This window comes from Drosophila teissieri, chromosome 3L, assembly GCF_016746235.2.
Source record: "Drosophila teissieri strain GT53w chromosome 3L, Prin_Dtei_1.1, whole genome shotgun sequence".
NCBI lineage: Eukaryota > Metazoa > Arthropoda > Insecta > Diptera > Drosophilidae > Drosophila > Drosophila teissieri.
The window spans coordinates 21869070-22011147 of NC_053031.1; the positions used below are offsets into that span (position 1 = coordinate 21869070).

Consider the following 142078-nt stretch of genomic DNA (forward strand, 5'->3'; position numbering starts at 1 on the left):
AATATCATAAAGCCGAATATACATATAAACAATAGTGGGCAACACTTTTTATTATTTACATCAGATTAACATAAATTAATTTAATTAAAAACAGCAATGCGGTTAAGGGCATTTGGTTAACTAGGAACTAATACATCTTGCAATAATTTTGGTGTTGGTGAAAGTGGTACTATAGTTTTAGCCAAATGTTTGTAATCTTGTAGGGGAGGATTATTCATGTGATTTTCGCTGCGATTCACTGATTCATTTTCGAACGGGCAACCATCACTGCCGAGCACTGGCATATGTAGCATCGGACTCCTGGCTCTTGCTGCGGGCTGGGTGACAAGTGCTTTGTGTCAGCACCCCGGTTAGCATGTGGAGCTCTAGCGCCTCGCTCCCCGGCCGATGACAATTTTCTCGGGGCAGGAGATTGGGGATCGGGGCGATCGGCTTACACATTAATTATCACTTTTGTTGCTGGTAACTGCGAGTTCTTTTGCCTCCTATTTCTGCGAAGGATCAGTAGAAAATCCCAGCGCCGACATAAGATGGCAACAGCACTTAGTTCGTTCCCTGAGTCTTTTGTTTCTGTTTCATTTCCCATTTTTTTTATGCAGCTGTACCCTCTGCTGTTTACCCAAGTGATAAATGAGCTGATGAAAGCCCAGCAGGGAGTGGGGAGCACTGATTTATGGTTGCCGGGACTGCTGAATAATCAATAATAATCGATAGCAACACCCACTTGGAGTGGGAGATAAACGAACTGGGCCCCGACACTCGTCGAGAGCTGCCACGTATGAAAATTAAATTATAAAATGCCATGCAAGTTGGGCGGTGGCCAGGAGTATCCTTCTACTCTCAACCCTCCAGTGCCCACACTGCTAAAAAATTGCAAAGTTCCAGACGCAAGTACAGCCAACAAACGAGGGTGGACGTGCGATTTTCCCGGCATTGAATGCAATACAACGGAAGACGCCAAAGAGGGCGGCGACCCTGCTCCCCAACCGCTTCCTGCGGCATCCTCCTCTGCTGCTGCCACGCCCCACCTGTGTTGCACTGGCGTCCAGGATGAACACCCCGCCCCGCCGTCACCTCCCGGATTGCCCCTTCTCCACATGCTTGACCAAAGCAAATAGCCAGCGGGCAAATTTTGTCTTTGCGCGCAAGTGCAGCACGTATCAATTATAGAGGGCTACATGCTAACAACAATAACTACACCAATCTCAGCAGCCACTACAACATATTCGCCATGGACAACGACACTAAAGATTTAGAGGCGGGTAAAGTTTGAGGGAACCCTTGGGGGTTAGGGGGCTAGGGGTGTCCTAGAAATCTCTTTTAATAAAATATAAAACAAGAAAGAACGCTATAGTCGGGTTCCTCGACTATCAGATACCCGTTACTCATGGAAAATTTTAATCGCTTTTTGGCACATCAATAGAAAACAAATAGTAAAATTAAAACAAATCAAATAAATTTACTTTTTTAACGTGTGGGCGTTGCAGTTTTTAGTGGCTTGACAGTATCAAGAAACTGCGTCTATGTCTCTAAAATCTGCATGTCTAATCTTAACATACTAGCTTTTATAGCTCCTGAGATCTCGACGTTTATACAGACGAACAGACGGACGGACATAGCCAGATTAACTCTGTTATTGACTGTGCTCCTGATCAAGAATATATATAATTTATAGGGCCGAAAAATAGTTATCTAAGCAAATTTATGTTAAGTCCTAGTACATTAGATACATACAAACTTGGAGTTTGCAAAGTTGACAGTTGTCTTTTTTTTTTTAATTTGTCCAGTTTCATATCTTTGCGTTTCATTAAATATATCAATACACCAATCAAAATAAATTTAACTAGTTGGTAATGTTGAAAAAATTTAAATGAATATCGTTCTACGGTATTTTTAAGAAAATTTCGCAAAATAGTTTATAATACAGCCTGGCCCACGCAAGAAAAAACCACAAATTTAATCTCATGTGCGACATAGACATTTGACTGCTTCTTCCAATTACCTTGGCTATTCTGAAAAATAGAGAAGGCGCCAATACAGCATCCAGTGCTATTTCAACTCCAATTTCTGGCACAGAGACAAAAATTCGGACCGACTCCAAGTGCCCCTGGAGACACTCAAACCCAGATCCACACCAAGCCAGGCCAGAGAACTAAACCTAATGGGAAAGCAACACAACAACAAAAAATAAAACAGGCCATGCCTTCGTTGCCGTTGCTTTAGCCAGGTTTTGCCGCAGTCCTGCATAAAACATGATTAATTCCTGACCGGGTAATTTATGTAGGCACATAATTCACAGCGGGACACATTTTTCTAGAGAGTTCAGGCCGCGGTCGCCACTTAAATGCACCACTAAAAATAGAACTAGCACACACTCAGCGAGTTCGAGTGTTGATCATATGGTTACTATATGCTAAAAATAAAAGGCCATGGCCAGTCAAACCGCGCTGGGCCAAAACAAAACTCAAACCCAGGCCAAAAACAAGTCTCGCGCCGACAGCAACGTTGCGACGTTTGATTTAAATTGAAGCCAAAGCCGGCGAAAAAGCCTGGTCCGAAGTCAATATCAGAGCCATACGTATGGTCTCTTACCGCGGAGCTGACAATATCATTAAATATTTATGATGCCACGGCTGAGCAAGGCCAGACACTAATCCCTAATTAAATCTGCACAATTCGCTTGCGTACTTAGCTGGAAAAACTGTATAGTTCGTTGCCTAAGTCTTTTGTTATTTCCGAAAATTCGTTCTCTTAATTTATATAGACTTCATCTCTTTAAATTTCCTAGAAATAAGCTTTTTGCTCGATTTCGCATGAAGTAGGAAGCCCTAAGTGAGTCGTAAGTTGTGGGCTACCCTATTGGGGCTACCGGTATTTGCAGCTTGACATGATTACGATGCAACCCACTGCAATACTATTTGTTATCTTTATGCGCTGCCTGCTGTCACTCGAGGCGGACTTCCTTCGCGATATCGATGCAGAATCATGAATAGAGCCTATACATGCGCCAGTGACAAACGATGATGCTTCCGCGCTCATCTTTCCATCGGATCTTTCCCATTCCCCCGCGAAGTGCCAGCCAGAATTGCATAAATTCTGGGCAAGCAGGCTAGGAGGTGCTGGTGGTGAAGGAGCAGGAGGTTCTGTTGCTGCGACCCGCTGGCTTTCATTTCTAATTTCTGCATTTGGTCGATGGCTACCGATCGGCTTGGAGTTGCGATCCCTGGCTGGCGATGTTTTAGTGCATTTTATTGCTTTATTTGAGAGTTTGGCATTGCAACGCTTGTCAATTTTACAACTTTATAGAGGAGAGCTTCTATCCTTTGCATATATATGCATGATTCTCGTCCGATAGCCAGGCCAATCCCCACACCACAAACCCAAAACCAATTCCGTTGCCGATTCTCGATCCCATTCCCGGGTCCATTGGCCATGTCTCTTAATATTTTTGACATATTGGCGGGGCCTTGGCCATAAGTCTGGCCCCGACGAGAGAAGCCTCTTATTGTTGTTTGCTCCTTCCACAGATATTTTCACAAAAAGGAAATGGCAACAACAAAAATAGCAACAACAACAGGAACAATCTCAAAGAAACCCAGCGGACTTGAGTCTGCGTTTAGTGTCTGCGTTGCCTTCTCGCATTTGAATTGCAAATCCTATTATGACTTGTGAAATTATAATTTTTCTAGTTGCCTGGCTGAGGTCCCATGCCCATTCCCGCCCCTGCTCCCAGTCCCGTCCCTCTGCCCCACCTTCGAGGATTGGTAGGTTCAAGTACAGGGCCCCATGTCCATGTCCAGTCATAACCGCAGAAGGTTCAATAGCATGAATTATGCATATGCAGACGGTTTCCTTCTTTTGGTTTTGTTTCGTTTTGGGAAAATCACAAGCAAACGCATCCACATGAACTTAGTTATGATAACGTTGCACATTTCTGACTCCTCCGTCTTCCAAACAAAAAAAGAGACGCTGCTGCTGAATACAGCTCTTCATTTTGGTTTTGGCTAGTAAAAATGAACAGCATCCGCAGAGGGCACTTAAAAAAAATGTAATCAAATTTTAATATTTATCAGTCTGATTAACGAAACTGATATGATAAATGAAGCATTTTTCCAACCAGTTTTTTGAAACTTTGCAATCTAATTAAGCGATTTATCTGAAATACCGAACAACCTTGCATAGATCCTTAACATTATTAAAAATTATTGAAAAAAAAAGTTTTTCAGACTTATTTCTCGAAGTGTCGATCGTATGCTTTATGCGTAGCAGCTGCCGCATACGACTCTGACAACGCCCCCTCTTTTGGGTTGCTACCGCAAAACTCGGACTGCAGCTCTTTTGGCCTTAACTGGGCCCAAAACTTGGTCTGCAGATCCAACTGGATCTGTTTGCTGGTGCTGATGCTGATTCTGGGCTGTTGGACTGCAGCAGGCCTTGCTGACAGAACAAAGAAGTCGTCCATTTGTAATTGTTGTTTCTTATGCTGTTTTGCAGTTTTTTTTTGCAATAAGGGCAGCGCAGACATGGCCAAGGATTACCACTGCAACGCACTTCCCCATGCCGTACCCATACACCCATACTCAAACGCATGCACACAGTCATTCTAAGCCCCAACCCCAGCTCAATCCCGCATCCAAGCCCAGAGCTTTGGCTATACAAACCATCTGTAGACTCGTACTTTTGCTGAGGCAATCCGACTGCGCAGGCCTGCATAGTTTTATGACTTTTGACTTGCCTCCTAAATCGCCCTGGCTAGCCGAAGTTGAATGACCTCAAAGACGACTCCCCTTCATCTTCAAAAGCTTTATATGTATGTATATATAGCGTGTTGAAAACAACATTTCAATGAAATCATCTTCACAAATTTGTGAATGTCACAATTAATTTAAATTAGTTTTTCGATATTTACAGAACTTATAATTTCTTGAAAGCTCAGCTTTGGAGCCGAATGCACAATATGTCGGCCCTAGTTAAATTCAAATGCTCTGGGAAGTTGGTTTCGCTTGGGCATTCCCAGGCAATTATGGATTTCTCCTATTTTAGCCTTGCCGATGACGTGGGCTACTGCAATTTAGCTAGCCAGTTTCCCGCCTCCGTCTCAAATTTGATGTCAGTGAAGAACTGCATTTGAACTTCTCTTAGGCTAAGATCCCTATTAAAGAGTTTGTCTCCAAGTGGTACGACATTACCCCAATGCCAGGGTAAATTCGCTAATAAGCCGCAGACAACAAAAGAATTATGCATTACATAATGACAAACAACCTAACGCAAATGATATCGACCAAGCATGGGCTAAAGTCGAATCAATTTGCTTCAGTCCAGGTCTCGAAAGCTAAACGAAAATGGGACCAGCTCCTTGGAGGCTCTCAAGGCAGGCTGCTCCTCCGTGTTCTCATCATTAACATTGTCCCGGTCAAATACAGGTATGCAGATCAGGCTGAGCCACCAACGAGCCCTGGCCAACAGGCGAAACATGCGTACTTACATACGTCTGTGACTATTTGTTTCACGAATTTGCGGCGCATTTTACTTGGAAAATAAACAAGTGGAGTTAAGTTACGTTTGTAGAGTTTCATATACTCTTCTTATCCGTTGGAATGTTGTAAAGAATATAAATTAATTTACTTGGGAGGGGTACAGTTTCAACCTCTCACTACCAAGTTAAAAATTTGTATATTTTTTTTCCGACATATTAAATGTAACTTGTAAGTTATAAACGACAAACAACACCAGCAATAATATTTTCATCTTGTATCTAACTGAACAAGTTTTCACATATAGCCGATAGATCGAGTGTGACTGCTCTCTAACCAGCAGAGGCATTCTGTCCGTCGGCCCAAACATGGCAAAAGGCATGTCCATCCTTCCTATCGCAACAAGAGCAATTTGTTCTAATGCGCCATGGCAGCGGCAGCTGCTGAAAATGGCGAGACTAAATCTGTGGAAGAAGCTGGAGTGCCTGACTTGCAGTTGCAACGGCCGTGGAGAAGCAGGAGGACATGGAAGTGGCAGTGGGCGGTGGGAGCTGGAGTAACCGAGTTAGCTGAGATTGCAAAAAGGGCAACCAGTGAACACGCAACGGCCAGAACAAATGTAGACATTAAGCTGCTCCCCGGTACTAGCAATTGAGATCGTGGCGGGAGCGGGAACAGAATGGGATGAAAGACTGGCGGAGATTACATCAGCAGCTTCAGGTGATAGACACGCAATGGTTTGTCCGGAGGCAAATCCCAGGCTGGAACTGGCTATCATAAAATCGTAACTATATTTGACACATAAAATTGTACATACATCTAAGCTAATGGCACCCCACCAGTCAATTCCTTTGGGTTGACACTAACGGTCGCGTCAATAAATTTGCCGTGCAAATTCATTAATTGCTTTGGGTGGGTGAAAGTTGGTGGAGCGGAGGAAGTGGCGCGGGCAGGTACCACAAGGCCTGCAGATGCCACCGCTGCTCAGAGCTCAGTTCGCATCCAGTGCGGTATTTGCCATAAAAAATATTGGCCACCTTAATGTAAGTGGCTTATAAATTTGTGCACAAGCCCAAGCCATTTTTGGGCATCGGGCAGGGACCCATGGGGCACTTGTACCTAACTGTTTATGTGGTTAGATGCCATCCTGGTTGGGTGTGCCTGGGTGTTTCTGTGTGGCTCGATGCTTTTTTAGGCTGCATTCAAATATGGAATGCAGCTTCCAGCAGGACATGGCTTAAAATCCCATAGATAGGCTAATCTAAGGTCAAAACCACGGCTGCCAGATGAATAAAATTGATTGATTTAAGTGTATTCATATCCTTATTACTATTGCTATTAGATGCGACGAAAATAAATTGTTAAAACAAACTTAAAACGCTTATTAATGGGCCAAAAATATAGGTACTAGGAACAGAAAGTAATAGTCGAGGTCTTCGACTATCAGATATCCCTTACTCAGATAGTAGGAGAATGCAGTGATGCATATGCAAGTTCAAAAGTTGATTGAAACAACATGTCCGGCCTAAAAAGCTTTGTTATTTGTAAACGGTGGAGTCAACGCCGCCAAAATTTTGCAATATGCATATAGAAATTAGCAATTGACATAACATTTTAAAAATTTTAAATATTAAATTATTAGTAAAACTTGCCTTTTCAACTGTAAAAGAAAAAAATATAACTAAGGAACTTCTAAAATAAGAAAACTTAATACAAGTTGCAAATAGTTTTATGTTTTCAGTTTTTGAAAGATCGAAAAACTAATTTCCAGTATTTGGTATTGGTATTGTAATCACAAACAATATTTATTATTCATTTCATTACTTTACTTGCGTATTTTGATTTGCATTTCAGTTGTATACTTCAGATTTTGCACTTTTTACACACTACGCATTCGAGTTATTCAAATAAAACAAAGGTTGGAAAAGACAAATGGCAACTAAATGCATTAAGCTTATTCGTTTTATAAGCATGGCCACAAAGAGTTGTATTGTACTTGTGCTGTTATAGATTCACTTCGGGACAATCTGTTTCTCTGGCAAGACTAAGAATACAACATTTTTGAGGTTTCAATCGTGTTAAACTTATTATTATATAAATTATTGCATCGAAATTTGTTCTTAAACTAATTTTCTTTGTATAGGAAAATAATTATGACTGATAAATGACAAATTTTTCAAATTATACTTTTTGGTAGCAGCAAAATTGGGGTTAAGGATAGTAATTCATAAAAATGATCTCTACTACAAAGTATACATCTTTGGGATAAATTATTTGGTTGGGTTTCGTAAACAACTTTGGGTTACCAAACACTAATCTAAATGGCAAGAACTATTTCTACAAATCCTTCTTCTATGGCACACTCTCATTTGGCGTTGGCTAGCAACTCCTGGATTCTACTTCTGCTTCATATACATGGCGGCAATTTTCTCAAGAATTGTGTCGATAGATAACAATTCGTCGCTGAATTTCTGCATTGTGGGGGCTGGCACAATCCACTTAAGAAATTCCTCCACATTTAGCCGGAGTCTGGCCAATGGTGTCATCGTGGCGTCGTCATGGGATTGTCGCTGAGCCAGCTTTAACGATGCAATGATAACGTTATCGATCAGACGCTTCTCGTAACCCAATTGGCGCAGTTTCTGAGCGGAGCTAATTTTTTTCAGTACCACTGCCATGTTGAATCTTAAGACAGAGAGGATTTGCGCATCTTCAGACTGACTGCCACTAGATTGGTCTCCGCCAACTGGACACTTATCGCATTGCTCAACATGCGACTGAAGTTCCACCTTGATCTTAAAGAACTCGTTGCAGCCTTCGCACATGTAGGGCTTTTGCTGTTTGTGTATCTTCTTCATGTGGTTCTTAAGGTGTGCCAGCTGAGAGAAGGCTACTTCGTCCTCGCACAGCTGGCAGCGAAAGGGTTTTTCTCCCGTGTGCTTTCGAATGTGCAGTTTTAAAACGCTTGAATGGGCAAAGGTCTGGTGGCAGATCTGATGGGAGTTGAAATATAAGTTAGGGCTACATGCTAGCTAAGACCCTTTCAACTTACCCTACATTGGTATGGGCGCTCTCCTGTATGCATCCGCATGTGGACATTGTACTGGCTCTTCTGAGTGAAATATGTGTTGCACACCTCGCACACGTGTGTTTTAACAGCGGCGTGCCTTTGCATGTGAGTAGCCAGATCCTCGTCCGGCTCGATCATCTTGTGGCATATCTCGCACTCAAATTGCGTCAGCTTGTGGTGCTCCTGGTTTATGTGGGCTCGCAAGGCCAGCTCATTAGCGAATTGGCTTTCACAGATGCTGCACCGGTGTTCCATGCCCTGTTCGTGTCGCTCCATGTGCACCCGCAAATTGGCGTTGGTTGAAAAGCTGGCCGAACACTTTGTGCAATTGAACTGCTGGATACTCGTCTTGTGGTGAGAAACCATGTGCTGTTGAAGCTGCAATATAGATAATAATATATATTAGTAACACCTACGGTTACTAAAACTAATAAAACAAAAGCCAAAATTTTATAAACATATAAGTTTAAGCTTATCATAAATAAAGAAATACTTTTTTGGGGTATAAGAAAAGTATATAATTAATCGTTAAATCGGAATTTAAAATTGAAAGGCGTATTACTCACCTGACCTCCTCGTGCGAATTTTTTGTCACAGAGGGCGCAAGGATAGGGCTTCTCCCCAGAGTGGAGGCGCATGTGGAGTCGCAGGCGTTCCTTTAGTGCGAATGATTTTGGGCACTGGGAACAGACGAACTGCTTCCGATGCTCGTGGGCGGTGGTAATATGGTTCTTCAGATTGACCGCCTGGCGGTAGCTTTTGCCACAATCCTTGCACTTGTGCGGTCGTTCGTCCGAGTGGATAAGCATATGGCGCTGCAGATCCGTCTTGCCGCCGAACTCCTTTGAGCATTGGCTGCAGACATGGTGCTTGCGTTTCACCGGTTCGACCTTTCGGGCAGACTTTTTCAGCTGCGGCTGCACGTAGTCGTTATCCCTTGAGTCCTGCTCTCCGCCGTCGTCCTCTTCCTCCTCCACACATGCGTCCCGCAGACTTGCTAAGCTGCTCTTCCTCCTCTTGATCGAAAGTGTGTGGCCTGGTGAGGATTCCCTCGCCGCCGGCGGCGAGGACAACGATATGCCGCTGTCTGTGAGCAGAGAGACCGCATCCTCCTTGGACACACTGCGACGGCTACGTACCATTTGTTTGCTTTTATTATTTCGATTCGTAACTAAATGTGTGGGGACCGCTTCCTGGGAAACACCGGCACCACCTGTTTGGCTTTACTTCTAATGTTAATTTTCTACGTATGTAATTAGGGATTCGTATTTTTCGGTTCAATTTGCTACTTCTAGGATAGTTCCCATACACCATTGGTTTGGATTAGTTTAGATGAGCTGCAAAAAAGTTAAGAACCGTTTTAATTCTCCATTCACCGTGCGCCACGTTCCGAAGCAGAGGGAGAATCAAAAACACAGACAAAAATAGTAACCGTATGTGAGGCCGAAACAGAAACAAGAAGAGAAACAGCAACGGAACAGAACCTCCAGCTGTGTCAACAGTGATAAGACCTATGCACAGGAAAAATATTACCAAAATTGAGAGATTTGCATATTTAGGTGCTTGGAAGTGCACTTTTTTATATGATTACTGCAATAGTTCTTACTATTTTGGCAGTGTTGTCAGAAGCTGTTCGGAGTTATACCCAATGCTTAATGAATTATTAGCAATACATTAACTATCCAATTTGAAAATAGCCGTGTATGTTCTGAACAATAAAAATATTCGTTTCTTTTTAAAAATGTAGTTATCAATGGCATGTTGTGCACAGTTTTTCGCGGTGTAGAGAGATAGGAGCTCCATAGTCTAGAAGTGGATCGCATTATCATTTGGCATTTCCAGCGAACGTAAGCTTCCACAAAAAAATCCCAGTTTGTTGCCTTAATCTTTTGTTTGGGAGAGAGCGAGATGGATGAAACCGCCTGATAAGATCTCGAGGAAGGCAACAACTGATAAGCAATCCAACACACTCACTAAAATCACAATATAGCCATAGAAGATATCGAGATAAAGCTGTACAACCAGACCGTTTTCGATCCCGCAGTGTCTGTTCTCCGAGGCAGCGGAGTTTCCAATGAAAAGCGAGCACAAAGAAAATGCAACTGGAAGAGAGCGACGACGATGACCCTGGACTGCGACGAACATCTGGCAAACAGATTGGGAACCCTCCGCTTCCAAAACCAGTGCCGATCCCGGCCCGACCAACCCCCTGCCCATGCGGAGGGTTAATGGTTCATTAGAGCCGCACCCGCAGAAGCTGAAAACTAACTCACTTTAACTGCACAACGGCCCTCGACCAAACTGTTGAAAAAGCGAATTAAAGCTAGAATCCGGAGCCGGGAATCGAAACTGAAAGAGAACGGGGCAAAAAGCACGAACGACAGCGAAAATCACACACAAAAAGCGAAAATAAAGAAGTGAATACATAACAGCAGTTTTGTAATGCTAAATAGGCAGGGTTATGGGGGATGGGTAGGGGTTAAGCGAGGGGGAGGGGGAGGAGCCGTTGAAGTCTTTCGTATTTGGGGCACAAAACTCGACGGCTCCAAAGTTTTCGCGGTCATGCAACCGATTGTTAGTAATTGTTAATAATGCACCAGCACCACAACAGTCATAAACGTAAATCAGACCATTCTACACATATGCTACACATTTGGCCCAGGGGTTAAACATTTAACACCAACACCAAAGCGCCATTAGGCGCGGACTTACCCTCGCAATAAGCGGGAGTTGCTAAGCTAAGAGCCTTCGATCCGCAGGAACACATCGTCACACCTAATGGGACACACCTTGACTTTTTATACATTCCGCGTCCGACTAGGAGTTCGCTTCTTTTTTGTTTATAAATTCGACGCCCCGAGTTGTGTGTACATACTTTTTGCAATCCGCTAGCTGGCAGTCCGACTAACTTTTCAAGGTGTATCCATCGTGCTGCCTGCGGCTTAGCCTGAGGACTATGAAGGTTTGCCTACTCAAAGCCAATAACAATTTGCAATCTAGCAAAATAAATAACAGTTTTCGGTGGTTTTTCGATGTTGTTCTTAATCTTAGTGATGTGCACTCACCGATTTACGGTCACACAGGGACTATATCTGCACGTCTACAGATGGGAGCGTGATGCAAATCCACTTTTCAGAAAAATAAAATTGTGCAAGTTTTATAACATACAATAACGTGTTGGTTATAAATTAGAAACCCAGTTTATCTACAAGAAAAATTAAAAATCACCTTAAATGATGTCTTGCAATATTTGTGGAAATTTTAATAACAGCCAAGGGAAACATAGTGTACTGAACGTGACTGCTTCTGCACACTGAAATCACAGACTGCTGAACGCGACCACTTTGCACACTGAAACCGCAGTCGTATGGCAACGCCCGAAGCCGCCAGAAAGGTCTGGCATCGCTGCTTCTTAAACACGCGCAAGCAAAATATTAAAGAAATGGAAATTAGTAGCTAACAATAGTTTAAATATTATATTATTGTGCTGAAATAAACCCCTATCATAAAAAACCGCGCCACTACCTCTGCCTGAAGGATTTAATATATATAAACGCCAATCAACAAACGCCTGACTCTAGGTAAAGCGTGCGTTTCTGGCGCTCCGCTGATCTGACTTCAAAGCACTCAATTACTTATCAAATTTCCAGCTAACATGGCTGGAGTACTCTTTGAGGACATCTTCAACGTGAAGGACATGGATCCGGAGGGCAAGAAGTTCGACCGTGTGTCCCGCCTGCACTGCGAATCCGAGTCTTTTAAGATGGACCTTATCCTGGACATCAACTCGTGGCTGTACCCCATGGAGCTGGGTGACAAGTTCCGCCTGGTACTGGCCACCACGCTGCGCGAAGATGGTTGCCCGGACAGCGGAGAGTACAATCCAATGGAGCACGAAGGCACGCGGGCGGACAGCTTTGAGTACGTGATGTACGGCAAAATCTACAGGATCGAGGGTGACGAGGCACACAACGAGGCCTCCCGTCTCTCCGCTTACGTGTCCTTTGGCGGCCTGCTGATGCGACTTCAGGGTGACGCCAACAATCTTCACGGCTTCGAGGTGGACCAGCACATGTACCTGCTGATGAAGCGGCTGGCCTTCTAATTTTTCTACCTACTTATTTTCGTTCGCAAATTAGACATAAACAACAAACTTTATTTACAGTGCATTCATAACATTGGTTGGAGTGCTGAAAGATGTAGTCTATTGCCTGGATGGGCGTCTCGAAGGCGCATTTACAATCAGTCGTGAAGGCCGTGGGCGGAAAGGAATGCGGCGATCTACGAAGGGCAATGCCTGTGGAGTCAATGGGAACACTGGAGTAGGACTAATAGCATTCACAATCTTGGCCGAATTGGGTAGAGCATGAGCCGTAAGCTTAGCAGGCCGACGCTGCGGGCGGAAGGCAGCCAGGCGGTTCAATAGCGGAAGAACATATTGAGCCTGGGGTGGCAGCGGCAAACTTGCCAAATTAATTATAGATGCGCTTTTTGGTAAGGGGTTGGAGCTGACGTCGTTGGCTGGCTGGTCTGGAGGTCCGTAGGTCTGATCGGGCGGTCCATAAACTTGATCCGGTGGGCCGTAGCCCTCAGCTGGCGCTTCCACTACTGTTGGCGGCCCGTATGTTTCAGCTGGAGGACCATATGTCTCCTCTGGTTCTAGAAATATAACCGCCTCCTCCGTTGGCAGGACGAATGGCGGATTGGGGACCAGGCCTGCTGGTGGATATGGAGCTTGTTCCTGTCTTTGCAGAAACATACCCGCCGCGGGTCCTGGGAACCTCAGATGACTGCCTTCAATTCCATTCAGGCACAGAATGAAACAAAGCGCACAAAAGGCCAGCGAAATAGTTGGATACCCGGGCATCGTGGTGTGCTGACATGAACTGTTGCATGGGGCGGCTAAGTGACGCCTATAAATACCCACTGGGGATGCCCTTGGGGACTGCTCAATCCAAACACCTAAAGAAACCTCGAGGCCAATGACTTATATGGCAGGTCCAACGATACGTGCCCATCGCGGTGGCTAGTTTGAAAATACTAGTATATTGTTTATACACAAAAACAAGAAATAAATAAATATACAAATACAATCATCTTTAAATTAAGTGCAATACTTTCTAATTAGTTTTGTTATGGATTTATTTTTAAATTGAATTTTGTAAGTAATAATATGTGAATACATTTTTCGGTGTACGGTGCCCGAATGATGTCACAAGAATAGATCTAACATCTAATTTTTTGATGCAGTGATTATTAAGTGATTGATAAAGTCTGATGCAGTAAAGTCTTACGCCAAAGTTGTTAAGCCTACCTACTGCGACGCAGGATTAGACGCTGAGAAACGGGCTTCTGAGAACGCCGTCCTTGAGGAAATCGTTGGTAGAGGCGTGCGGGCTGAACGGGCTGAGGCTGGTCAAGACTGCTGGCTACAACAATCACAGTGCCATCCTCAGCAACTTCCAACTGTGGTTCATCCTCCTCGGCGTCCTCATCAGCGGGCTGCAGCCTGGCACCGTCCACCGATGGTTCGTCAGTTTCTGGAATATCATCAGTCTCGATGGGATTCTCTGGCTGCGATTCAGCCTCGGGAGCAATAACCGGCACGGAGTCGGCCTCTGGAAGTCCGTAAGTGTTATCTGGTGGCCCATATGTGTTGTCTGGAGGTCCATAAGTGTTATCAGGCGGCAGATAAGAGTTCTCCGGCTTGATTGTCGAACTTGGCAAATCGAAGGGGACACTCGGAGTGATGCCGGCCTCCGGATATCCCGTGGGCAAAGGACTGGGTATGTCCTCCACCTGGCGAACCGGAAATCTCCGGCGGATTGGTTCCGCGGAACTCAGTGCCAACAGGCTCAGGACAAGAATAGCTAGTGGTGCGTCAATCGGTTTACTCATTTTCGCGGTTGAAGGGCTTCTGTTCTGACTTCTCAATCCAAGTCGACTTATTTATAGCCCGAAGCTACCAGATCGGGTTCTAGTATAATTTATGCTCGTTGTTTTCAGTTTTAGGCTCTTATTCCCAGTTAAACTTTGATTATGTGGCGATCGGCGACGATGTAGCTTCAGCTTAATACCAGATACGTGACCCTTTTTCGAAATTCATTGCCCAATGCTATGATTTGGAATACGCGTCCGTTTCCCCTCCCTGGAATCATTTATTACCCCTTAGCGCGGGCTTTGGCGTGGCTGTGAACATTTGAGCTTGTTTGGTTTTGGGTTCTTGGCAGTTCATAATTTTATTTGATAAACTTTATATTCATGCAAAACAAATTAGGCTGTAAACAAATCCATCAAAGACGCACTTTTAAAGACACGTCCCATTTAGACAGTTTTTATTGGGGTCAATGAAAATCGAATATAAAAATAAAATAATGGGTTTTTATTAGTTTAGCTTATGGAACAATATACTTTTTTATTTATTCAATCATATTAAAATATATGAAAATTAAATCCTATTTTTAGTTTTTAACGGGGTCAATGAAAATGGAATTAAAAAATGTTATGATTTCTTTAGCTTTTGGATTAACCATTCTGTTCAAATAACACTAACCTACTTTTACTTTTCTGATTTTTATACCCGTTACTCGTAGAGTAAAAGGGTATACCAGATTCGTTGAAAAGTATGTAACAGGCAGAAGGAAGCGTTTCCGACCATATAAAGTACATATATATATTCTTGATCAGGATCAATAGCCGAGTCGATCTGGCCATGTCCGTCTGTCCGTCCGTCTGTCCGTCTGTCTGTCCGTCTGTCTGTCCGTCCGTATGAACGTCGAGACTAAGCATACAGACTCCAGTGACATAGACGCAGCGCATGTTTGTCGTGTTGCCACGCCCACTCTAACGCCCACAAACCGCCCAAAACTGCCACGCCCACACTTTTAAAAAATGTTTTAATATTTTTTCATTTTTGTATTAGTCTTGTAAATTTCTATCGATTTGCCAAAAAACGTTTTGCCACGCCCACTCTAACGCCCACAAACCGCCAAAAACTGTCAGTGCTGAAGACTCTCCTTCGCACTTCCACTAGCTGAGTAACGGGTATCAGATAGTCGGGGAACTCGACTATACCGTTCTCTCTTGTTGATAATTAAATTACTTAGTACATGCATATGATAAATAAGTACTATTGATGGGCCAAAGTGAGAGGTAAGATACGCACTTAATGTTTGCATAAGCTAAAGGGCTTTATGGTCGCCCCGCATTGGAATCACTTGGACTCACTATACATTCTGCGTGCGACTAGGAGTTCTTCTTTGTTTATAATTTTAACGCCTCCGAAATGACCAACAATTTATATATTCAAAGCTTTGGGTAACCAAACTGCTACGTAAGATATTCATTTAATGTTTGTTATGGCAGGTCACTTTTGTTGGAAACCCAAAGGTATATTATAGCTTACTCATTACGTTACAGAATTCCTATATTAAACTGGGAAATGAAGATATTGTTGTTGAACATTATCTTATTTGTTTTGACTAAATTAGCTATGCAAAGGGTACCTGTTAGTTGAGACACTCGACTCCCTTTTGTCTTTAAATAATAAAGTTTCGGCAATGAGCGATCCTGGTCAAAATAGCTTAATGGAATAGCAAATGTGTTCATATATCTGTTAGCCTAATCAAATAAATGAATATAGTTTTGCGTCACTAAAAGACCAGACTAATAACTTTTGTAATAGACCAGTTGTAAAAAAAAGTTTGGGTTAACTTATATATTTAGCCAATTATTAACTTATTTAAATGAAAATATTCAACAACAATTTATTTAGCAACAAAGTATTCAATGCGTATCCTATGGTATCGATACCATTTAATTTGTAGCAAATTGGGGTTGGCCCATTTTAGATTGTGTACACCAGCACTGATCCAGAGCGGATGGCCTGAGCGGATCGAAGCTTCTCCGAGGTCGGACGACGACTGCGAAGGCGTTCGTTACGCGGCTGGATCAAGCCGGCGGGTACAGGATCCGCAACAGGGGCCTGGTCAATTGGGCCATCAGCTGGAGGTCCATAGGTGTTTTGGGGCTCGGCAGGAGGTCCATAGGTATTATCCGGAGGTCCGTAGGTGTTGTCGGGCTGAGCTGGTGGTCCGTAGGTTAGATCAGGCTGCGCTTCGGTTTCCGTGGGCAGGTCGAAGGGCACCTCCGGTGTAACTCCTGATGGCGGATAAGGGGCCGAGGCTGGAGTGGGTACAATATCCGCGGTAGGGTCGGCCGGAGCAGCCTGATCCTCTGGAGCCTGCTCCTGACGGGCAAACTGCAGGCGTGATGATCGGCCGCGGAACCTAGTAGGCTCCGCAACAGAAACGGCAGACATGGCTGCGATCAGGAGCAGGGAGCAGAGGAACTTGTGAGCCATGTTGAGTTGCTGCTGAGTTGGCTTAGAATGTTGTCAATAGCTGGAAGTGGGGCGCCTTTTATACAAACTGAAGTTTTCGGCCACTTTTATTTGGCACACCGAGGGACACCCTTTCGATGACCTATGGACGTGACAATATTTAGTCAAGGGCCCATGTCTAAGCCATAACCATTGGTCGTTAATTATAACCCGCGGGCATTTAATTTTTTCATATTACGTGGCTTCACTGACTATGAGCTTTGGGTTGGAACTTGAAGTCGAAGTAGTAACGAAAGAATAGGAGAGCTAACTAAAATATATCGGTTTTTTCATAAATAGACATGCGTAGTTCTAAAATTTTATAAATAGGTTGAAGATATTTCATTTAAAATTTTTGTCCATACCAAATCAACATTGCAAGAAATAATAACAATTTATCGCACTTTAGCTGAGCTACTGAGTTTCGTGCACATCCTACTTCCCATTTTAATGTGCTGAGAATAACACTAAGTATATAGCCTAGGCTTCACGTGGACTACTAGGGCTATAGATCTGCCAGCACTTGAAATTCCACTCCACTGTGCGGCGCCTGCTTGACATACGCATTCGCATTGATGGATGTCAAATCGCGGCGCTCTGCTTAAAATGCACGGCGTTGTTGGCTGGGCTAGAATCGTTGTCCAGTGAGCACCGATCAGCAGGGCCACCGCTGCGGCATTTGGAGGTATAAAAGTTAAAGCTCTATATACGACAGCCAACACAGCTCCACTGCAAGTTCCCCGATCATGGCACGTTATCAGTTCATCAGTTCGCTCCTTCTCCTGCTGGCCATCTGCGCCGTAAATTGTGCGGCACAGGCGCCACTTCGGCGGGCTCTGCGTCTGCGTCCGGTGACGTTCGCCCGGCAGGAGGTGGCTCCCACGCCCTATCCTTCGGCTGCTGAGCTGAAACCTGCCGCCGAACAGCCCGCACTGACCTACGGACCTCCCGAGGATGTGGATTCAGATGCCTTGCCGTCGGAGCAGGAGCTACCAGTGGACACTTTCGAGCCTAGCCCAGAAAACGAGGAGGTGGACACCGAGGAGAGCTCACTCGAGGCCACCACACCCTCCTCCGCTCCGGCCCGCCTACGCAGCCGCCAGAGACTGGCCAAGTTGCAGCTGTCCAAGCCCAAGCGTCTCCGCCAACGCATAGCTCGCCTGGAGGAGCTACCCGTAGATGAAGCAGTGGCTCCGGTGGTTCCAGTTGCTCAGGCGCCAGTATTGACCACGCCCCAGTTTTACTACGTGGGTGCCCAGCAACCGTATTACCTGGCAGCCTACAACGCTGCACCCCAGCAAGTGGGCTGGTAGTAACCCTTCACTTGTTCATCACTTAATTTGTTCGGTTTCCATTTAATTTTGCTGTTAAAAATATATTTTTGAAAATATGTATAACAAGAGAGAACGCTATAGTCGAGTTCCCCGACTATCTGATACCCGTTACTCAGCTAGTGGAAGTGCGAAGGAGAGTCTTTAGCACTGACAGTTTTTGGCGGCTTGTAGGCGTTAGAGTGGGCGTGGCAAAAAGTTGTTTTGCCAAATCGATAAAAATTAACAAGGGTAACACAAAAATTAAAAAATATGAAAAGATTTTTCAAAAGTGTGGGCGTGGCAAGTTTGGGCGGTTTGTGGGCGCTTTATACTATATTTGGTCAAAAACGCTTCCTTCTGCCTGTTAAATACTTTTCAACGAATCTAGTATACCCTTTTACTCTACGAGTAACGGGTATCAAAATGGAGTGTCTGCTTGTTTTGCTTACGTTTTAAGTAATCTTAGAACTTTAAGTGTAATGCTGCACTTTACACAACGCTCAAAGATCTTTATTCTCAAATAAATTATTGCAAGTCATTCGCCTTTAAGAATGACTCATAATAGACCTATTCTGAACGAGCTTCTGTTCAGAATGCTTAGCATATCCCCTTGACATGTGAGTTGCCATGGAAGCGTTTAAAGGGTTCCTTGTTCCCATCGCATACGTTTAGCGGAATTTAATGGTCTTTTGTGAAAGGTTTCCCATTTACAATGCATATTTAATGCATTGTTTTATTCTAGTGGCTGGCTCACGAGTGTAATGGCTTGCGAAGCTATTTTTGTACCAGTTACTTGTAGAGTAAAAGGGTATACTAGATTCGTTGAAAAGTACGTAACAGGCAGAATGAAGCCTTTCCGATCATATAAAGTATATATATTCTTGATTAGTATCAATAGTCGAGTTGATCTGGCCCTGTCCCTCTGTCCCTCTGTCCGACTGTCTGTTCGTCCGTTTGAGATCTCAGGAACTGTAAAAGCTAGAAAGTTGAGATTAAGTATGCAGATTTCAGTCCAGCCACTCCCAACTTAACGCCCACAAATAGCCCAAAATGGCCACACCCACACTTTTGAAAAATGTTTTGCTTTTTTTTTCATTTTTGTTATATATAATTTAATTTGGATTTAGAAACTTTTAGAACATTTTTCATTTTATTATTTCTTTCCCCAATTTCTACCAATATTCCAGAAAATGTTGAAATTTCTCATTCACAGTTTTACTAGGCGAGTAACGGGTATCTGATAGTGGACTATATAAAATTCAAAGTTTTGTTTGAGTCACTGTGGATGACGGTCCACGTAGTGACGAATCGCACCAGGAAAATATGTGGATAAGAAGAAAAAATAACCATCAACATAAAAAAGTTCTGTTACAACTGTCTTGTGTAATAAGTCATTAAATTCAGGGGTTCAAACTATGAAAAAAGTATTTTTCAAAGAGTCAAAAAACCAATGATACTTATATATTCACTTTTTTTTTAATTATTAATTTTTGATAATATATAATATAAATTTAGTTTTTAGAACTAAAAAAAATATTCCTTTCGAGCTCAGCAATGCGTACAACTTTTAACTATTTAACTACTGTTATAGTATCCGAACACCTAAAACTGAAAAATAACAAGAGAGAACGCTATAGTCGAGTTCCGCGACCATCTGATACCCGTTACTCAGCTAGTGGAAGTGCGAAGGCGAGTCTTCAACACTGACAGTTTTTTTCGGTTTGAGGGCGTTAGAGTGGGCGTGGCAAAAAGCTTTTTGGCAAATCGATAGAAATTTACAAGACTAATACAAAAATGAAAAAATATCAAAACATTTTCCAAAAGTGTGGGCGTGGCAGTTTTGGGCGGTTTGTGGGCGTTAGAGTGGGCGTGGCAAAAAGTTTTTTTGCAAATCGATAGAAATTTACAAGACTAATACAAAAATGAAAAAATATCAAAACATTTTTCAAAAGTGTGGGCGTGGCAGTTTTATGCGGTTTGTGGGCGTTAGAGTGGGCGTGGCAACATGAATCAACAAACTTGCGCTGCGTCTATGTCTCTGGAGTCCGTATGTTTAATCTCAACTTTCTAGCTTTTGTAGTTCCTGAGATTTCGACGTTCATACGGACAGACGGACAGATCGACTCGGCTATTGATACTGTTGAAGAATATATATACTTTATATGGTCGGAAACGCTTCCTTCTGCCTGTTACATACTTTTCAACGAATCTAGTATACCCTTTTACTCTACGAGTAACGGGTATAAAAATATTTATAATTTGGCACATTTTTTGCCTCTTTTGTTTTGTTACATTCTCAAATTTCTGTAATATAACCTGGTCTTAGTTTGTCCTGTAACTGTTTCCTAAATATATATTTCAACCTATGAATTATAAATCGAGACAGTTAAAAGACGCTTCAGGGTTATCATCACGACTTTTGTTAATCACCTTCAAAGTATTCAACAAATAATTGTATTGCCCGGACATGCCATCAATCTCATCAGCTTTGAGTTGATTCCATTATCGCCACCTATAAAAACGCATTTTTTCTTTATATAAAATAAATAAGTAATTCTATATGTAAATTCGCACATAATTGAGTAAAACGGAAACTTTAAAAATCTCATTGTTGTTATTAAATTAGATTGTTAGCCGCGGAAGAAAGATCCCCGCGTTTCCAAAGCGCCCACATTAGGTCTCGAGCTGTTCCGATGAGCCTCGATTGCCTGGAAGTTAATGAACCAAAAGGGCTGCTGTTCCACGGGCAGCTGACTCAAGTGGTTGACCCACTCTTGATCACCATGGGCATCGATGGGCAGCTGGCTAAAAACAGGGGTTACGGAGGTTGCGGGACTTCCGGCTGTGGAACTAGTGGACTGTGTTGTGGATTGTGGGTTGTCCTCTGCTCCAAATCGGTTGGCCACAGTGGGAACAGCCTCCGGAGCAGACCCACTTATTGGCAGTACTAGGGGAACTCCAACGGGCGGCCTCTGGGAGGCTCCAAAGGGTAGATTGATTAGAGCTGGCTTCTGCGAACTGGGTTCCTCTCCAAATCTCGTTGCTATGTCCACTCCGGTGATATTCTCAACGGCTGTGTTTTGGGTTGCGTGGTACTTGTCCTTCTGACTTAGTCCACCTGGTGGCCTCAATCCCGCAAAGGCGGGCCGTTGGGCTCTTATAATTTCCAAGAGAGTCATGGTGATGATAGCCACGGCAAACATTCGTTTCAACATTGTTATAATGAAAATTTCACTTTTTGTATGAGTTTCTCCGGTAGCTTCACGTGAAGTAATCTGGCCTGATCTTCTCCGACAACTGAGTACAGGCGACTTGAAAGATCATTTAAATAAGCTTCGATTCTCTGCTCGAGAGCAGCTTTTCTTCAAATCAAACAAGTTGCACAGAAAGAAAAGTGTATAAGACATCGTCATTAAATGTGTTGAAAAGTATGTAAGCTAAATATGAATTTCATTTTTTTATGCATTAAATAATTTTTTTATAATTATAGTAGTAATAGTATAATAGTTTTAATAAAACGTTCTTATTTGATATTGCATCGTTTTGTTTCGGTGTATACTACTGTAATGAGTCTTAACGCGACTAATTAAATATTTAATTCCCCGTGGTATACGTAATTCATACTCTCTCTATTTAGATGGGAAAGTTTTAATCGTTGTGTTTCTTAAAGTGTGTGTAGGTTCTTTATTGTCGAAGGGAACAATTTCTTAGCTTCCTTACTTTGTGATGTGTAATGTTATCACCTTAATGGCTAAACATACTCTTACATTGGCCCTTGACAGTCCGTTGAAATTTAAAATTTTTAAATGCAATTAAATGAATCATTTAATTATTAATTATGTGTGTTGGGATTGTTATATTCTTTTGGATAGTTCCTAGAGCACTTTTCTCTTAGATACACATTTGTAATAATAGTTATTAAAATTGTTCCATTTGCGATAATGGTACCATAAATAAAGCATACTCATGTAAAATGGTTATTACAAATAACATCACATACATACATTAGCATTTATTTTTTTTTTTTTCGTCTTGATCCATCTTTACTATTTTCCCACACTGATTACCTAGACTGACCTGAAACGAATTCAAGATTAGAGTATTTATTTTTCACTAGAAGACTGGCTTATTTCTTGTTTTTTTGCGGTCGGGGCAATCCCCAATTCGTCACCAGTTTGCGAAGCGTGCGTTCCCAAACCGGTTCCAGGTCTTCCCCTTCAACCACTCTCCCGATGATCAATAACTTCCTAATTAAGTTGGCAGAAAATTATTTTTTGGACGCGTCTAGCTAAGTTTCTTTCCCGTCTGTGCCGAAGTGATTCACTGGTGGGTCTGCCAGAAAAAAAAGTTCTATCTCGAAACCAGATTTATTTGCATTATATTATAATCGGATGTGTGTTTCCTGTGTATAAGTGCGGGATCAGGTGAAAAAGTGTTCCTGTGTGTGTTTTTGTCGTCATCGTGGCTGGTTGGATCGTCATGGGTTTTTGTTTTGAGTTGACAGCTGGAACTGCAAGCAAAAAATAAAGAACTTTTTAAAGATATTATAGATTTAATCATTCAAAATATATAAATTATCTATACGGAATTGGCTGTGAATTATTTTGTGTGTTGGAGCGTCATAAGTTATTCTTGATGAGTTAAATCCTTACGTGGAATTCCATTTAAAAGCGTCTCAAGGTGGACCGGGCAGCACTCAATTTTGCCGGACGAGCTGCGGCGGAAAGTGGACGACGATAGGCCACAGGCTTGGCTACTCTCCGGTAGTTGGCGGCCCTCCTCGCAGCTACCAAACGGGCCTGTTGCTCCGCCGGAATGTCAGCGGCAGCGGGCAGATCGTTTCCGGTTACGTCCGGTGGGCCGTACACCTCGTCGGGAACGCTGTTAGGCGCAGCATCGGGCGGTCCGTAAACGGCATCCGGAGTGGGTTCGGCGGCCGTGGGAGCAGCAGCCTCGTCAAAGGGCACTTCCGGCTTTAGTTCATCCGCCGAGGGATAGGGCGTGACGGCATCCGGATCAGCTGCGTCGGCGGGAGCCAGCTCTTGGCGAGCGGAGTACCTCGAACGTCCGCGGCTCAGCCGCTGCGAATAGCGCTGCTGCTGGGCTTGGGAAACGGCCAACAAGCTAAGGGCTGCAGCCAAAAGGATAACCTGGAACTTTGCCATGCTAGAGATAGATGGATTGAAGTGTATCTGCGGGAAGGCTGAACCAACGACTGATGACTGGAAGAGCCTACTTGGGCGCTTTTATAGCTAGGACTTGGATGGGCACCTGTTTAATGTGCGACGCGTGGACCCAGCTTGGGCATCCTTTTTTGGACCTATGGTCTGACGTCGGCACTCTACTATGGTCTTGGTACCCACGATCGACGGTGTCTGCGGCGTCTTTATGCGCCCACGACGTGACCAGAAATAGGAAGCAGATGTAGAGGTCCGAGGTTCCGACAGAAATCAGTCCAATGTCTGAGAGTGTCTCTAGCTCGATTAAACCAATCACTCAACCTTAAAACGCGCTTAATGTGACAGAAGGTGAAATAATGGCTAGTCGTAAATTTGGGGCGAAGTTAAGGATATTGGTAGAATGAAAACGGACAAAAATCTATTTTAGTCCAAGGCACGTAGCCTTGAAATATTTTAAACTTTTATTGTACGGAATTATTATAACTAATATATTTTATAGTTAGGACTCATAAGGACATTAGGACATACTCATCCTAATTTAAAGAACATGTTGAGTTGTAAAAAAAAGAGAGAATGCTATAGTCGAGTTCCCCGACTATCTTATACCCGTTACTCAGCTTGTGGAAGAGCAAAGGAGAGACTTCAACACTGTGCGTGGCAGTTTTGGGCGGTTTTTGTGCGTTAGAGTGGGCATGGCAACATGGGTCAAAAAACATGCGCCGCGTCTATGTCTCTGGAGTCTGATCAAGAATATATATACTTTATAAGGTCGGAAACGCTTCCTACTGCCTGTTACATACTTTTCAACGAATCTAGTATACACTTTTACTCTACGAGTAACGCGTACAATAACAAATAATTTAAGAAAGTAAAATAACTTGATGCCTTGCGGACTATATTATAAAATTTGTATAAAGTAAAACGAATTTGGATATTCCAACTTATACAGCCTTAAGTGCTAAAAGTTTTTTCATTTAATTACAATTTATTATTATATTTGGCTTATATATTTTATAAATATTCGTTTGCGTACACCTATTATATATATAATCATCCTCACTTCATTTCATGTAAAGATAGTTTAGGACGTGACATAAAAAACAATCGCTTGGGGGAATGGGCTTGGTGACCTTGACGGTCACCTCAACGCCAAATCGTTGATCGCATAAATATTGATTATAAGTGTTTAATCAAAAATTCTAACACTCAAGCTAACAAATTCAGCATAATGCAATTGACAACAGTGGACGATGTCGACTTCGCTCCCTCTTTTCGCTTTCAATTGGCTGGGCATTGAATTTCGTGTCACGTACGAAACGCATTTAATTTTCAAAGAACATGGCGAATCGGACGTGGACATCGGACACCAGTTGGCAGTAGGAGACCGTTGATGATGTGGGCGATATGGTGGAGATATGAGCTGGCAGCGGACGTGGTTTTGTCGGCGGAGACCAGAAACAAACAAAAAGCTATGCAAAATAAATCATTAAGTGTGCGCCTAATCGATGTCGTGTCGATATAGAAGCCTCATGTCAATACTCTCCGGGATCGAGAACTCTGTATAAAAGTATCGCCCACAATCATACCTGGATCAGTTGGGTCTAAATTCGGGTCGAGATCAAAACGTCAGCATGCAGTGTATTCTACCAGTTATTCTTTGCCTTTGGGTTCTTAATCCTGTTGAGATCGAAGCGCGTCAGGTCAGGATCAACCGTTATGCGGTCAGTGTGCAGGAGGATCAGCCATCTGAGGCTAAGGATGCTCCCTATCCGGCGGCGGGCTTTAGACCCCAAGGTCGCTCCTTCTGGCTGCCAGGCGAAGTGGAAATAGAGGTTACAGAAGGGCAAAGTGTTGTGGAAGTAGAGGTTCCAGAAGGGTCAGGTTTGGGCGCGGATCAGCAGACGACCACAACCGAGCTGCCTCTCGAGGATTTGTCAAACAGTACTACAGATTCAACCGGAGACTGGAGCACGACCACCAATGGGGATTCCGTGGACACTACCACAGCACCCCCAGCTGCGGAATCCCGGTCCAGTGAAGCATTTCTGAATGCTCCTTATCCACCATCTGGCTACCGACCAAGTCGCGCCTTCCGCCTGCCCACCGAGCTGAATGCGGAGGAGGAGCAGCAGACCTTCTCCAGCAACTCCACCGACAGCAACGCCGATCACCCAATCTGCGGTGTCAGCACTAATCCCCTGAAACCCACTCCGGAGCCAGGATCCAAGAATGAGCCCGACTCGGAGAGTGTGGTCTTTACTGCCAATGTGGGACCCGCTGTGGTGGGGGCTAGAGCTCCCTCCTCCATCCCGGTGGCTATTCCCTTGCGATCGCAGCCTCTGATCCGGGCTCCCAGATCGCGGGGATTTTTCTACACCACGCATGTGGAGCAGCGGGGATGAAGGGACGGGAGGTAATCAAAATCATTGTTAACAGCTCAGTATTTAAAGTTACTTTTGTGTATGAGGAAATAAATATTTTCTATTGTTATTTACCTTTAAGCCTCTTGGTATTTTCTTATAAAGTAATTGGGTGAAAATCAATTTAATTTATAAACTACTTACTTTTCTCTTTCAAGCAACTCGAGTTGTTTTACTTAACTTGATAGCAAAGATTCTGGAAGTTTAATAGAAATTATAACGTATCATTCTTATCGACATCATCGGCTGGAAGTTGTGGCACGTTCCAAACTTTATTTCTCTAACGTCACTGAATGTATTGTTAAATGTTGTTTTCGTTCCCAATTGAAGAAGGAGTGTTTTCTACCAAATGGTGACAGCTTATGTCTAGAGTCAGCCGGAGAATTCCTCTTTCCAACATCCGGGCATCCCGACATGCGTATTAAGTTTGACGTGCGGATGTGCAAAGTTTTAACCGTGGAACGTGCGTGGCATCCGGAAAGGCGTTCGGCGACACTGGAGGAGGAGGTGGAGCTATAACCCCCATAGACTCCCATCCCGTCTTCACAGAGGATTCAAATTGAATAACGAGTAAGCGAGTGCTCCCTGTACCAAGTGAAGGGAGAAGTGAATCCGCCGAGACCATTGATACTTGTTGAGCGGTCGGTGTTCTCGTGACAGACATTTATGGCGATATTTTTGAATATTTTATGTGAGAATTTCGTGAATTTGTCACGGCATTCTATGGAAGCAACAGCTCCAATAAATTGGATACAAGGTACCATATTTATGAACAGATTTGTAAATATGTAAGGAATCAGATGCCCTTTAATATATGGGCCTATTTATTTCTCAACAGGCCATTCAGAAAGCCATTCGATAAGCATATTCAAGAGGTAACAAAAGTCATCAATAACGAGTTAAGAAACTTTAACAGAGTCAGCGTGGCCACCGCACCGGGTTAATTGATTCGCCCTGGCACGCCTCCTTGGGAAAGTCAGCGCAAATTGTGCACGTAATTGACAATCAAAGGATCATCGAAGCTTGTGGGCACGATTTCGATGGAGTGCACAACTGGCTGCAAGTGGACATCGCTGTCGATGTGCGTGAAGCTGGCCAGCTGGAGGTCCAGGTCATCGGGGCCGCCATCCACCAGCACGTACTCGGCCTCCGGCTCCACGATGGCCAGCTCCACGGCGGCATTATTGTCGCCGGGCACCTGCGGCTGCTCTGCAATGGAAAGCGTTGCATTTTCATTGTCCTGGGAGAGGGATATGGCCAGGTTCGGTGGTGGGGATTCCACTCCGGCCGGAGTGGCATTGATTGCAAACAGCTTGGTAGAGTCCGCAGTTATGCTGCTCTCTGTGGTTGAACTTTCAGGGGTGATGACCTCCTCCTCCTCCGCCTCCTCCTCCTTCTGCTCGGCGGCTTCCCTTGGCTGCTCAGTTGTAGTTACCTCCACATCGGCCTTGTTGTCCTTCCCCTCGTCGTCCTGCTCCTCCAGTTGGCGCTCAATTTCGTGGAGTCGCTTGGGTGTTGTACTCAGCAGCAGGAGCTTCCCGGACTTCTCTGGCACCATGGCGCTATCCTCATGTAAAGTGCCCGGGGCAGGATCTATCAGTATGCTGGCCTCCTCGTCGCGACTCAAAGCAGGACCCGCCAAAGTTGTGAACTCCTCAGTGGTGACATCAACCTCTTGATCCAGGATAACCGCACTAGTTGTGGTTTCCGGAACCTCCGAATCCCCTCCTGGACGGATAACAGCCGCCTGGACCACAGCCAGGCACAGTAAAGTGCAACGCAGTCCTTTCCACATGTTCGCTGGTCAATTTGCTGACGATTTGATGGCACTCCATTCCAGACGAGCGTATTTATACAAATGGTTCCCACCCATTCGGGAACTGTCATAATTTCAGCCCTGAGCATTTAATTTAATACGGAACTTCCGCAAGTGGCCCAAACCGGAAATGTAATGCCCCCCGTCTGTGGGCGTGAGTTTCTGTCTGCCAGAGGGTGTTGTGTTGTGCGAGTCTGTGGCGGCATTGAAGGAGGCCAGAAAGGCCTGGGTCGCTACACCTTAAGCCCCACACAGCTCCATTGACCGCAACGATGGCCACAGTGGCAACCCCAAAAAGTCTTTACATTCTTGCCTTTAACTTCGTTACGCATACTAGATCGCTTACGGCTGAGGTTGAAATACTAGTGTCAGTGGCTCAAGTTAACTGAAAAGTGAAGATAAATATCCTCGTAGCTAATCTGGATTGCTGAAAACCCTACCTATATTACTAAGTTTATGCCAAGAATTTGTATTGTTCATCTTCCTCAGAGTACATTTATTAAATAAACTGCTTACGAGAAACAAATAAGGAACATTATTTAAAAATGAAAATATAGAATTACATTTTCTTAGGTTTTCTTAAAAATTGATAATTAAAACGGATAATTTGGATTAGTCTTAATTTTACGTTCGGAAAACAACTAGTATCTAGTAATTTGACCCCAACTATAAGGAAGGCCTATGCCTTGGTTCTATCTGTGTGTGAGCTTGTGTAGTTTTGTCGGCTTAACATTGTGATGAGCAAAGTTAGTGGATTGACCATGCCCAATGTTGGCCATGCTGGTCACGTTCTTCGGGTGACTTTGTTTTCGTCTAAATGGGAAATGATAAAATTGAAAATAAATTCATATAAACACACATGCTCACAGGAGGAAATAAATGTGTCTTGGGACAACAAAAATAGCAACAGGCTACAAGTTCATTGATTGCCTGCTGACCCAGAGACATATTTGCAGGCATAGAATGCACAACATGTTAACATTGTTAACTTTGAGTGATTGCATTTGGCATATTTTAATTGGATTCCTACGTCTGCTTCTTGACAAAGTACGGTTTATATAAGCGACTCGTTATCTTCTGAGTATTATTCGATACTAATGTAACTTTCGTTCCCTTTAAACAAAATATTAAAGCATTCACCAAATAATCAAAAAACCCATTCAAGTTATTCACTCCCACACAAATTAAAACTCGAATCCGATATAGTTGATGGTATAGTATTTATATATAAGTTTATTGTAGAAGATTCAACACTACTTACGTTAAAAATATTGTACGTCTTATACTTTGTTATTATCTTATTGACTTTTGTCATTTTATTACTTTTGTGTGTTTTTTTGTCTATAACGAAATTTCTAATTTCATAAAATGAGTATGTGTCGTGTTATATTTAGATATAAATGTATAATAATTGCATATGATCGATGGCTTGTACATGAAGAGTGGGGAAAAATTGCGAAATGGCCAGGATATACTCGTATCTCTTAGGTAACTGTCTGATTTTATATTTAGTTTAACTGGGAGCCTAACCCACGATATCGACCCCAATGACGAGGCCTCGAGATATGTGTGCTTCGTTTAGATACAAGATTCAAGATACAAGTAGTTAAGTACAATTACGATATTTATTGTTCAACGTTTATGCAAATGTTGTGGAGTTCATAGAATTAGATTTCGTTTTTCAATTTCATTTTAGATGGTAACCTGTGTAAATGGCACACGTATAAAATGAATTTACGTCTACTTACAGTTATATAAAGTTGTTTTGTTTTGTCTTACTTGTCTTTACTTTTGGTTTTTGGTTTGTCCTTCGCGTTTTTTTTCCAAAAATCTACTTTTCTTTTCTGCATTCATCTTTCAGCTAATCCAATCCAACTAATCCATTTTCAAACCCACCAGGAAGCGCGGAATGCTCACTCATCTACCACTATTTAATACTTTCTTTGCTAAGTTAACTAAGTCATAATTTTGGTAGGCTTTGCTCTTGTAAAAAATATTTTAGGCAAAACAGAAGCTACAATACTAACAGAATTTTAATATTTCACGATCGTCTTTTAGGCTGATCTACAAATGAGGTTTACAAAATGCCGCCTGATGCGAATTTCTTGGTTAAATCGGGATTAATTAAAAGATAACAATTATTGCATTTAATAAATGTCTTCAGATATGTTAAGTGTCTAAGCAAACAAACTTTAAACACATAAAATAAGTAATAATAATTTGTCGTTAAACAATCTAATAACTAAAGAATATGTTTACAAAATATGCACTGTAGCTTTGTACCTAGTGCAAATTAACATCCATTACACCCAAAACATCAGCACTTATCAGACTGGTTTCTAGTCCCACCTGGTCCTAGGCGATATTGTGTACTTTAGCCGACAGGCAATTGTGCACGACAAAAACAACCGGCTTTGGACAGCACTCCATGTCCAGTTCCTGCAAATACATCGCAATTAACTCAAATTGTCCTGCTTTTTTGGCTCACTCACAATCTCTCCGTCCTCGCCAAAGTCCAGATACAGCATCCTGGTGCCGTCATCCGCGGAACCCTTCAGCTTGTCGAAGGCGAACTGCCACAGCTGCGTCTTCGCGGTGGCCACCGTCGGAGTTGTTGGGGCGAATCCACCACAGTCGTACAGAAAGAAGCCACGATTTATGTGCACAACCAATTGACACTGCCGGCCCTGAAACAGGCAGCGGAAGGAGAACTCCCTCTGGTAGCTGACCGCTTGATGGGAGCCCTGGACGAGGGACCTGGCCCAGGCGGCCATGTCCCGATGCGTCTCCGAGCGGAGCCAGTAGACGAGCACCCCACGGGCGGTGCCGCATCGGACGCAGAACACCGTAGTCTGCTGGCCCTGCAACCGATCCAGTTGATATATTATTTGTTCTGTTTCGCAGCCAACTATGTACTCACGTTAAGGGAGGAATTGTTACCGGCTCCTGCCAGACGCGTCGTGGCTAGGGCGTATATTTCCAGGGGGCGACTCCAGGCCTCCACCGACCAGGGAGCACTCTCGTATATCCGGAACTCACGCTCCGTAACTGCCACGAATATGGGCAGCCACTTGTCACTCTCATCGGAGCTCTCCGAACTGGAACGACCGCTGGGCTGTTGATCGTACAAATATACACTATAGAACTAGCTGATATATAAAATAACTGAGTAAGGTATTTGTTCAAATGAACTTGATACTGTGTAAGGTTTGAAAAATCAGTTACTTTTATTGGGGTGTTGGGTCAACTTACACTTACCAACTCGCCGGCTACACCGCTGTTCGAGGTGCCGCTGCCCCCGCTGGCCGCTCCGCCCCCGGCACTCCCAGAACTTCCCCCGCCGCTCATCCGCTTGCTCAGCCATCCAATATGTTTCAGTTCGCCGATGAGGTTGGTCAGTGCCCGATTGGCCTCGGCCAAAGCCCGCTGCGTGCTGGTGCTCATCGCCGAGTGGAGGGCGTTGAACCAGACCAGTGCCTCCGCCGAGTCCGAAGCCCGCAGGATGCAGGAGTGCACTCCGTCCGGCGAATGCAACTCGAAGCACCGATTTTCTAACGGGGAAAAGGGCAAAGCATTAGCTTTGAGTACTTATGGGTATTCAATAACACTTATCAGGGGATATCGACAGAATAGAACAAGTTGTATTTTATTACCCGGTAAAACTGTCATTATTTTATATTTTCGATCTGTTTGTTCTCCTAGTTTACGCAGTTGCATGATATCATATGAATTCGAAAGATAAATAGCTAAGTAGCTAATATCTCTGACAACGTTTAAGTGCTGTACAGTTTTCGAAAACGTAACAAATTCTTACCCGGGTCGATGTATTTGAGATTCCTGGCCAGATGCGTCAGCTGCAGTGGGATGTATCGCGTATCCGCCCGGGGTGCCGTCTTGGGAGCGGGCGGCGACGTGGGTACACCAGGTCCCAGCGGACAGAGGAAGGCCCGCTGGAGCTCCCAGCCCACTTCCGAGATGATGCTCGCCTTCCGAAAGTAGGGAGTCACTTCGCGCAGGAATTTAACTGCAAAGCACACAGGAGAAACCAAACGGGGTATAAGCATCAGAGCAAATCAAACATGAATATGGATGCAGGATGGAGGACGGGATGTTTGATGTGGGGCCCAGTGTCATCAGCAAAACACTCGCAAAACACACAGCACTCAAACAGCCGCAGTTAGAGCCTTCTTCGCTAGAGCTTCAGCCCTTGTTGTTGTTGCTGCTGCGGAAGTCTTGGCAAACGCTGCGGCATAAATTCATTAGAGTTTCCGCTCCATTTTTATTAGATTTGCACACCCAAAGTCACCCAACTATCGTAAAACTCTTGGGTGCACTGGGCACATCGTTAAGGTTTATTACTTTATATATTTTTACCGCGAGTTCCCTACAAACTACAATCAATACATCATACACATATTACTGATACACGTTATTATATAATATTAATATAAAATAACCATTAAAAACGACAAACGGGAAAATCGACATAGACTTCATTTAAGTGGAGGCTTAAAACCTTGCTAATTTTCGAAAGTTTGTGAATAATTAAGAATTATAATGGGATATGTTCGTTCTACATCACTCTATTCATTCAAGAGTAGACCACTGTGCAACTACTATGCAAATGGTGCTGACGATGCCAGGTGCTCTGGCGGTAACTGGAAAAGTCCCATGCCATATCCCAACCCACTTGATATGCTCAGAATTTCGCCCACAACATTTGCACAATTTCCGTTTGCTGTTGCCGTAGTCGTTCTGTTCCTGTTTTGCTGTTGTTACTGTTGTTGTAGTCGTCGGTTGCCATTCGAGTGATTTGGAAATTCAATTTTCACACTTAATGCCATCGGCCGACGGTTGGCGGCGGTTCGTCCGACTCAATTCGTGTGTTTAGCCCGACTAATTAGAGCAGACGGCACCACGACGGATGCATAATGTGCTATTGCGGGGGACCTGGCCACCCACTTGCTAATTGCTCGGCATTTACGTGCTCTGAAAGGTGGAACTCCGAGTGCCCATCTCCCGAGCCTTTTGGAGCTCCGTAAGCATTTGGCCAAACAAACGGGCAAGCAAGAGGAGAAATAAAATATTCCAAGAGAGATTGCTATAGTCGACTTCCCCAATTATGAGATACCCGATTCTCAGCTAGTGGATAGGCGAGAAATATTTACATTTTCTGATAGAAATTGGACAAAAAATAAATAAAATTAAAAATTTTATTAAAAGGGTGACAGTTTTTGGCGGTTTGTGGGCGTTAGAGTGGGGTGGAATCGTGATCCTGATCAAGAATATATATACTTTATATGGTCGGAAACGCTTTCTGCTGCCGAGTCTAGTATACCCTTTTGCTCTACGAGCAAGGGGTATACAAAATTTTGCCCAGCGACAGGCGCAAAGTGTGATGAAGCTTTTGAGGAAAAAGGGGAGCTTCGGATGGTCGGACTGGATTTTTTGGAGTGGACTGCAGAGCAAACTAAGCCAAAAACGACAAACGAAAACCTAACTGCCAGCGGCAAAAGTTTAGATGCAACAGCAAAAACAACAATAACCACGGTAATAAGTTTTGCAAATTTTTGCATTTAAGTGTAAATAAAGTTGAGAGTGTGTGTGTTTCTATAAAAACAAACAAGTTATGGAAAAGTTGGCTGAAAACCACCGCAGGCCACAATTGTTAGCTGCCTAAGTATGAATATTTTCGTTTACATTTTTCAAATAAATAGGGTTTTACAAACAATCCACTGAAGATTAAAGTCAAGGATTTGCGCAGTGCTTCTAGCATATGGGTCTATATGACTTCAAATGGCGAGTAAACGAATTTTTGAGCTGCTTTTATTGCAAACGAAAATTCATAAAAATAACCAGGAAAAGTGCTTGTTTAATTCGTGTTAGTTTATTGCAAAGCTTACTTTTATTTTCAATCGATTGAAGTCCACATTTAAATTGCTCCTTAATGCAGCTGTAATAACTTATAATATATAACGTATATCTTCCAAAATTTGTCATAAATTACACCATAAACTTGTTTTAATAAATCCTAACATTTTGATCTATTGCCACTTTCTTGTATTCTTTATGCTAAATAGAATACATTTAATAAAACTGGTAATATGTATATACCCCAAAACTGTAAGCTTTAAGCCATCCTTCTTGAATGGGGAATTACGCTTGGTAATCATCTTCAGCTATTAAATTCTTTTAAAGAGTTCCTTTAGTACGATACCATATATAATTAAGCTCCTTGCGTTTTGTTTTACACGGCTTTCCGTGGTCTCCAAACTATAATAATATTACCCAAAACGCATTCATTTAAAACTGCTCTCTGGTTTTTGCTCTTTCCACATTATCCCACTTAATTCACAGCCAGGCAAAACACTTTTTTACACCTTTGCCGACAAAAGGATATCCTGAAAATCCGGCAGAGCTGCCACCCTAAAGCATAAATCAAAGAGGCGACGCGTATAGTGGGCGTGGCCGGTCGAAATATGATATCAACAGCAGGAGGCATTCGGAATTCGGCAAATCGTGCGTTAAAACAAACTTTGCGCAAAACTTTTGCGAGTAAAATCTCACGCGTTCCTGGCGAGGAAGTGGGCAGGTTGTTAAAGTAGGAGGCACTTGAGTGGAGGTAGCACTGGTGGGTTTGTGGTTGGGTTGTGGGTTAGGGGAGCTGCTTGGTGAGTCCGCAAATGTGTGCCAAGCTGTAAAAACCATTGCTAATGGACTTCTGGGAGGCGAGCTAAGCCAACTGTCGTCGCCTTCTCAGCCGGATTCTTCGCTGACATTTGGCAGTCCCCAGTTGCTGGTCCTCCCGACTTCTACCCGTTCCGCTCCTTATTTAAATTACAATAAGACTGCCTGTGCGCCAATTCTTCGGCCCAAAGTTGTGCGGCCAACGGCTAGCGGAGCTTGGCGAACAACTTGGCCAACTTGTAAATTTAAGTTCGAATCAAGAGCTGGCCCGAAGTCGGTGTGCGGAAAGGGGGCGGGACAGTTGTGAGCTGCTGAATTTGTCGCCGCCCCTTTAGAAATTGTTATTACATTTGCGCCACTCTGCGTGCTTATAGATCTGGGCCACTTTAATTTAATGAGCACTTCGTCGAAATTATGAAAACGACCGCAAACCGAAAGTCGAAAATCAAAATGCGCACTCAATAGCAAAACTAGTGGTGAAGGCAAATTTCTGGGCACCAAGGAGCGGGGTAAATTGGCTAATTGATTGGATTGGTTTATCGAGAGGGATGTGGGTTCTACAAACAAGTGATTATGTAAATCACCTTAAATAAAGGAAATGGTAATACATATATACCTATTGCTGTTTATTTTTTGAAATAGAGCGTGAAAATTGATTAGGAAATATTTGTATTATAGTACATATAATTTTTCAAAGCATATTATTTATTTATGTCAGAAATAAAATGCATTTTATTAAGTGAATCTGAAATATATTATAGTTCCACTTGATTTCGTGCATTGCAAATTCTTTTTTTTTTTGCAAATTCAACAAATAAAATGTTCTTCAACTCCTAAGCAGAGTAAAGGAGCTTCGTAGCTTTGCCGAAATTGTACGAAATTTGCTGAAATTGGCTCGCTGTAATATATTTTGGGCCTGAAAATGCGGCGAAATGGATCACCAGCGGCTCAGCACGGACATGAGCTGGCCAAAATTAAATGCGAGTCAGACTTTGGGACAGATACTTCAGCTCTGGGCTGCGTGTCATGCGAGGCACGTTGGAGACGATGACGTGAGTCTTGGAGGGCTCAGACCGAGATGGAACTAAAGTTGTGCGGGATGGGGCAGGTCGGTTGTTGATATTAAAGCGACATTAACATTGAGCTTGATGGCTGCTTTGATGGCCCACGATACGTTTTTAAATGCACGAATATTGTCAGTTTGTCAGTTGTTCCACAAATTCGCATTCGTACTATGCATCTGGGATCGAGTGAGTTATCATAACACCAGGCGAAGGCGACCTTGCGACCGTTACTGAATTCTGATGGGAGCATCGGTGGCACTCCTCGCATAAATAGGCGGCACCCACAGCAGCCGGGCACAAACAGTTAGCACTCGTCTACCAATCAACATGAAGAGTCAACCCATCCTGATTCTGGCTGTGTGCCTCCTGGCCCTCTTCACCGTTTCCGCCATGCCACAGCGTCGTGCGAAGAGCCAACGCCAGGTGGAGTACTCATCCACACCCTACCCGGCAGCTGGCTTCCGCCCCATGATTCCGTTTAATCTGCCCGGTGAAGTGCAGCCCAAGCTCGAGACGGAACCACTGACCACCAGCAGTACCACGTCTGCGAACGAAGTGGAAACCCTGGAGGATACCGAACCACTTAGCACCACCGAGCAGCAGCAGCCGGAAGCGGAGACGGAAGCGGACTTAGAAGTGTCCATCCGCACGCCTGCCAACACCTACGGAGCCCCTGAAGAGCAGGATCCCCTGGAACCGGACACCGTAGAGGTAGTGGCCCAGGAGCCAGCCCGCGACTTTCAGCCCCCCACTCTGGATGTCGTCGAGGACTTTGCCGCCGATGGCGCTGCTGCTGTTGGTGGCGAGCAGCCTGTTGCTGATGTCCCTGCCCTGGGCCAAGCGGAGTCGCAAAACGATGAGCCGGAGGTCAAGGCCGTCACCCCAGCTGGAACCTATGGACCACCCACCGGCACCTACGGAGTGCCTGAGCTGAGCGAGACCGAAAACGAGTTGGATCTAGAGGAGTCGCAAGTTGAGCTGGTTGAAGAGGAGGCGGAGGCGGAGGAGGCGCTGACCAACGAACTGACCAGTGGCCGCCTGATCCTGCTGCCCTTGGGTGCCAGGGGATCACAGTTCGGTCGCCTTATCCTTGCCGTAGAGCAGCCACGTCTGCGCCTCAGGAGCGAACGACAGAGGAGGATTTAGGGATTCACTTGCCTGTCCAAGGGTGGGGATTAATTGAAAGAAAATATATGTACTTGATTCTACTGAGTTTGTCTGCGCTCATTTGAGGCTTTTACAGTTATTCGTAATTGGAAACGCCTAACAGAGTGGTTTCCTAAGAAATTATGAAATATTATCTCACTTGAAAGTTTTAAATATCAAAATACCGTAGTAGGTTAAGTTTTGAAGGGTTTCTCCATACTTATCCCATTTAAAAGTGGTTATTAGATTATAAAGTATTACCTAATCCCTGTCTTCTTAAGTACTTATTCAGCCAATTTAATAGTTTTCGTTGAATATACCTGGAAATGTTGTAGATTTTTTAAAGGACTAATTAAGGCGACTGTTTAAATGGAGAAGCTGTCCAAAAAATGTGTATGTCAAGAAATGTAATTGGTTGTGTCCAAGGGGGTCCTTACTACAATCCCTCCTGGAACTCCAACTCCTTTTCTCCATTATTTTGCAGATGAGGAGCTTTGCAGGACAATTTCTGTGCACGGCTCATTGCCTTGTTAATGCAACTGGTTTGGCATGTGATTGGGTCACGCCCACAGAACGCACAAGTGGGTGTGTCTGGGATTGCTGCTTCGTGGGACACTGTATGTATTTATGTGTGTGCAAGGACATCCCACCCATACATCGCCTAATTGATGCTTACTATTGTTTATTGTGTTATGAACCACAACTCAATGGAGATGAACAGGAAACGATGCACCAACTTCGCCTGACCATTTTGATTAGGTATTGTCCTTCGTCTGTCTGCCATTATGATTACGATGAGGATGTCCTGGTGTGACTATGTACTTGGCTTGTTATTAGCTCTGGCCTGGGACTCTTGTCTCCCTTTTTAGTGTCATGTGGATGTGCGCAGGGCCAAAAAAATACTTGCTTATCCAATGTGTTCTTGCAGTTAACCGATATTCACTAAACCGTTCAAGAGTTGAGATCAAAGGGGAGCCAATATTCGAGAAGTTTGTAACTCCAATTGAAAATAAAGTTTTATTTAATAACGGTCTTGCCTTCTACCGCTAAAAGGGGTATTCAATAACCACCAAACAGTCAAGTACTTTGTAAATTTAAAGGCCGTCAAAGTTGTTTTTCCGATAGATAAGCAAGCATTGACAATAGCTTCCGATTTCTATTTGTTGCAAACCGCTTTCATCACCTAAAACCCTTACTATTTTTATATCTACCAGCTCTTGCATATCAGCTACTAAGACAGTTGAGAATGCATCCTATAATCCCTGTAGCCCATCATCCCAACCTGCCTCAACGTGAATCGTCCCCGCTTTTTGCCATTCGACGCCACTGGGCGTTGGTGTATCACCCACATGGGGCGGCTATGTATTTTTGGGCCATTTGATCAAATGGAAAGAAAACTTTTCTCATTACTCATTGCCAAGACGGAGCAAACAAACCAGGCAACGCACCAACCAACCAACCAGCCAGCCGACAAACCAGCGCAACTAGCGGCAGTCAACATCTAACAGTCAACAACAGTGGGAAAAAGGGGATTCGCGGCAAAAGTGGGGCTGGATACTGGGGGATTTACAACAGGACCCAGCTGCAACAGTGGCAATAGCAGTCGCAGTGGCTGCGGCAGTGACTCGCATGTTTTGCTGAGTAATCCCACGTATGTATTTGCACTAAAACCCTCTGTTCCGCCTTTCCAGCTCGCTACACCACCATGGGACGGGTGCCACAACAACGGGACAAAAAAGAATCCCCACTGTCGGTCAATTAATCACGGTTGAACAAGTTTGTAAAAGATTATCTGTGCTGAATTGAGGATGGGGACGAGGAAAATTAAAGACGCAATTTATCACTAAAACAAGCAGCAGACAAAACATATTTCAAATTTATTGTTACTGCGGGGGATCTGCATTTTGAGTTGGATTCTAGTTAATAGTTGGGGACAGCGATATAGCCTCAGCTATACAAGGGGACCTCAAATAAAACCCGTGTGGTTCGAATAAGTAGTTCCATAAGCCATAATTTGTCAAAATAATATGACGATATAAAGCAACCATTTCTTATTTCTACATATGTATGATCTCTGTGCCAATCTATCCCACTGTACCCAACTGTTCGCGATGGCTCTCATAGTTCACTTCATAGTTTGACTCTCGTTTTTTAAGCTCTCTCTTTTTTCGGCACTCCACCTTTCCCATTTCGTGTGTGCGAAATGTTTTACGCAAATAACAATTTGACATTCTGGTAGGGGGAGTAACAAATGTATCATCATTGTGTACCCACCTTCCAGATCCACCACTCGACCAGACCGCTTCAGGGCCCTCACCGCCTCGTCGTGGGTGGCGTCCCGCAGTTCCTCCCCGTTGACGGTCAGGATAGCGTCGCCCACGTAGAGACCTTTGGCCTGGTCGGCGGCCATGCCCCGGAAGATCTTCGAGATGAGGATGGGCATGCGGTTCTCCCGGCCGCCCTTGATGGAGATACCCAGACCGTTGTTGTCCGACTTGATGATCCGCACATGACGCTTCTGGTTGGCCACATGGTCAGGTACGTCGCACATATCCATACCGCCGCCGTCGCCAGCATTGTTGTTGTTGTTCAGGCAAGAATCGCGGTCCCCATTGTCGATGCTGCCGGAGCCGTCTAACTCTGTGTCCTGGATATTCATACCGTGCAGCGACGCGGAACTTGGCAGGGTGCCGTTCTGGCCACCTCCACCTGCGCCACCGCCTCCTCCGCCACTGTGATTGCTTCTGTGGGAGAAAAATCGCAAAATTAGCAAAATCGAAGGCTAGCTTTATAAGGTTATAATGGTTAATAGGCAGAAATCAATGATCAACAGACATAAACGCCTAAAAATCTTAAGGATAAAAACTTGATGTCTAATATCTATTATATCAGCCTACGATCTACAGCGTGACAAAAACTTTAAAAGCATTATACTCGGTACTCGTTAAGTAACAGGCTATACTTCAATTGGAACAAGAGAGAACGCTATAGTAGAGTTCACCGACTATCTGATACCCGTAACTCAGCTATTCGAAGTGCAAAGGAGAGTCTTCAGCACATACAGTTTTTGGCGGTTTTGTGGGCGTTAGAGTGGGCGTGGCAAAAAGTTTTTTGGAAAATCGATAGAAATTTACAAGACTAATACAAAAATGAAAAAATATCAAAACATTTTTCAAAAGTGTGGGCGTGGCAGCTTTGGGCGGTTTGTGGGCGTTAGAGTGGGGCGTGGCAAAAAGTTTTTTGGCAAATCGTTAGAAATTTACAAGACTAACACAAAAATGAAAAAATATCGAATCATTTTTCAAAAGTGTGGACGTGGCAGTTTTGGGCGGTTTGTGGGCGTTAGAGTGGGCGTGGCAACATGAATCGATAAACTTGCGCTGAGTCTATGTCCCTGGAGTCTGTATGCTTAATCTCAACTTTTTAGCTTTTGATGTTCCTGAGATCTCGACGTTCATACGGACGGACAGACAGACGGATAGACGGACATGGCCAAATCGACTTGGCTACTGATCCTGATCAAGAATATATATACTTTATATGGTCGGAAACGCTTCCTTCTGCCTGTTACATACTTTTCAACGAATCTAGTATACCCTTTTACTCTACGAGTAACGGGTATAAAAAGTATGTAAATGGACGGGATTCTACGAAGCACTTATATTCTAAAATCACTAGTCTGTGTCCGCCCACTTTTGGTGCCATTAGTGTGCCATCTTCAAATACATCGCTTCCCTACTTGCATATGTATCTGCATCTCCCACGCACTCCCTTTAGCTAAATTACGGGTAGTCGAGAAGATCTTAAATTATATTAAAACCTCTTGTCCAAGAACCTCAAACATGTTTTTAGAAATAATCATGCTTTGTTCCTTATAGACCACAACTCACCCCATGGTTCCATTTAGGGTAGTAGATTGTCCATCGTTCGATGGCTGCGCCACCTCACAGGACTCGTCCAGACTGACGGCCAGGAAGTCCGTTTCCAACGTGACCAGGACGCGGTACCACGCGCCGCGTACTCGCGTTTCCATGTTGCCGCATCGCAGTCCTGAGGACGATGGGGAGTGCTGCTGCGGAATAGGCTGCTGGGCCGCCGGAGGGGTTCTCCCCAGACTCGAGGATTCCACCATGATTCCTCTCTGACTTGAAATGCACGTTGCTGATATGTGATTCTACATTGTAGTCGCCTAAAAGGGCAGAAAGAATAAGAAACGTATTATTTTAAATGCTAAACCTTGGCATGCAATTTTTAAATTTATAACTTAAAATTCATGTTAAAGCCAAACAATTGATATTTTTTATGTGACCCATATTAATAAATCCGTAATTTGTGGCATTTCAATTAATTGCATGGACAAATTTAAAATGGCCCAGCATTAAAGCGCTATCTTGCTGCATGTGAAATTTATTAATTTACTGTGTCTGATAAAATAAAAGCTTAGCCAATTTTATTGGTGTTTGGGCAATAATTAACAATGTGACAGTTGAACGGATGCAAAGTCAAATAACACTAATTGCGAAGATAAGCGATTAAGTTTTTACTGTGGTCATTAAAGGAATGCAACAAAAATTGGCCAGTTTAAATTGTGCCATTATAGAAATACACATTAATTCCTTAACCAGGTGAGTCAATGGGATCTTCAGTTTGACATGCAGATGACAGAGGCTGGAGGGAATTGCTTGCGATAAGCGGATATCAAATTAAATGTCCGGCATGTGGATGACACACACGGAGGCAGAAATGCGTAGCGGAAGAACGGACATTTGTCATTGTTTTGCCAGTCCAGGATTTATTGCATTTTCCGACAAGTCAAGAAGATAGGAGTATTCATGGGTGGAGATGGCAAAACCAGGGCGGGAATGCAAAAACCCGTGGCATTTGGGGCACACATCCTTCGACATCCGGCCACATCCTTCCACACTCTCCTTTCACATCCTTGGCAGCCGCAGTGCAACAGTTCCCCGCTCGGAGCTCTGCAATTACGCATCTTGTCGCCGCCGCGGGACTTTTTTCTATGATTTTCTATTTGACAAGTTGCCACTCTCCGAGGAGCAAGAGACCTGCCAGAGATCCCATCGTGACACGCCGAGGGGAATCCACCAGTTTGCAGGGCGAGCCAGCATCCAATTCGATTTCGTGCTCACGCTCTCAACCGGTAAAGGACTGCTCCAGTCAGACACATCCTGTTTCTGTGATTGTGATTGCGTCCGTGTGAGTGCCATTTGTATGTACATTTCCGTTACGATTCAGCAGGAAGTAATTTTGCCCCTGCTCTTCGAATGTGCTGCCGTCACCAAGTCTGTTTACTTTGCAATTTATTGTGCAACATTTGTAATTATTATTGCAATGCCGCAGCTCAAGGCCCCCAGAAGACTTGGCGAAATTTATTAAAAACTTTCCAAGTGTGTGACTGTTTGAGATGAAGGACGACGGCGCTGGCAACGTTGTCACCAACACGCTCATAATTGTAAACACTGCAAAACAATCTTAGGGGGACATGAATATATTCATTTAAGGATGCACGAGGCCTGACTTCTAAAATTGGGAAGGGCACATGGAAAGGGGTTTAACAATTTGCTTTTCAGTAAGTTATCAGTAAATGCCAAAAGAATTCAATATGAATTTCCAAAAGTTATGCGATATTGCTGCGACCTCGAAATACTAAGAACAAATATCCCAAACTATTGTTAAACTCTATTAATATAATCGTCGAATAGTTGCAACTGTGCAGATACAATAGCCAGTAGAAATCATATTCAATTTAGAAAAATGTCCTCAAATTCAACCGCGAGTCCGCTTCTTTTATTTCCAAGTAAAAAAAGTATTGTAGAACGTATTTTTTTTACGTAGATAAAATATAAATTCTAGCAATTTCCACTGCGCTCAACGTATTTGCAAAATTATATAAATTACAAACAAGAGAGAATTGCGCTGAGTCTATGTCTGTACTTGCTGAAACCTTCTAGCTTTTATAGTTTCTGAGATCTCGACGTTCATACGGACAGGTGGACGGAGAGACAGACGGAGATGGCCAGAACGAGTCGGCTATTGATCCTGATCAAGAATATACATATAAACCTTATATGATCGGAAACGCTTCCTTCTGCCTGTTACATATGTACGTTAAACGAATCTAGTATACCCTTTTACTCTACGAGTAACGGATATATTTAATATTTGATAATTTGCAAAAAAATCTGGCAGTGAGAGCTTTAACAAAATACCCCGTGTGTAGACCAAAATAAAAGTGAAATGTTGGTAACAACCCGCTGACATGGCCCAAAGGAGATTAGACTGTTTGCAGATGTGGGTCACGCCCCCTTTGTAACACCCCGGCAATCTGACCCTCTTTTAGCCCCTCGCCATTAAAAACCAGCCCATGTCATCGCCTAATAAGCGCCGGACGTCGCTTGTCGCCAGCGTTCTGTCGTTTTTCATGCTCTGCTTTGGCTAATTTAACGCCAGGCGGTCATAAATTATGCGCCCAAAAGTAGGCAGCGCGAAAATCGTCCAAAAAAATTGAACTTAAATGCTGGGAAGTGGCAGCAGCTGCTGCAACCCATACATATACATACCACACAGGCACATACACATGCAAGTTGCATTCAACTCGCACAGAATTTTTTCGCGCTTTCGTGTAATAATTTTTTTTTGGCCTCGCTTTAAGGCTCGCCTTTTCGTCCGATTTGTTCGCTTTGTTTTTTGTGCCAATTTTTGTAATGCAAACTTGGTGATGGGCGAAAAAGGAGGTCCTTTGTATCGATACGTAAAGCAGTAGCAGTACCATCATGCAGCAGCACCCCAATGCGGAATTGCCATAAATACGTAAAGCTTTTTTCCTTCGCAGCGGCCTCTCTCCCACACTCCTTCTGTCCGAGCGGGAAAATATTACCCTGCGTAAGTGTGTGTGTGTAAACGGGAAGTGTGGGTCTTGTGGCGGAGCCATTAAAAAGTCATAAAATCATAATTTGTGAACGAGAATTTATTTCGAAAAAAATTTATGGCCGGCTCTGGCTTCTTTTCCCCGCCGTAGAGGCTCCATGGAATTTTTGCTATTTGCTTCGCTTTTTAGATGTGTGTCACTTGGTGGGTGTGGGTTTCGGTGTGCAAATGTTGCTTCAATAGAGCGAGTGGCAACTGGCGCCCTCACATTGTTTCCCCACATTAATTTAATCCGCATCCTTTTCAGCCGGGACCATGCATTTAATTCTTTTTATCTCAACCATCCACGTTCCGGTGATTTAATGGTAAATGTATGCAAAAATGCTGCGCCGGTTGATGGCGGAAAGGTCTCCTATACGTTTAATGGAATCTTGATCGTTATCGGCCAAATTGACAACGATATATTGCGGATGGATGGCGGAGAAAGAAAGGCCATTCTGAATGGTCGACTTTTTATTGCATACTTTGGGGCTCCTGGGAAAATGGGGGGAGAAAAGTCAGGTTGTAAATGGTTGAATGTTAATGGAAATATCAATTTCAAAGTAGACACAACACTTTGAACGGAGTAAAAAGTGCTTCGTAATTGTACTGTAAAATTTATAAGATATTTTGAAAGAACTTTTTACCATTTATTTTAGATATTTAATGCAAGAAAATATGGAATATAATTGCTGGGTCGTGTATAGCCGAACAAAGGACTTTTCTAATGGTTATTTAACGTCATTTAAGCCAATTCATCGTCCTGTTTTTCACCGCTCTCCTCTTTTCGTCATTTGGTCCTACATTGGCATCCTTACCTTTCATTACCTTCCTACCTAAGCTTCGATTAAGGTAGAACCCACATGGGGAACACTTGACGCTTGGCCGTGACACCGCCTTGAGCCATCGGCCCACAGAACACCTACCTCCCGACCTTTTGACCTAGCCAGCCACGACAACCCGTCGCCCCATGACCGGTTCCACCTCCTGGCCACTGATGCCATCGAAGCCTCTTAATCATTCCTAACAATGCCGCCACACGTTGGGCTGGTATTAGGCTCTCATACCGCTCAACTGGTGAAAATCAATACGCATTTACGTTCGTATACTCGGAATATATACATATAAATTGCGCACTAATGATCTTTAAATACACATAATACCCAGAACATGCCGCACACAAGGACAGCTTCACACACTCGAACTGTGGAACGAAAAGGGCGGATGCCCTGTTGGTTACCCGACATTTGTATTGTTAGTTATTTTTGTAAAAAAAACTTGTGAGCTTATAAGCATAGAGTTTACAACAGTTAATAAATACAGTAAATTTATTTTGGTAAGTTTGACTAGAAGGAGAATCAGTACTATTATGTATAGTATTAATATAAAATATCAACTTCGAGAATCAAATTTGCCTGAATAATCATAAACCCTTGCATGCTTACTCTGATCTGATTCACTTTTTCTGTACTACTGCTACATATGTATATACGAATTATAAAATGGCTTGTCTGTATAATAGAGAGACTAGCCTTGAATTTATAACTCATTCCATAATGAATGGAAAGTTTTCTTTTAATCCCCAATTGCACACCAATTTATAGTCCCTTACTACCGCTTATTTGTGTCCCAGTGTGAACGCGGCATTCACAGTTGACCTAGCCTCCTGCTGTCGTTTCGCCATTCATGTGTGTGGGAGTCGGATAGATAGTTTTTTCATGTGTTCGCCGCAAAGCCGCCGCTGCGACCGATAAAAGCCAAAACAAACCTCCGAGATTTGCTTATTAGCACATACAACACCGCCCACACAGCCTGGCCCTCCCCCTTTACCACACTCAGTGCCACAACATAACCCAACTCCGTCTGACAAATTATTCAGCATTGATTAATTATGAAAATGCGTTTATATCGATTGTATTGTGCGGGGTCGGGGGATTATGTGTGTGTGTGTGTGGAGGGGTTTTGTGTGCATCAACTTTTTGGGCGATGGTTTTATGGCCACAGCTCTGGTGTTTGCTCAATTTTAATCCCAGAACCACTTCAAGTCTGCTCAATTTGGATAGTTATTAGTTTAGATTAAGAACAACCTTCTTAAACTCAATTGAATATATGAATTACTGAACCGAATTGGTTACTGTACTGACTGGGAATTGTTTTTGGATATTACAGCTTATCTGTGATTAAAATAATAATAATTATTGTATCAATCCCAGCTATCGCTAGCAAGGCCCATTAAAAACAAATCAAGATACCCACCAGATCCTCAACGGCAATTCGACAGAAATGCGGGTTCTAAATACAACCAACTGATTTCGTGCACTGCAGAGAGACTAGGGGATTATTATGTACAGCCGTTGGCAAACACTCAACACCCCCAATGCGAGCATGTAAATGAGACGTTCGGGTTGAAGGGGATCGCAGGTGAAGTGGGTGGTGGTGGGTGGAGCTGTGCTACAAGGTGTGCGGAGTGTCTGTAATCACCGAAGGCGGCTAACAGCAGGTGGACAGAGACAAAAGTCAAGCAACAAACGAAGGGAGAAGGGAAATGCGAATGCGTACAATGCCGTTCTCCACTTATTAATTGCCAGTGTCTTGGCATAATTTACACTCATTTGTCTGTTGACTGCAAGTGGAATCTCCTCATAGACGAAAAGAAATGGCAATGCACTGAAACCCTTCGACATACGAAACCACTTCATTCTCCGCTAGCACAGAGGCTAGTTTAAAACCTTTTTGTGAAAAAAACGTGTAAACAGTAACATAAATTAACGCAAAAGCGAATTGAAAAGAGTAGATAAAAATTAAAATTGCATACACTATCATACTTAACATGATGATAAATTATATCATAATACATATGTATGACGCTTGGTTGTTATAATTATAACTGTAATATACTTGTAATAATTTAGTAAAATAGCTACTTCACCAAAATTAAGAAATAGTTAAAACGACGAATAAATACCCATGAACAAGGCTCCATTAAGCTTCTCTACTCCTTTTCACAGTGTACTGTTTCATGAAATGCAAAATGTGATAATGCAGCTTCATTAAGTGCAATTTAAGTGCGATATTTTCCCGACGATACCGTCGCCGACGCCTCTCAGTCACATCGCTGAGCTGTTGAAAGGCGCAATGGATGCCAGAAGGTAACGGAAACAAATGGAACAAAAGCCGGGCCAAGAAAGGAAATAAGCAGCCAACAAGATGGTGAAGTGGGGATTTGAGGAACCGGGGGCTAACAGACCAAGTGGAAATGCTCTAATGCACGTAATTGCACGTCGCTCTGATTAAGTTAGCGAAATTTGGTTTCTTTCTCTGGGAGAGAAAGCAGCAGACTGTTAAGCCAAAAAGCGGATTACACTATTCTAAAAACATAGTTTCTGCGCTCAAAATGAAAGTGATCCAGAAAAGCAAACCGCTTATAATTAGGTCGCTTTTCATTAAAATAGACATCGGTTTTCGGGATTTTAAAAAATATATTTCTAATCCGATTTGTTAGCACAAAGTACCCATATTACGGTTAGAGAAAAGAACAAAAGTGGACGATACAGTGACATTTTCCCATATTTACTTTTATCAACATTTTCGGAAAATTGAATTTTTAGTAAAGTAAGGAGTAAAGTTTATTATTAGTTCTATTCAACAAACAATAAATTTGGTAACCAGCTCAGAGACGTTCGTAAATACTTTTCTTTCTTGTTTTTTTCTTTAACATCAAAACTAAATTACCACTTCCTTATAAGTTGGTTCATCATTTATAAGACGATCAGTACAGTGTCAACCAACTACAGAGCACGTTATGCGTTGGCATGCAATACTTCTAATCGTGCCTGTCAGACCGTCTTAATAATAGGGTATTGCGACTTTTCAGGTTGTACTTAGTGGATTTATTGTTATGGGTCTTATGAGTGAAGTAAACACATTTAACGCGGAAACGTAAGGACAATTTCAATACTTTAAATGTTAATGCTAATCCCCACCCCCCGGAAACTCACCCACACTTTCAAAGGGAAAGGAAAAGGGCAAATGGCAACAAAAAATCATAGCAGTGGTTATCTGTCAACACATATCGGCGAATGCATGTCAATTACCGCTTAAATGCTTAGCACAAAAGCCGGCAAAAGGTGCGGAGTGTGGTTGGTTTGAGTGGGTGGGTGGCGATGATGATGATGATGAATACCGATAGTAAACGGAATTAACTTTCACGCAACATAACAGCAACGACTGCAGCAGCGGCGACTTGAATGAAAGAAAAAGCTTACGCCGTCGCAGAGACGGAGCTTTCCGGCAAAGCGCGCGTAGTAAATGTGCGGGTGGTGTTTGGGGGGAGGAGTGCGGCATAGGCCATTTCTGCGTGGGGGCACACTCTTTGTTGACAAGGAAACATATCCAAGAAAATTAAAAAAAATATTCAGAGACATGAAAAAGCGATGAAAATAGGTTACCACCTACCATTCGATCGTTTTGCGAAGTACTTTGCGAAAAGCAATTAATGCTCAGGAACTAGAATTGGCGCCTGCGCATGAACACACACCTACACTCTGGCACACACTGTGGCGCTCCCGTGCTCCAGTGTGTGCGTATGTATAGGTATTTTTTGCTTTCAACTTATTTTGATTTTATTGCACTACTCGGCGGCTCCCTTTTAATTCAGAGCCCAGAAAACATGTTCAATTGATATGCCAACAATTACGCGATGCGACGTCAAGCGAAGTAAACACTTAACATTAAGAAATGCCGTACTACAATACTGGTCGGCCAATTAGCTCTTAGCTTTTTGTCTGTCGCTTTTCATTATTATTGTTTGTTCGGCGGAGACGGCGGCGCTTGTGAAAAGCCGTTTGAAAAGCGCGATGATGAGTTCGTAGGCGTTGGAAAGTCGCGAAGCAATAAAACCTATGAAAGTGCACTTTTTTGTTAAATAATATATGATGCGTGTTGTTTTACCCCGCGATTTATCGGATATCAAGGATTTACGCTGTATTTTCCAAATATTCGTAAAGGGAACCGAATGCAACGCGGCTAAGATTCAGAATAAAAAGAAGTTTATGCACGCAAGAGCTTAAATAGACATGGCTCTCACGAAAAGCTCCCTCTCTAACAAAAAATAAGGGACGGATAAGCAATGTTTAGCAACAGAGCCTCTATTGTTGCAGCGACAAAATTCACAATGACAAGGTTGCTGACACAAAGTTGCAAGGAAGACGGTGTTTATAATGTTTCTGCTATTTATTTATAACATTTAATTATAACATTTATTTTACAATATTTAAAAACAACCACAAAAGTAAAACCCACTTGCAATATGTTCTTAAGTCTTTAGACCGACTGTCGGTCTTGTGTGCGCAACCGCCACCATCTAAACAGATGGCGCTGGCGTAATTTTCCAACCATTTCGTTGTATTTCCCAGTTAAGTCGACACAGGTGATAAATATAAAAACAAAAAAAAACACTATAGTAGAGTTCCCCGACTATTTGATACCCGTTACTCAGCTAGTGGAAGTGCGAAGAGAAATTTCAATACTAACCGTTTTTGGCGGTTTGTGGGCGTTAGAGTGGGCGCGGCAAAAGGTTTTTGGCAAATCGATAGAAACTCACAATACTAATAATAAAATGAAAAAATATCAAAACATTTTTTATATGTGTGGGCGTAGCAGCTTTGGGCGGTTTGTTGGCGTGGCAACAAGTTTTTTGGCCAATCGATAGAAATTTACAAGACTAACAAAAAAATTAAAAATTATCATAACATTTTTCAAAAGGGTTGGCGTGGCAGTCTTGAGCGGTTTGTGGGCGATACAGTGGGCGTGGCAAAAAGCTTTTTGCAAATCGATAATAATTCACAAGACTAATAATAAAATTAAAAAATATCAAAACATTTTTTAAATGTGTGCGCGGTCTATTTTTTGGCGGTTTGTGGGCGTTAGAGTGGGCGTGGCAATCCCATCAAGCATATATACTTCCTTCTGCTTTTACTCTACGAGTAACGGGTATAAAAATATTACAAAATCAATCCACTATAATCAATACCAACCCAGATAGGTTGACATCGGGTAACACGTTGTTTAATTTTAAACTGCTGTAACAGCAGATAAAACGAAACTCCAGATCAAGCTTCAGTTTCCGCAGTGTGAACACTGCGTTTTTTTAATTTGGATTGGAAACTCGCATAAGTCTTTGCTGAATACCGTTTTTATAAACGTTAGTTTTGGTATTTTTGACGTACTGCCTTATTTTTTTCACTCGCTCACTTCCCTCTTAGCTCGTGAAGGAATTAAACGTCTCTGTGCCTTGGATTACTTACTCATGTTTACAGCATTCGGTCATAAAAAATTAAATCCAATAAAGCTGTATTTTGTACAATTAACGAAAGTAGGACTTGGCGAAAAGCAGTTCCTTTTTCTTCGAGGAAAATTTAAATTGAATTTAAATTAAGAGTAATCGGCTTGAAAGTTTATAAATATTAAGTAGCTGTAATTTTCTGTGATTTTCCATTTACTTAAGAATAAGGAAAAAGTGGAAAATCGTTCGTTAAAAAAAAAGCAAGTGTTGCTAATGATAAGCGTGCCACAATATTAGGAGTGAGCGTTTCAGGCTTAGGTCATATTGCATACATATAAATTTTATACCCAGTAAAATTCAGCACTAAAAAATCGATATGGTTTGATTAAAGCGTTTTCAGAGGTTTCAAACGTTCAAACCATCAGAAGCGTTCATAAACTTGAGAGGAAACTTATCTCAATATCCGTTGTTTGGGAGGAATAGAGGTTTAGTTTTCAAATTGTTGATAAGGGACGCGAGAGGAAGACGCCAAAACATTTCCATGTTCCCCAATTAAGCTAGTTCTCTAACTATTAAGCTAGTTCTCTAACTATTAAGCTAGTTCTCTAACTATTAAGCTAGTTCTCTAACTATTAAGCTAGTTCTCTAACTATTGCTTTTCAATATATTTGGCCTCGCTTTATATTAATTATTCAATATTTTTTTTAATTTATATATATATATATATTTAATTTTTTCATTAATCATTTTTTTTCATTTATGAGATAAAAGGCTGAGTTTAGCTTTTTTATGTTTATCAGCAATCACAGTCCAATTGCAATGTTTAAAAAGCAAAACTTTTATAAGTTTGTATAAGAGATCTATTTTAGGCACATAACTTTCATTATCTACATGAAACCATAATGAGAAAACACTACTTTCTTTTGTGCACCTAATGCATTGGTCTACAATAAATTTTTGTATACACATTTGTTTATTATTATTTTAAAAATATTTTCAAAAACTTGAATGTGTATTTTACAAATATTAAATAATAGATCAGATGGTGCCTTTAGTTTTCCAAAGTCCAACTCTATCAAGTACTTTTTCTCATGTATAAAAAGCTCTGATGAAGCCGTTCAATGCTCAGTTTCTTTTAAAATTACCGATCTGCATTTATCGCAACTGGATCCTTTTGCAATATATCCAACAAAATATCTACTTGAAGTTAATTCAATGGGAACAACAAATTATCTATATTTTGGTCAAAGTACCTCTCATTGCCCTCTACAATTTCAGAAAATGATACAGAGTATTCTTGCTGCTGTATTTCTTTTTTTTCAATGCAAGGCTGATATATAATTGAATCAAACTCTATTGGCAACATCACATCATCATCTCATTCGCAACTAGACTATTGATAAAATTTAAAAATGTGTAAGGATATTAGCTTGGCAATTATTATATTATATTATTTAACTGAAGGATTTCTGCAGTTACCACCTCGAACGCACGCAAATATATTTTCGAGGGGATCCTGGTTAACTCTACTTGTTAAAAAGCCTGTGTGGTCCATATATATATTTTTTACGAGTCCAAATATAGCTTCAGAAGTTTGGATCAAGCCATCAAGACAATATATTTTAATCCCGTGATATTTTACGCTCTTTATGTATTCCTCTGCATTTCTTTCAGTATTGTTTACTTAAAGTGCGCATTTCATGGGTTTTTTGTCAGTTAATGCTTTGCTATTCAGGCAATCAAAGTAATCATTAGCTTTTTCGACAAATACAGTAGTAGAAGCTGCAACTTCGGGACTATTTCGATTAAATTGCTTGTTTTGGTTACAAGTTTTAATTGCCGCCTGCAACTGTGTGACTAAGTGTGAGTTGCCAAACATACCCGCATTAGCTCAAATCTATTTGGATTTTCGTGACTCCTTGTTAATTTAGTCATTCTTGTTACTGACCCTTGATCCAATTCGTAAACCTCTCGGATGACATCAAAGTCGACTCTTCCGTCTTAGCTTTTAGAAAATTATTTCTTATAGACTTGAAGTGATGCGGAATGTCATAAAACATAATATTTTGTACTATTTAAGGTAAAGTAAGGTTTCTCATTGGTGACTTCAAGTAATGAGGACAATTTTCTATTGGTACCTCCTTGAACTTAAACAACACCCCTTACTTTGAACTCAATATTTTCAGCAATATTAATGTTTTTATAAATAAGCTTTTTCAAGCAATCGTCATTCATATTTGTTTCGGGCACGAAATAGTTTTATATAAATTTCCATTTCTTTAAAATACCCCAAAAAACAAATACGCAAATGTTGCTTCCCATTTTATTATTATTATATGTTGAAGTGGACCTGTAATATATGCTCTGAGCAAACAATTTTTCGGAATCATTCCATCTTGTATTTGTGCCCATTTTTTCTGTAAGAAGCATTTTCGCCAATATTTTTTCATTTCCCGTTAAATTAATTTGATCAGTATGAGACTGTGAGCGGTATCTTTTTTGGGCAGCCGACCTTACAGCATTCAAATTTATTTCATCATTATTGCAACTATTATATTTAATAAGGTCGATCTGGAATTGTTCCTTTCTTCAGATATCTTACCCCAATATCTGGGGAGAAATGATCGTGGCATAAAAACAGTGATGAAGTGCTTGCCACAAAATCCTCCGTAAATTGGCACTTTTCCGCCTATATCATTAAAATTGTTGGATCCTCTTTAGGAAACCTAAACAATTTAAGAGTCGGAAAATCGCGCCTAGATTTCTGGCAGTGTGGTAAGCTGCACTGGTTCCCACTTATGTTTACCCTTTTTTTTCGGCCATAGCCATAAGGCAATTTCAATGTGCTAATAAAATATTTATACCCGTTACTCGTAGATTAAAATTTTGAAATCGGTACCCAAGGAACACCACGTGGAGTCCGACGAGTTACAACGGGGTCGTTTAAACCAAAATCAATTTGTGGGGATCTACGAGTCGACTTGAGTTTTAAAATTTTGTAAAAAATGTAGAAAACTCCATGCTCCCCAAAAATTTGGTTTGCCCGCAGCTATCCACTACCTTCTCTGCCTCCCTATCCCTAACTAATATACCACTGTGGTAACTATACGTGGTCTCAAATGTGCGAGCATTGGCCCGATTATCGAAAATATTTTAAAACGCCCAATCAATATGCGTACTGCTATTGGTTGTAGGCGAATCCAAATCTAGCAAGGAACTAAAACCTTTTACATCTACTAAAAAATCGAAAATTTGTTTGCAGCAGCCAGAGATGGAGTTGAGGCACAAGTTAAAATCTTCTAACACTAAACAATTACTATTTATAAATGTGTGCTGCTGAAAGAACTCCTTAAACTCAGTTTCAAACTTTTTTAAGGGATAGGTCGGACTTTTATATAAAACAAAAATCCCTAAAGATCGGTACTTAAAGATAGCAAGCTCAAGCACTGGCGAGGCTAAATTTAAAAGATTTGAAAGAAATCGAGCACTTGAGCAAAGACTACCATTCTTAAATAGTTCGTTTCGAATAAAAACGAGAATGCCTCGTTCCGTATTATGGGAAAAAATATTAAGGATCGGACTATTGATTAAACAATTGAAATGGCCATCTAGTAGCTTAGTGGAACACAATTCTCGGACCTCCGCTTCTGAAGCTGAATCCTGAGCGGCTCTGGGGAGGACAAAAGGTCCACAAAATTAAGAGACCTGCCGAAAATTTGAAGTGTTGGACGTACTCCCTAAGGACACCAGTGGCTCCGTTGACGAGACCATCTGATGTATCTATTGACATTGACCGTCATCATATATAATATATACAATAATTAATCGATTAATTTATTGTGCACTTAATATTAATAATAATTAGAGTCATCGCAGGTAAATAGTTTATTATCTGTTAAATCGTAGTTTGCTTTTAAGCATTCGGTTCTTTTTCAAAATAATAACTCAAGTTACCTCAGTGTAAACATTTATATTGCGTTTACGCTCTTTGTCGATATCGATAGAAAACTATCGTACGTCTTGCTAAATCCATTTGGTATTTTTGAATTACTGCCTTACTTTTCCCATTCTCTAACTTTCTCACTTCTCTTTTGGATCTTGAACGAATAAAACGTTTCTCTGCTGAAGATTTTATTACTCACTGTTATGTGGTGTATTCGGATTGACAAAAAAAAACTAAAAGTTGCTAGGCTGGGAAAAATGCGAATGAAGTTGGGAGGCACTGATTATATTTAGTACCATTAACGTAAACAAAACCTGTAGTGGTCTGTCACTACCAGCTTCTACGGGCCGCAATTCTTTGTTTCAGGCAAGAGTCCAAATGAGAAAACATTGTTGCACCGACCATAGAAATTTCGTCTATTATAAGAATTTAAAGATCAATAAATCTTGAACGAAGGGTATTTAACTAATCAGGACTTAAACTTCTAAGTGCGGACCCAGCCTGATTTACAGGGAGAGAGAACATGAAATGAAGAGTGGATCCTCCGAATCCGAAAGCAGCTTTGCCTGTGGGAGCACACAGTAAAATTTTTACAGAAGTTGGGTCGCATCCTACTCTACCATTATACTCCTTGGATAGAGACTGAATTAAGGTTGATATTAATCTACTTTTGCCGACACCTGCTCCGCCACCTACGAACTAATAAAAGGTTCGATTTGTCCTTGCATTATGCAAGACATGTGTAAGGAAAGTTTTTTGCTCCAAATTTAGAGATCTAATTAAATTTAAAGTTTAAAGGGGATGTAAGTGGCGGAAGCTTTATTACGCGGATATTGCTATCCGGATCATAATCTAAAACATTGTTGCTTAAGTTTAATATTTCAGGAATTGCTAATGCCCTAGGTTCAACTCATTAGGTTCAGCCTCCTCTTCTTCATTTTATTCACTAGTATCTGCTTCCATGGCCCTTCTAAGCGCGTCATCTAAACTATCTATGGCATTACACTTTTCAAAGTTGGTTTTAATAGACTCCTTATTCTCCTTGTAAAATTCTTCAGAGAATGAACAATCAAATACCTGAGTTGGATATGAAATGAGTTCGGACCCATTCACCGACAGCACCAAAACGGACCTGATTTATATTCTGAATAATCTTTGTCAAATCCTCAACCTCAGCATAATTGAAGCGGAAGTTTCGATCTTTATGCTTAGAAAACCATTCTCTCGGGATCTTCGGAACGCCATCAAGACCTGAGAGCCCTGCATAAGCTGTCCCCATGGCGGCTCTTTCATCTTCCTGTTCTGCAACAATATCATTGAGATCCTCAGCAGTTGCGAGTTGAATCCTTGCTCCAATGCTCCCACGATGTGCGAAATAAATGAAAGCGGCATTCACAACGATGTCACTTTGTATGCCGTTGTCGATCATAATGGCATTGATTGATCTGGGTGACCCAAACAGAGATCCAATGACGTGAACAAAAGTGTGTGTAGACGGGTTGCTGCTAGCTGAGTATGGACTATCACTAATCTTATACCCATTGCAAAGTTCCAGCTAGATCGTCATTCTTCAAAAGTTGTTTCATGTAAGTCAGATTAACTAACCCGGAACAACCTTGGTTACGTAAGCCAATTGTACCAAAACGTAATTTCGCCCAGGATGGTTTGGGAATCGCTCCAGAAACATACAGCTGTGTTCACAAAAATAGCAGTGCTCATAAGCTGCAACTTTAAACTTAATTTTATATATCAAAAAGTAAATGAATGTTCACAAACTTAATTTTGTTTCAACTTTGTGATTATTTTTAACAAAAACAAATCAATTTTTTATTCAATATGTTAGTTTTTTTTATATAATTAATTTAAACAAAAAAGTGCTGTTTACAGCTGCTCATAAAAACAGCAGTGCACAATGAAAACAATGGAATTAGTTGAAAACAAGAGAGAACGCTATAGTCGAGTTCCCCGACTATTAGATACCCGTTACTCAGCAGCTAAATTTAAAGAACAATAAATATGCCTTTATATATCTACGTAATTTTTCGCCGCTCGAATTAGCTTCCGATTAAAATTTTTAAATCGGTACCCAGGAAACACCACGTGGAGGCCGTTGAGTTACAACGGGGTCGTTCAAACCAAAATCAGTTTTCGGGACCTACGAGTCTTGAGTTTTAAAACTTTGCACAATTTATAAAACTCCATGTTCCCCAAAAATTTTGTTTGTCCGTAGCATACGGAGGCATAGATATTGTTATTATTAAATAAAATAATTAAAAAATGAATTATTAAAATAAATTAATTAAAATTAAACTTATTTAAAAATATGAATTATTTTTTAGATTTTTTTTAATTTTACTTAATTTTTTTGTGGGTTTTTCTTGTTTTTGTTTTAAATTAAATTAAATTATCAGACTTATTTAAAAAAATATTAATTATTTTTTTAGGTTTTTTTTGTTTTTTTTTTTAATTTTAATAATAAATACATCTAATAACTAAAAAATTCAAGTATTTTTTTTTGTGTGTTTTTTTTTTTTTAATTAAATTAAATTATCAGACTTTTTAATAAATTTTAATTTTTTTTTTTTTTTTTTTTTTTTTTTTTTTTTTTGGGCTTTTTTTTTTAATTTAATAATGAATAATTATAATGAAAATAAATACTTATTTAGTTTATATTTAATTAAATATCTACAATACCTAATCTGCCTCCCGAATGCTAACTAATATACCACTGTGGTAACTATATGTGGTCTCAAATGTGCGCGCAGTGGCCCGATTATCGAAAATATTTGAAAACGCCCAATCAATATGCGTATTGCAATTGGTTGTAGACGAATCCAAATCTAGCAAAGAACTAAAACCCTTTACATCTACTAAGAAATTGAAAATTTGCTTGCAGCAGCCAGAGATGGAGTGGAGGCACAAGTTAAAATCTCCTAACACTAAACAATTACTATTTAAAAATGTGTGGTGCTGAAATAACTCCTTAAATTCAGTTTCAAACTTTTTGAAGGGATAGGTCGGACTTTTATATAAAACAAGAATCCCTAAAGATCGGTACTTAAAGATAGCAAACTCAAACACAGGAGAGGCTAAATTTGAAGGATTTGAAAAAAATCGACCACTTGAGCAAAGACTAACATTCTCAAATAGTTCGTTTCGAATAAAAACGAGAATGCCTCTTTTTGGTCGGGCTCCGCTAGCTACTGACTGGCAATCTAATCTCACTGCTGTGGTAAAGCCAGGAATTTCGTATACTTCATGTGAGTATGTTGATGCTTCAACGAAGCACAAAAGAGAAGACCTAAGCATTAGACGATCGGAACAAACATCGCTAATATGGCAGTGTAAACTTTCCGTATTATGGAAAAAAATATGAAGATTCGGACTATTGATTAAACAATCGAAATGGGTATTCAGTAGCTTAGTGGAACGCAATTCTCGGAGCTCTGCTTCTGAAGCTGAATCCTGAGCGGATCTTGGGGGGACAAAAGGTCCCATAATGAAGAGACCTGCCGCAGTTGTTGCTCTACTACAGGCTACATACAGCGCAGCTCTCTGCATGCTGGAGTTAGTGTGAACTACCACTTTACTGTACGTAGCTCCTTGACTTTTATGAATAGTAATTGCTTCTGCAGGAACCACTGGAAACTGCTTTCGGTCAATTGTAGTTGCCTGATTAGAATTAATTTGAAAACTTTTTATTATTTTCGAAATCGGCGTCCATAAAGCCTCCTCACAATGTCTGCGCTTGGAACGCGCATTTACTCCTATGCTTTCATCCAAAAATTTTATCCAAAGAAGATCTGGAGTGTTGGACGTACTGAAGCCTATCTCCCTAAGGACACCAGTGGCTCCGTTTACGAGACCATCTGATGTATCTACATTGACCGTCATCATATATTTGGCAGTGGTTTTTAAAGTCAGAGAGGTACACAATCCTTGTGTCTCAGATGTTTTTAGGGACCTAGCTTGTTCCAGACATCTGTTCCTCTGCTCTAAGCTTATTTGAGCGGACTTAACTGAGTCTATAGCTTCCGAGAGAAATTGAGCAGTGGGAATCGAGTTAAGCTTCTCCCTATTGTACCGATCTGTGTCCTGATTACTTGTAAAAAGGTGAATTGAGTCATTTGGAATTTGACTTTCATCGGAAATTCTAGATCTAAGCAAGCTAACATCATCAGACGTCATTTGGCCGGATGCCATGTTATTGAGTGCAATAGCAAACGGTTGGTCATCTCGCTGTCGCATTATTTCTGTGAGTTCAAAAAACCTAAAAGGACTCCACAGATACGATCCAAATATAGCACTGTATGGATCATGCGCCGGGGGCTGAAAAATCCAGCGATCACATACGGGCCGCAACTGTCTAAGATCGCCGAACACGATAACCGAAATACCTCCGAAAGGAGTTTCAACATTAGAAAATATTTGCTTTAGGCGAGAGTCCAAATGAGAAAACATTGTTGCACCGACCATAGAAATTTCGTCTATTATAAGAATTTTAAGATCAATAAATCTTGAACGAAGGGTATTCAACAAATCAGGACTTAAACTTCTAAATGCGGACCCAGCCTGATTTACAGGGAGAGAGAACATGGAATGAAGAGTGGATCCTCCGATTCCGAAAGCAGCTTTGCCTGTGGGAGCACACAGTAAAATTTTTACCGAAGTTGGGTCGCATCCTACTCTACCATTATACTCCTTGGATAGGGACTGAAATAAGGTTGATATTAATCTACTTTTGCCGACACCTGCTCCGCCACCTACGAACTCATAAAAGGTTCGATTTGTCCTTGCATTATGCAAGACATGAGTAAGAAAAGTTTTTTGCTCGAAATTTAGTGATCTAACTAAATTGGCTAAGTTTAAAGGGGATATAAGGCGGAAGCTTTATTACCCGGATATTACTATCCGGATCAACATCTAACAAATTGTTGTTCAAGTTTAAAACATTAATTTGAGAAGATATTTCAGGAATAGCTAATGCCCTAAACTCCTCATTATGTTCGACCTCCTCTTCTTCATTTTCTTCTATATTATCTGCCTCCATGGCCCTTCTAAGCGCGTCTTCTAAACTATCTATGGCATTATACTTTTCAAAGTTGGCTTTAATAGCCTCCTCATTCTCCTTATAAAATTCCTCGCAATTTCTTTGAATTAAATCTACCTGTTCGTTTCGCCATGGAGAAAAGAGCATAACTAATGATCTAAAATAGTTAATCCTATCTGTATTAATATTAAATGGCCTATACCTAATAATACTGGCCTTATTTCTTTCCCTAATAAAACCGCTTCCATCCCGCAGCGGAAAATATACATCTCCTAACACGTCATTGCCTTCTTCAGTTTCATCGTCACTATTTGCCCTCTGACGAGTACTTCTACGGCTTTTCGAAAACTCAAAATTTGCTGAAAAATCGGCTAAACACAGGCCTTCATGGAAATCTGGTCTTTGTTCGTATCTATCCAGCAATCCTTTCAGAAATATGTCAGCTGAATTCTGAGGCATATTTTGAAGGTCGCGTGTAGGTCTAAGCATACGAACTCGTTGTTCTGGAGGGAAGGTGTTGATATGAACGCACTTATTACTTGCTTCGGACAACGCCATTCCCAGACAACAATACACGGCTTCCTGAGCAGATATCTCAGTGCCTGAAATAAACTTGTGACCGAGATACTGTAGCTTTTGTCGAATGCTTGAATTGCCTCTTCTAAAGTCATTAGCTGCTTCTCGCATTAACTTCGAAATACCCCGTTGGGATTTGTTAATATAATTAATAATGTAGCTACAGCAAGCAAAAGGGTCCAAAATTAACTGGATATCCATATTTGCCCTTTGCATAGAAAGAATGTGTTTATTATAAGCATTTACTTGAATTTCTGCAAATGTTCTCTTCAGAAAAATCTGCGGTTTTTTCAAACTAGACCTAATAGCATAAATGTAGTCCTCGTAGCTGAGGCTCACATGGTTGTGAGTAAGAAAATTTTCAAATATGCTTAAATGGCTAATCATGTCATCTGCATGATTGCGAAGTAGAAAATCTCGAATTTTTTTGAAGTTTTCGTGATGAAGAGAATTTTGAGTTGCTTCGGGAAGTGGATTTAAAATTTCCGTCTGGGGCATTGGAGGGTATGGAATACCGAAACGACAAATAGATTGTCCCCGCACTTTTTTAAGACACGAATGCCCGTGCTTATGCTTTTGGTATTCAATATACGGAGCCAAATCTGGGTTTGTAACATCCACAGTTACAAACTGATCAATAAAGGCTATTACAGTACGTATAGACTCTTCATTGTTTAAATCCACTTTTGGGGCATCTTTCAGCCAAAACATGCCGTGAATATGAGGCGAACCTCTCTGTTGAAACTAAACTCGCCAGTAATAGGTAGTAACGAAATTACTTCCAAAGACACCCCCTGGCTTTTTCATAAGTTTTAAAACTTCTCTATACCTGTAATCAAAATATCTAGCGCACGTCACTGGGTCTGTTCTTATAAGGCGCGCCTTTTCCCTAAACTGCAAACTTGAAGCTTCTTCTTCACTTATATTAACCCTATCTACATTGCGCTTGAGCAGTACTAGCAGCTCTGGCCACCTAGTTTCAGCGGCCGATAAAGTTATGAAACAAGTTGGCAGCCCAAATTGGCGAATCATGGCCATGACCTTTTTCTTCTCATCTTCCCAGTGAGCAGGAGACGTGCGAATGTCCCTAAGGATCCTATATCCCTCATCATGACATATGAGGTTGCCCATAAAATCTTAATTTAGGACGTTAGCAGCTGTTATGGCACTGGAGGCACTCCGCTTACGTAAGCAAGTTGAAATATTATTTCGAATTTTTATTAATTCCAACTTCTTATAATTGAAGAATAACTTATCAGTTCGACAACCTCGTCTATCTACATTACTATACATACACTATAGTTGTGTGACTTTCTGAAGATGGTCTTTTAATGCCAGCATATATGCTAGGGAATGCCAGTTCTTCAGAATCCACATCGAGAATTACGTCGAGAGGCTTTTGGCCCTCACCTGGCGCTATTGTAATTCTCGTCATTCCTACAGTATGTGTCTGGTTATTCTCAAGCAAAGTTTCTTGTCCTCCAGGATTTAGTTCTTCGGCTTCTGTATTCTGATCAGAATTACGCGCCTCCGAGTTTTCATCCTCCTGCTGGATGGCTAGTTGTCCCTCTACAAAGGCTACATCAGCTTGAGATGCTATGAACGGAACAGTTTCGGATGTGAAGTCAGAGATCCACTGCTCGTTAACTGACACATTGTGCTTTCTATATAGTTCTGTATTAACTAAATACCTAATAGCGTCAGCAATTTTGGCAGGCCGTATGGTTTCTGCAATGAAATCGTGTCCATATTCCATTCTTCGTTTGAGGTGGAGCTGTATTACCTCAGCCTCATTGAAAGCTCGTGGAAGAGACGTCACGATATTGCTTACCGGAATAGGGACATTGACAACTGCTCCTTTAATAGCATTTTGACGCTCGTGACCTATTGATTTAATTATCATAAATGGAAGGCGAGGTGAAATCAGTCGTTCTTCCAAGGGAGTTAGGCCCCTCAAAGAGCTATGAATTTCTGGGAAATCTAAGCCATTTGAAATGGCCCCTTTGGGCTTTCGGCCGGCTTTAATGTTGCTGTGACAAGTTTTGCAAAACTTGAAAAGATTACCAGTGAAAGCAAGATGTCTTGCATTTTGGTATATCTCTTCCCTGAACTCGCAATGTTCTTCCAAATAAGACCTAGAAAGCTTACTTATTTGCTTGGGGAACCACAATCCTTTGCAACAAAAGCAAATCTGATCTGGGCCAAGCTTAACATTCCTATTGAATGTAGCTATGTGAGATTCTATTTCAATAGGTCTGATTCTAATAGTCCTATTTTCCTGAGCTATATCAAGTCTAATCTCCTGACTTCGAAGTGCGTTCCGAAGATTTTCTGCTTCCCTATTTGCACTAAGGCTTCTATACTGACTAACTCTTTGACTTACATTTCTAATTGCATCGATCGTTGCTTGTCGAGCAGCTAATAGTGCGCTTCGTCGAGCAAGTGTATTTCTCGCCTGCTCGACTGCCCTGCGATCCCTACCGGCCCTAGCCCTAGCTCTGTTAGCCCTATCACGCTCTCTTTCTAATAAGCGTTCCTGTGTATCTCTTGCCAGTGCTCGACGCAGGGTATTTGCTTCTTGCTCACCCGCGCGATACACGATATTCAAGCGCCTTCTTCTATGGTTGGCAGTGTTTTGTTCCTGCTCCATAGCCCTAATCTCGCTATTTTGTCGCCTTTCAGAACGACGTCGAGTATCGGCTGCTTGCTCAATTGCGCGAAAAGCGGGATCCAAACGTCTTTCCCTATGCTCAGAAGTGTTTTGGACCTGCTCCACAGCTCGATTCTCGCTATTTTGTCGCCTTTCAGAACGACGTCGAGTATCGGCTGCTTGCTCAACTGCGCGAAGAGCAGGATCCAAGCGCCTTTCCCTATGGCCAGCAGTATTTTGAACCTGCTCCACAGCTCGATTCTCGCTATTTTGTCGCCTTTCAGAACGACGTCGAGTATCGGCTGCTTGCTCAACTGCGCGAAGAGCAGGATCCAAGCGCCTTTCCCTATGGCCAGCAGTATTTTGAACCTGCTCCACAGCTCGATTCTCGCTGATTCGCCGTCTTATAGAACGGCGCCGAGTATCGGCTGCTTGCTCAACTGCGCGAAGAGCAAGATCCAAGCGCCTTTCCCTATGGCCAGCAGTATTTTGAACCTGCTCCACAGCTCGATTCTCGCTATTTTGTCGCCTTTCAGAACGACGTCGAGTATCGGCTGCTTGCTGAACTGCGCGAAGAGCAGGATCCAAGCGCCTTTCCCTATGGCCAGCAGTATTTTGAACCTGCTCCACAGCTCGATTCTCGCTGATTCGCCGTCTTATAGAACGGCGCCGAGTATCGGCTGCTTGCTCAGCTGCGCGAAGAGCAGGATGCAAGCGCCTTTCCCTATGGCCAGCAGTATTTTGAACCTGCTCCACAGCTCGATTCTCTCTATTTTGTCGCCTTTCAGAACGACGTCGAGTATCGGCTGCTTGCTCAACTGCGCGAAGAGCAGGATCCAAGCGCCTTTCCCTATGGCCAGCAGTATTTTTGAACCTGCTCCACAGCTCGATTCTCGCTATTTTGTCGCCTTTCAGAACGACGTCGAGTATCGGCTGCTTGCTCAACTGCGCGAAGAGCAGGATCCAAGCGCCTTTCCCTATGGCCAGCAGTATTTTGAACCTGCTCCACAGCTCGATTCTCGCTATTTTGTCGCCTTTCAGAACGACGTCGAGTATCGGCTGCTTGCTCAACTGCGCGAAGAGCGGGATCAAAACGTCTAATAGAACGGCGCCGAGTATTGACTGCTTGCTCAGCTGCGCGAAGAGCAGGATGCAAGCGCCTTTCCCTATGGCCAGCAGTATTTTGAACCTGCTCCACAGCTCGATTCTCGCTATTTTGTCGCCTTTCAGAACGACGTCGAGTATCGGCTGCTTGCTCAACTGCGCGAAGAGCAGGATCCAAGCGCCTTTCCCTATGGCCAGCAGTATTTTTGAACCTGCTCCACAGCTCGATTCTCGCTATTTTGTCGCCTTTCAGAACGACGTCGAGTATCGGCTGCTTGCTCAACTGCGCGAAGAGCAGGATCCAAGCGCCTTTCCCTATGGCCAGCAGTATTTTGAACCTGCTCCACAGCTCGATTTTCGCTATTTTGTCGCCTTTCAGAACGACGTCGAGTATCGGCTCAACCGCACGAACAGGACGATTCAAGCGTCTTGACCTTCTAGACACTGTATTGAGGCCCTGTTCTGCATTCCTGACTAAGGAATCTTCCCTTTGCCTACGCTGAGATACTGTGTTTGCCACTCTCTCCACCTCTGCATACTCTACGTTTTCCCTATTTATCCTATTTCTCAACAATTGCGTTCTTGCACGTTGAGAAGCAGTCGGTCTATTTAAACGAGGCATTTCTATAATAAACTTTCAAAAAGTATAATTCTTATATTTATATTAATTTATAGAATTATAGAATTTGTAGAATAGATTAAAATCAATTTTGAAAACAGCGAAATAATATTAAGTTAAGAAAAAGTCTATAAAAAGACTTAAGCTTAAATTATTATTATTAGAACAAACCTAACTAAATTAATAGTATTATAAGTACAAGTCTTTAAAAAGACTTAAACTTTTAGTACTATTAAGATTATAAACGCTGAGTACGTATATGAATAAAAATATAAGAGCAAGCTTTTAGAAATGCTTATATGTATATTAATGGGAAAATGGATAGAATATATAAAGAATAATGTGAAAAAAAATAAATAATAATAAAAAGACTTAAGACTTAAATTATTATTATTTGAATATAATATAATAATATAGTATAGTATTAATAGTATTATAAGTGCAAGTCTTTAAAAAGACTTAAACTTTTAGTACTATTAAGTTTATATACGCTAAATACGTATATGGATAAAAATATAAGAATAAGCCTTTAAAAAGGCTCAGTTCTTATATTAATATTGATAGAAAAGCGTGGGCGATATTAGGATAAAGAACAACAACAAATTTGATACTTAGCAATGAGCGCAGCGACGAGACAGCAGCGGGCCAAACGGCAGCGACGTCAATCGAAGCAGCAACGACCGCGTTGTAATTTAAAAATATAATTTTACGTTAATGTATGCCACTTTTTATCAAAAAATTTAATCTTTACGTTAAAAATTAAGCTTAACACTTGTTGGTTGGCAAAAAAAACACTTGTTGGTTGGAAAAATCAATTAAAAATCGCAATCGGCTCTAAAAAGATGTTGTAATAACCAAATTTAGTCTTGGACTGACTCCCTTATTCTTTCTTTTTATTTACTATTTACTTTTTCAAGAAAAGCGCGGGAAAGCACCGTAAGCTAAGAGCAAGATCTTACATTTAGATTTAACATTATCTAAGAGCAATGCTCTTATTCAAATTACATTCTATTCAACACTAGATCAATATATATTGAATTATTGAAGAGTCAGCCAAATAACCATAACATATGATTAAAGGCTTAATGATTGTAGCGCCTGCCAGTTCATAAGAAAAACAAACTTCAAGCTTCTAGAATTTAACCTTTATCTTACCAAAAGGAAATAGTTTAGACATATATTTTACTATAGTAAAAGAAGATAAATAAGGGGTCAGAAAGGAAAAATGGCACATTTTGATAATATTATGTTTTTTCAAAAACCGAGTTTCGCTCTTTATAATGAGTGCTTATCGATTTCTATTTTTAAAGTGTCAACCTCAAAAAGTCGTCCCTCTTTATCTAACATTCACCTGCTAGCCGCGCTTGTAAAAACCGTGAAAAAGCGCCTTAAGAGAGAGAAGCAAAGAGCGAGATTTAATACTGAAATTGTTTTCAACACTAGATCATAATATATTGAAATATTAAAGAGTACGTGAGAAAAGCCAAATAACCATAACAAATGATTAAAGGCTTAATGATTGTAGCGCCTGCCAGCTCATAAAAAAAAACTTCAAGCTTCTAGAATTTTACTTTTATCCTACCAAAAGAACATAGTTTAGACATATATTTTACTATAGTAAAGGAAGATAAATAAATGGTCAAAAAGGAATAATGTATAACTATTGATTTTATTGATAATATTATGTTTTTAAATTATCGAGTTTCTCCTTTTATAAAGATAGCGCATCGATTTATATTTTCAAAGTGTCAACAGAGTCGTCCCTCGCTCTCTAACATTCACCTGCCACGCACTTGTAAAAACCGTGGGAGAGCCTTAAGAGAGAGAAGCAAAGAGCGAGATTTAACACTAAAATTCTTTTCAACACTAGATCAATATATATTGAATTATTGAAAAGTGGGAAAGAAAAGCAAAACAACATATGATTTTTCATATTTATAAGAATATATTTATCAGCGCACAATTGGTTCTAATCAGATTAAGCATTGCTCTGATTAAAATTATATAATAAGACTACGAGTAACGGGTATAATAATATTTATACAGATATTGGGCTTATTTCGTGGAATGCAAGAACAATAATATTTCGCAGGGTGTATTTATTTATACGAATATGTATTTAATTTGTAGTCAAAATAACGCTTGAAGCATTTCTGCAGTTTTGAATATTGTTAGCGTCTGGCACCGATATGTTACGTCATGGGCAATCTCTGACGTCATTGAACTTGCTACTCATTGAAACCTTACATTCTTAGGAACATGAAGAGTAATAGAGTAATTAAGCCAAGTTTTTTCGATCGATTAATATTTAGTGCAAAGGAACAACTTCAATTTCGACCACATCTCAACAGGGGTTTCGACATAATCAAATAAATTAAATATTTTCTCAAAAGTGTGGGCGTGGCCGTTTTGGGCGTTAGAGTGGGCGTGGCACACAAATTTTTGGGATACCGATAGAAATTGGCAAAACAAATAGTGAAATGAAAAAATATCACCACATTTTTCAAAACTTTGGGTGTGACAGCTTTGGGCGGTTTGTGGGCGTTAGAGGGGGCGTGGAAAAAAAATTTTTGGGATACCGATAGAAATTGGCAAAACAAATAGTGAAATGAAAAAATATCACCACATTTTTCAAAACTGTGGGCATGGTAGCAAATACATTTTTGGCACACCGATAGAAATTTACAATGCAAATACTAAACTGAAAAAATATCAAAACATTTTCCTAAAGTGTGGGTGTGACAGTTTTGGGCGGTTTGTGGGCGTTAGAGTGGGCGTGGCAACATAGGTCAACAAACTTGCGCTGCGTCTATGTCTCAGGAATCTAAATTCTTAGTCTAAACTTTCTAGCTTTTATAGTTCCTGAGATCTCGACGTTCATACGGACAGGTGGACGGACAGACGGATATGGCCAGATCGACTCGGCTATTGATCCTGATCAAGAATATATATACTTTATATGGTCGGAAACTCTTCCTTCTGCCTGTTACATACTTTTCAACGAATCTAGTATACCCTTTTACTCTACGAGTAACGGGTATAACTATCCTATCTCTCAAGTTGGATCGAACTGCACATGGTGTGCGAATTATTGTAATCGGTTGAGTGGTTTAGGAGTCCATTGAGGACAACCATTGTGACACGAGATTTATATATATTAAGACTAGCTGACCCGGCCACGCGTTGCTGTGGCTAAAGTTTTTGTTATATTAAAGACGAAAATGTTGATGTTGGTATATAAATTCACTGGATTAAGATTTGAAGGGGTAGTACGTTGAACACAATTAATTAAAATGTTCTTATACTTGATATTAATCAGAAATCAATACAAAATAAACATTTATCAGATTGATTATTTCCATTTAATTTTATAACAAATAAGTATATATTACAGTATAATACAGCAAATAATATGTGACGCTCAAACTTTGTTTACTTTTTTTGTGTTACGTTTGGGCTTAATCTACAATTTGTTTGCGCCCGTATATATATGTAAAGAGGCTGCAAAATTAGCAAACGTTCGTTAAGTTGATATTTCAAACTACATTTTATTTCTTTAAGTCCTAGCTTAGGTGGCTAATATGAAATTTACATGTTCTATTTTTATCTCTAACTAATCTTCAAGAAAATGCTATACGGCAGCTTGCATCTTTATTTAAGGGATGAACCCACGCAGAAGTTTGTGGTATCCTAACAGATATTATTTTTAAATATAGGCAAACCCGAAATTTGTTATTTGTAAACATGGCAACTTTGGAGACACAGTTCAACAGTTGTCATGAAAAACAGTAGCACAGGTATGTAGATTTGTAGTTCACTAACAATTTTGTGTATGCTATATGTTTTTGTGCAGTTTTATCGTGTTTTGTTTATGTGCCGTTTTTACAGTCAACTTAACAAATGTATCTGTGTTTCGTGAAATATAACTTTTGTATGGCAAACCACTTCAAAAGAATTTTAACGGCAAGTTATTAACTAACATGTGTATAATATTATACAATTATGTGAGCTTCTATTTCAATAGGTCTGATTCTAATAGTCCTATTTTCCTGAGCTATATCAACTCTAATCTCCTGACTTCGAAGTGCATTCCGAAGATTTTCTGGTTCCCTATTTGCACTAAGGCTTCTATACTGACTAACTCTTTGACTTACATTACTAATTGCATCGATCGTTGCTTGTCGAGCAGCCAATCCTGCGCTTCGTCAAGCAAGTGTATTTCTTGCCAGCTCGACTGCCCTGCGATCCCTACCGGCCCTAACCCTATCACGCTCTCTTTCTAATAAGCGTTCCTGTGTATCTCTTGCCAGTGCTCGACGCAGGGTATTTGCTTCTTGCTCACCCGCGAGATACACAATATCCAAGCGCTTTCTTCTATGGTTGGCAGTGTTTTGTTCCTGCACCATAGCCCCAATCTCGCTATTTTGTCGCCTTTCAGAACGACGTAGAGTATCAGCTGCTTGCTCAATTACGCGACGAGCAGGATCCAAGCGCCTTTTCCTATGGCCAGCAGTATTTTGAACCTGCTCCACAGCTCGATACTCGCTATTTTGTCGCCTTTCAGAACGACGTCGAGTATCGGCTGGCTTGTTCAACCTCACGAATCGCGGGTGTATACGCATTTGAAAGCGTCGCAGAGTATCGGCTGCTTGTTCAGCTGCGCGAATTGCAGGATCTAGCCGCCTTTGAGAACGAAACTGAGAGTTCGATTCTTGCTCAATCGCACGAACAGGACGATTCAAGCGTCTCGACCTTCGCGACACTGTATTGACGCCTGACCAACAAGTCTTCCCTACGCCTACGCTGAGATACTGCATTTGCCACTCTCTCCACCTCTGCATATCCTTCATTTTCCCTATTTATCCTATTTCTCAACAATTGCGTTCTTGCACGTAGAGAAGCAGTGGGTCTATTTAGAAGAGGCATTTCTCAGAATTATATACACACCTTATTAAAATATTTATAAATATATATATTAAATATTTAGAAATTATTATTTATTGAACACAGAACTTAACAGAAAAATAATATTATAAGAATGAGTATTTAAAAAGACTCAAGCTTATATTATTATTTTAAATATCAATATAATTTAATTAATAGTATTAGAAGTATAAGTCTTTATAAAGACTAATGCTTGCAGCACTATTAAACAAATACGTATAAATATGTAAATGATGTATGTATAATAATATAAAAATTATTCTTTTAAAAAGTATAATTCTTATATTTATAAGATTTAACTGCGAAAAAAAGGGAAATAATATGAATTTAAGAAAAAGTCTATAAAAAGACTAAAGCTTAAATTATTATAATAAGAACCAACCTAACTAAATTAATAATATTATATGTATAAGTCTTTTAAAAGACTTAAACTTTTAGTACTATTAAGATTATATACGCTGAGTACGTATATGAATAAAAATATAAGAGTAAGCTTTTAAAAATTGGAAAATTTATGAAATATATAATATTAAGATTAAATGTGAAAAAAATAAATAAAAATAAGTTAAGAAGACTTTAAAAAGACTTAAGCCTTAAATTATTATTATTTCAATATAGTATAATTATATAGTATAATAATATATTATAGTGTAAATAGTATTATAAGTGCAAGTCTTTAAAAAGACAAACTTTTTGTACAATTATGTTCATATACGCTGAATACGTATATCGATAAAAATATAAGAATAAACCTTTAACAAGAGAGAACGCTATAGTCGAGTTCCCCGACTATCTGATACCCGTTACTCAGCTAGTGGAATAGCGAAGGAGAGTCTTCCGCACTGACAGTTTTTGACGGTTTGTGGGCGTTAGAGTGGGCGTGGCAAAAAGTTTTTAGCAAATCGATAGAAATTTAGAAGACTAATACAAAAATGAAAAAATATCTAAACATTTTTTAAAAGTGTGGGCGTGGCAGTTTTGGGCGGTTTGTGGGCGTTAGAGTGGGCGTGGCAACATGAATCGACAAACTTGCGCTGCGTCTATGTCTCTGGAGTCTGTATGCTTAGTCTCAGGTTTCTACCTTTTGTAGTTCCTGAGATCTCGACGTTCATACGGACGGACAGACAGACGGACGGACAGACGGACATGGCCAGATCGACTCGGCTATTGATCCTGATCAAGAATATATATACTGTTACATACTTTTCAACGAATCTAGTATACCCTTTTACTCTACGAGTAACGGGTATAAAAAGGCTCAGTTCTTATATTAATATGGGTAGAAAAGCGTAGAAAAGAAAAATCAACTACAAATTTGATACTTAGCAATGAGCGCAGCGACGACACAGCAGCGGGCCAAACGGCAGCGACGTCAATCGCAACAGCACTTACGACCGCGTTGTAATTTAAAAATATAATTTTACGTTAATGTGTGCTACTTTTTTATTAAAAAATTTAATCTTAACCTTAAAAATGGAGCTTAACTGGAAAAATCAATTAAAAATCGCACTCGGCTCTTAGAAGATGTAATACCAAAATTTAGTCTTTGACTGAATCCCTTATTCTTTATTTTCTTTTACTATTTACTTTTTTAAGAGAAGCGCGGGAAAGCACCGTAAGCTAATGTCGAGTTCTTCCACTTAGATTTTACATTTTCTAAGAGCAATGCTCTTATTAACTTTATATTCTATCCAGCACTAGATCAATATATATTGAATTATTGAAGAGTACGTGAGAATAGCCAAATAACCATAACAACTGATTAAAGGCTTTATGATTGTAGCGCCTGCCAGCTCATAAAAAAAACAAACTACAAGCTTCTAGAATTCTACTCTTATCCTACCAAATAGTTTAGACATATATTTTACTGTAGTAAAGGAAGATAAATAAAAGGTCAGAAGGGAAAAATGTCACATATTCATTATATTGATAATATTATGTTTTTGAACAAACCGATCTTCTCTCTTTATAAAGAGTGCGCATCGATTTCTATTTTCAAAGTGTCAACAGAAACGTCCCTCTCTCTTTAACATTCACCTGCCATGCACTTGTAAAAAACGTGGAAAAGCGCCCTAAGAGAGAGAAGCTAAGAGCGAGATTTAACACTAAAGATATTTTCAACACTAATAAAACTATGCAAAAATATCAAAACATTTTTCAGAAGTGTTGGCTTGACGGTTTTTGGCTCTTCCAAATTCAACCCGCATACTTGAAGCGTTTGTCCTTGTGCCTTATTGATGGACATGGCAAATGATAGACGCACTGGGAATTGCAGTCGCTTAAATTCAAACGGAATGTCTGTTGGTATCAACGGAATACGCGGTATGAGCACCATTTCTCCTTTCGCTTTTCCAATCAATATCGTGGCCTTAATTAAATTCGGCATACATTTTTTTACAACCAATCTTGTGCCATAGCACAATTTTGGTGCATTTAAATTCCGTAGTAAAATAATTGATGAGCCGATTTTTAAGTTCAAAAAATGCTGTGGCATACCAGGCGGTTCTAGGGAATTTAAAAATTCAACTGGATATTTCACTGCATCATCTTCATTCATTGCGCTATCAAAAGATTTATATGATGTCAGTGCGCCTGGCCATTTTTCTTGAATGTGAAAATTGATTTCATTGACATGTACATTTTTTGGTGACAATATTGCTCGTTCTGTTAACCAATCGTGATTTCTGTGATTTTGAATTATATTTGGTAAAACGCTTTCTATTAATTCGCCTTTAGATTGTAGAATTGTACAAAAATTGTTTGGCAAAGTGATCAAGCCATTTGTATTTGGAACTTTGCCACTTCCGATTTCTAATAATTGCTTCGAAAACCGTTCTGCAGATTAATCATTGTGCAATTGAACACGCATGTTTATGTTCAATGTCAATTTTTGGACATATCGCCACAATGACGGGCAATGTTTGTCGGAAATCTCCTGACAAAAATATTAGTGCACCACCAAAAATTTGTTGATTGCGACGTAGATCTTGCATTGTTGTGTTTAATGCTTCCAGAGATTTTTTATGGGTGATTGTACATTCATCCAATAGAATAATTGCTGCTTGCTGCAAAACTTTTGCCATTGCAGAATGTCTTGATATGTTGCATGTGGGATTGTCAATCACCTGTACGTTCAAAAATAATATAGTAATTAGCACTAATGTATTTTAAATAGATCAATCAATGAATACAAACAAACCTGCACATTTAACGGCAATTTTAATGCTGAGTGTGCTGTTCGTCCACCGTCCAATAAAGTAGCAGCAATTCCTAAACGAAGCAAGTGCCAATGCAATTTTTTGTTGTAACCGAATGGCTGCCAAAATCAATGATACCAAAAATGATATCCAAAAAATACAATCCACCAACATCATTTTGTACTGCTTGTATAATGGTATCGTAAACATGTTTTTGTTGGTCGTTCAATTTGGGTAAATTCCAATTCACAAATGTTTGCAATTTATTGATATTGTACTGTTGTTCACGTTGCAATTCTCGATCAAACAAATCATGCATTGGACGATTCGGTGAAGGCATACCTAATTGACCTAATGCTTTATTTGCCATAGCAAGGCACATATCTTCAATCGATATCTATGCCTCGTTATACATTTCCAATGAGATCAGCAAATCGTGATTTCGGGTGTGATGACGCATTCGATTTAAAAAGTCTTCGGCCATTAAACCTTTATATTTATTCCACAAATCAAGGGGATTCGATGGAAAGCATGTCGATAATATTATGGCATATAGCATACGTATTTGATGTGGAGAAGAAGTCGATGCATCGTGTACAATAAAGTGTCAAATCCCAATGTGCATCATTTTCCCACAAATGTAAGTGTTCACATGCTTCGCGATATGTCTGACATAAATGACCATTAACTGTTCGCAAATGTTGAAATGAGCGTGGTCCTACAACGACAGTCGCAAATAAAAGCACTCTGCGTCCCATAGTATCTTCATATAAAACGCCTGGATGACCATCAACTGGGGCTCCTCTTTTACGTCGTTGCCATTTTTTTGCAGTCCAAATGAAATACGAGCCCCAACCACTATTAATTCGAACAGCATGTGATTTTTGCAGTGTGCAATGTTCAACACACGATAGTTTCGATACTATTACAGATAGCGTATGTCAATGTATTTTTTCTTAAAGAGAATTTTGTTCTCTTTACGATGATAAAAAAATATTTCTTGTATTTACAACAACAACAAAAATATGAGTACTTTATTCAAAACGTAGACTTAAGAGATAAGAAAAAATTGACCACTATTAATTCGAACGCTGCTTAATATAACAAATTAATATAAATTAAAATTGTGTAACGTCACCTTTGGCCTGTATTACACATTTAATACGTTTTGGCATTGATTTCAACAAATTTTGGCAATGTTCTCGAGAAATCGAGTCCCACATCTCTTGCAATTTTATTTTAAGGTCAGAAATGTTCCTTTGTGGCTCATTGCGAAGCTTTCTTTTCATTAGCCACCAAATATTTTCAATGGGGCTTAGATCAGGACTATTTGCTGGCCAATCTAAAACCTCCATTTGTTTATATTGAAGCCAATTTTTTGTTGTTTTGGCTGTGTGCGATGATGCTCCGTCCTGCTGAAAGGTGAATTCACCACAGTCTGCCAGTTTTGGTATTGATGGCAGCAAACTATCTTCCAAAATATTAATATATTTTGCAGCGTTAACCGTTCCTTCAATAAAATGTAGTTTTCCTAACCCTTTGGCAGACATACATCCCCATACCATAAGGCTTGCAGGAAACTTTACTGTCCTTTTAAGGCAGTCTTTATGATATGCTTCTCCCTTTGTACGGATTACTCGTTTTCTTGTATCGCCGACACTTACATCAAATTTAGCTTCATCGCAAAATATGATGGTGTCCCATTGTCTTTGAGTCCAAGACATCCTTTCACGAGCGTAAGCAAGGGTTTTTCCTTGGCCTACGAGTCAGATAAGTTATTGGTTATGATATAAAAAGTATAATAAAACATACTTTATAGAATCCATATCCAATATTTTTTAACTGCTGTCGCGTCCATTTTCGTTTCACAGTTTTTCCAATTTTCTGCGACCACTCTGAAGCCAAATTTCTTAAAGATTGGCGACGATCAGACTTGACAATTTTGGCCAGTTCCTTTTGTACGGGTATGCTGATGTTCGGCCTCTTTTTGCGATATTACTTTCAATGTTCCCAGTTTTCTTGAACAATTGAATAACCCCATGGACCGACGACTTAGACAAGTTAAGTTGTTTGCTTATATCTGTGATTGTCTTCCCAGATTTATAATAATCCCTAATCAATATTCTGATTTCGGTGCAAATAGGTTTACCACGTGCCATCGTTGCTAAACTTTGACTGATCTGCAGTAATTTAAATTTTTTTGCATTCTGCATTGTGTTATTATTTGCAGATTTTAACTAGATAGTGATTCCGTTAGATTGGTTGCTTTTGTTTTGTTCTTCTTTTGAGATAACGGTAAGCTTGCGCAGCGTTCGAATTAATAGTGGTCAATTTTTTCTTATCTCTTAAGTCTACGTTTTGAATAAAGTACTTATATTTTTGTTGTTGTTGTAAATACAATCATATCATCGTAAAGAGAACAAAATTCTCTTTAAGAAAAAATACATTGACATACGCTATCTGTAATAGTATCGAAACTATCGTGTGTTGAACATTGCACACTGAAAAAATCACATGCTGTTCGAATTAATAGTGGTTGGGGCTCGTAGTGTGGTACGTCCGAATACAGCAATGTTCCTGCAAATTCATCACTTTCACACAATTGGAAGAATGCAGTTAATGTGTTTGCTGGTGGCTGTGCCGCTCTCTGCTCCACATTTGAATTAGTAAAATAAACACGTTGTCCATTTTCCAAATGAACAGCCAAATGAACCACAGCAGGATAGCGCTCATGCATTGGAAATGAATAAATTCTCCAAAGAGCTTCATTAGTGCTTATGTAACGTTCCATTTGATATTGTGAAATTTCATCATATCTATTGTCACCAGTTACTCCAAAAACAGCCATTTCGCTTCCCTTGCTGACATATTTGCATATATAAATATTTGCAAATATTTTTTATAATAGCGGTGAATATGGCACTACCCAACGATTATCAATGATAGTGTCATGATTATGAACTCTAATTGTTGTTGTATGGCCAAAATCGTCTGGTGACCGACGTCGATACGATGGGTATCCGTCATTGCCGGTTATTGTTTCGGAAATCAATGCTCTTGGATACCTCTTTGAGCATTTTTCATCGATCATGCATGGCGAATTGAAATTTAGTTCACCGTATGGGCCGTGAATCATGTTTTTCGTAACAACTTGAAATAATTGTGGATCGCTGTTTTGATCTGGAATTTCGGCTGATAAAATGGTGTAATGGTGTCATTTGGTGTAACTTTTTGAATCAACCATATCAATATGTGTGCGTGCGGTAGCCCTCGTTTCTGCCATTCAATCGAATACATTCAGCAACGCACGTCTCCAAATATTTTAAATTTGACAATCAAATCTATCAATGCCTTTAATTTCTGTCGAAATACACGCGCAGTTATATCGTGCCGATCAATTGGTTTTTGACCAACAAATAAATTATCATTTATGTCCGCCCACTGTGGATTGCATGTAAATGTTATAAAAAGGTCTGTTCGACCATATTTGCGAACGTATGACATTGCATCTGGCGTGTATTCATGCATGTGATGCGGACTGCCGACATATGTGGATGGTAATATTGTTAAACGTCCGATATCATTTGCATTACCATCATTCACTATTGCATCTCGCAAATGTATATATTCTTCCGATCGTAAATTTGCTTGATTGAATCGAAGGTAATTCAGACGTTCTGTTTCTATTTTTGCGTACATGTCAAGAGCGTATTGATTGAAAAGTTTGCCACATCTCAAAATGAAATTGTCTTCTTGTGGGCGAATCATGAATCTGTACGAATAATAGTTCATCGCACAACTTTTTTTTGAATGTCACGACCTGTAATGAATGCATTATCAAAAAATTAAAATGTCTTCTTGTGATAAAATGAATGCATATTGAATTTATATTATACGATTATACGATTTCTAAATAAAATATCCAATTTGATTTCCAAAAGCACAAAATTGAATGAAATAGAATAGTACTCTAGAACTATATAAAAGAACAATTAGGGGCGAAACAAAGTTCGCCTGGCCCGCGAAGAAATAAAACACCGCACTAACAACAACACATACCGTAGAATTCAATAAAGCACGTGTTTAGCAAATCCGGTTTATTACGAATCTAAAAAAAATGGAATTTAAAAACACTATTAATATATGATGAAAAATACTAATATGGAATACGGTTTCCAAATAAAATATCCAATTTGATTTCCAAAAGCACAAAATTGAATGAAAGAGAATAGCACTCTAGAACTAACTGAGCAGAGAAAAATGACATCCTATATTTCAGAAATGGCGCTGCAGCCTAAATCAATGAAATTTTAGTTTCAATAAAGTGGTAAGTTGAACTGTGTAAATGATGTTGATCGTGCATTTGGGGTTAAATTCACCGTTTTATCCCTCTTCGTCTTCCTCCTCCTCCTTCGTCTTAGACCTCTTCCTTCTTCTTCCTCCTCCTTCTTCTTCATGCTCCTTATTTCTTCTTCATCTTCATTCTCCTTCTTCCTCCACCATCTTCTTAATCCTTCTCCTTCTTCCTCCTCCATCTTCTTAATCCTCCTCCTTCTTCATCTTCCTCCTCTTTCTTCTTCTTTTCCATCCTTTTTTTCTTCTTCATCCTCTTTCTTCTTCCACTACCTTTTTCTTCTTCCTTCTTCGTCTTCCTCCTCCTCCTTCTTTTGATGCTTTAGTCTTCTTGCTTTATTGCGTTCGGCTCGTGTATCTTCTAATTGATGAAGAAGAAGGAGGATGAGGAAGTCGAAGAAGGTGGAAGTGGTGAGTTTAACCTCAAATGCACGATACACATAATAATTAACACAGTTCAACTTACCACCTCAAAAACAAATGCCTGCTGTTACAATTTATTTATGAACCAAATAAAGTTTGTCTCATGAATTAAATATTATAAAACGAAATGAGCAGAGAAGGATGACATCCTATGTTTTAGAAATGGCGCTGCAATCCCGCTTTTCTTTTGACTTTTCCCAGAATTTTCTTTGCTCTTGTCCTAACGGAGCCCGAGACCTTTCCAACGAATGCAAAACCGTTGAAATCGGCTCATGCGTTCTGGAGTTATAATCATTGGTGAAACTTGTTCACAATTTTTATATATATACTTTATATGGTCGGAAATGCTTCCTTCTGCCTGTTACATACTTTTCAACGAATCTAGTATACCCTTTTACTCTAAGAGTAACGAGTATAAAAATGTGTCAATAAATAGTCGATTAATAAATATAAAATATATATAAATATATTCCTGAAGTTACTTTCTTATTATGAGAATCGTTAAGTTTGCGCTTCATACCTACAGTTCATACATTTTTACTCGAGTATACCTCAAATGATTTCAATCAAACCAAATCAAAACAAATCAATCAAGACGTTCAATGCAATGGAACGTCGTACGACTTTAGCCGATCCGCTTTGATTGCAACCGAAGTAGCCCATACCGGACTTCGTGCACAGTTCGCTCTAAATCAAATCAGCTTGTCGCTGGGCATACTTATATTGAATGGACAAGTTGGTCGTGTTGATTGGTACCGATTTGATTCTCTTTTTGGACAGAGTATTTGTTCATACTTAATCATACTCGTTGCAGTTCTCTGCTTCATATACAACACCCTAAACACTTCTAAAGAAGTAAATTACTCAAATGACTTGAGAGAAATTGATGAAAGGGATATATATATTTTTTTTAATGTTTGTTATTAATATTTATTAAGTGAAGAATCCTTATATCATAAAAGGGATATTGCACAAGAATAAGCATGCCAGCGCACAGTGTTTCTGCTTGTATGGAACCAAATTTTCTTCCGCCCGTAGATGTATGCAGCATTTTATGAAATTAAATATAACATGACCATACATGATAGAAGACTGATAAATTCATAACCAATGCACAATGGGGCCAACTTTTTGTGGCATTAATTAATAACTCAAGAATGAAGCAACATATTCAAGTTCTTTTTTTGATTTATGTTCATCATAAAAATAGTAATATTTTTGAGGAAAAATTGGCGTGGTCCTGCCTTTAAACAAAAAAAAACAACACAATTTTTATTCAGAGTACAAACAAATTTGTTTACCTAAAAAATTAAACATATAATCTTAAAATAAACCAAAAAAGTAACAATTGGGGGTTGCTTATCTTGTCTTTAAAAAATATCGAAGTTTTTCTTCTTGCTTCACAGTGTTTTTCTTAAAAATAGCATAAATATGTTTGTAAAACTAATGTTTCACAAAAAACCTAAAATTTACGGAACTAGAATTATATTGTAATAAATATATTTATGTTTCACACTTAGCGTTCAATGTCATCCACGAAGTAAAGCTTTAGAACAATTAAAAATGGCGTTATTTTTTGCATTACTCGTCGTCTTTTTTTCGATTTCTCGAACAATTTGCAGTTTTTTACTTTGAGGTTAGACCCTTAAAAGTTAAATTTTAGAGAAAGTGTCCAAAAGTGTGCATTTATACTAATAGCATATACTAAGAATTGATAACTCTACAACATATAATACGAGGGTCGTTTGATAAGTCCGTGACTTTTTGAATAAAATATATTTTTTTCGTCAAAGAAGCGTTTTATTTCTCAACATAATCTCCTTTTAGCTCTATACATTTAGTCCAGCGTTTTTCCAATTTTTTTATTCCTTCCAAATAATAGGTTTTCTCAAGGCCCTCAAAATAGTCGTTTGTTTCTGTGATGACCTCTTCATTTGACCCGAATCTCTTACCGCCGAGCCATTTCTTCATGTTTGGAAACAAAAAATAGTCACAGGGGGCCAAATCTGGTGAATATGCTGGATGGGGTAGCAGTTCGTAGCCCAATTTATGAAATTTTGCCATGCTGACTACACACGTGTGCACCCGTGCATTGTCCTGATGGAACAGCACTTTTTTTTTCGCCAAATGCGGTCGTTTCTGCTTCAAATCAATATCGAATCTGTCCAAAAGCTCTGAATAATATTCGCCGGTGATCGTTTTACCCTTTTCAAGGTAATCGATGTGAATGATACCTTGTGCATCCCAAAAAACTGTGGCCATGACCTTGTTGGCCGACAGACCCACCTTGGCCTTCTTTGGTGCACGTTCACCCGGAGAAACCCACTGTCTTGATTGTTCTTTGGTCTCTGGTGTGGTGTGGTGGATCCATGTTTCGTCTACGGTAACGAAACGGCGCAAAAATTCGTTTGGATTGCGGTTGAACATCGCCAAACACTCCTTTGAAATGGTCACACGGTTGCGCTTATGGTCGTGTGTGAGCAATCGCGGCACCCATCGCGCGGAAAGCTTTTTCATGTCCAAATATTCATGTAAAATGTGATGTACCCGTTCAGTTGAGATGCCTACAGCCTCAGCTACCTCACGCACTTTCATTCTTCGATCATCCAATATCATTCCATGGATTTTGTCGACGATTTCTGGCATGACGACCTCTTTTTCCTGAACGTTCGGCATCACTTGTACTGGTACGACCACAACGGAACTCAGTAAACCATTTCTTAACCATTGAAATTGATGGTGCAGAGTCCCCATAATATTTATCAAGTCTTTCCTTGGTTTCGGTGATGGATTTTTTACGCAAAAAATAATGCTTAATTAGCACACGAAATTCACTTTTTTCCATTTTCGTTAAAATTCACGAGATCGTCTGCTTTCAATGCCTATAAAACGCAAACCAAAAAACGCAGCTTTCTCAAAATTTTACAGTCAGCAACAAATCGATAACTGCTGACAGGAGCAGTGTTGTATTTAGAGCAGGTGCGCGGCAAATACAAAAAGTCACGGACTTATCAAACGACCCTCGTAGGTTTTAGAAACGGAGAGAGCCGGACTCACTTTGTTGCTCTATTTAAAAATTAGAATACACTACAAAAACTGTGTTTTAATAGGGTTAGAACTTACAGAAGATTATTGGGACACCACAGTTAATTTTTAACATTCGATGATCACAAACACATATTACAAGGATTGGATTGCATGTTATAAGTAACAATTTTGATAATTGTTTATGCACTTTTTGTCACATCAAACTTGCACGATTTTTCAGCGATTAACAAAAATGCGGTTGTCGGTGTGGTAGCGCAAACGAAACAGCTGATTAAACAGCTGTTAACTAAACAGTGGCGCCCTCTTTTAAAATTTCAAGTACGTAACATGATAGATTGATGTTTTTTGAATACATTTCAATTTACAAAAAAAAATTTTAACGACTTTTAAAAAATGGGCCTTTTCCGCTTAAGGTGTTCGTTCTCCCCATAGTACAATGCACAATGGGGTCAACTTTTTGTGGCATTAATTAATAACTCGAGAACAAAGCAACATATTCATCATAAAACAAGAGAGAACGCTATAGTCGAGTTCCCCGACTATCTGATACCCGTTACTCAGCTAGTGTAAGTGCGAAGGAGAGTCTTCAGCACTGACAGTTTTTGGCGGTTTGTGGGCGTGGCAAAAAGTTTTTAGCAAATCGATAGAAATTTAGAAGACTAATACAAAAATAAAAAAAAATCAAAACATTTTTCAAAAGTGTGGGCGTGACAGATTTGTGCGGTTTGTCGGCGTTAGAGTGGGCGTGGCAAAAAGTTTTTTGGCAAATCGATAGAAATTTACAAGACTAATAAAAAAATGAAAAAATATCAAAACATTATTTTAAAAGTGTGGGCGTGGCAGTTTTAGGCGGTTTGTGGGCGTGGCAACATGAATCAACAAACTTGCGCTGCGTCTATGTCTCTGGAGTCTTTATGCTTAGTCTCAACTTTCTACCTTTTGTAGTTCCTGAGATCTCGACGTTCATACGGACGGACAGACAGACGGACAGACAGACAGACAGACGGACATGGCCAAATCGACTCGGCTACTGATCCTGATCAAGAATATATATACTTTATATGGTCGGAAACGCTTCCTTCTGCCTGTTACATACTTTTCAACGAATCTAGTATACCCTTTTACTCAACGAGTAACGGGTATAAATATTATTATTTTTGAGGAAAAATTGGCGTGGTCCTGCCTTCAAACAAAAAATAACAACACAATTTTTATTCAGTGTACAAAAAATTGGTTTACCTACAAAATTAAACATATAATCTTAAAATAAACCAATAAAGTAAAAATGGGAGTTGCTTACCTTGTTTTTAATAAATATCGAAGTTTTACTTCATGCCTCACAGCTTTTTTTCTTAAAAAATAGCATAAATATGTTTTTAAATCTAATGTTTCCCAAAAAACCTGAAATTTAAGGATCTAGAATTTTATTGTAATAAATATATTTATGTTTCACACCTATTGTTCATCGCCTTCGTTTTCCAGCACCATATTCCAGGAATATCCTAATAAATTTTCAGTAAGGTCGTCGTCGTCGGTGCTCTTAAAATCACAAGATAGTAATCCTGTTACTTCAACCGGTAGGCAAAGACTTTTTTTACTCTCCTTTTCAGGTTAACTGATGATAGTATTGGAGGTACCTCGGCCTTTGTTTCAGATACTTTTATGTCTCTCGGTCGGGAATCATTTTTTCAACTAGCTACCTCTCTATTTGAGGGGAAAAAATTGTTTTTTGTTTGGTCCCTAATTGCACAATATTGCTGTTTTTTCAGACCCTGGTCATTAGCAGACACTTTTGTTGTGTTGGCCGCTGGCCGTCTTAAAAAATCGCGTATAGCTTTAGCTTTGTTTGCCAACAACAAAGCCAGGCTGCGCCTTCTTTCGAGCAGCAGCACTTGCTACTTGAATAAGGAATTCTACATTTCCTGACCTTTTTGCTACCAGATCTGCAACTTCCTTTCTTTGAGTTATTATACCCGTTACTCGTAGAGTAAAAGGGTATACTAGATTCGTTGAAAAGTATGTAACAGGCAGAAGGAAGCGTTTCCGACCATATAAAGTATATATATTCTTGATCAGGATCAATAGCCGAGTCGATCTGGCCATGTCCGTCTGTCCGTCCGTCTGTCCGTCCGTCTGTCCGTCTGTCCGTATGAACGTCGAGATCTCAGGAACTACGAAAGCTAGAAAGTTGAGATTAAACATACGGACTCCAGGGACATAGACGCAGCGCAAGTTTGTCGATTCATGTTGCCACGCCCACTCTAACGCCCACAAACCGCCCAAAACTGCCACGTCCACACTTTTGAAAATTGTTTTGATATTTTTTCATTTTTGTATTAGTGTTGTAAATTTCTAACGATTTGCCAAAAAACTTTTTGCCACGCCCACTCTAACGCCCCCAAACCGCCCAAAGCTGCCACGCCCACACTTTTGAAAAATGTTTCGATATTTTTTCATTTTTGTATTAGTCTTGTAAATTTCTAACGATTTGCCAAAAAACTATTTGCCACGCCCACTGTAACGCCCCCAAACCGCCCAAAGCTGCCACGCCCACACTTTTGAAAAATGTTTTGATATTTTTTCATTTTTGTATTAGTCTTGTAATATTCTATCGATTTGCCAAAAAACTTTTTGCCACGCCCACTCTAACGCCCTCAAACCGACAAAAACTGTCAGTGTTGAAGATTCTCCTTCGCACTTCCACTAGCTGAGTAACGGGTATCAGATAGTCGGGGAACTCGACTATAGCGTTCTCTCTTGTTTTTTTTTACATATATGGTAATGCAGGCCGTCCAACAGCTCTTGACCGTTAGGTTATAACAACGGATGTCTCCGAATTCAGCCAGTCAGCATGTTTTCGTTTAAATTGCGTTAAGTTCCATTAGGATTTTCGCCAAAACTCCGAAATTTTCCAGCATAGGATGTTGCTTTTTCCTATTAGACATTTTTCGTCGTGCTCAGAAGAAGATTCACGAATTAAAGCTTTAAAACAATTAAAAATGCTGTTCTTTTTTGCATTACTTGTCGTCTCTGTTTTCCATTTCTCGAACAATTCGCTGTGTTTCACTTTGAGGTTGGACCCAAAAGTGTGGAGCATATACTTAGAATTGATAACTCTACAACATATAATAGGTTTTAGAAGTGGAGAGAGCCGGTATCACTTTGTTGCTCTATTTAAAAATTATAATACACTACAAATTTTGTGTTTTATTAGGGTTAGAACTTACAGAACATTATTGGGACAACACAGTTAGTTTCAACAATCGACGATCACAAACACATATTACAAACCACAAAGATTGGACTGCATGTTGAAAGTAACACATTTAATAATTGTTTATACACATGTTGTCACTTTAAACTTGCAATATTTTTCAGGGATTAACAAAAAATCGGTTATTGGTGTGGTAGCGAAAACGAAACAGCTGACTAAACAGGTGTTAACTTAACAGTCTGTTAAAATTTCAAGTGGTCCAAAACATAATAGATTGATGTTTTTTGAATACATTCCAATTTAAAAAAAAATAGTTTAACCACTTTTAAATAATGGGTTTTGGCCACATAAGGTGGTCGTTGGCCCCATAAAAAAATATTTTTTAAATGCGGTAAAAACAAGAATATGATTTGGCGTTACATACATACCTCCCCCACAGAACCACCAAACTCCAATTATAAACATACCCAAAAACAAATAAGAAAAAATTGAGGAAATGTTAAATCATTTTAATTATTATTAATTTAAGTTTATAATAATAAACAATATGATAATAATTATTATCCCTTTTCTAGTAAGGTATATACAGACTTAAATAACAATGACTTATCCTTTTTTCCCAGCTTTCTGTGCCCGCTTATAAATGGGTCGGACATAATTAGAAGAAATTGTCTACATTTTTATACCCGTTACTCGTAGAGTAAAAGGGTATACTAGATTCGTTGAAAAGTATGTAACAGGCAGAACGAAGCGTTTCCGACCATATAAAGTATATATATTCTTGATCAGGATCAATAGCCGAGTCGATCTGGCCATGTCCGTCTGTCTGTCCGTATGAACGTCGAGATCTCAGGAACTACGAAAGGTAGAAAGTTGAGATTAAGCATACTGACTCCTGAGACATAGACGCAGCGCAAGTTTGTCGATTCATGTTGCCACGCCCACTCTAACGCCCACAAACCGCGCAAAACTGCCACGCCCACACTTTTGAAAAATGTTTTGATATTTTTTCATTTTTGTATTAGTCTTATAAATTTCTATCGATTTGCCAAAAAACTTTTTGCCACGCCCACTCTAGCGCCCACAAACCGCAAAAAACTGTCAGTGCTGAAGACTCTATTTCGCATTCCACTAGCTGAGTAACGGGTATCAGATAGTCGGGGAACTCGACTATAGCGTTCTCTCTTGTTTTAATTCTTTAATTCCGCCGCTTCCCCCGAAAGCTCTGCAATTGACACTAACGCATACTGTATTACTGCAGATCGATGAATTAGCACCTTATTTTCAACTTTAATCAACTCCTTGGCTGAAAAACTTTTGATTTTGTTCGCTATGACCGGTACTTGCATCAAATCCCCATTTTCCAATTAATATAAGATTTTTAACACAATCATCAGTGAGTGTTTCGACTACCTCAGCTTGAAGCTCCAATACACTTGACGCTGTGTTATTTAATAAACTCTGTAACTCCACTTCAGCGTAAGAATCATCAACGAAAAGATTCTCAGGGTATCTCATTTTTTTTTGAATGAAGTACACTTTGATAACTTGGAAATGAATCAAATTCATTAAGTATCGCAGATATAGCGGACTCATCTATTTTGGCTAGTTCAGCTAAACAGCGTCTACTTTTGGACGGCCACGATGATCACTTTCCATAATTTTCTCAGATATATTATGGTTTCATTTTAATAGAATGGTTTTCTGTTGATACAGCCATTCACATTGGTACTTAAGAAAGGAAGTTTTTTCCCGATTGTAGCGAGTCCAAAAATAAACAATTTGTTTACAAATACTTTTAACACTTTCAGTTAATTTATTTACTATAGGCCTGTGTACTACATTGACATTAGAATAACAAGATGCGTAACGCCATACGATTTTTTTGCACACCATTTTTTCGTGGTGGCTTTTCAAGTGGCTCCAGGCTCTTCGAAATTTTGTTCAAAAGCCAGAGAGCGGAGAGCTCTAGAGCCAGCGGCAATAAACAGTTTCCATATTTTTATTTATTTTATAAATAATATTTTAGTTTATGAATTATTTTTATAAAATATTTATTTTTATACCCGTTACTCGTAGAGTAAAAGGGTATACTAGATTCGTTGAAAAGTATGTAACAGGCAGAAGGAAGCGTTTCCGACCATATAAAGTATATATATTCTTGATCAGGATCAATAGCCGAGTCGATTTGGCCATGTCCGTCTGTCCGTCCGTCTGTCTGTCCGTCTGTCCGTCCGTATGAACGTCGAGATCTCAGGAACTACAAAAGCTAGAAAGTTCAGATTAAGCATGCAGACTCCAGAGACATAGACGCAGCGCAAGTTTGTCGATTCATGTTGCCACGCCCACTCTAACGCCCACAAACCGCCTAAAACTGCCACGCCCACACTTTTGAAAAAGGTTTTGATATTTTTTAGTTTTTGTATTTGTCTTGTAAATTTCTATCGATTTGCCAAAAAACATTTTGCCACGCCCACTCTAACGCCCACAAACCGCCCAAAGCTGCCACGACCACACTTTTGAAAAATGTTTTGATATTTTTTCATTTTTATATAAGTCTAGTAAATTTCTATCGATTTGTCAAAAAACTTTTTGCCACGCCCACTCTAACGCACACAAACCGCCAAAAACTGTCAGTGTTGAAGACTCTCCTGCGCACTTTCACCATCTGAGTAACGGGTATCAGATAGTCGGGGAACTCGACTATAGCGTTCTCTCTTGTTTAAATGTAATTTCTTTTTTTTTTAAATTCTTTGTTTTAAAATTTACTTTGTATATGTTTTTATTATTTATTATAGTTATTTAGTGAAAATACTAGTATAAAAATGACCAATTTTCAAGATTCAGATAAGATTATTATTTTTATACCCGTTACTCGTAGAGTAAAAGCAAAGACATTAGAATAACAAGATGCGTAACGGCCATACATTGGTTTTGCACTATGCAGCCACTTTTTTGGTGACGGCCGAAATTGCTCTCTTTTCGCTCGCCAAAAATTTAGAGCGTAAAAATCTAAAAATAGAATTGACTTGCTTGTGTGAGTAAAAACAATAAAGGAGATAGTGTGTATGTGTGCATGCTTGTGCTAGAAGACGATTTTCGGGCCGAACATTAAAACATTTCCATGTTCCCCAACTAAGCTAGTTTTCTAACTATTGCTTTTTATTATATATCGCCTCTTTTTTTAATTATATAATTTAATTTTTAAAGTCGTCAATTATTTGAATGTTTATATTTTTTTCACTTATGAGATAAAATGCTGAGTTTAGCTTGACTTTTTTGTCTATTAGCAATAACAGTCCACTTGCAATGCTTAAAAAGCAAAACTTTTATAAGTTTTTTTAAAAGATCTATTTTATGCTCATAACATTCATTTTCTACATTAAACCATAATGAGAAATCACTACTATCATTTGTGCACTTAATGCATTGGTCTACAATAAATTTTTGTATACACATTTGTTTTTTATTATTTTTAAAAATATTTTCAAAAACTTTAATGTGTATTTTACAAATATTAAAAAATAGATCAGATGGTGCCTTTAGTTTTCCAAAGTCCGATTCTGTCGAGTAGTGAAGGAGCTGTTAAATGCTCGGTTTCTTTTAAAATTACCGATCTGCATTTATCGCAACTGGATTCCTTTGCAATATATCCAACAAAATATCTACTCGAAGTTAATTCAATGGGTATATCATTGCACAAAAAATTATCTATATTTTGGTCAAAGTACCTCTAATTGCCTTCTACAATTTCAGAAAATGATACAGAGTATTCTTGCTGCTGTATTTCTTTTTTTTCAATGCAAGGCTGATATATAATCGAATCGAACTCTATTGGCAACATCACATCATCATCTGATTCGCAATTAGAGTTTTGGGAAAATTGAAAAATGTGTCGGGATATAAGCTTGGCAATTATTACATTAAATTCATTAACTGAAGGATTTCTGCAGTTACCACCTTTTGCTCGAACGCACGCAAATATATTTTCAAGGGGATCCTGGTTAACTCTACTTGTTAAAAAGAAAAAGTGGTCCGTGTGGTCCTTAAATATATCTTTGACGAGTCCAAATATAGCTTCAGTAGTTTAAATCAAGCCATCAATACAATATATATTATTACCGTGATATTTTACGCTCCTTAGGTATTCCTGCATTTCCTTCAGTTTATGCCAAACAGTATTGTTTACTTGAAGTGCGCATTTCATGGGGTTTTTGTCAGTTAATACTCTGCTATTCAGGCAATCAAAGTAATCATTAACTTTTTGGACAAATTTAGCAGTATAAACGGCAACTTCGGGACTATTTCGATTCAATTGCTTGTTTTGGTTACAAGTTTTAATTGCCGCTGCAACTGTGTGACTAAGCGTCTGAGTTTCCAAACATACCCGCATTAGCTCAAATCTAGTTGGATTAACGTGACTCCTTGTTAATTTAGTCATTCTCGTTACTGATCCCTGATCTAATTCATAAACCTCTCGGATGACATCAAAGTCAACTCGTCCGTCAGGGGTTTCAAAATTAGCTTTTAGAAAATTATTTCTAATAGATTTGAAAAGATGCGGAATGTCATAAAACATATAATATTTCTTACTATTTAAGGTAAAGTAAGGTTTCTCATTGGTGACTTCAAGTAATGAGGTACATTTTCTGTTGTTACCTCCTTGATCATAAACAACACCCCTTACTTTGAACCCAATATTTTCAGCAATATTAATGTTTTTATAAATACGCTTTTTTAAGCAATCGCCTTTTATATTTGTTTCCGGCACGAAATAGTTCAATATAAATTTCCATTTCTTTAAAATACCCCGAATCACAAATACGCAAATGTGGCTTCCCATTTTATTAGAGCGATCAATTAAATGCTCTAGTCCATCTATTATATCAACTGATACATTATATGTTAAGTTTTTTTTTATTGCTACCTCATCACAAGTTAATATGCATTCTTTATCCGATTCATTCATTTCCTTAATGGTTTCTCTAAGGGCTGAGTACAAACATTCGTTGTCTCCCGGCTGTAATTTTTTAATGCTGTTTCACTTTTGTAATGATGATGGACTGGGAAAATTTAATTTTAAAGAGTCCCTTAATACGTATATGTGGAAGTCGACCTGTAATATATGCTCTGAGCAAACAATTTTTCGGAATCATTCCATCTTGTATTTGTGCCTTTTTTTTCTTTCAGAAGCATTTTTGCCAATATTTTCTCATTTCCCGTTAAATTGATTTTATCAATTTGAGAAAGTAGGTTTTTTTCGGACTTAGATTCCAACCTTATTATCTTTCGTTTTAAATTTGAGTTTTCTTTCCTCAGCATTTTAATTCGAATTTGTCTTTCATCAGACATTTTCTTATAAGAAATATATTTTTTTGAAACACTTTTAATGTTTTGGTGTTTTTATGACACTGACGACATATTTCAACAGGGGACTGTGAGCAGTATCTTTTTTGCGCAGGCAACCTAACAACATTAAAATTAATTTCATCATTATTATTATATTTCATTAGGTTTCGAACCGGAATTGTTCCTTTCTTCAGATATCTTTCCCGTGGCATAAAAACAGTGATGAAGTGCTTGCCACAAAATCCTCCGTAAATTGGCACTTTTCCGCCCATTTCATTAAAATTGTTGGATCCTTTCAGGAAACATAAACAATTTTAGGGTGGGGAAATCGCGCCTAGATTTTTGGCAGTGTGGTAAACTGCACTTGTTCCCACTTATGTTTTTCCTTTTCTTTTCGGCCATAGCCAGGCAATTCCAATTGGCCAATAAAATATTTGTATATTAAAAATAATAAATTTTAGCTCTAACCTTTTTCAAAAAGCAGCAGTAGCAGCAGCACGTAGTATTAGCGCGTAAAATTACGAAATTAAGTTTAATTCAGTTAACTGAAATTTTCTCTTATTTATCACTACCAATTCGAATTTATAACTCGCACATATATTTCCGTACTTTAGCAATGCAACCAAACAACTTTAATTGATTGTAAACACAATTTTATAGCGAAATTTAAAAAAAATCGAGGAGCTCTACGTATGTATAGTCAGCTTTAAGCAAACGTATTAAGAGAAAAAGAAAACGTATTAAATGGAAAAACAAAAAAATTGACGCGCTTTTCTTCCCACCCATAATTGCGCGTTTTTTTAAAAACATCAAAACAAAACAAGAGAGAACGCTATAGTCGAGTTCCCCGACTATCTGATACCCGTTACTCAGCTAGTTGAGGTGCGAAGGAGGCTCTTCAACTCTGAAAGTTTTTGGCATGATTCGACAAACTTGCGCTGCGTCTATGTCTCTGGAGTCTGTATGCTTAATATGAACTTTCTAGCTTTTGTAGTTCCTCAGATCTCGACGTTCATACGGACGGACGGACATGGCCAGATCGACTCTGCTATTCATCCTGATCACGAATATATATACTTTATATGGTCGGAAACGCTTCCTTCTGCCTATTACATACTTTTCAACGAATCTAGTATACCCTTTTACTCTACGAGTAACGGGTATAAAAATAGTTGGTGTTGTGACTGAATACGCTAGCTCCATGATTAAAGCATGTGAGTTGCTAAAAAGAACACATATACCGTGCTTAGCAGATTCTATTAATTTAGTAGTGCAGGGAGCTCTGAAATTAGACTGTTTGGCCTAAGACATTAGAATAACAAGATGCGTAACGCCATACGATTTTTTTGCACACGATTTTTTCGTCGTGGCTTTTCAAGTGGCTCCAGGCTCTCTCGAAATTTTATTCAAAAGCCAGAGAGCGGAGAGCTCTAGAGCCACCAGCACTCTTGTACGCATACAGCGACAGCTGACCACTGTATTAGTGCACACGTATGCACATGCTTTGTAAAAATGACAAAATATGCCCTTCATCTTAGAAGTTCTTAGACTTTAAATCTATATTATATTTCATAAAAAGCCACCACTTAAAAACTCTAGTTTTGCATTGCCTTAACATAACAATCATTTAACTTCAACAAAAAAATAACCATAGCATAATCTATGTACATAATAATGCATAATAATTTTCAAATATGACTTTATATTAGAATAATTGTTATTAGGGTATTCAGCGTGCGACGTGTGAAAGATATAAGAAAACCATGATTCTTTGGTGCTTATGTGCGCACTTCGTGCATCAAGAAATCAATTTTGCAATAAACAGTTTCCATATTTTTATTTATTTTATAAATAATATTTTAATTTATGAATTATTTGTATGAAATATTTATTTTTTAAATGTAATTTCTTTTTTTTTGAAAATTCTTTGTTTTAAATTACAGTAGTTTTAAAAATTTACTTTGTATATGATTTTATTGTTTATTATAGTTATTTAGTCAAATTACTAGTATAAAAATTACCAATTTTCAATATTTAAAATGCAAATAAGATTCAGATAAATTATTTTTTTTTATTTTGTTTTGATGTTTTTAAAAAAGAGCGCAATTATGGGTGGGAAGAAAAGCGCGCCAATTTTTTTGTTTTTCCTTTTAATACGTTTTCTTTTTCTCTTAATACGTTTGCTTAAAGCTGACTATACGTAAAGCTCCTCGATTTTTTTTTAAATTTCGCTATAAAATTGTGTTTACAATCAATTAAAGTTGTTTGGTTGCATTGCTAAAGTACGGTAATATATGTGCGAGTTATAAATTCGAATTGGTAGTGATAAATAAGAGAAAATTTCAGTTAACTGAATTAAACTTAATTTCGTAATTTTACGCGCTAATACTACGTGCTGCTGCTACTGCTGCTTTTTGAAAAAGGTTAAAATTAAAATGTATTATTTTTAATATAAAAATATTTTATTGGCCTATTGGAATTGCATGGCTATGGCCGAAATGAAAAGGAGTAACATAAGTGGTTTGGCCCTGGTACTTAATAAATGTTATTGAAATACTAAAAATATTATGTATGTTAATTTGGCAAAAACCATATACTGAAATTTGGTAACACTGGTATGAATCTATTCTTTTTGTTTTTCTGAGAACTTCTTTCTTTTTGTGTTAACTTCCGAACGACTCACAACGCTGTCACGCTTATGTCAAATAAAACAATTATTAAACTTTAACTAAATCGCCTCGCGTTTTACTCCTCCATTTCCAATAGGTTATGGGCCCAGGAGTAGTAAAGACTTTAATAATTGTGTGTGATCAAGAGGAAAATAATTATTGTGTTAATTAGCTTGAACATTTTTTATAAACATGAGCGGACAAGGGCTCTGTGCGATCGACAAATTGGACGGCGAAAATTACGCAGTATGGTCGGTGCAAATGAAGAGTGTATTGGTGCACTCAGGTATGTGGTCGTTAGTGTGCGGAAGACGCGTGAAGCAAGAAAGTGATACAGTTGAGCAAGGAGCCCAATTCGACGAACTAGACGAAAAAGCATTAGCAACAATATTGCTGTGCGTGAAGTAGGGATGTCGTGATATATCGTATTGATGATATTTTTTTTATCAAAACAAAATGATGATAATATTTAAAATATTACAAAAAAATATCGACATATTTGATATTTTTGATATATTTTTATTTTAATAAAATTTTTTTTCCCACAATAAATAAAATTAAAGTGTTTTATTAACTTTATTTTTATACCCGTTACTCGTAGAGTAGATTCGTTGAAAAGTATGTAACAGGGAGCAGAAAGTGCTTCCGACCATATAGTATATATATTCTTAATCAGGATCAATAGCCGAGTCGATATGGCCAAGTCCGTCTGTCCGTCCGTATGAACGTCGAGATCTCAGGAACTACAAAAGCTAGAAAGTTGAGATTAAGCATACAGGCTCCAGAGACATAGTTACCACCTTAACGCCGTTCTCTCTTGTTTTTATTTAAATGCATGGATATTCTATTTATAATGCAGATATTAATACGTTATGTTTATATAAATTTCATATTATAATGCTACCAGTACTTAGAATAAAGTGATTTTAGGAAGACTCGTTGTGTTATGTGTCTGTCATTCGGCTTCTTAAGGTGCAAAGACAACTTTGAAGAGTTTCCAGTTGTATTAATAATTCGGTCGCAGAGTTTGCCCTTTGCAGTCCCGTTTTTTTTTATCAGTGTAATTGGATTTTATGTTCATTTTAACACGTGCACTTTTACTCGGTATCGCTTTGGAAATCAGAGTGAACGAAGAGAAAATATCAAAAAAATATCAACAAAAAATATCGCAATATCGATATTTGTTCAAAAAAATTATCACGATATAAATATATCATTTTCAGGAAAAAATATCGATATATTGATATTTTGATATATTATCAACAACCCTAGCGTGAAGGCTTCAGAAATTAATTTGATTAAAAACTGTGCTAGTTCTAAAGAAGCTTGGGACAAGCTTGCAGCTGTGTACAAGCCTCGTGGACCCGCCAGAAAAATTACCTTGTTCAGGAAATTACTCCGGTTGAGTTTGTCGGAAAGTGCGTGCGTGCAAAATTACATAAACGATTTTGTGGATATCGTCGAAAAACTGAAAGAAATTGATATGGACATTTCTGAAGATATTCTTACTATTTTGATGCTGTCGGGACTCGGTAAGAAATTCGAAAATTTCGTGGTAGCGATCGAAACGCGTGAACAGTTTCCGACTCTCTCTGATTTAAAAGTGAAAATTATAGAAGAGGGAGAGAGACAAAGAGTGAGTTCGGACGAAACGGAACTTTGTGTGCAGCAAGCATTTGTGTCGTGTCCCAGTGGAAAGGGAGACAAGAAAAATAGATCGGCGCAAAAGAACAGTTATGCAAAAAAGAATAAAAAATGCTTTCGATGTGGTCGCGAGGGTCACTTTATTGCGCAGTGCAAAGTGAAAGACAAAAATGACGAAATAGAAACATCTGCAAAAGAGAAGTCGTTTACTATGCTTGCAAGTGTAAATAAAAATGACGTTTTAACGAAAACGATGTGGTGCTTGGACAGTGGAGCAACTGCTCACATGTGTTGTGAAAGGTCGTGGTTCGCGGACATTAAAGAGCATAAAGAGAAAATATTACTTGCAGGAGAAAAATGGTTCCGTTAATTTGAAAAATGTGCTTTACGTAAAAAATTTGCAAAGTAATTTCATATCGGTAGCGAAAGCCGTTGACAAAGGGTATAAAGTGATTTTTCACAAGCATAGTGCGTATATAAAGAACGGTCAAAATGAAGTAGTGTTACAGGCAAGAAAAGCTGGAAATCTTTTTGTTGTTGATACTCCGAACAATCGTTGCATGTACTTGTGTGCAAATGATGAGTTGTGGAAGTGGCATTATCGTTATGGTCAATGGCTTAAAGTCGATCAAAAATGTTGTGGACATAGACCGAATTACATGTGAAACCTGTGCTAAAGGTAAAATCTGTGTGAAACCATTCCCAAAAATGGCAGAAAATCGTGGGGACAAAGTGCTAGGGCTAGTGCATTCGGACATTTGCGGGCCAATGAACAAAGTATCTGCCGGTGGAGCAAGATATTTCGTAACATTTATTGATGACTACTCGCGTTATATGTTCGTATATTTTTTGAAAACCCGTGATGAATTGCTTCCCACGTTTAAAGACTTTGTCGCGTTTGCAGAAAAACAGACCGGTGAAAAACTTGAAGCAATTCGCAGCGATAACGGTCGCGAATATATAAGCCACGAGTTTCAGAAGTTCCTATCTGAAAACGGTATTAAGTGGCAATTGACAGTACCGTACACTCCGCAGCAAAACGGGGTTGCTGAGCGCGCTAACCGGACACTAGTGGAAATGGCAAGGAGCATGCTTATACATTCAGGAGTGAATGAGTTCCTGTGGGGAGAAGCAGTTAGGACTGCAGCATATCTACGCAACAGATCGCATACAAGGTCGTTGAAGAGTCAAACACCATTCGAACTGTGGTCAGGTAAAAAGCCTTCGATATCGCATTTAAAAATCTTTGGATGCAAAGCGATTGCATTAAATAAGAAACATGCAGGTAAATTCAAGCCAAAAGGCATTGAATGCATGATGATAGGGTATTCAACAACAGCGAAGGCCTACAGATTAATGCGCATTGTATCGAACCAGGTAATCGAAAGTAGAGACGTCGTTTTTCTAGAGGAAACTATAGGGTATCCGAAGAATGGAAACAGCGAGAACGAGACGGCACTTATTGACGAAATTGGAGTTGATTGTTCGCAGATTTTGGCAGTGGACAACAACAAAGAAGGTGCAGAGGTGCTCGAGGAAGAGCAAATTGACAGCGAGGTTAGTGAAGCTGATAGTTCTGATGTTTACGAGAGTGCAAAGAGCGATAATAGCGAAGAACGGGAAATTCGTGGTCCTGGTCGTCCTAAGAAGATAAAAACTGGAAAACCCGGGCGCCCACAAAAACAATACAACTTCTTGAACATGATGAAGGTTCAAGATGTCAAGGTACCTGTTACGTTTGCTGAAGCGACACAGTCTGAAATGAGTCAAGAGTGGGTAGCATCAATTCAGAAGGAGATTGGCGCCCTCGAAGCTAATCAGACATGGGAGCTACAGGACTTACCAGAAGGTAAAAAAGCCATCGGTAGTAAGTGGGTTTTTGGAGATAAGGATGGCAATGTGATGCGATTTAAATCGAGGTTGGTGGCTAAAGGATGTGCACAACAATATGGTATCGACTTTTTTGAAACGTTTTCACCAGTTGTCAGATATTCGTCGGTAAGACTTATTATATCTCTGGCTGTTGAGCATAACTTATTTCTACATCAGATGGATGTATCGACAGTTTACTTAAATAGCGAATTGAGCGAAGAAGTCTATATGAAGCAACCCGATGGATTTGATGATAAGCATCATGGAAAAGTTTTGAGACTAAAGAAGTCACTTTACGGGCTAAAACAGAGCGGTAGAGAGTGGAACGCCAAGCTCAATAAAGTCTTGCAAAAACTGCACTTTGTTCCCTGCGCCAGCGAGCCGTGTGTGTACACACGCAATGAGAAGGACAATATTAATATAATTGCAGTGTATGTCGACGATCTTCTTATTGCAAGCTCATGTAAAAATGATTTGATTGGTATAAAAGAGTCAATTGGCAATGAGTTTAAAGTAGTAGATAGCGGTCAGCTTAATCATTTCTTGGGCATCGAAGTTGAGCGAGAAGGTGAAACTGGATCCATATCCATAGGTCACAAGACATATATCGAGAGTATGCTACACACCTGGGGTATGTTAGACTGCAAATCGGTAGCAACGCCTTTGGAGGCAAATTTCCAAGTTAAGTGTACTGATCCTAACTGCAAGCCTGTTAACGAAAAGGACTACCAATCACTTATAGGATCACTAATGTATTTGGCAATTACAACCAGGCCAGATATAATGCATTCAGTTGCAAAATTGGCTCAAAGAAATGTGAACCCACATAAGGAGCATGAAGTCGCTGCCAAGCGTATACTAAGGTATTTGAAGGGCACCTCAAACTTAAAGCTTCATTATCAATCAACAGGTAAACCGATTCACGGCTACGTCGACGCAGATTGGGCAAATGACACATCGGATAGTAAATCCTACAGTGGATATGTCTTCATAAACGCAGCTGGTCCAATATCCTGGGAGTCCAAGAAGCAAAGTCTGGTGGCATTATCCAGCACGGAGGCCGAATATGTTGCATTGTCCATTGCAGCAAGAGAAACAGTATTTATAAAAAAGTTTCTGAAGGAAATGGGTTTTTTGATAGATCACTCAATTTTAATTTTTTTCGATAATCAGAGTGCTTTATGTTTAGCTAAGAATCCAGTATTACATAATAGAAGTAAGCATATCGACCTAAAGTACCACTATGTTAGGGAACTTTATTCCAAAAAGGAAATTGATGTAAAATATATTTGTACAAATGACATGTTATCAGATATTTTAACAAAAAACCTACAGAAAAACAAGCATTTAAAATGTACAACTGAAATGAATTGTTTCTAAATATGTTGTTGAGAAGGAGTATTGAAATACTAAAAATATTATGTATGTCAATTTGGCAACAACCATATACTGAAATTTGGTAACACTGATATGAATCTATTCTTTTTGTTTTTCTGAGAACTTCTTTCTTCTTGTGTTAACTTCCGAACGACTCACAACGCTGTCACGCTTATGTCAAATAAAACAATTATTAAACTTTAACTAAATCGCCTCGCGTTTTACTCCTCCATTTCCAATAAATGTAAAATCACTGTAACATATTTCAAGAGCAGTTATATTTCATATAAAAAACTGAAGGACTTCCAAGACGGTGATGTTAAGGGCCCCCCTTTCAGGCATTTAAAACAAGAGAGAACGCTATAGTCGAGTTCCCCGACTATTAGATACCCGTTACTCAGCAGCTAAATTTAAAAAACAATAAATATGCCTTCATATATGTACGTAATTTTTCGCCGCTCGAATTAGCTTCCGATAATTATGTACAACACGTGTGAATTACAAGTCGTTCAAAAAATCATTTGGACTACGAATCGTCTGAGTATTTTGACAATACTATAAAAATATAAAAATATTATGTATGTCAATTTGGCAACAACCATATACTGAAATTTTGGTACACTATTGAATCTATTTTTTGTTTCTGAAACTTCTTCTTTGTAACTAAGATCAACGCTGTCACGTTATGTCAAAAAAACAATAAAACTTAACTAAATCGCTCGGTTTATCTCCATTCCAATAAATGTAAAATCACTGTAACATATTCAAGAGCATTATATTATATAAAAACTGAAGACTCCAAGACTGATGTTAAGGGCCCCCCTTTCAGGCATTTAAAACAAGAGAGAACGCTATAGTCGAGTTCCCCGACTATTAGATACCCGTTACTCAGCAGCTAAATTTAAAAAACAATAAATATGCCTTCATATATGTACGTAATTTTTCGCCGCTCGAATTAGCTTCCGATTAAAATTTTTAAATCGGTACCCAGGGAACACCACGTGGAGGCCGTTGAGTTACAACGGGGTCGTTCAAACCAAAATCATTTTGGGGACCTACGAATCGTCTTGAGTTTTAAAACTTTTAACAATTTATAAAACTCCATGTTCCCCAAAAATTTTGTTTGTCCGTAGCATACGGAGGCATAGATATTGTTATTATTAAATAAAACAAGAGAGAACGCTATAGTCGAGTTCCCCGACTATCTGATACCCGTTACTCAGCTAGTGGAAGTGCGAAGGAGAAATTTCAGCACTGACAGTTGTTGGCGGTTTGTGGGCGTTAGAGTGGGCGTGGCAAAAAGTTTTTTGGCAAATCAATAGAAATTTTCAAGACTAATTAATAACAGAAAAAATATCAACACATTTTTAAAAAATGTGGGCGTGACAGTTTTGGGCGGTTTGTGGGCGTTAGAGTGGGCGTGGCAACATGAATCGACAAACTTGCGCTGCGTCTATGTCTTTGGAGTCTGTATGCTTAGTCTCAACTTTCTACCTTTTGTAGTTCCTGAGATCTCGACGTTCATACGGACGGACAGACAGACGGACGGACAGACGGACATGGCCAGATCGACTCGGCTATTGATCCTGATCAAGAATATACATACATATATACTTTATATGGTCGGAAACGCTTCCTTCTGCCTGTTACATACTTTTCAACGAATCTAGTATACCCTTTTACTCTACGAGTAACGGGTATAAATATCAAAGCAAAAAATATCGCAATATCGATATTTGTTAAAAAAAAATATCACGATATAAATATATTATTTTCAGGAAAAATATCGATATATTGATATTTTGATATTATCAACAACCCTATATTTTAGAAAACGATCGGAACTCATTTTTGAAAGCTTAGCTAAGAAATGCATTAAAAGCGCCATTATTTATATATACATGTAAGACGGGGTATTGGGACTTCTTAACAAAAGCAGTACTCGAGTAGATTTAAGAAGAGAGCAGTAGCAACAGCAGAGCGACAGAAGCAGGAGAAGCGACAGCAGAGCAGCAGCAGAGCGACAGAAGAGAGCAGTAGAAACAGCAGAGCGACAGAAGAGAATAGCGACAGCGAAGAAGCAGGAGAAGCGACAGCAGAGCAGGAGCAGAGCGAGAGAAAAGGATTCGGGGAGTAGAAGTCAGCAGATACGGACGTCAGAGAACGAGTGAAGAAAGCAGAAAAAACCAAAGCAGAAAACTTAAACTAAACTTGTAACATTCATCGTTAATAATAATACTGATATTTAAATACCTATAAATAAAACCAAAGTTGAGTAAATCTCATCTTACATTTGGGGGCTCGTCCTAACCTGAAAATTGCAAGTGACGCCGTCCCGAAAAGTCTCAAAAGAAGAGTTTGACAGACGCCGGTTAGCAACGGGGAATGCGTGTGAGTGAGAAGGAAACTAAGCAAGAGCCGTCGCGGATTCCAATTTCAAAAGGAAAACAGCCATATTACACAAGGTCAGTGGCTGCAGCAGACAAAAAGATTAAAATGAGTACGCCGTTGGAAAGCGATTGCGAAATAAGTGGAAATGAAAATACGAAAGAAATGAAAATCGTGCAAGAACTTGTCGCAACAAGCGGAGAGCAATGTGGGAACGCAAGAAGCAACATGCAGAATCTTGTCGCAACAAGCGGAGAGCAATGTGGGAATGCAAGAAACAACATGCAGATTCATGTCGGGACAAGTGGAGAGCAACGTGGCGCAGCTGGTTTAATCGAAAGCAGCTCGATTGATGAAAATACAAGAACGCTGAAAGATTTAGTGCAGCTTCTTGCTATTAAGATTGGAGCGGAGGAGCGAAACAACGGTTGCTCGATTACGGCAGAAAGCTTTGCGAAGATCATTCCAGAGTTTGACGGAGAGTCCATGCCGGTTAAAAATTGGTTTGAAAATTTTGAGATGAATGCGGCAGCCTACGATCTGAACATTAAGCAGATGTATGTTCAGGCTCGCGCCAAAATGACGAACACAGCGAAGTTGTTTTTGGACTCTACGTATGTACACCAATACTCAGAGATGCGTATGCTGATGGAGACAGAGTTCAGTCGACAATATGTGTGCAGCGCGGATGTACACGAGCAGCTCCGCGACCGCAAGAAACGCAAGCAGGAATCTTTTCACGAATACCTACTACAGATGAAAAAGATCGCTTCACTTGGCAACATTGATGCACGTTCAGTTATCCGCTATGTTGTTGACGGCTTGAACATGAGAAGTGATTTCAGATACTCTCTCTACAGTTGCAAGTCTTACAAAGAACTACAGGAGCAGTATGAGGTGTTCGACCGTGTGGTCGAGAAGCCATTTAATCCTAACGAGTGAAAGTGGACGTCGAGCCAGAAAAAGCAGCACGAGGGACAGCACGACAGGAAGAGTCACTGCTTTAACTGCGGATCATTAGATCATCATCGTAAGGACTGCAAGTCTGCTGTAAAATGCTTCAGTTGCAACAAAGAGGGTCACATGTCAAGAGATTGCCCTGGGTCAGCTGCTGGCGTCCAAGTCGTACGCAGCTCAAGTCGCATGAAAAATGTCACTATCAACAATGTGGCAGTGGAGTGTCTGGTAGATACGGGAGCCGATGTATCTATACTGCGCAAGTATATCTTTAACAAGATACCAAATGTTACCCTGGAGAGGTGTGCGTCGAAGCTTCGTGGGCTGGGAAGGAAGATTACGTGCACAGTTGGCTACTTTTTGGCGGAGGTTGCGGTGGACAAGGAGATGACTAGACACAAGTTCGTCGTAGTGGAGGATGAAGACATCGAGTATGATGCGCTGCTCGGTTTTGATTTTGTATCGAAGTTTGACTTTTCGCTGTCGGCCGACGGATACAAGTTTTCTTCCCCGCTGGGGGAGAAAGCTTGTGAGGAACCAAATCAGATGAGTATTTACAACATAATAAATTCAGATGATGAAATAGATGTTCCTCCGCAGTTCGCTAAAGAGGTGTCGCTGCTGATCAATAACTACAAGGCGGTGGATTCGGTAGCCGAAGTTCCAGTGAGGCTAAGAATCGTTCCGGATGGTGAAATCATCCCATTTCGTCAATCCCCAAGTAGATTTGCGATTGCCGAAGAGAATGACGTGGAAAAGCAGATCAACGAATGGTTAGATGCTGGAATCATTCGCCCATCTACATCTAACTTTGCTAGCCGTCTTGTACTGGTGAGCAAAAAAGATGGCACACGGCGTATTTGCGTCGATTTTCGAAAGCTGAACTCGATGGTTTTGAGAGACTGTTTTCCCGTTCCTATAATCGACGACGTTCTGCAAAAGCTGCAAAAAGCACGCCTTTTTACTGTAATGGACTTGGAGAATGGTTTCTTCCACGTGGCCATTGAGGAGGATAGCAAAAAATTCACAGCCTTCATCACCAAATCCGGATTGTACGAATTCAATAGAACCCCGTTTGGATTTCGGAACTCGCCAGCTGTTTTTATTCGTTACGTTAATCACGTGTTCCAAGAGCTGATGAGCAGAGATGTACTCGACTTGTACATGGATGATATAATTATCCACGCCGAGACTGCAGAGCAATGTTTGGAAAAGATTAAATTCGTGTTTAACAGAGCTGGAGCGTTTGGCCTGAAGATAAAGTGGCAAAAATGTCACTTCTTGCAAAAGAAGATTTATTTTTTGGGCCACAACATTGAGGACGGAAACATATGGCCTGGACAGGAAAAGACAGCTGCGGTCAGCAAATTTCCGGTGCCCAAAAACGTCAGAGCAGTCCAAGCATTTTTAGGGCTGACTGGATTTTTCAGAAAATTTGTATTGAATTATTCGCAGATTGCACGCCCGTTAACTGACCTGCTGCGAAAAGATGTTTGCTTTCAAATGGCCCATCCGCAGATGAATGCATTCCATAGTTTGAAGGATGCGTTGACAAAGGAACCCGTTTTAAAGTTGTATATCAGAGCGGCCAAAACTGAATTACACACGGATGCATCAAAAGATGGATTTGCAGCGGTTTTAATGCAGTGGTTCGATGGCAGACTCCATCCAATACAATACTGGAGTAAGAAGACGTCAGAAGCTGAGTCCCGCCAGCACAGTTATATCCTAGAAGCAAAGGCCGTTTATCTAGCGGTGAAGAAATTTAGACATTATCTGCTGGGATCGCCGTTTAAGCTGGTTACGGATTGCTCTGCTTTTAAACAAACCCTACAGAAAGCGGATGTGCCGAGGGCAGTCACGCAGTGGATTGTTTACCTGCAGGATTTCGAGTTTGCAGTGGAACATCGCCCTGGGGAACGGTTGAAGCATGTGGACTGCCTTAGTCGCTATCCCGATCGTGTGATGCTCGTGGCCTCTGAGATCACAGCTCGAATCAAAGTCGCACAAGGAAAAGATGAGATGCTTAAGGCAATTATGGAAATTCTGGAGAGTCGTCCATATGAGGGCTACAAGATGAAAGCTGGACTTGTCTTCAAGGAGGTGAACGGCAATGACCTCCTTGTGATCCCGAAATCGATGGAGAAAGAAGTAATTGTTGAAGCCCATAGTGCAGGTCATTTTGCACTACAGAAAACTGTTCATGCTGTTCAACAATTGTATTGGATTCCTCACTTAGAACAGAAGGCTCAGCAGGTAGTGAACAACTGTGTGAGATGCATCATTTTCAACAAGAAACTTGGCAAGAAGGAAGGATTCCTAAGCTGTATTGATAAAGGTGATCAACCCCTTCACACGCTGCACGTTGATCATTTGGGCCCCATGGATGCTACGGGAAAACAGTACAAGTACATATTTGCGATGGTGGATTCATTTACAAAGTTTATATGGCTGTTCCCAACGAAAACTACAAGCTGTGAGGAGACACTGAAGAAGTTGAAGATTTGGTCAGAAGTTTTTGGCAACCCCGTGAGGATGGTTTCGGACAGAGGCTCCGCTTTCACAGCCAACTTGTTTGCAGAACATATGAAGGAAAACGGAATCGAGCACGTTTGGAGTACAACAGGGGTTCCACGTGGAAATGGACAAGTTGAAAGGGTGAATCGTACAATTTTGTCGATTATTTCAAAGATGTCGGCGGATGAACCAGCCAAGTGGTTTAAGGCAGTGCCAGACGTGCAGAGAGCGGTCAATTCACACGTACATGCATCAACCAAGAAGTCACCATTTGAGCTGCTATTCGGAGTGCAGATGAACAATAAGCCAATGGATCGTATTCTACAGCTTTTGGAGGAGGAGATGTATTTGAATTTTGACGAGCAACGACAGCAACTGAGAAAGGATGCAAAGATCGAGATTCAACGCGCACAGGAATCTTATAAAAGGAATTTTGACCTTAAGCGGAAACCAGAAGTCGCATATAAAGTAGGAGACCTAGTCGCTATACGCCGGACACAATTTGTTGCGGGAAAGAAGTTGGCTGGAGAATATATGGGACCGTACGAAGTTTCAACTGTCAAGAGGAACGGCAGATACGAAGTTCGAAAGGCAGCAGATTTTGAAGGCCCATGTAAGACTTCCACAAGTTGTGATTACATGAAGTTGTGAAGGTATGTCCAGGACAATGAGGATGATTGGTCATCTGGGACAGATGAATAGTCAGGAATGCCCGAATGTAAGACGGGGTATTGGGACTTCTCAACAAAAGCAGTACTCGAGTAGATTTAAGAAGAGAGCAGTAGCAACAGCAGAGCGACAGAAGCAGGAGAAGCGACAGCAGAGCAGCAGCAGAGCGACAGAAGAGAGCAGTAGAAACAGCAGAGCGACAGAAGAGAATAGCGACAGCGAAGAAGCAGGAGAAGCGACAGCAAAGCAGGAGCAGAGCGAGAGAAAAGGATTCGGGGAGTAGAAGTCAGCAGATACGGACGTCAGAGAACGAGTGAAGAAAGCAGAAAAAACCAAAGCAGAAAACTTAAACTAAACTTGTAACATTCATCGTTAATAATAATACTGATATTTAAATACCTATAAATAAAACCAAAGTTGAGTAAATCTCATCTTACATACATATATATAAATCCGATAAATATTTATGCAATTGAGAACCCAATCTAAGGCAGAGATAATGTTGTTCCATTTATGTACATTTAAATAAAAAGGAACCAATTCGGCAAACCTTTTAATACCTTTTAATATTTGTATACCCTTGCACAGAGTATATTGATTTTAGTCCGAAGTTTGCATCGAAATAAAGTCATAGCCTCGTAGTCTTTAATCATAAAAAAAAGGGTTTCATTTGGTTTTCACCAGTTTTTTGGCAATATATAAATTCGGTTTTAATTTGACAAACATCATATAGCTGCCGTAGGATAATTACGTTTATGACCCTTTTCTGGCATATCAATAGGAATTAAAATAAAAAACAATAACAAAATAAAAAAAAATATATTTATTTTTTGTGTAGTATTTTGACATTATTGTGCCTATTTCTCTTGGATTTGTATAGTTAATCTCAACTTTATAATTTTAATAGTTCCTGGGAAATCGACGTTCATACGGACGGAGAAGGGACATGGCAAAAATTTTTAACAAATATTGGGAAATTTACAAGACTAACTAAAAAATTTAGAAACATTTTTCAAAAGTGTGGACGTGGCAGATTTGGGCGGTTTGGGGTGTTAGAGTGGGCGTGGCAAAAAGTTTTTTTGCAAATCGATAGAAATCGGACGGACTATTAATCCTGATCAAGAATATACATGCATATATTTATACTTTGTATGGTCGGAAACGCTTTCTTCTTCCTTTTACATACTTTTCAACGAATATAGTATACCCTTTCACTCTACGAGTGACGGGTATCACTGGTGTCACCCACTTAGGATTTCAAAGCACACCACTTCTGTATTTATATTTTCTTTCGTTGAAGCCAAGTACTGAAAGAAAAAATATAGCTAGTTACCAATAAATAAATTGAAAACCAGAATCAATAGCACGGCATTCGAAAAACCAAGCCATGAATATTTACAATCCGCGTGCCCAATACCAGTACACTATTAATACTTGTAGTCAATGAAGCTTAATAAATTACATATAAAATATCGAACTTTAAATAAACCGCCAACGTCTAGCAACGTTAACCTTCACGTTTTTTCGCCTTTACACTGTCCATGTCCATGCCGTGGTAATTTAGAGCAATGTGCTCTTGAATACGGGTCCAACAGGACCCCGACTTGTTTGGCTCATTGTCGGCACTTCTTTAATAACATACCCTTCGAACCAGACATTATAATAACATTCTTCTAGTGTCCTTGTTCGAACTGTGTCCGCCATCAGGAGATCGTTAAAGAAAATGGCAAAACATCTCTTTGGGCAGCTCCCAACGCCTTGGATTTTCTGCTATATAAGCTGATTTCTTTTGCGAACTTAAAGCGAAGCATGAGAACAATTCCACGGCGAAGATGGAAACGTCCTTTGTGCAGTAACGTCTTTGGGTCTAGCAAAGACCCTCCGCCGGAAATCCATGATTATGTTTTCCCGCAAACCCGCCTGCATGGCCCTTTTGCGAGCAGTCCATGGTCGTCACCATAAGCACTCCATCGTGCGATGGATCCCGTACCACAGTGCACCACCTATTCAGCCCTGCGAAGATAAAATGTTTGTTATTAATATACCTGTTCATTTATTTTCGTCTTATTCTTACGTATTTCATATAGAGTTTTTCCAAATAATCTGAATTTAAATAATTTTATTTGGATTGCTGCAGCACGGACAATGGCTGTGCACTGCAAACGTGCTCGGGTCTTTATTTGGGGCGTTTGGACTTTTTCTTCTGGATCCGAATGTCGGACCTTCCCACGGGATTCTTATATATTAGGTTTGCTTTTCCCTTTGACATCAAGGAATGCTCCTGTTTGGCTGCATTGTTCTTCTCCCAATCGGTTATCCTTGACTGTTACGGAATCTCGCGAAATTGTATTTTCAAGATCTTTTTCTGATCTGTTGAGTTCTGCCAACTAAAACAGAGCATGAAACAGCACAGGATCTGCGATTTGGGCCCCGCATCCTGCAGCCTCTCTACCGCTCCCAAAGATGGAGCCGCGGTTTGGAAGTGGCAGTCTGGTGCAGCAGCAGCTGCAGGGCCATCGTCATCGATGGTAAAATGTTGAGTGGCGGTGTCCGGTGAGGATGTGCCGCGTGACCATGGACATGGCCTTTGGTCGTTGGCCGACGCTAGCCAATAACCGCTGACAGGAGTGGCACGGTCTGGGCACAGGAGCACATTGGACCGACGTCACAACGGCACCTGCACCCGGATCAGGCGGCCACTGTGGCAGTGCCGCGGTCTCGCCTCTTCGCGGATTATATGGCAGATCGGTTTCTGCGGCGGAGGAGCGAACTGGGGATACAATTCATCAAACCCATCGTCCTCAAACACATCCGGTAACAGTCGGCGTCAGTGGGCAACGACAGACATCCTTCACAGTCATTTAAAACTCACTTGGAAAACAATTTAAATAATTTAAAATACAAAACCTAAATGCTTTAGTCGTGTGCTGCAATTTTTTTTCATAAATATTATCTGGTACTCAGCCAAGGAAAGTGTAAAGTTAATAGTCGTGCTTATATTGGAGTGCAAAAAGAAAATTCTTCTAATCCGTGGTGTAATACAAATTTGTAAACTTTTATTTTACCAACCTGGAGTTATTTAACATTAGACTTCGGTACGAGGAACCTAATTAACAAAAAACACAAAATACCCTCCTTGGTCAAGGAGAAAATCCTGGACTCGGATACAATGGTTTTGAAAGCCAAAAAAGATATATACGATGGAAGCAGGACTAAATGAAAATGCTGAAGAGATGATACAAGAAAAGTACAAAAATAATACAACCTTTTATGGTAGAGCTAAGCAGTATATTACTTAAAAATTAAGTTACTGGTATTTTCGTAGTGCAAAAGATTGGCTATGGGCGATGCAAAGTAAAGTTTAAAACGGCAAGTTTAATTCGTGTTTTAGCCAATTTGGATATGAGCGGAAAGTTTTAATCATTTTGTATGAAAACCCGAAATTATTTATCAAATTTTAACTTTCGTCTCAACTGATATTATGAAACAGTTGATTTTTTTGACCACACAGTTTTTCCTCTGTCTTTTTTGGAAAAATTAAATAAAGAAAAGTCGCAATACAATTCTATAAACCTTTTAATAATATAGTTCTTAACATAAAAAGCGAAAAACTGAAAATTTTAACACACAAAACACCATGGCGACATGGAAAATTTTTTAAAAAGAATATTAATATTAATATTTTTCCCATTTGAATACAGTAAACCGTATCCAACAAAAACAATGACGACTCAAATGTTAATTCATAAAAATATTTTTATTAAAATTGCGGTAAACAATTGCAAAATTGATTTTATCAAAATTAATAAATAAGTTTAAATTATTTATCTAATTTATTTTAAATCTAGAACTTTATATCTTTATCCATCTTTCCGTGTTTTTAGCTAAGAATTATTTCAATTCTTAAATTTCTTCATTAGTTTGAAAATATTACAATACAACGTTCAAATCTCTACATCTAAATGTAATAAACCACTGCTATAATAAACGTCAAAATACAAAATATTTTTTTTTAAAAGGGGGCCTTTTTTAATCAACATTTTAAACCCCTTTAATCGGAATGGCTTTTACTTAATGTGGTTGCTGGTCGAAGGAGGTCTCATCATTCGCATGTATCTTAAATGTTGGTAAGCTTGTGTCCAAGCCATTTAAGAATTAGTTGGGAAGGCGTAATGGAACTCCATATAAAATGTTTGCGGCCGACGAGTTTAGGTCTTCCTTGAAACATACATGTACATATGTACATAGTCCTAGAAGTGCAGCTGGTAGTAGTAGAGCTTCTGGCCAATGAGAGAAACGATCAATTGTTAAACAATAGCGCAAATTTTGATAAGCTAGCATGACCACTATATCCAGATGTACATACATGATCGAATCTAAAATTTGGAAAAGCTATCTTCTCAGAAAACAAGTGGTTGTGTTTCCTGATTTTTTAACGTTGGCAAGGAACACAGTTTCTGCACTAGGTGGTAATATCCTTGTTCATATTGGGCCAAACAAATTTTTGGCGAATTTGCTGTTGACGTAAATTCAGCGGAATGCAAGGTCCTAATCGTTTACTAGATACGCCACAGTACAATCAGGAATTTTGGCTAAAACTCATTCTTTGGAGCAGTAATGATTGGTCGATGCTTAAATAAGAGGCTTGTGATCCATTTTAATGACATAATTTCGCTTCAAGGAAGTGTCTAAACTACTTAATAGCTTCGTAAATGGCTAGTTATTGTCTGTCATAAGTTCTATAATTTTTATCAGGGGAATCTGCCAACAATCATTTGTATACTGCTCTAGTACAGCTCCTATTGCAGTGTCGAACGCATCACACAGTAATGCAAGAGCAGAGCCAGGTAAAGGAAAAGAAATGACGGCAGCCTCGGTCACGCTCTTTTTATACCCGTTACTCGTAGAGTAAAAGGGAAGCGTTTCCGACCATATAAAGTATACATATGTATATATTCTTGATCATGATCATGGCCATGTCCGTCTGTCCGTGGACGTGTCTTCACAGATAGATTTTTAGTAAGCCGTAAACATTAAAAATCCCGTGTATAGCTTACGCTACCGGCTATTTTTCTGTTATACTTTTGTTATTGTGAAAAAATGTAGTACACTGGAAATAGAAAATGGAGTGTTATGCTTCCTAACTTTGGTCGCAACCAAAAGTTCGAACAGATAATTGGAAAAGCTCGGAATGCAGAGCTTTTGCACACTGTGCTATAATTTTTCTATAAAATAATTTACAGCCAATCATAAAATAATCAGGCATGCTCCGGTAATCGTAAGTTTTTTTCGAATTCGATTTGGGGCCAAATCTTACGATTTCGTTTTTACGTGCTCTGGTTTTCATAAAATTTTTGCTATCGTTTTGCTATCGGAATGTTTCGTTTATCATCATTTCTTACTGCTCAAACAGCTTACTTTTTTCTTTAATCACAACTAAACTACGCGAAAAAATGCCTTTTGTATTTGCCATTGCTTGTTTTGAAGACAGGAGCCTGGAGAAGGCAGAAATTGCTGGGCTTGAGAAAGTCTAGGCTCTAAGATGCAATACATGTGTTTTTAATATATTTCATTGAACATTCCGCGAGTAACCTTTTATTTTTCAGCTTTGTTAATTGATATAGGATTAACAAGCGTACTTTTAAAAGGTTTTGGAGGTAGTAAGGCCACTTTTGCAAGTGACTAAATTGTCACACTCAATTCAATCGGCTGCTGTGTTGCGGTACCTGGCTACTGGCTGCTATCAGCTATCAGTGGCCCAGGACCATCATATAAACATTGGACGCAGCACATTTGGAAAGATTCTTAAAGTATTTATTCCGCTGCTAGACAGGCTTCTCTGTCGGGATGCTATATCCCTCCAAATGTCTAGGCAACAAATGCAGAAATCTTCCGTAAACTTCTTTACAAGATATCAACTGCCAAGAATAGTTGCCTGTTTGGATGGAACTTATATTAGAATTCAGAAGCCTGTAAACAATTCCTCTGTTTTCTTTAATAGAAAGGGTTATTACAGTTTGAACTGCATGGTGGTAAGTACTACGTCTACATCTGTCATAGATACATAAAAACCTTTTTATTTCCTAAGGTTTGCAACGACAATATGGAGATCATCGCCATTGATGCCACTCACCCTGGGTCATGCAATGATTCTTTCATATGGAACCACTCAAGCGCGAGAGAATTCTTATCCACCATCATAAACGGGCACTTTGTTTTGGCGAACTTCGGATACGCGCTAGAGAGCTTCGTTTTAACTCCCTACAGGAGCGCGGAGATTGGAACGTATCAGCATACATTTAACTTAAGGCATGCTCGAGCCAGAAACATTGTCGAACGGACTATTGGAGTGCTTAAGAGTCGTTTTCGTTGCCTGCAACGCTGCTTAAAATATGAGCCATTGTTTTGTTGCATGGTTGTAAATGTATGCTGTGCTTTGCACAATATATGTAGAAGGCGAAACTTGATCATTACCGAGGAATTTCCATTTGACGACGCGCAAGATACTTTTGACAACAATGATGTAGAAGGAGATGATGACGGACAACCTGAACGCGATGAAATTGTTCAGTCGCTCTTAGTCTGAAGATTAAACAATAAGTTTATAAAAATAAAATTTGTTTCATCACACCTACTGTTTTTTATTAATAGTTTGATTTATTGTTCTAATTTGCTTAATATGCTATTGAATTTATTAAGAAGTTCCTTCTTGTTTGCATTATCCTCCTTTTGGATAGCAACCGCTTCCTTCTGGACTGAAAGTGCCTCCTTTTGCAGTTCCTCCATTTTTTTGAAGTGCTCTGCCATGGAAGAATTGAGCTGTGTCATAACATCAAGCTGAGTCCCGCACAGGCTTTACAGGCTTTGGTCGAAAGAAGCGGCAGGATTGTTGCGACGACGCTTGGCGGTCGGCACTTCGTCGACATTGAGATAATGGTTCTTCAGCAAGTTTTTCCATTTCGTCATCGCTCTCTATGTTCAGCACATGATCCACGGAGGATGGAGCTCCATATACCGAACCGCCAACTCCGTCCACCATCTCGTACAAGCCGCATAGCCTGGCCACTTCCTCCTCCACTTCACTTATTGGCAGCTGTGAATAAGGACGACCACCAGTAGCCCTGATCTCCGCCTTATTTTTGGCAAGTTTCTTGCGGATGCATCCCTTCCAATCACACCAAATCTGGAATATATTACTATAATATTCCACTTTTCTTATATTTGTTGAATAATCCTACCTTTTTCCACCCTGAAACATCTTTTATTGGAGGGCCAAATTATATTCAAGGTGCTGCAAAGTTCGGCCCACTTCGCATCTGAAGCCACCTTGTCGCCCTTTGTAAATCCCCTGGCCAAATCTTGGTTTTCCTTCATGAACCCCTGCATGACCTCGTCCTGAAATGATGATTTGTGCTTGCCCCTAAAAACAATAGCTCTGTGTTTAATTGAAAATAAGGACTTATTACTTTTGTACTTACATTTTCAAATATGCATTCACCGGTAAACAGCTGTTTAAGCTGTTTACAAGAAAATAGAGCGGCCACCCTTTTCACAGTTTTAATTCCAATGTTCGCAACTACTTACTTAAATTAAGTAGCATTACAACAACTTTTGGCCCTCCTTTTAATTAATTAATGAATTCTTTCATATTTTATAAGTACTTTTACCTGCCTGTTTCGTTCCACGAACAGTATGGCAACCTTCGCGATAGCTTTTGGTGACGTACTTATCGACCCTTTACCAAATCGAAAAGGCCAAGCAGAAAACCAGAGCAGATAAAAACGAATTCGTACGATTTGGCTCAAATCGAATTCGAAAAAAAATTACGATTACCGGAGCATGCCTGTATATTATACCTCAGGGAAATAAGTATATGTGGATGCATTTTTTTCCAAAAAAGTATACTTTCAACAAAGTGAATCCAGTCAAGCTTTTTTTTAATTTATAGACCTTTTGAACCGCTAACAGAATATATAATAATAAGACATAGTTTAATGGAAACTTATAAATATATTTTATTGAATTTAACAAGTCTTTAGGAAATAAGTATATGTGTATTTTTCATTTGGTTCTCTTAATCTTATTAATTGTTTCTGTATTCAATTATTGTTTTTTATTTTAGTAATTTATATGCTTTCCCTTAGCCATAAGAAGCTTATGAATGCGATTTGGCATAGAGTCTGCTAAATTTTGGAGAGTTTCATTGCTTATTAGCTCCCACTCTGCAACCAAAACGTCTTTTAATTGTCTGATATTGTCAAACTGCCGTCCATTCTTATAAATTCTTGCTGAAAGAATTCCCCAGAGGTCCTCAATAGGGTTTAAGTCCGGACTAATCGCTGGCCACTCCAGAAGTGGTATAGATTTTGAAGAAAAAAATGGTTTTGGAGCACGTGATGTATGGATTGGAGCGTTGTCCTGCTGAAAAGTCCAGTTATCGGCGTAAAGCTCCGTTGCAAAGTCTATTAATTCTTCTTCCAGCAACTGGGTATATATCTCGGAGTTTGTTTTGGTTGGAATAAAACAAATGCGAGACTTTCCTGCATATCCAAAAGCAGCCCAAACCATCAGTGATCCGCCGCCAAAGTTCCTTTTGTGTCGTGTCTCTCGGGGATGTCGTAAATCACGCCAATACTTATGACACCCATCTGGGCCATCCAAATTCCACTTTTTCTCATCCGAAAATATAGGCATTCTTAGAAAAAAACCGCATTTTTTATAGTGTTACATGCGATTAATTGGTTACTTACATATTATTTTTGTGTAATTAATTTATTTTCTTTAGAATACAGTCAATTGACACCAATTTACTCGATCCAAATAACACGCTGATTGACAAATGCGCACAAGCTTTTGTGTTCACATATACTTATTTCCTAAGAAAAAAAAATCGCGGCACACAATTTTTCTATAATGGTGCTACGAATTGTGAGCAAAGAAGAATTTTGCATTTGCATTGTAAGAACAGAAGGCAAGAGTAGAGTATTGCCAAAGACATTAGAATAACAAGATGCGTAACGCCATACGATTTTTTTGCACACGATTTTTTCGTGGTGGCTTTTCAAGTGGCTCCAGGCTCTCTCGAAATTTTATTCAAAAGCCAGAGAGCGGAGAGCTCTAGAGCCACCAGCTCTCTTGTACGCATACAGCGACAGCTGACCACTGCATTGGTGCACACGTATGCACATGCATTGTAAAAATGACAAAATATGCCCTTCATCTTAGAAGTTCTTAGACTTTAAATCTATATTATTTTTTATAAATTGACACCACTTAAAAACTCTAGTCTTGCATTGCCTTAACATAACAATTATTCAAATTTTATACAGAAATAATAATAGCACAATCTATGTACAAAAAAATGCATAATAATTTTAAAAGATGACTTTATATTAGAATAATTGTCATTAGAGTATTCAGCGTGCGACATGTGAAAAATTTAAGAAGACAATGATTCTTCGGTGCTTATGTCCGCACTTCGTGCTTCAAGAAATCAATTTTGCAATAAACAGTTTCCATATTTTTATTTATTTTATAAATAATATTTTACCTTATGAATTATGTAATTTCTTTTTTTTTTTTAAATTCTTTGTTTTAAATTACAGTAGTTTTTAAAATTTACTTTGTATATGTTTTTATTATTTATTATAGTTATTTAGTCAAATTACTAGTATAAAAATTACCAATTTTCAATATTTAAAATGAAAATAAGATTCAGATAAATTATTTTTTTTTATTTTGTTTTGATGTTTTTAAAAAAGCGCGCAATTATGGGTGGGAAGAAAATCGCGCCAATTTTTTTGTTTTTCCTTTTAATACGTTTTCTTTTTCTCTTAATACGTTTGCTTAAAGCTGACTATACGTAGAGCTCCTCGATTTTTTTTAAATTTCGCTTTAAAATTGTGTTTACAATCAATTAAAGTTGTTTGGTTGCATTGTTAAAGTACGGAAATATATGTGCGAATTATAAATTGCGATTGGTAGTGATAAATAAGAGAAAATTTCAGTTAACTTAATTAAACTTAATTTCGTAATTTTACGCGCTAATACTACGTGCTGCTGCTTTTTTAAAAAGGATAGAAGTGAAATGTATTATTTTTAATATAAAAATATTTTATTGGCCCATTGGAATTGCCTGGCTATGGCCGAGTGCAGTTTACCACACTGCCAAAAATCTAGGCGCGATTTCCCCACCCTTAAATTGTTTAGGTTTCCTGAAAAGGATCCAACAATTTTAATGAAATGAAAAAATATTTTCGAAAATGCTTCTTAAAGAAAAAAAGGGCACAAATACAAGATTGAATGATTCCGAAAAATTGGTTGCTCAGAGCATATATTATAGGTCCACTTCAACATATATGTTTTTAAGGGACTCACTGAAATTAAATTTTCCCAGTCCATCATCGTTACAAAAGTGGAACAGCATTAAAAAATTACAGCCGGTAGACAACGAATGTTTGTACTCAGCCCTTAGAGAAACCATGAAGGGAATGAATGAATCGGACAAAGAATGCATATTAACTTGTGATAAAGTAGCAATAAAAAAAAACATAACGTATAATGTATCAGTTGAAATAATAGATGGACTAGAGCTTTCAATTGATCGCTCTAATAAAATGGGAAGCCACATTTGCGTATTCGTTATTCGGGGTATTTTAAAGAAATGGAAATTTATATTGAACTATTTCGTGCCCGAAACAAATATAAAAGGAGATTTGCTTAAAAACGCTTATATAAATAATAAAAAATATTGTGTTTTATGACATTCCGCATTTTTTAAGTCTATAAGAAATAATTTTCTAAAAGCTAATTTTGAAACCCCTGACGGACGAGTTGACTTTGATGTCATCCGAGAGGTTTACGAATTAGATCAGGGATCAGTAGCGAGAATGACTAAATGAACGAAGAGTCACGTTAATCCAACTAGATTTGAGCTAATGCGGGTATGTTTGGAAACTCAGACGCTTAGTCACACAGTTGCAGCGGCAATTAAAACTTGTAACCAAAACAAGCAATTTAATCGAAATAGTCCCGAAGTTGCCGTTTATACTGCTAAATTTGTCCAAAAGTGATGACGCTATCGAAAGCCGAAGGCAATGCAATCAACAAAAGAGGAACTTTATCCATCTCTTCTATTTTCGCACCTGCGGCCAACAACTCATATATAAAATCATCAAAAATAGTAAAATGGGACAATAGGGACATCTCACTTGATAGTTTTAGAGAAAGCAAACGTTTACGAATTGCCAACTGCGACGCCAGACTTTTTCTTTCATATATCGCGTCGAAATTTCCAAGAATTTGACGCGCCGTTATATCGCTCGTCGCAAAGTTCAGAAATGAATCGCTTAGGTACTCTATTGTTCACTTATTGTACAACGTTCAGCTTTCATCCACTGTTTATCTAATTAATGAAGTATGTCTTCATCGATGACCCTAAGCACATCCAGTTCGGTCAATAAAGCTCTAAATAAAGGATGTCGGGTTAATTTAAAAAAATATCGTATCGATGATATTTTTTTTATCAAAACAAAATGATGATAATTTTTAAAATATCACATAAAATCGATATATTTGATATTTATATCTGTTACTCGTAGAGTAAAATGGTATACTAGATTCGTCGATCTGGCCATGTCCGTCCGTCTGTCTGTCCGTCCGTATGAACGTCGAGATCTCAGGAACTATAAAGCTAGATAGTTAAGATTTAGCATGCAGACTCCAGAGACATAGACGCAGCGCAAGTTTGTCGATTCCTGTTGCCACGTCCACTCAAACGTTCGCAAACCGCCCAAAACTCCAACGCCCACACTTCTAAAAAATGTTTTGATATTTTTTCACATTTTCGTTAGTCTTGTAAATTTCTCTCTATTTGCCAAAAATCGTTTTGCCACGCCAACTCTAACGCCCACAAACCACCAAAAACTGTCAGTGTAAATTTCTCCTTTGTACTTCCACTAGCTGAGTATCGGGTATCAGATAGTCGGGGAACTCGACTATAGCGTTCTCTCTTGTTTTTTAATAAAAAAGGCAAAACTTTATTTACATCAGAAATATTTTATAAAAATTCTCCTATTCATCAAGATGACCTCAAAAAATTTGTGTATAAAGTGGCCTTATGAAGACCTCATAAATAACTTTTTTTTAAACAGAGACAGTTGTACAAAAAATCGTACATGTTTTATGAACAAATATTTAAGCCTCATATAAAAACCTCAACAAAAATTCAATTATTACTTTTTTTTTTTAATTTACTTTTTATAAGAAAGTAATTTCATAAATTAATTAATAATTACTAATGAAACATTAATATTCAATAATAATAAGTTATTAATATGTTTAAGGTAACAAGTTATTTAAACGGTAAGTAGTTAATTATACCCGTTACTCGTAGAGTAAAAGGGTATACTAGATTCGTTGAAAAGTATGTAACAGGCAGAAGGAAGCTTTTCCGACCATATAAAGTATATATATTCTTGATCAGGATCAATAGCCGAGTCGATCTGGCCATGTCTGTCTGTCCGTCCGTATGAACGTCGAGATCTCAGGAACTATAGAAGCTAGAAAGTTGAGAGTAAGCATACAGTCTCCAGAGACATAGACGCAGCGCAAGTTTGTCGATTCATGTTGCCACGCCCACTCTAGCGCCCACAAACCGCCCAAAACTGCCACTCCTACACTTTTGAAAAATGTTTTGATATTTTTTTCATTTTCTTATTAGTATTGTAAATTTCTATCGATCTGCAGAAAAACTTGTTGCCACGCTTACCCTAACGCCCACAAACCGGCCAAAACTGCCACGACCACACTTTTGAAAAATGTTTTAATATTTTTTCATTTTTTTATTATTCTTTTTATCAATTTGCCAAAAAACTTTTTGCCACGCCCACTCTAGCGCCCAAAAACCGTCAAAAACTGTCAGTGATGAAGAGTCTCCTTCGCACTTTCACTAGCTGAGTAACGGGTATCAGATAGTCGGGGAACTCGACTATAGCGTTTTCTCTTGTTTTCAATCTGAAATTATTAAATTTTCAAAGCGAAATAAGTATTTTCGTTGACTATCAGAGTAGACTTCATATATATTCAGATCAATTTGGAGCGATTTTTTTCTGCTGATGCGTCCAAAGAGAGAAGCTTCAATTAGTCTTCTTGCCACTAATTTCCTAGATACATTTGTGCCACATTCTTTTTTTAATTCCTCCATAATTTCAAGGGAGGACTTGAAAGGATCCGCCTTGCTCTTCCGTACTATGAGCATATCTGTACGCGGATTAGTTTTTCGTGACTTTGGTTTGCTTTTTTTTAATTGGTCAATTATACTGTGTTTTCCTTTATTACCTTCAGTGCATTATATACCATTTTCCTCGAACATTTCATTATTTCGGCAATTTCAGCAGGTGTATTGCCAGATTCAGTTAGGTTGAATATCATCCTCCTTTCTTCAACTGAACAATGCTTTCCTCAACCCATTTTCTTAACTTTTGTAATAAATTACATTAATTTGTTGACGAAATTTTTAAAATCACGCAAAAAACCTACGAAAACCACTTTTTACACGGAATTTACTGTAAGTATATTAAAGTGTGCTATTTATGGGACCACGCTAAATAATCGCTCGCGAACGAAAATTAAGCATAAAGCAGAAGAAATAATTAATAACGGTAAATTTTTGGATTGTACGTCACGTAGAAGAGAGCAATAATCGATTCACATCAAAATTTTTGGAATCGAAAGCAAAATATTTCTGAAATAATCGATCTAAAGTTACTGTTCTGATGTGTGCTATTTATACGTCCACGGCTGTACCTACATATATCTATACGTACGTATACATTTGAGATACGAGAAAACCAGAGAAAACGGTTTCATCTATATAACATACTAGACAGACCCGGTGGACTTCGTCCCACGTTGAACGTTTTAAATGCTTGCTTAGCGAGCTTGCATTTAATGCAATTTAAATTATGTTTTTTATTTTTTAAGATAGGTTGCAGGTGGAATTAGAAAATTAAAATACCCATACGAATCTGGAATTTTTTTTTCTGATTTTTTAAATATACTTCAAGTCTCTAAGACATGTGGTTTGGCCATGGCTATGTCAGTAAGTCAGTCAGTGAGGACAAAGCATTTTATATATATCGATAACACCACGATTAATGACCGATTCTTTTGTGATTTCTGGCGTGGGGAATTCGTCTTAATTCGGGTGGCGACCGCTTCATACACCTTGTATAGAAACCGCCGGCCATGACTTTGGTAAGTCGTCTCAAATATGCGCGCAGAGGCCCGATTGTCAAAATTATTTGAAAACGCCCAATCAATATGCGTATTGCTATTAGTTGTAGACGAACCCAAATCTAGCAAGGAACTAAAACCAGTGTTTGAAAAGCTGCAGTCGAATTAGCAGAAGTCGCAATATTTTTGCTTTTCACTGCTTCTGCTGCGAGCGATATCAGAAAGCGAACAATTGCTTCTGCTTCTGCTTCTGAAAAATCAGAAGTCGCAGTCAAAGCATAAGTAAAAATCCCGCAAAGACGAATATCAAAAATCAGCAGCAGTCGCCTTTTTTCGTTTTTTCGCTTTCTGCTTTGCTGTTGCTTTTCATCGTAGACGTTCGTCGCTGCTGCAGCTACCGACGACTTTCGGAAGTCGTCGGCAGTCGCAGCAGCATAAGTCGGTGCCTTCGACTGTTTGCTGCTTTTGATTTTCGTTGCTATTGCTGCTGACCAACAGTCGCAGCAGCAGAAGTCGGCGCCTTCGACTGTTTGCTGCTTCTGATTTTCGTTGCTATTGCTGCTGGACCAACAGTCGCAGCAGCGTAAGTCGGTGCTTTCGACTGTTTGCTGCTTCTGATTTTGGCTGCCGAACAGCATAAGGCGACAGACGCATGAGGAGACAAATTCATTCAGTAGCCGCGACTTTTATTTAATTACGAATGACTAAATTTTTTGGAAATTACTTATAGCGTACTTCTTGTACTTTTTTATTTTTTGGACTTTCTTTTTCTATAATGCTTATAAAATAATACAACTAATCAATTTTAAAAAAATTATAGAAATAAAATTAGCAAAAATAAAAACATAATAGTATATGAATTTTGAAAAATGACACATAAATAAATTTTCATTGCTTTCTGTTATAACTATTATTTTACTTATTTTATAAACCACTAAGAGTAAGTTCTTCGTTTTCAAAAAGTGGCAAAGTATCAATGGCCATGTCCAAAAAGGTGGGATTTAATTTGAATAGCAATATGTTCTCAAGAACATCCTGGCTTAATCGATTGCGGTAGTCGGTAAGCACCAGCCTCAGAGTGGAGAATGCTCGTTCAATCGACACCTGATATAAAATAAGAAACTATCTAAGAAGGAACCTAAATTATTTATGCCATTTTTATTTACCTGAGTTGGCGGTACGGCATAACAAACGTTACTAACTGCGTATAACTCCTGGTCAGTATACTGCTTTCCTTTCCAGTAAGATAGCACGTCTATGTCAAATCTTTGATATGCAAGTTGTAGATTTTCAATTTTTGTGTACACGTCTATTGAACTATTTACTTTTGATTGAACGCCTTGCGATAAATAGGCCTCTAACATTTCGTCTTCCTCGTCATAAAAGAAGTTGTCTATTTGATTGAAGCTAGAGTTGGGAGTTGAACACATATTGCCAGTAGGGTTCAGACTATATAGTCTGTCCCAAATTGATTTTAAATGATTTATTGCGTTGGTTTTTTGTTGCGGAGACAATATATGTTGAAAGCGGGGATCCAAAAACAAGCATGAAACAACAAATTTATTATTTAACAATGTTTTTGATCGTGTTTCTATTGAATTTAAAATTTTATTTCCAATAGTTTTTGTTAAATTGTGACTTGAATCATTGACTATTTTTTCGGTCAATATTTTTAGTTTAAGCCATTGTGCGTAAAAATTACTATAATGTAGTTGCTCCTCTTGGAATCTTTGTATAGATTTTAGCAAGGGACTAAAAACATTACAATATGTTTCAATAAAATCCCAAAACGAGGCATCTACATCAAAATTCTCTTCATTCGTTCTGTTTTTAAGTGACTCAATTTTACTTAAAATATCTTTCGCTTCCAACAAGTTTTTTAACATTATGTACGTGGATCCCCATCTTGTTGGACAATCTAATTGTGGCACTTTTAATTTTTTAAGCTCAAATATTTCGCGATATCCATTCGATGGTTTTCTAATATATTTTGTCATATTCCTACAATTAAGTAGGTATTTAATTATGTCAAATGATTTAATTACATCGAGGGCAACCAGCTGTGCGTGTTTGCAGCACAACGACAAATTTCAATATTTCCTATTAAAACTTTGGGAATTTTTTCTATTAAGTCTATTTTATCCAAATAATCGTCGTTGGTGCACTCGTAATCGTTCTCTTCATTATTTTGTTCAGACACAAATGACAAAATATTAGTTGCCTTAAGCATATTTGCCCCGTTGTCAGAAGTAATAGATACGATTTGATTTAAATTTATATTATATTTATTAAGCACTTTGATCACTTCGGCTGCAAGATTTTTGGCTCCACTTGATCCTGCACCTTTCAACTCAATCATTCCTAATATTATAGATTTTATTTGAGCCGAATTTTTATACTGTGCACTTATTCCAAAAATATTTCTGGACATACGCGTTGCACTGTCTATTTTCAAAGATAATAACGTGTTTTTAAGTTCAGCTGTTATATGTGTTCTTATATTATTTGCCACTATTTCCAATGTATTTTTACAGTTTACTGCGTTTAATTTCATCATTTTTCCTTCTGCTGTTTTTAGACCTTCACAAATTGGATCAAGTGTGTTTCTCATATTCTGTGAATTTAGAACAATGAAGGGAATGCTATCTTCGGTTACCAATCCTATATATGATCTTATTAGTTGTTTTTTATTTACTTCAATTTTTATTATTTTAGAAGAAGAACTTGTTGATGAAGTTTCAAGATTTTCTAAACTAATGACATTAACATCAATTTTGTGTTGTTTTTGTAAATGTGCTTTTAAATTTGAAATTCTGTTATTTTTTAGAGAGCTTTTACATATATTACATACAGCTAAGCCCTCGACTGCCTTATTTTCAAAATATTTCCAAACTTCACTTGGTGCCATGGTTAGCAGAAATATGCAAGTGAGCGTACGTGTCAATCAAGCAGCAAACGTTTTACAAGTAAAATTAATATGAGGAAATAAACGCTGCGACGGCTGCGGTCGCTGCGGATGACTTCCAAAATTTCTCGCCTCACGACTTCCGAAAGTCGTCGGTAGCTGCAGCAGCGACGAACGCCTACGATGAAAAGCAACAGCAAAGCAGAAAGCGAAAAAACGAAAAACGGCGACTGCTGCTAATTTTTGATATTCGTCGCTGCGGGATTTTTACTTATTGCTTTGACTGCGACTTCTGATTTTTCAGAAGCAGAAGCCAAATCATGTGAAATGAAACTTACGGCAGTTTTTTAAACGCTGACTAAAACCTTTTACATCTACTAAAAAATCGAAAATTTGTTTGCAGCAGCCAAAGATGGAATGGAGGCACAAGTTAAAATCTCCTCACACTAAACAATTACTATTTAAAAAAGTGTGCTGCTGAAATAACTCTTTAAACTCAGCTTCAAACTTTTTTAAGGAATAGGTCGGACTTTAAATAAAACAAGAGAGAACGCTATAGTCGAGTTCCCCGACTATCTGATACCCGTTACTCCGCTAGTGAAAGTGCGAATAAGGCTCCTTAGCACTGACAGTTTTTGGCGGTTTGTGGGCGAAAAGTTTTTCTGCAGGTCGATAGAAATTTACATTACTAACAAAAAAATTAAAGAATATCAAAACATTTTACAAAAGTATGGGCGTGGCAGTTTTGAGCGGTTTGTGGTGTTAGAGTGGGTGTGGCAACATAGGTAAACAAACTTACGCTGCGTCTAGGTCCCTGTAGTCTGCATGCTGAATCTCAACTTTCTAGCTTTTATAGTTCCTGAGACCTCGACGTTCATACGGACAGACGGACATGCCCAGATCGACTCGGCAATTGATCCTGGTCGGAAACGCTTCCTTCTGCCTGTTACATACTATTCAACGAATCTAGTATACCCTTTTACTCTACCAGTAACGGGTATAACAAGAATCCCTAAAGATCGGTACTTAATGATTCCAAACTCACTGGCGACGCTAAAATTTAAAATATTTGAAGGAGATCGACCACTTAAGCAAAGAGTAGCATTCTCAAATAGTTCGTTTGAATATGAAGGATCGGACTATTGATTAAACAATCGAAATGGGTATTCAGTAGCTTAGTGGAACGCAATTCTCGTAGCTCTGCTTCTAGAGATGAATCCTGAGCGGATTTTGGGGGAAAAGGTCCAATAATGAACCTCATCATATATTTTCCGGTGGTTTTTATAGTCAGCAAGGTACACAATTCTTGTGTTTCAGATGTTTTTAGGGACCTAGCTTGTTCCAGACATCTGTTCCTCTGCTATAAGCTTATTTGAGGGGACTTAACTGAAATTGAGCAGTAAGGATCGAGCATATCTTCTCCCTATCATAACGATCTATGTTCTGATTACTTGTTAAAAGGTGAATTGAGTCATTTGGAATTTGGAATTTGACTTTCATCGGAAATTCTAGATCTAAGAAAGCTAGCATCATCAGACGTCATTTGGACCCTAAATAAGAAAACATTGTTGCACCGACCATAGATATTTCGTCTATTATAAGAATTTTAAGATCAATAAATCTTGAACCAAGGGTATAAATAGGTCAATCGAGTATTAGATTTTTACTATAGAGTATTGAAGCAAATTGAATAATGGTATGGTATGGTTACTGGCTGGCAGGAATTATAGCCATACCTATGAACTGACGTCGCTTTAGGCAAAAAGCTAACTATCGAAACAACTAGTTTTGGGGTTACAATTAAATTTCCATTTCCATGTTGTATTTAAATCGTGCCGAGTGAGAACGGGATCGGGAACAATACCTGTGTTAATTCCGAGAACAAGAAGAGGAGTTTGGGGTGGTGTTGATTATCACGTTTGACCCCAAGCCTATGCCCATGGATAACAAAGAGCTCTCTTTTCGTATCCGTCGCTATCTGAATATACGTCGTTATAGTATTAGCATTTGCGACTATATGTACAATAATTAATCGATTAATTTATTATACACTTAATATTAATAATAATTAGAGTCATCGCAGGTAAATAGTTTATTATCTGTTAAATCGTAGTTTGCTTATAAGCATTAGGTTCTTTTTCATAATAATAACTCAAGGTAAACATTTATTTTGCGCTTACGCTCTTTGTCGATATCGATAAAAAACTATCGTAAGTCTTGCTAAATCCGTTTGGTATTTTTGAATTACTGCCTTACTTTTCTCATTCTCTAACTGTTCACTTCACTTTTGGATCTCAAAGGAATATAACGTTTCTGTGCTGCAGATTTTATTACTCACTGTTATGTGGTGTATTCGGATTGACAAAAAAAAAAAACTAAAAGTGACCTGTTGCTAGGCTGGAAAAACTGCGAATGAAGTTGAGAGGTACTGACTATATTTAGTACCATTAACGTAAACAAAACCTTTAGTGGGCTTCCACTATGGCGGAAAGCACTTACTTTTTCTTAAATTTTTTTACGTGGTAAAGAAGTTGTACCAGCTTCTACGGGCCGCAATTCGTTGCTTTAGGCGAAAGTCCAAGTGAGAAAACATTGTTGCACCGACCATAGAAATTTCCTCTATTATAAGAACTTAAAGATCAATAAAACTTGAACGAAGGGTATTTAACTAATCAGGACTTAAACTGCTATGTGTGGACCCAGCCTGATTTACAGGAGAGAGAACATGAAATGAAGAGTGGATCCTCCGATTCCGAAAGCAGCTTTGCCTGTGGGAGCACACATTAAAATTTTTACAGAAGTTGGGTCGCATCCTACTCTACCATTATACTCCTTGGATAGGGACTGAAATAAGGTTGATATTAATCTACTCTTTCCGCCACCAACGAACTTATAAAAGGTTCGAATTGTCCTTGCATTATGCAAGACATGAGTAAGAAACGTTTTTTGCTCCAAATTTAGAGATCTAACTAAATAGGCTAAGTTTAAAGGGGATATAAGTGGCGGAAGCATTATTACCCGGATATGGCTATCCGGATCAACATCTCACAAATTGTTGTTTAAGTTTAAAACATTAATTTGAGAATATATTTTAGGAATAGCTAATGCCCTAAACTCCTCATTAGGTTCGACCTCCTCTTCATCATTTTCTTCTATACTATCTGCTTCCATGGCCCTTCTAAGCGCGTCTTCTAAACTATCTATGGCATTATACTTTTCAAAGTTGGCTTTAATAGCCTCCTCATTCTCCTAATAAAATTCCTCGCAATTTCTTTGAATCGAATCTACCTGTTCGTTTCTCCACGGAGAAACGAGCATTACTAATGTTCTAAAATAGTTTACCCTATCTGTATTCATATTATAAGGTTGTCAAATATCTCCCTTCCGCTTTTTTGCTCTTTATTCAATGCTTTATAAAAAGTGTTACAGTGATCGGATTTAATATGCGCCGTTTTGTTCGATAATCTGTTTCCATCTAGACGGCAACTTCATAATACCTCCCTCGTAGAAGCCCCCCTCCTTATTTGCGAAGAACTCGGACAGCCACTTTTCACAAGCCTCTTTTGAGTTCAACTTTACACCACCAAGGGCATTCGCCATGGACAGGAACAGGTGGTAATCACTTGGCGCTATGTCCGGGCTATATGGTGGATGCGATAAAACCTCCCATCCGAGCTCCCGTAGCTTCTGACGAGTCATCAACGAAGTGTGTGGTCTGGCGTTGTCCTGGTGGAACACTACACCCTTCTTGTTCGATCGCCTGCTTCAAGCGGTCCAGTTGTTCGCAGTAGATGGTAGAATTAAGCGTCTGGCCATATGGGAGCAGCTCATAGTGGATGATTCCCTTCCAATCCCACCAAACACACAGCAAAACCTTCCTGGCCGTCAATCCCGGCTTGGCCACTGTTTGGGACGATTCACCGGCCTTCGACCACGACCGTTTTCGCTTGATATTGTCGTATGTGATCCATTTTTCGTCGCCAGTCACCATCCGCTTCAAGAATGGGTCGAGTTCGTTCCGTTTCAGCAGCATATCGCAGGCGTTGATTCGGTCCAGAAGGTTTTTTTGCGTCAAATCATGCGGCACCCAAACATCAAGCTTTTTTTTGTATCCAGCCTTCTGCAGATGGTTTAAAATGGTTTGGTGACTAACTCCCATTTCCTGGGCGATGTCACGAGATGCCACATGCCGGTCTAACTCGATGTATTCCATGATTTGATCGGTATTTGTATATGGCCTATACCTAATAATACTAGCCTTATTTCTTTCCCTTCCATCTCGGAGCGGAAAATATACATCTTCTAAAAGGTCATTGCCATTTTCAGTGTCATCGTCACTATTTGCCCTCTGACGAGTACTTCTACGACTTTTAGAAATATCATAATTTGCTGAAAAATCAGCTAAACACAGGCCTTAATGGAAATCTGGTATTTGCTCGTATCTATCCAGCAATCTTTTCAGAAATATGTCAGTTGAATTCTGAGGCATATTTTGAAGGTCGCGTGTAAGTCTAAGCATACTCGTTGTTCTGGGGGGAAGGTGTTTATATGAACGCACTTATTACTTGCTTCTGACAACGCCATTCCCAGACAACAATATACGGCTTCCTGAGCAGATATCTCAGTGCCTGCAATAAACTTGTGACCAAGATACTGTAGCTTTTGTCGAATGCTTGAATTGTCTCTTCTAATGTCATTAGCTGCTTCTCGCATTAACTTCGAAATACCCCGTTGGGATTTCCTAATATAATTAATAATGTAGCTACAGCAAGCAAAAGGGTCCAAAATTAACTGGATATCCATATTTGCCCTTTGCATAGAAAGAATGTGTTTATTATAAGCTTTAACTTGAATTACAGAAAATGTTTTGGGGGGAAGGTGTTTATATGAACGCACTTATTACTTGCTTCTGACAACGCCATTTCCAGACAACAATATACGGCTTCCTGAGCAGATATCTCAGTGCCTGCAATAAACTTGTGACCAAGATACTGTAGCTTTTGTCGAATGCTTGAATTGTCTCTTCTAATGTCATTAGCTGCTTCTCGCATTAACTTCGAAATACCCCGTTGGGATTTCTTAATATAATTAATAATGTAGCTACAGCAAGCAAAAGGGTCCAAAATTAACTGGATATCCATATTTGCCCTTTGCATAGAAAGAATGTGTTTATTATAAGCATTAACTTGAATTACAGAAAATGTTTTCTTCAGAAAAATCTGTGGTTTTTTCAAACTAGACTTAATAGCATAAATGTAGCCCTCGTAACTGAGAAAGAACATTTTCAAATATGCTTAAATAGATAATCATGTCATCTGCATGATTGCGTAATATAAAATCTCCAATTTTTTTAAAGTTTTCGTGCTGAAAACGAATCTTATGCTTTTGGTATTCAATATAGGGAGCCAAATCTGGATTTATAACATCGACAGTTACAAACTGATCAATAAAGGCTATTACACTACAGATAGACTCTTCATTGTTTAAATCCACTTTCGGCGCATCTTTCAGCAAAACATGCCGTGAATATGAGGCGAACCTCTCTGTTGAAACTCAACTCGCCAGTAATAGGTAGTAACAAAATTACTTCCAAAGACAACCCCAGGCTTTTTCATAAGATTTAAAACTTCTCTATATCTGTAATCAAAATATCTAGCGCACGTCACTGGGTCTGTTCTTATAAGGCGCGCCTTTTCCCTGAACTGCAAATTTGAATCTTCCTCTTCATTTATATTAACCCTATCTACATTGCGTTTGAGCAGTACTTACAGCTTTGGCCACCTAGTTTCAGCGGCCGATAAAGTTATGAAAAATGGCAGCCCAAATTGGCGAATCATGGCCATGACCTTTTTTTTCTCATCTTCCCAGTGAGCAGGAGACCTGCGAATATCCCTAAGGATCCTATATCCCTCATCATGACAAATGAGGTTGCCCTCCATTCAGGATGTTAGCAGCTGTAATGGCACTAGAGGCACTCTGGTTACGTAAGCAAGTTGAAATATTTCAAATTTTTATTAATTCCAACTTCTTATAATTGAAGAATCAGTTCGACAACCTCGTCTATCTACATTCCTAAGTTCTGATCTAACTATGGTTGTGTAGCTTTGTGAAGATGGTCTTTTTATGCCAGCATATATGCTAGGGAATGCCAGTTTTTCAGAATCAGCATCGAGAATTACGTCGAGAGGCTTTTGGCCTTCACCTGGAGCTATTGTAATTCTTGTCATTCCTACAGTATGTGTCTGGTTATTCTCAAGCAAAGTTTATTGTCCTCCAGGACTTAGTTCTTCGTCTTCTGTATTTTGATAAGCTTTACATGCCTCCGAATTTTCATCCTTCTGCAGGATGGCTAGTTGTCCCTCTACAAAGGCTACATCAGCTTAAGATGCTACGCATGGAACAGTATCGGATGTGAAGTCCAAGATCCACTGCTCGTTAATTGACACATTGAGCTTTTTATAAAGCTCAGTATTAACTAAATACTTAATGGCGTCAGCAATTATGGCAGGCCGTATGGCTTCTGCCATGAAATCATGTCCGTATTCCTTTCTTGTTTGAGGTGGAGCTGAATTACCTCAGCTTCATTGAAAGCTCGTAGAAAAGACGTCACAATATTGCTTACTGGAATAGGGAAATTAACAACTGCTCCTTTAATAGCACTTTGACGCTCATGACCTATTGACATAATTATCATAAATGGAAGGTGAGGTGAAAACAGGCCCATCAAAGAGTTATGAATTTCTGGGAAATCTAAGCCATTTGAAAGGGCCCCTTTGGGCTTTCGGCCGGCTTTAATGTAGCTGTGACAAGTTTTGCAAAACTTGAAAAGATTACCAGTGAAAGCAAGATGTCATGCATTTTGGTATATCTCTTCCCTGAACTTGCAATGTTCTTCCAAGTATGACCTAGAAAGCTTACTTATTTGCTTGGGGAACCACAATCCTTTGCAACAAAAGCAAACTGATCTGGGCCAAGCTTAACATTCCTATTGAATGTAGCTATGTGAGCTTCTATTTCTATACTGACTAACTCTTTGACTTATATATCTAATTGCATCCATTGTGGCTTGTCGAGCAGCTAATCGTGCGCTTCGTCGAGCAAGTGTATTTCTCGCCTGCTCGACTACCCTGCGATCCCTACCGGTCCTAGCCCTAGCTCTGTTAGCTTTATCACGCTCTCTTTCTAATAATCGTTCCTGTGTATCTCTTGCCAGTGCTAGACGCAGGGTATTTGCTTCCTGCTCACCCGCGCGATTCACGATATCCAAGCAATGGTTGGCAGTGTCTTGCTCCTGTTCCATAACCCTAATTTCGCTATATTGTCGCCTTTCAGAACAACGTCGAGTATCGGCTGCTTGCTCAATTGCACGAAGAGCAGGATCCAAGCGACTTTCCCTATAGCCAAAATATATTTAACGGAAAAATAATATTATAAGAATAAGAATTCAAAAAGACTCGAACTTATAGTATTATTTTAAATATCAATGTATTTAAATTAATAATAGTAATAGAAGTATAAGTCTTTATAACGACTTATGCGTGCCGCATTATTAAACAATATTTTATTATTTAACATATTATGTTAAATATGTATATGTCGCATTATGAATGTAATTTGACCACATAATATGTTAAATATTTATATGTCGCATTATGAATGTAATTTGACCACTGTACGTGTCTGTCACATTACAGGTTGACCACTGCGCTTGCAAGACGCTGCTGCGCAATGAGTTTGTTATATTGTGACATAATTCTTAGAATTTGACTACAACGTAGAATATGACTGGCGCCAAAATACCGTTACGAGTTAGACGGCGGCGTTATCGCGCTGTCGCCGAGTGTAGCCCAGCTAGCGTGTGTAAAGCATAGATCGATGCGCGACTCGAAAATGCGAGCAGTTGTATGCAGACGTTGAGCTGGGAAACTATCGAAAGTGACGCTATTCGATATTTTGTATGTTTTGAGAGCAAATATTCGATACTTTCGATAGAACTATCGTTTCTTTGTACGTCACTTTAATAATAATAAAAATAAATTGTTAATGTTTTTCTCTTATTTTAAATAATGTAATGGTTACAACAAATAAGACAAAACTAAAGTCATTAATTTACATATTTTATATATTCAATAATATAACAAACTTAAAGGGGAGATCAACTTCATAATGCAATGAATAATGAAAATTAAATTCAAATGTTTTGACTAAGAAAAGATAGAAAAAAATTATTAATCTTTGCAAAATAACAGTAAATCAGCAACCTTGCTAAATTACTACTAAATTTTTAATATTGGAATCATTTTGCTGAAATAAAGAAAAGGGAAAAAAGGGAGAAAAAAACAGGTTTTTACAGATTTTTTTTTGGGCGTACGGTGAAAGTAATTTTATTTCTGATTATTGTACATTAAAGAGTAGTAATTTAACTAACGGGTGTTTTTTTTAGAGGTATAGAACTTTAAATTGCAATAAAACAACGATGGATTATTCGATTGACATGAATTTTATTGACATGAAAGATAATCTTGTGGCATTACATTTTAAATATGATTTCTGGCATATGACCGCCACGGCTGGCTCGGATGTAGTCCAATCTGGACGTCCAATTTGCAATGACTTTTTCCAACATATTTGGCCGTATATCGGCAATAACACGGCGAATGTTGTCTTCCAAATGGTTTAGCGTTTGTGGCTTATCCGCATAGACCAATGACTTTACATAGCCCCACAAAAAGTAGTCTAGCGGTGTTAAATCACAAGATCTTGGAGGCCAATTCACAGGTCCAAAACGTGAAATTAGGCGGTCACCAAACGTGTCTTTCAATAAATCGATTGTGGCACGAGCTGTGTGACACGTTGCGCCGTCTTGTTGGAACCACAGCTCCTGGACATTATGGTCGTTCAATTCAGGAATGAAAAAGTTAGTAATCATGGCTCTATACCGATCACCATTGACTGTAACGTTCTGGCCCTCATCGTTTTTGAAGAAGTACGGACCAATGATTCCACCAGCCCATACAGCGCACCAAACAGTCAGTTTTTCTGGATGTAACGGTGTTTCGACATACACTTGAGGATTAGCTTCACTCCAAATGCGGCAGTTTTGTTTGTTGACGTAGCCATTCAACCAGAAGTGCGCTTCATCGCTAAACAAAATTCGCTTATGAAAATCGGGAACAACAGCAATCTCGTTTTGGGCCCATTCGACGAATCTACGCCTTGCTTGATGATCGTTTTGTTTCAATTCTTGCACGAGTTGGATTTTGTAAGCACGCAAACCAAGATCCTTCCGCAAAATCTTCCATAAAGTGGATGGACACAGATCCAATTCCTGTGCTCGATGGCGGATGGACTCATTCGGGTCTTCCTCAATGCTACGCTCTACAGCAGCAATAGCTTCTTCTGTACGCACCGTACGGCGTCTCTGGGGATGCGAGTTATCAATAAGAGTAAACGCGGTGCGAAAACGGTCCATGGTTAATCGAATTAACTGCTATGATGGACGATTTTGTCGACGATAAAATGGACGTAGTGCGCGATACGTATTCCGCACAGAACCATTATTTTCGAAATAAAATTGCACTATTTGCAAGCGTTGTTCAGGCGTGAGTCTATTCATGACGAATTGCCAAACCAAACTGAGAATAAATCACTTGACAGCTGTTAAATCGGTCGCCATCTTGAACAGTAATGCCAACTTAAAGTTCTATACCTCTAAAAAAAACACCCGTTATATTCTGTGAAATATTGGTTGAAAAATATTGAAAATTGACCGAATTGCAGCAATTCTTCGCAGGCGCCTCAGAAAAAATACATTTTGCGGTGCACGTCATACCTCAGCACTGGATCATCTGAAATGAAATAACGAAAGTTTTTCCATCAATTTTTATGTCCCTCAAGGTATCTCTGTCGAGTTTTTCTATTTTCATTTAATTTTTGACCTTTTTACAAGACTTGAAAGTGAAGATACCGATTTTTGGCCAAAATTCATGACTATTGTTGTTAATAATAAAAAAATTAAAATCAAAAACGAAAAAATCTCGACAGGGTTACCTCATAAATTATGTAAGGAAATACTGTAAAAAATTTGAGAACGATCGGTTGAATAGATTACAGAGTGCACCGACTCAAAAAACATCGATTTGAGAAAAACGAGCTTAAAGTTTTTCGTATCGAAGAGACCCTGATAAAACTTAGTAAGCTATTTATTTTTTATTTTACTCACATAGAATCATCAATGCCGGGACCATAGAGTATAGAACTTTCGTCAAGAATGTCCAAAGCATCTTTTTGATCAAGTCTGCGGCGAATTCTATCATTTTTAGCGGTTTCAGCTGCTCGCTCATCTGCTCTGTTCATTCGAATATCGTCGGTTAGAAGCGCCCATCCATGGCAACTTGGACCAGTACTGACTCGCATCTCTTCTAGGAAGGTTAAATAAGCTTTACAGCCTTCATTGAAAACACAAGCAGCCACTGAAGATGCAAATTCGACGATAATTGCTGAACCACTCTCAACTTTCGGCGCAATCTTCCAAATAAGCTGGTCCAAACTCGCATTATTATTTTGTGTGAATCCGCCAATACATCGCTCTAGGAGAGCATCTTTGCTTAAATCTTCATAAATTGGCTTGATTCCTTGTAAAACATCAGTTGGTAGAGCAGAATATGAGTGTTTGAAATTATTCAGCTTGTTTGAAGCTGCAGCTTTCTGCCATTCACACCATGAGTCTTCTCCGCTAGGGCAGTTTTCGTGTTGTGGTTTTGCATCGGTTGAGGCATAATGATAGTAAGTAGCCCAAATGGCTTTTTTCATTTCTTCTACAGAATTAGAATTGAAACGAATTGCACGACCATAGTACTGGGTGAGCTTATCAATCATTTTTGCAGTCAGCTTCCCTTTACCTGAGAGAGTTTTTTTTGCATTTTTTTCCCAGTTTTGGTTTCACTATCAGTCACAGTTTTTTTGACTAAATCACGCAAACGAGTTCCCATCCTTTTTTGGACGTGTCCAACACATTCTTTTTTATTGATTTGAAAATTTTCACCATAAGGTTCAGCATTGATAACACCACTATATGTTTTCGAGTCACCATCTCCAATATAGTTGCGAATCTTCACGTTATTCTCTTGCGATCTTTTGAACATTGTGACAATTGCGTCGACTTCCATGTTACCGGATGCTCCTTTGTGATTTGTAGAACATTGATCTTCATTTATATGGTTTTCTTGCCATTCTTCGAACTCTGCAGAATCAAGCTTATTCTTCCAAGTAACGCACATGTGACAGTATGAACTTTTTGCGAGAACATCGATGACTTTTCCGGTGTAATATCCAATCAAGGAAGCCACGCCATACAAGGAAGAAAATCCACGCTTTTTCCAAGTTCCATCGCCTGATACGGTTAATTCTGATGAAGATTCAATATTTTTTTCACTACACATAGCTGCTTTTTCTTCCTCAATCGCAGAAACAAAAAATCGTTTTGCGGCATTCGTCACACTGGTGCACATTTTCTTCAAGAAATTATTGTATACCGATTTTGATACGAAATTACTGGATAAATCCATCAGTCCGCAGAATTTGTCACAACCAGCTAATCCCAAGCCTAAAACTCGCATCACGAAAGCAAATCGGTAGTTCACTTCATACATATGTTTATCTACTCGTTCACTAGACGGAACGTAACGAGGTTCTTTGCATTTTTCACATTTTATTTTGATCTTGAAACCAAGACCTATTTTGCCACAACACTTAAATGATACTGTACTATCACAAACTGCACACTTCACTAACGTAGAAATTGTTGAAAAAACTAACAGAAAATCAATGATTCTGAAATGCTTATTTGTATCTTCAGCAACAGTTTTGCTAAAACTTAGTCTGATATTTTTCGTTGACGTACTCCTTGCCTCAATATCGTCATCGTTTGTTCGTTTATGCGGAGGAACTATTTTTTTAGCTTGATACAACTTTTTACCAGTCTCCTTTCTACACTCTCTGGAAATTTTTCTCGGCATTTTGCGAACACAAAATATCACAACGAAATAGAGTAAGAAAATACAACACGACTGTCACTCCGCGTCTGCTTCGAAAATGAAGCAACACCAGGTACCGTTACAACGACTTTGTCTAAGACCTTTCTGTAAACTGCTTAGGGACAATAACAAAACAGATTGAGAAACAGCTTTCTTCCAGCTGAGCGGTTACAGCTCAGGTAATCGTTCGAGACCCGCCTACTTCCAAAGCTATATCTTTGTGAGTTTTTTTCCGATTGACTTCCTATTTACAGACAACAATCTTGAGTTACTATACTTTCATAATATGCAATAAAAAAAAATCACTTTTTTTGAACCCTCAAAACCCTACCCCCCCTTAAGGGGAAACTCTCTTTAGAAGCCAAAAATATAGTGATTTTTATACCCGTTACTCGTAGAGTAAAAGGGTATACTAGATTCGTTGAAAAGTATGTAACAGGCAGAAGGAAGCGTTTCCGACCATAAAAAGTATATATATTCTTGATCAGGATCAATAGCCGAGTCGATCTGACCAAGTCCGTCTTTCTGTCCGTCCGTATGAACGTCGAGATCTCAGGAACTATAAAGCTAGAAAGTTGAGAATAAGCATACAGACTCCAGAGACATAGACGCAGCGTAAGTTTGTCGATTCATGTTGCCACGCCCACTCCAACGCCCACAACTGCCACGCCCACACTTTTGAAAAATGTTTTGATATTTTTTCATGTTCTTATTAGTATTGTAAATTTTTATTGATCTGCAGAAAAACTTTTTGCCACGCCCACCCTAACGCCCGCAAACCGCCCAAAACTGCCACGCCCATACCTTTGAAAAATTTTGTGAAATTTTTTCACATTTTTGTTCGTCTTGTAAATTTTACTCTCTATACCAAAAAATTTTTTGCCACGCCCACTCTAACGCCAACAAACCGCCAAAAACGGTTAGTGTTGTAATTTCTCTTCGCACTTTTACCAGCTGAGTAACGGGTATTAGATAGTCGGGGAACCCGACTAAGCGTTTTATCTTGTTTGTTATTTATTTTTGGGAAATCAAATTGGCATTATATATTATATATTCAGGACAATGATTAAAGATAAGAAAAAAACATTTTAATTGTTCGAAAAATTATAAATAACTAAAGTCTTGGCTGTTCTTTTTCTCGCCTCGCCATGACGTGGAAATCTGTGTGGCCGCAATTCTTATCTGAAATCATAAAATCAAACCTTTTTTTACTCGAGAATGTTTTTTCAGTCCGTTGAACTAAAATGTTCGGTATTGATGAACATAAACTATAAAAAATTGAGCATTTTCCGTTTTTGAAGCTAAACTTTTCAATTATTTTTATTTAAGAAATAGTTAACAAAATTGTTTTTCATAATTCTACTTCAGCAGATTTAGTTATTTATGATCTTCAAAATAAAGCAAGGATGAACAATCTCGATTCTATAGTTTTTTTGTAATCACCCACGCAAATTTTGAAAAACATAGTTCTGAGAAAACGACGTTCAAAGTTAGCGGTTTGCTCACGAACCGCTCGAGCGCTGAATTATATTCTCGAAGCATATACCTATCGATTAAGACAGTAAAAAAAATCTATTTTTATACCCGTTACTCGTAGAGTAAAAGGGTATACTAGATTCGTTGAAAAGTATGTAACAGGCAGAAGGAAGTGTTGCCGACCATATAAAGTATATATATTCTTGATCAGGATCAATAGCCGAGTCGATCTGGCCATGTCCGTCTGTCCGTCCGTATGAACGTCGAGATCTCAGAAACTATAAAAGCTAGAAAGTTGAGATTCAGCATGCAGATTCCAGAGACATAGACGCAGCGCAAGCTTGTCGTTTCCACGCTTACTATAACGCCCACAAACCGCAAAAAACTGCCACGCCCACACTTCTAAAAATTGTTTTCATATTTTTTCATAGTTTTATAAGTCTTGCAAATTTATATTGATTTGCCAAATAAATATTCGCCACGCCCACTCTAACGCCCACAAACCGCAAAAAACTGCCACGCCCACGCTTCTAAAAATTGTTTTTATATTTTTTCATAGTTTTATTAGTCTTGCAAATTCCTAAAGATTTGCCAAATAAATATTTGCCACGCCCACTCTAACGCCGACAAACCGCCCAAAGCTGCTACGCCCACACTTCTGAAAATTGTTTTGATGATTTTTCATAGTTTTATTAGTCTTGCAAATTTCTCTTGATTTGCCAAAAAACTTTTTACCACGCCCACTCTAACGTTCACAGACTCCCCAAAACACCATTACTTTACAAGTTTTTAAGAATGTAAGATTTTAAGGTGTAGCCAACCGATGACGTAATCAATCAGTGCAGAGGCTAACAATATTCAAAACTCCAAAAATGCTTCAAAGGTTATTTCGTGCACAAATAAAATATTCGTATTATTAAGTACACCCTTTGAAATATTATTGTTCTGCCTCCACGAAATAAGCCCAATATCAATATCTGTTTAAATATTATCTTATTATATAATTTTGATCGGAGCAATGCTTTATCTGAGTAGCTGATATATCTAAGTAGCTGATATATGATTATAAATAATCTAAATCATATGTTTGTTTTTCTGTTCTATACCACTTCTCAATAATTCAATATATATTGATCTAGTGTTGCAAAGAATTTTAGTGTTAAATCTCGCTCTTAGTTTCTCTCTCTCTTAGAGCGTTTTTCCACGTTTTTTACAAGTGCGTGGCAGGTTAATGTTAGAGAGAGACGGACGTCTTTGTTGACACTTTGAAAATAGAAATCGATGCGCACTCTTTATAAAGAGCGAAACTCGGTTTTTGAAAAAACATAATATTATCAATATGTGCCATTTTTCCTTTCTGACCCCTTATTTATCTTCGTTTACTATAGTAAAATATATGTCTAAACTATTACCTTTTGGTAAGATAAAAGTTAAATTGTAGAAGCTTGAAGTTTGTTTTTCTTATGAGCTAGCAGTCGCCGATTGGTGGAAGTTCCGGTAGTGCTCGGAGTGCGTCACCCACTAAGAAGTGGCCAGGCGTGAGAGCGGCCAGGTCGTTTGGGTCTGATGAGAGCGGCGTTAACGGGCGAGAGTTCAGGATCGCCTCGACGTCAGCCGCTGCAGTGGCTAACTCCTCGAAGGTTAACCTGGTGTCTCGAAGAGTGCGATTGAGTAGTCCCTTGACACTTTTTACTGCAGCTTCCCATATGCCCCCGAAGTGTGGAGCCCTGGGTGGAATAAAGTGGAAGTTAATGAACTCTGGGCGACAGAAATAGTGGATTGTTTTTGTTGTTTCGTCTTTAAACAGAAACTGCTTCAACGATTCGAGCTTGTTGTTAGCTCCTGCGAAATTTGTAGCGTTGTCACAGAATATGTCCGAGGGAAGTCCGCGTCGGGCAATAAAACGCTTTAGTGATGCAATGAAGCTATCCGTCGTGAGATCCGATACCACTTCGACATGTATCGCCTTCGTGGCAAAGCAAACGAAGACGGCTAGGTAGGCCTTGGTAGGCGGATGCGCAAATAGACGTTGATTGGTCCGCAAAAGTCTATTCCGCATCTTGAAAATGGTCTAGATGGTGTGATCCGCTCTTTAGGCAGTTGGCCCATTAGCTGCCTTTCGAGGGTTGGTCGATAGCGGCGACAATGTATACATGAGCGAACGACTTGTCGCACCAAGTCCCTTGCATTCACTATCCAGAACTGTTTTCTAATTTAAGCGACGAGCGTCAGTGGCCCGGCGTGATAGTTCTGTAGATGAAGATGGCGAGCGAACTGTGACACAAATGGATCCTTAGCTGGGAGCAGCACAGGATGCTTTTGGGTTTTTGGGTAGTCTGCTAGCTCCAGGCGCCCTCCGACCTTTAGCATTTGGAAGCCATCTGTAACCTGGAGGAAGAGACTGAGATTTTTAAGGTTAGTGCGAATCGGATGGCCCTTCAGGACCGAGGACATCTCTTGAGCGAAGTGAATAGTTTGAATATTCCAGACGATGCAATGTAGCGCCTGCATCAGTTCTGCTGGCGTCGGCGAAGGTGATTAGAATGGCGTTAGTTTACGGCAGCGCTGAGTAAATCTGTACATCCAAGCGATAACTAGTAGGCAGCCATGATGGGAACTGATCTTGTAGATTCCTTCAAGCAGTTGATTACTAGTCGTGTGTACGGCAAAGGCTGATTTTCTCTTCTCCAGTTGGACAGTTTCCATATCAATGTCACTGTTGTCTCGACTGTCCTTTGGCCAATGTTGATGATCTTGGCCTAGGAACTCAGGTCCCTCGAACCATATCGATTGTTCCAACTCGGTGATAGTGCAGCCCCTGGACAAGATATCAGCCGGGTTGCAGTGAGTAGAAACATGTCTCCAGTGGCAATCTGACGTGAGTTCTTGAATTTCGGCAATTCGATTGCCGACAAAGGTTGATAAGGTGGCCGAGTGTTGGCGATTCCAATGTAGAACAATTTGAGAATCGCACCATAAGAACGAAGTCGGCTTTCTGTCAGCGAAGATTCTAATGATTTTTTTGTAGCGCTGTGCTAACAAATGTGCTCCACACAGTTCTAATTTCGGCAGAGGTAGCTTCTTGGTGGGAGCAACTCTGGACTTCGATGTGATTAGCTGTACCTTGGTCGGCCCATCTGATCCGATTGTGCGAGCGTAGATGCAGCATCCATACGCTCGAACGGAGGCGTCACAAAAGCCGTGTATTTGAAAGGTATGTATCGCTGATTGGAGGCAATATCGTGGTATTGCTACAGACTCCAACGACGAAAGCGATGCAAGCAGGGACATCCAAGCTGTATGAATGCCTTGGGGTACTGACTCGTCCCAATGTAGTTTTAGGAGCCACAGCTCCTGGAGGATAATTTTTGCCACTATGATGATGGGAGTAACTAATCCCAACGGATCAAACAGCGAAGAGGCTATGGACAAAATCGAGCGCTTGGTGACGTGGTCCGAATCGAATCTTGGCGAGAACGAGAACATGAATGTGTCCCGTACTTGGTCCCATTTTAGGCCAAGCGTGCTGGTTAGCATTTCGTCGTCCAACTGCAAATGTTTGACTGTAGCGTCATCGACAAACTTGCAGTGATTTGAATGCCATTTTGCGAGTTCTAATTGGCCATCCTGCAGAATCGCTGTAACTTCCCTTTTGATTTGATGTAGCTCCTCTACCGTATCCGCTCCACCTAGGAAGTCATCCACATAGAAAGACGATTTGATGGCTTTAGCTCCAATCTCCAATTTGTCCATGAATTTGTCGGCTAGATATGACAAACTGCGTATGGCTAGATACGGTGCAGCCGATGTGCCATAAGTTATAGTATTCAATTCGAAGGTGCTCAATGGTTGCGATGACGACGTTCTCCAAGGAATGTATTGGAATCTGCGATCCTCGGCAAACATGGCGGAACATCTTGACCACATCAGCAGTGATGGCATAGCGATGTATCCGAAAACGCAGGAGTAGTGTATAAAGATCTGGCTGAATGGTCGGTCGTTGAGCGATTTCTGGGACGTCGTCTTGCAAGATGCGTCGAAAACCACTCTGAGCTTTGTTGATGTGCTATTAGGCTTGAGCACGCAGTGGTACGGAATATAATAATGCGGAGTGTTTAACTGTGGATGGCTCACGGGACTCATGTGTCCCAGATTTTGAAACTCCTGCATAAATTCAACATATTTGGCCCCTACCTCAGGCCTTTTGCATAGGCTGCGTTCGAGGGAGAGGAATCTCCTTTTGGCAATGTCGAATGAGGCTCCGAGAACGGTAGGTTCATCTTTAAATGGAAGTCGTACTTCCAATCGACCATCTGAATTACGTCGTACCGTTTTGGTGTAGAACTCCTCACAGTTTCGCTGCTCTGGCGTAAGTGTGATCTCAGGAGGCTCCACATGATCGATGCGCCATAGCCGTTCCATTTTTTGGTCAATTTCTGTTAATGCGATAGATGAGTACTGATGGAGTGTTCTGGGATGAGCTCGACATCGACCAGACACTATCCATCCAAGTAGTGTTTTTTGTAGTACGGGCAGATCCTTTCCTATTTTAACTTGGCCGACTGCCAATATATCGAAGAAGGTTTCTGTCCCCAAAAGCAGATCGATCCGACGATCGTCAGCAAGAGATGAGTGCTGCGGAAGGTTCCACTCAGAAATGTCAATTTCCGATTCTGGATGATAGGCGATGTGGGATGTCACGCAAAAATCAAGGAGCAACTCGAATCCATTGTGCCTCGACTTGATATTGGTGGTTGCATGGTGTTTAATTCGCGTTTGTGTCTCACCAAAGCTACGAATCTCGAGGTTGAGCTTGCTCCGTGGCAGTCGAAGTCTTTGGGCAAACTCCTCGGATATGAAATTCACCTGAGAACATGAATCCAGAAGCGCTCTTCCTATTTTCTAGCTTCCAGATGCATCCTTGACCAGAATCAGTGCCGCGGCCAGAATGTCACAGTCGGAACGAGACTCCGTGTGAGTATGCGCGACTGCGTCCGAAACTTGTACAGGCTCCGCTTGAGGGAGTGGCAAGGGAGCTGCGGCCGATCCTGGCGATGGCTGATGAAGCAGCGAGTGATGCGGTAGTGCACATGAGTGGCACCTCCGCGTCGACCAGCAGTTGGCTACAAGATGACCCCTGCCAAAGCAATTAATGCATAGCTTATGGCGCTTTACTGCATTGAGCCGATTATCTAGGGCGAGATTGATTAGTTCTGGGCTTCTAAAGGTCTTGTGGTCTGTCTGTGAACAGATGTTACAAGTTTGTATGGTGCAATTGAAGGACAGACTTGCCTGATTCCTCTGCGAGCGTGACCTATGGCCACCTGGTTGACTCATAGGGGCTTCAGCAGGAGGCTTCTTATCCGATTCCAAATATTGACAATGACGTTCAACGACTCCAACGCATTTGTCCCACGAAGGCAACGTAGTGTAGTCCAGCGACTCATTCCACTTCCTCTTAGTCTCCTGGTCCACTTTGCCCATAACTATGGAGATGAGCATGGCCTCGCAAATCTGTGGCTCGGTGCTCAACGAACGCAACGAGTTGTATAATGCGGATGCATTATCGATTAGGCTGTGCAACTGCTGACCATTTGACTTGGCGACAGTTGGCAATGCGAAGAGTGACGATATGTTATCCAAAAATACGAGAGTCGGGTTGTCATAGCGCCGCTTTAAGCGGTCCAGAGCCTTTGTGGAATGCTCGAACCGTTTCAAGGGCTGGTCCTCGAAGACAGTTTAACAACTGGTTGAACTTCTCGATCTTAGACATGGATGGCTGGTGGCCAATAACTTGGTTAAACGACAAGATAATGTTTTGGTACTCGCAGTATTTGCCGTCAAATGTCGGCAATGGTAAGCGCGGGAGTTTAACTGCAGATGTGTGCCCAAAATTAACCGTAGATTCATGAATGCCGGTGCTGTTAGCGTCTGGTCCAAGTTGCTCCTGAACGCAAACCTTGGCGTGGATAAACAGTTCCTCTATTTCGAAGCGAGTATTGCGCTGCGCCTCAGCTGGCTCCATCTGCTCTATGGCTTCCTGGGTAGATAAAGCAAGTTTAAAATACGATTCCAAAATCGACAAACGGCAAGATAATTCCAACGGAGATAAATTCAAACCAGGTTTGAGTCGAGTCGAGCACTCGTTCGTTGAGCTTTAAGTTGCTCCAGCGAAGACATTTTTGCAGATGTTTGTTTACTTTATTTAATTTCGATCTGGCAATTCCTTGCTTGACGAGGTCTGTGAGAGCGAGCGAGACGACGAGATGTAGTGGAAAATTTTCGCTCGCCAAGCCTAGAGTGCAACCTAGAGTGTTGCGACAGAATGAGGTTATGTATGGGGGTGCTCCTGGGGGCAATATGTATAGATGGAGGACCGAGATGTCGACTCCAACTATGGCGATGACACTTGGAGGATGTCCAACGATGTCCAATGATGCGGCGGGAGACCCTTGAGTATAGCCGGCAGCTGCGCTGCATGTAGTTGTGCGCAAATGCACTAGCGAAAATCCTATGCAGACGCTGGGTAGACCGGCAGCGAACGCGATGCGCGAATGTACGAGAGTTTGGCAGGGCAAAGGTCGTAAATGCGCGTGCGAGACTTAGAGCAAAGTAAAAATGGGGGCGAACGTAACCACAATCATCACCAAAATTAACTAAAACGTAGCACAAGTCCTGTCACGGTCGCCAAAATGTAAAAACAAGAGCTTTTTCTTGAGTATAAATGATAAGTCGGATGGTGCTAGTTTAATAGTTACATTTTAATGACAATTCTTGATTATTTCTCCTCACTTAAACTCCTCGTGGCTATATCTTCAACTTCAATTTTTCATCTGTTTTTTTTCTATTCTCTCTTTTTTCTAATTCCTATCTGCCACTCGTTCGCTAGTACGAGTTGGCAGCCTAGCGCAACAGCTGTTATGTTAGCATCATTCAAAAAGCGCGGAATTCAAATATACAAGATTATTCTAATTGGGTTTTGACCCAACACTTACATTTATAATTTTATTCATATACGTACTTAGCGTATATTTTGTTAGGTTGGTTCTAATAATAATAATTTAAGCTTAAGTCTTTTTATAGACTTTTCCTTAACTTCATATTATTGCCCTTTTTTCGCAGTTAATTAATATAAATATAGGAATTATACTTTTTAAAAGAATAATTTTTATACATACATATTTTTCATATTTATACGTATTTGTTTAATAGTGCTGCAAGCGTTAGTCTTTATAAAGACTTATACTTCTAATACTATTAATTAAATTATATTAATATTTAAAATAATAATATAAGCTTGAGTATTTTTAAATACTTATTCTTATAATATTATTTTTCTAGTAAGATTTTTTTTCTGTGTTCAATAAATAATAATTTCTAAATATTATATTTATAAATATTTTATTAGGTCGTGTATATAATTACTAGAAATGCCTCGTCTAAATAGACCCACTGCTTCTCAACGTGCCAGAACGCAATTGTTGAGAAATAGGATAAATAGGGAAAATGAGGGATATGCAGAGGTGGAGAGAGAGGCAAATACAGTATATCAGCGTAGGCGTAGGGAAGACTCGTTAGTCAGGAATGCAGAACAGGGCGTCAATACAGTGTCGCGAAGGTCGAGACGCTTGAATCGTCCTGTTCGTGCGATTGAGCAAGAATCTAATTCTCAGTTTCGTTCTCAAAGGCGTCTAGAACCTGCAATTCGCGCAATTGAGCAAGCAGCCGATAATCGACGTCGTTCTGAAAGGCGACAAAATAGCGAGAATCGAGCTGTGGAGCAGGTTCAAAATACTGCTGGCCATAGGGAAAGGCGCTTGGATCCTGCTCTTCGCGCTGTTGAGCAAGCAGCCGATACTCGACGTCGTTCTGCAAGGCGGCGAAATAGCGAGAATGGAGCTGTGGAGCAGGTTAAAAATACTGCTGGCCATAGGGAAAGGCGCTTGGATCCTGCTCTTCGCGCAGTTGAGCAAGCAGCCGATACTCGACGTCGTTCTGCAAGGCGGCGAAATAGCGAGAATCGAGCTGTGGAGCAGGTTCAAAATACTGCTGGCCATAGGGAAAGGCGCTTGGATCCTGCTCTTCGCGCAGTTGAGCAAGCAGCCGATACTCGTTGTCGTTCTGAAAGGCGACAAAATAGCGAGAATCGAGCTGTGGAGCAGGTTCAAAATACTGCTGGCCATAGGGAAAGGCGCTTGGATCCTGCTCTTCGCGCAATTGAGCAAGCAGCCGATACTCGACGTCGTTCTGAAAGGCGACAAAATAGCGAGATTAGGGTTATGGAGCAGGAACAAAACACTGCCAACCATAGAAGAAGGAGCTTGGAAGCAAATACCCTGCGTCGAGCACTGGCAAGAGATACACAGGAACGCTTATTAGAAAGAGAGCGTGATAGGGCTAACAGAGCTAGGGCTAGGGCCGGTAGGGATCGCAGGGCAGTCGAGCAGGCGAGAAATACACTTGCTCGACGAAGCGCACTATTAGCTGCTCGACAAGCAACGATCGATGCAATTAGAAATGTAAGTCAAAGAGTTAGTCAGTATAGAAGCCTTAGTGCAAATAGGGAAGCAGAAAATCTTCGGAACGCACTTCGAAGTCAGGAGATTAGACTTGATATAGCTCAGGAAAATAGGACTATTAGAATCAGACCTATTGAAATAGAATCTCACATAGCTACATTCAATAGGAATGTTAAGCTTGGCCCAGATCAGATTTGCTTTTGTTGCAAAGGATTGTGGTTCCCCAAGCAAATAAGTAAGCTTTCTAGGTCTTATTTGGAAGAACATTGCGAGTTCAGGGAAGAGATATACCAAAATGCAAGACATCTTGCTTTCACTGGTAATCTTTTCAAGTTTTGCAAAACTTGTCACAGCAACATTAAAGCCGGCCGAAAGCCCAAAGGGGCCATTTCAAATGGCTTAGATTTCCCAGAAATTCATAACTCTTTGAGGGGCCTAACTCCCTTGGAAGAACGACTGATACCACCTCGCCTTCCATTTATGATAATTAAATCAATAGGTCACGAGCGTCAAAGTGCTATTAAAGGAGCAGTTGTCAATGTCCCTACTTCCAGTGCCATAACAGCTGCTAACGTCCTAAATGAAGAT

The 142078-nt window shown here is 39.6% G+C and overlaps 18 protein-coding genes and 1 pseudogene across 21 annotated transcripts; 7 read left to right on the plus strand and 12 right to left on the minus strand.

Moving 5' to 3' along the window:
* Positions 1-7290: 7290 nt before the first annotated feature.
* Positions 7291-11599, minus strand: LOC122615838 (zinc finger protein OZF). 2 transcript variants are annotated; one of them, XM_043790981.1, is made up of 4 exons: positions 11257-11599; positions 9111-9881; positions 8527-8922; positions 7291-8467 (listed from the first exon to the last, which is right to left on the minus strand). In XM_043790981.1, exons 2-4 carry the CDS (start codon positions 9684-9686, stop codon positions 7871-7873), a joined length of 1569 nt encoding a protein of 522 aa, XP_043646916.1. In that variant the 5' UTR covers positions 9687-9881; positions 11257-11599; the 3' UTR covers positions 7291-7870. The 2 variants fall into 2 exon arrangements, with proteins under 2 accessions (XP_043646916.1, XP_043646917.1); XM_043790982.1 differs by lacking the exon at positions 11257-11599 and having other exon boundaries at positions 9111-11159.
* A 319-nt stretch (positions 11600-11918) lies between these two features.
* LOC122617159 (DNA-directed RNA polymerases I, II, and III subunit RPABC3) lies at positions 11919-12702 on the plus strand. The gene is made up of 2 exons (XM_043792886.1): positions 11919-12125; positions 12195-12702. The coding sequence occupies exon 2, from the start codon at positions 12200-12202 to the stop codon at positions 12647-12649; it is 450 nt and encodes a 149-aa protein (XP_043648821.1). The 5' UTR covers positions 11919-12125; positions 12195-12199; the 3' UTR covers positions 12650-12702.
* Positions 12611-13565, minus strand: LOC122617158 (proline-rich extensin-like protein EPR1). Its single transcript, XM_043792884.1, has one exon. It carries the CDS (start codon positions 13409-13411, stop codon positions 12749-12751), a length of 663 nt encoding a protein of 220 aa, XP_043648819.1. The 5' UTR covers positions 13412-13565; the 3' UTR covers positions 12611-12748.
* A 151-nt stretch (positions 13566-13716) lies between these two features.
* LOC122617594 (receptor-transporting protein 3) lies at positions 13717-14519 on the minus strand. The gene has a single exon (XM_043793514.1). It carries the CDS (start codon positions 14440-14442, stop codon positions 13855-13857), a length of 588 nt encoding a protein of 195 aa, XP_043649449.1. The 5' UTR covers positions 14443-14519; the 3' UTR covers positions 13717-13854.
* A 1871-nt stretch (positions 14520-16390) lies between these two features.
* LOC122617595 (mucin-7) lies at positions 16391-16912 on the minus strand. The gene has a single exon (XM_043793515.1). The coding sequence runs from the start codon at positions 16904-16906 to the stop codon at positions 16391-16393; it is 516 nt and encodes a 171-aa protein (XP_043649450.1). The 5' UTR covers positions 16907-16912.
* Positions 16913-17670: 758 nt separating this feature from the next.
* LOC122617771 lies at positions 17671-18264 on the plus strand. Its single transcript, XM_043793756.1, has one exon. The coding sequence runs from the start codon at positions 17671-17673 to the stop codon at positions 18235-18237; it is 567 nt and encodes a 188-aa protein (XP_043649691.1). The 3' UTR covers positions 18238-18264.
* A 2514-nt stretch (positions 18265-20778) lies between these two features.
* Positions 20779-21522, minus strand: LOC122617500. Its single transcript, XM_043793381.1, has one exon. The coding sequence runs from the start codon at positions 21450-21452 to the stop codon at positions 20868-20870; it is 585 nt and encodes a 194-aa protein (XP_043649316.1). The 5' UTR covers positions 21453-21522; the 3' UTR covers positions 20779-20867.
* Positions 21523-22638: 1116 nt separating this feature from the next.
* Positions 22639-23426, minus strand: LOC122617925. The gene is made up of 2 exons (XM_043793985.1): positions 22890-23426; positions 22639-22747 (listed from the first exon to the last, which is right to left on the minus strand). The coding sequence occupies exon 1, from the start codon at positions 23400-23402 to the stop codon at positions 22902-22904; it is 501 nt and encodes a 166-aa protein (XP_043649920.1). The 5' UTR covers positions 23403-23426; the 3' UTR covers positions 22639-22747; positions 22890-22901.
* A 1396-nt stretch (positions 23427-24822) lies between these two features.
* On the plus strand, positions 24823-25848 carry LOC122617642. The gene has a single exon (XM_043793568.1). The coding sequence runs from the start codon at positions 25049-25051 to the stop codon at positions 25817-25819; it is 771 nt and encodes a 256-aa protein (XP_043649503.1). The 5' UTR covers positions 24823-25048; the 3' UTR covers positions 25820-25848.
* A 965-nt stretch (positions 25849-26813) lies between these two features.
* On the minus strand, positions 26814-27632 carry LOC122617964. Its single transcript, XM_043794032.1, has one exon. It carries the CDS (start codon positions 27630-27632, stop codon positions 26814-26816), a length of 819 nt encoding a protein of 272 aa, XP_043649967.1.
* Positions 27633-28986: 1354 nt separating this feature from the next.
* On the minus strand, positions 28987-48051 carry LOC122615974 (beta-1-syntrophin). 3 transcript variants are annotated; one of them, XM_043791179.1, is made up of 8 exons: positions 47930-48051; positions 40441-40739; positions 38825-39294; positions 31468-31677; positions 30912-31204; positions 30574-30768; positions 30146-30514; positions 28987-30092 (listed from the first exon to the last, which is right to left on the minus strand). In XM_043791179.1, the coding sequence occupies exons 2-8, from the start codon at positions 40680-40682 to the stop codon at positions 30009-30011; spliced, it is 1863 nt and encodes a 620-aa protein (XP_043647114.1). In that variant the 5' UTR covers positions 40683-40739; positions 47930-48051; the 3' UTR covers positions 28987-30008. The 3 variants fall into 3 exon arrangements, with proteins under 3 accessions (XP_043647114.1, XP_043647112.1, XP_043647113.1); XM_043791177.1 differs by having other exon boundaries at positions 30906-31204; XM_043791178.1 differs by lacking the exon at positions 47930-48051 and adding an exon at positions 45731-46067 and having other exon boundaries at positions 30906-31204.
* On the plus strand, positions 35732-36550 carry LOC122615975. The gene has a single exon (XM_043791180.1). It carries the CDS (start codon positions 35732-35734, stop codon positions 36548-36550), a length of 819 nt encoding a protein of 272 aa, XP_043647115.1.
* Positions 48052-48173: 122 nt separating the features above from the next.
* On the plus strand, positions 48174-48398 carry LOC122615976. The gene is given in 1 exon segment (XM_043791181.1): positions 48174-48398. A coding segment is annotated over 1 exon segment (225 nt).
* A 27542-nt stretch (positions 48399-75940) lies between these two features.
* On the minus strand, positions 75941-79528 carry LOC122616915 (annotated as a pseudogene).
* Positions 79529-90895: 11367 nt separating this feature from the next.
* LOC122615616 lies at positions 90896-92910 on the plus strand. The gene is made up of 2 exons (XM_043790626.1): positions 90896-91300; positions 92175-92910. Exons 1-2 carry the CDS (start codon positions 91089-91091, stop codon positions 92908-92910), a joined length of 948 nt encoding a protein of 315 aa, XP_043646561.1. The 5' UTR covers positions 90896-91088.
* Positions 92911-104719: 11809 nt separating this feature from the next.
* On the plus strand, positions 104720-108906 carry LOC122616922 (putative nuclease HARBI1). Its single transcript, XM_043792512.1, has 4 exons — positions 104720-104848; positions 104946-105134; positions 107969-108352; positions 108409-108906. The coding sequence occupies exons 1-4, from the start codon at positions 104720-104722 to the stop codon at positions 108904-108906; spliced, it is 1200 nt and encodes a 399-aa protein (XP_043648447.1).
* An 8573-nt stretch (positions 108907-117479) lies between these two features.
* LOC122616923 lies at positions 117480-118117 on the minus strand. Its single transcript, XM_043792513.1, has 2 exons — positions 117722-118117; positions 117480-117659 (listed from the first exon to the last, which is right to left on the minus strand). The coding sequence occupies exons 1-2, from the start codon at positions 117983-117985 to the stop codon at positions 117480-117482; spliced, it is 444 nt and encodes a 147-aa protein (XP_043648448.1). The 5' UTR covers positions 117986-118117.
* Positions 118118-134439: 16322 nt separating this feature from the next.
* On the minus strand, positions 134440-135030 carry LOC122616928. Its single transcript, XM_043792517.1, has one exon. It carries the CDS (start codon positions 135028-135030, stop codon positions 134440-134442), a length of 591 nt encoding a protein of 196 aa, XP_043648452.1.
* A 155-nt stretch (positions 135031-135185) lies between these two features.
* On the minus strand, positions 135186-139151 carry LOC122616929. The gene is made up of 7 exons (XM_043792518.1): positions 139092-139151; positions 138871-139011; positions 137898-138692; positions 136290-137837; positions 136095-136195; positions 135530-135789; positions 135186-135487 (listed from the first exon to the last, which is right to left on the minus strand). Exons 1-7 carry the CDS (start codon positions 139149-139151, stop codon positions 135186-135188), a joined length of 3207 nt encoding a protein of 1068 aa, XP_043648453.1.
* Positions 139152-142078: the final 2927 nt, after the last annotated feature.

Coding starts and splice junctions, on each gene's coding strand:
- LOC122615838 (XM_043790981.1), bottom strand. CDS start 9,686: ATGGTACGTAGCCGTCGCAGTGTGTCCAAGGAGGATGCGGTCTCTCTG. Junction 8,923..9,110: donor AATTCGCACGAGGAGGTCAG/GTGAGTAATACG, acceptor TCTATATTGCAG/CTTCAACAGCACATGGTTTC. Junction 8,468..8,526: donor AGCGCCCATACCAATGTAGG/GTAAGTTGAAAG, acceptor AACTCCCATCAG/ATCTGCCACCAGACCTTTGC.
- LOC122616922 (XM_043792512.1), top strand. CDS start 104,720: ATGAAACAGCACAGGATCTGCGATTTGGGCCCCGCATCCTGCAGCCTC. Junction 105,135..107,968: donor ATCGTCCTCAAACACATCCG/GTAACAGTCGGC, acceptor TACTTTTAAAAG/GTTTTGGAGGTAGTAAGGCC. Junction 108,353..108,408: donor ACAGTTTGAACTGCATGGTG/GTAAGTACTACG, acceptor TTATTTCCTAAG/GTTTGCAACGACAATATGGA.
- LOC122617500 (XM_043793381.1), bottom strand. CDS start 21,452: ATGTTGAAACGAATGTTTGCCGTGGCTATCATCACCATGACTCTCTTG.
- LOC122615616 (XM_043790626.1), top strand. CDS start 91,089: ATGAGCGGACAAGGGCTCTGTGCGATCGACAAATTGGACGGCGAAAAT. Junction 91,301..92,174: donor ACAATATTGCTGTGCGTGAA/GTAGGGATGTCG, acceptor CCCTAGCGTGAA/GGCTTCAGAAATTAATTTGA.
- LOC122615974 (XM_043791177.1), bottom strand. CDS start 40,682: ATGGTGGAATCCTCGAGTCTGGGGAGAACCCCTCCGGCGGCCCAGCAG. Junction 31,678..38,824: donor TCGAGTGGTGGATCTGGAAG/GTGGGTACACAA, acceptor TGTGCTTTGCAG/TTAAATTCCTGCGCGAAGTG. Junction 30,515..30,573: donor GTAACAATTCCTCCCTTAAC/GTGAGTACATAG, acceptor GATCGGTTGCAG/GGCCAGCAGACTACGGTGTT.
- LOC122616928 (XM_043792517.1), bottom strand. CDS start 135,030: ATGCGGAATAGACTTTTGCGGACCAATCAACGTCTATTTGCGCATCCG.
- LOC122615975 (XM_043791180.1), top strand. CDS start 35,732: ATGAAGAGTCAACCCATCCTGATTCTGGCTGTGTGCCTCCTGGCCCTC.
- LOC122617595 (XM_043793515.1), bottom strand. CDS start 16,906: ATGGCTCACAAGTTCCTCTGCTCCCTGCTCCTGATCGCAGCCATGTCT.
- LOC122617925 (XM_043793985.1), bottom strand. CDS start 23,402: ATGGCAAAGTTCCAGGTTATCCTTTTGGCTGCAGCCCTTAGCTTGTTG.
- LOC122617964 (XM_043794032.1), bottom strand. CDS start 27,632: ATGTGGAAAGGACTGCGTTGCACTTTACTGTGCCTGGCTGTGGTCCAG.
- LOC122617594 (XM_043793514.1), bottom strand. CDS start 14,442: ATGAGTAAACCGATTGACGCACCACTAGCTATTCTTGTCCTGAGCCTG.
- LOC122617642 (XM_043793568.1), top strand. CDS start 25,049: ATGCAGTGTATTCTACCAGTTATTCTTTGCCTTTGGGTTCTTAATCCT.
- LOC122616923 (XM_043792513.1), bottom strand. CDS start 117,985: ATGTGTTCAACTCCCAACTCTAGCTTCAATCAAATAGACAACTTCTTT. Junction 117,660..117,721: donor ATGCCGTACCGCCAACTCAG/GTAAATAAAAAT, acceptor ATTTTATATCAG/GTGTCGATTGAACGAGCATT.
- LOC122617159 (XM_043792886.1), top strand. CDS start 12,200: ATGGCTGGAGTACTCTTTGAGGACATCTTCAACGTGAAGGACATGGAT.
- LOC122617771 (XM_043793756.1), top strand. CDS start 17,671: ATGGCACGTTATCAGTTCATCAGTTCGCTCCTTCTCCTGCTGGCCATC.
- LOC122616929 (XM_043792518.1), bottom strand. CDS start 139,151: ATGTCTTCGCTGGAGCAACTTAAAGCTCAACGAACGAGTGCTCGACTC. Junction 138,693..138,870: donor CCGGCATTCATGAATCTACG/GTTAATTTTGGG, acceptor TTCGAGGACCAG/CCCTTGAAACGGTTCGAGCA. Junction 137,838..137,897: donor TGGCCGCGGCACTGATTCTG/GTCAAGGATGCA, acceptor TCATGTTCTCAG/GTGAATTTCATATCCGAGGA.
- LOC122617158 (XM_043792884.1), bottom strand. CDS start 13,411: ATGCCCGGGTATCCAACTATTTCGCTGGCCTTTTGTGCGCTTTGTTTC.